Raw genomic sequence first — 129,542 nt, 5'->3', positions numbered from 1 at the left:
ATAAATTCACTGTGATGAGCCATGGTCTTAAGTCAAACCAGGTACATCAGTGTTAGCAAGGTAAATGGTGAGGCACAAGCATATATACAGAGTAGCTGGGGAAAAGATTAGTGGAGGTCCCAAGCAAAGGGTGTGTTTGTGTGTAAGTCCCAGATGAGGCTTTTCAGAGCCGTTTTTATCCAGCTTTTTCCAAGAAGTTCCAGGTTACAAGACTGTACTATTTCAAAGCTGGAATTGTACACAGGCAACCAAACCCTTGCAGAACAAGATATTACAGAGCCACGGTCCTGATTCTCTTTTTCCAACTGGCTGCACGTCTTTTTTTTTAGGTCTCAAACTTGAGAAACATTTAACCATCTGTACTAGTGAGTTTTACTGTTTTTATTGAGAAACAAACAGGAGCTTTTCTTTCTAGCAGTAACAGTGGCTGCCTCTGTGGATGTATACACTGGCTGCCTGGTGAACACATAGAGGCTGATGGGCTTTCTGGAAGAACAACTGTAATTATTAGAATTCTGCCTCTGGTTTTATGGTAACAGGAACTCTAAATTTATAACTGCTTATCAAAATACTTGTTTTCAGGAAACCAGTATGAATTTTGTGTCATCGATCTGCCCATGGCTGAAATTAGTTCAGATTGACAGACACCAAAATCATTACCTGTTTAAAGAATTACGAGCATTGCCTCTTTATATACATACTCTTAGGCCTGTTTTAGTGCACTGAACTTTGTGAAGAACACAGAAACAAGAAATTGGCATATACAAGAAAGAGTGGCTCAACTTCCACCTCTTGAAACAAGACTCTGTTAGTATGGAAACCACTAGGAAGCTAGGCTCTTAAAGGACTTCAACTCTTTAAAGTTAGAATAAATAGTTAGTTGGTCCTGGGAGGCATGAATAGACTCATTCTGACTATCAGTTATCCAGTCTTTAAAGACGTTAGGTTTTGTGAGAACTTTGGTAGCTTCACATCAAAGCCCACCACAGATTTAAGCTGCCAGTCATCTTTGGCTTTCTCAATATACGTGCTAGCTCAAATTATCACCCTGGTTTAGCAAGCCTGTACCAGGAGTAAACACTTTTCTTTACACTTACCTGAACCAGAGAACAGTTTGGCAGGGGACAAGTAAGCTGCATAGTAAAATGTGTTCTCAAGTCTGGAAAGAAATCATGAAAGCAGAAGTATCCATGTGGATGATAGCAGCACACAGCACTTGAGTGATGTCTAGTAACATGGTGTGAAAAAGCTGGCCATATGACCTGTGAAGCTGTGATATGGTGTGTCTTTCCTGGGAAACAAGGTGTAAGTCCAGAATGATATACGGTTGTCTTCCATGAGCCCCACTGTTATCCCTAAGGGATGTCAAGCTGTCTGCTTCTCACTCCCAGCACTGAGATATAGGTGAGGGGAAATGGCCTATTACCACCCTTGTAAGTGCTGGGTCATGGCTTGGGAAAAAAGCTGCATTTCTCTAGGTTGTATTTTCATCTGGTAGTGCTATCATCCTTTCTATCACATAGATTACTCTGGTGGCTTCTTGAAATTAATTGAGAGCTACTTAGCAGGTTCTAAGGATGTTTCAGGGCTGCTTTAAAGAGCAATTTAGATGAATTTTTGTTTAGCTTTTCTGAAGCCACGCATGAGGCAGAACACTGGTCATTAAAAGAATTATGCTGGCAGCTATTAATACTTTATTAAAATATCTAATTTATAGAAAGGTGTTTTATTCAAAATGTTGGGTTTTTTTAAACTGGGAGGGTGATTAAATCCCAAATATAAATTAAATTGACAGATGTTTAATTTTATTCTTTAATAACAATAACAAATGTCTTTGGAGTATTTAAATAAGAGATAGATTATTTAAACAGGAAATTAAGTTTTAGAATTCAAATAACTAATTGCATTTGGTTATCTCTTGGGTGTGTAAACTTCTCTACAAATGCAGATGTATCATTTTTGGAAGAGAAACCAAAGTTTTCAGGAAGAATGATTCCTTTTGCTCTTCCTCTGATTTAATTACAATGATCCCAGACAATTAAGTCAGTTAAGGTACTGGGCCAGGAATGGCAAGAACTCCCTGAAATATTTGGAGAGCTTACCTTTGCAGCCCAAAGGAGTACCACAGAATAAATGTAGAAAAACATGCTGGGAATATCATGATGCTCTTGGCAGATACTGACAGAATCTATAATAAAGAGTGGCCAGTAGAGGGAGTGGGATGTTTAGGAACCGCTTGAGGCCTTGAAACTAAGTAAGAAAACGGCACACATCTGCGTTTTTACAATTAAATTATTCTTCTGTGTGTCTGGAAGGCAAGATACCCAGGGAGAATGTTGGGGAAAAAAAAATCTGCCCCTCATTTATTTGTGTCTTTGCCTTCCATACAACTAATTTCAAACTGACTAAACTAATTTTGAAAATCTCATCAAAACTGGAGTCATTGATAAAAAGATGATTACTTTTCACAGGTTCAGAAGAAGTTTACAAAGATATATCAGAAATTTAACTGAATTGACCATGAAAATATGCAGTTTATTTCTAGCAACTACAGGTTTTTTTCATTAGTATAATTAAGGTCATGGCCTAGCCATCAAGGTCTCTCTCCCTTGTATTTCATCTGCTTTTTTCTTCATCTTTGTTAAATGAAAGTCACCCGCATGTAATGAACTATTTTAATTCTCTATTCGGTTGTGGAACTCATTGCCACTGGATTTTATCAGAATAGTGTGAAGTCTTGAAAAGCGATTAAATGCTATAGTGAAGCATATGTTTATTCCAGGGTACTTTAATAAATGAAGGTATAATGATATTCTAGATATTGCACAGCAGGAAGCTTTTAAGGTTGCTTTTGGTAGAAGCTGAAGATGTATAATAAAAGAAAATTTGGGGACTTTTTGTGTTTTTTGTTTTTCCCCTCCCATTCTTTATAGATTGTGTTTTTCTTTGCTGCGGGCATTGGAAAGGAATTGTATCTGCAGCTTGTTTGAGTGGGGAAGATAAATGTATTTCTTTTTGTCTTTGATTTCTGCAACAAAATGGATCAGTAATATTAAAAATTGAGACTTAGCACCTTCAGGGAGGTTCCTGTCTGCTTAATTTTCTTTCTACGAATTGTACTCGATGCTCACCTCACCACAGACAATTAATACTTTTTATGACAGAGAGTCTTCCTCTCCCACCCAGCAATACAGACAATGATGTAAAAGTGTATTAAGCATGAATTTTGATCTTTTTTTTAAAATGTTGCAGAAAATTCTGCTGTTAAAAGAAACTCCCAGTAAGAAATGCCAGATTCTTAGTTTCAAAAACTTCAAAATGGACATACCGCACTCATATAAGTACAGATTTTCATTCAATGTTATTTATTCCTCTCCTTGAAATGACATGGAATCATAGAATCACAGAACCATCGAACTATAGAATGGTTTGGGTTGGAAGGGACCTTAAAGATCATCTAGTTCCAACCCCTTTGCCATGGGCAGGGACACCTCCCAGTATATCAGGCCGCCCAAGGCCCCATCCAACCTAGCTTCCCTGGGCAACATCTTCCAGTGCCTCACCACCCTTATAGTGAATAATTTCTTCCTTATGTCTAGACTAAGGAAGACTTTATGTCATTCCCCTGCCAATTTAAAGCCATTCCCCCCGCATCCTATCACTACATGCCCTTGGAAAAAGTCCCTCCCCAGCATTCTTGTAGGCCCCCTTCAGGTACTGGAAGGTCCCTATAAGGTCTCTCTGGAGCCTTCTCTTCTGCAGGCTGAACAATCCCAATTCTCTCACCTTGGCCTCATAGTAGAGGTGCTCCAGACCTCTGATCATCTTCGCAGCCCTCCTCTCAGCCCGTTCCAACATTTCCATATCCTTCTTATACTGGGAATTCCAGAACTGGACACAATACTCCAGGTGGGGTTTCATGACAGTGGAGTAGAGGGGGGAGAATCACCTCCTTGGACCTGCTGGCAATGTATCTTTTGATGCAGCCCAGGATATGGTTGGCTTTCTGGGTTGTAAGCACACATTGCTAGCTCATGTCAAGCTTCTCATCAACCAGCACCCCAAGTCCTTCTCCACAGAGCTGCTCTCAACCATATCATCCCCCATCCTGTACTGAAACCACAGATTGCCCTGACCAAGGTGTAGTACCTTGCACTTGGTCATATTAAACCTCAAGAGGTTCACATACATCCACTTCTCCAGGTCCCTCTGGATGACATCCCGTCCATCTAGTGTGACAACTGCATCACTCAGATAGGTGTCATCTGCAAACTTGCTGAGGGTGCACATGGTGTTGCTGTCTATATCATTGATGAAAATATTAAGCAGCACTGGTCCCCGTATGGACTCCTGAGGGACAGCACTTGTCATGGATCTCCATCTGAACATTGAGTCATTGGCCACTACTCTATGAATGCAACCATCCAACCAATTCCAATTTCTTATCCAATGAACGGTCCACCCATCAAATCCATATCTCTCCAATGTAGAGAGAAGGATGTTGTGGGGGATCATGTCACAGGCTTTACAGGAGTGCAGAGAGATTACATCCATTGCTTTTCCTGTGTCCACTGATGTGGTCACCGTATCATAGAAAGCCACTCAGTTGGTCATGCAGGACTTGACCTTGGTGAAGCCATGCTGGCTGTCTCGAATCACCTCCCTATCCTCCATTTGCTTTAGCATAGCTTCTAGGAGGATCTGTTCCATGATCTTCCCAGGCACAGAGGTAAGGCTGACTGTCGTGACTTTTCAGATTTCATGGGGAGTGGCTTGGCAACCACATCAGCCAGTTCCCTCAGGACTCTGGGATGCATCTCATCAGGTCCCATACATTTTATATATGTTCAGGTTCATCAGGTTCATGATCCTTCCCTACAGTGGAAGGGGCTTTACCCCCCTGTTCCGCTTCTTGTTGTCCATTGACCGAGGATGGGTGAGGAGAGAAGCTATCAGTGAAGACTGAGGCAAAAAAGTTGTTACACACCTCATCCTTCTCCTCGTCTTTTGATCCGAGGTCATAATTTTTGTTCATCAGAGGATATGATTTATTTAACCTTCCTTTTCTGCTTGACATACCTGTAGAAGTGCTTCTTGTTAGTCTTCACTTCCCTTGCTAAGTTCAGCTGAAGCTGTGCCTTCGCCTTCCTGACCCCAACCCTACACAACTTGGCAGCGTCCCTATGCTCTTCCTGGGTCCCCTGTCCCGGCTTGCACTGCCTGTTCAGTTCCCTCTTCCTCTTCAGTTTGATCAGCAGGTCTTGACTCATCCAAGCTGGTCTCTTCCCTTCCCTGCCTGATTTCCTACATCGAGAGACTAAACACTCTTGCACTTTAGGGAAAGCACCCTTAAATATTTGCCAGTTCTGTTCTGCTTCCTCATCATTGATGACCATGTTCCAGAGGGTCCTACTGACTAACTCCTTGAAGAGCTGGAGGTTTGCTTTCTTAAAATGTAGGGTTCTAAATATACTCTTCACCTGTCTCATATCCCTCAAGACCTTAAACTCCACCAATGTATGATCACTGCAGCCCAGGCTGCCCCCAATCTTGACGTTATTGATAAGCCCACTTGTATTAGTGACCATCAGGTCACGTACTGCATCCACTCAGGCCGGGTTAAAAGATTATTACCTGGGTTAAAAGATTATCTTCAATGCACTCTTGGAGTCTCCTGGATCGTCTACATCTTGCCATGCTAATTTTCCAGCATATGTCAGGGTAGTTGAAGTGCCCCGGTATGATGAAAGCTTGTGAGCGTGAAGCCTCCTCTAGCTGGAGGAAGAAGGCTTCCTTTGATCAGGTGGCCTGTATTATATACCATCCACAAGGTTCCTTTTATTGCCTCGGTGTTTTATTCTCACTCATAAGCTTCTGACCTATTAGTGCCTGTTCTTCAGGGACAGCCCTTCACACTCTATCCATTTCCTGATATATAGGGAAACACCTCCACCCCTCCATCCTGGTCTGTCCCTTCTGAACAGCCTGTAGCCATCAATAACCACACTCCAGTCATGGGGTTCATCCCACCAAGTTTCAGTAACAGCAATCAGGTCAGAGCTTTCTAGCAGCATAGTACCTTCTATGTCCTGTTTGGCACCCAGGCTGCTGTGCATTTGTGTAAAGACTCTTACCTAGGTCTCTTATCTATCTGTTGGCTGTGTCATCTTCTTAGTGAAACACCCCTTATTTCCCTCAAGGTGTTCCATGGAAGTTTCCTAGTTGGCTCCTACTACCTAAGTTCAAAACCATTTTGTTGGAAGGTGTTCTGCCAAATTGCAAGCTCTGTCCTCCTTCATATATTCCTTTCCTTGTTCCTCTTAGGTTGTAGTCACAGCTCTGCCTAGTGCAGAGAGCAATTTGTAGTTGAAGACCCAGCAGGGAATTTGCCACCATACTGAAGCATCTTGGGAACTCAGGCAAGAAATAACACAAATGGAATAGAAAACCAAAATTTTCTACTTTGCATTCAGATTTGTTAGCTCTGTATAGACCAAGCATGACTGCAATATCAACCAGGCCTCCAGCTCAGCACTACCCCAGCTTCCTGTCCTGCCTTGAACAGGCTACCCATTTTCAGAAAGTGTGTAAATAACCTCACGCTGCTAAGCTGTAACTGGCACAGCAAGGGGGAGCTCACAGAGAGGCACTCTTTTTTAAGTGCAAGAATAATTTTCTGCTCTGCTTTAGTGCAAGAGCTGGCTTGGTGTTTGATAAAAGATATCACTTGCAGATTAAATTTTACAAAAGGGGAGTAGATGAGAAACGGCATTTAACTAATTAGTGGCAAGCAATGTGAAATTAAAAGGCAGACAAGCACATGGAACAATGCTTGTATTTCACAAAGATTTAGGCACATTAATGATTAAGTATTTGCATTATTGAATTCTGAAATGCTTGGACTCTCAAGACAGGACATTTTCATCTTTATATTTACATCTCCTGCAGATTCACTAAACTACTGAATTTTCTCATTTAGTCTGTAAATAATTTTAGCAAAGCCTTATCACGCTGGAAGGCCCTGTGTGAGAGTTCAATCAAGAGATCATGTTTCTGAATTACATTATTTGTACTCACAGAAAGTCATAATTTGAGATATTCAACCCTAGAGGACCTACTCTGGATTGAGCAAAGTACACGTCCACTAGTGGAAGTATCTGCTTAAGTCTCATTATTTCCGTGTAGCTTAAGGAGGTGCTCTAAGTCAAAATCATTTGCTAGTGCTTTAACCCAAACTGGACTCTGTGTCTTGGCCATTCTTATCTAGTGCTTATCTCATTTAGGTTTAAGGACTTTTTTACAGGTATTCAAGTCTCATTTCTGATGGCCAGTGGTCAGCTATCAATTTCATGACTGCTTAATAGGTTAAACAGCTGATGTGCGTGTGTGCATCCTCATACTAACACTGCTTGTCGGCTTCAGTGTAAGTAAGGGCAAGCTGCATGCGCAAAGCCTGACCCCTCTGGTCAATACTGTGTATGTTCATCACTGCTTATGAACTTCTCTCTTGTTATCGCCCAGAAAGCTCTAGCACCAACTTGAATATTGATATGAATGATACAGGGAACTGCGTATTAATGATCTGAATGACTGAGACCTTTGGACTGTGGGGAAAAATCCCTTTGCACCCCACCATTCTGTCTTACCTTAGGTTTTTCTATTTCTAAGGCTTTTACAAACCACGTAACCTGGGTAAAAATTAATTTTTAATCAACAGAATGAAATATGCTTAGTTATGTTCCCTTTACATATTGGAGATTCTGGTATCTGCAAAGCAGTGATAATTTGCATTGTTATCATTCTGACTTGTATCGCATGGCCCTGCTGAGGTCAGGTCCTTTCAACTGGCAAGGTGATGGTGTTTAATCCCATGTTATTATGCTCTTGTTGCCAGGCTCTACTGCTGATCTACAGCATATTACAAAGGCTGGCCATTAAAGTCTAATTCCTACAATAAAAAATTAACACGTTTCTTTTCTTAACGTATAAAACTATCTGGTCTTCTTCTAACCAGTTTTCTCAAACCTACACATGTAAAATTAATACTTTATAAAAGTATAAAAGTAGCTTCCTAGCATTTTTTTATTTTTTAGACCACATCTCATTGCATGGTGCACCTTGTATTTGTTTGTGCAACCAGTAATGATAGAATCTGCAACGTTGCTGCCTGCATGTAATCTTGTAAATCATGTAAATCATGTAAATGTTCTGACAATATCTGTGGGGCTGACTGACTCTGAATGAACCAATGGGAAAAATAACAAACTAGTAGTGTCAGTTGTTTGGCCTCATTTATTGATATGACATTACCAGTTACTTTTTCCCAGTTCCACTGAGTTGGAAAAAATACCCATTCTAGGGTGAAATGTGTACCTATATTTTGTGGATTACACAGATGTGTTATTTCTAGGTACTGCTATTTTCCTCATCCTAATTCAACAAATACTCCTACCTAGAAAATCACTTCATCGCATACTTAGGTTCCTTTTCAAAGTGAGATGATGGAGAGCAAAGTCAAGAATGCAATAGGAAGGTATGAGTATTTCTGAGCTGCTGCATTTCATTGAACTATTATGGTATCTTCAGAGACATCTGAGTGTATATGGGATAATATTGTAGCAGCTTGATTTCCCAGCATTAAGCATCACACCTAAGAGTAATTGCTTTACAAGTATCTGAAGTACCTTAAGATGCACATATCCAGTTCATGCCTAATGAAAAATTAAAAATAATAAACAATGAAGATGGTTATTATGGCTGGCAAGTTGTTCCAACTGAAGTGAATAGCTCCCTTCCAAGTTGAGTTCAGTACTTGGGCCTACTCGTTTTACACATGGAAAGAACTACATTCCACAGCATCTGGTACTAATCTAACACCTCAGCCGAGTATGATGTTCCCCTCTGTTCCTTCTCTCTGCCAGGAAGTAGAGCAATTTAAAACAAAGTGGGGTACAGACCTAGCTGATAAAATTATCTTCTAAAGTGTACTTAACATTTTGCTTCTACACTAAATTATCATAAAAAGGAAAAAATGTGACCTCTCCCCTCATCCTATGACGTGTAAAATCTGAGGTACTGTGATATGTGTCTAGTTTTGATACAAGTGATACGTTTTGCTAGAAGAGGAAAGTCAAGGCAAAACTGATTCAGTCGTTGCCAACTGCAAAATTCTTGCCATATCAAAGCATAATGTCTCACTACCATCAAATACAAGAAGTTAAAAATGTCTTATTTAGCTTGCTTGCCTTCAAACTTCTATATAAACTGACACATTTCATTGATTTGGACAACTCTTATTCATTGATGGGGTAAGACCCCTCAAAAATACTTCAAATAGTAATCTCACAATGAAATGTATGCTTTGGGTAGAGACATTATGATTTGATCACCCAAGTTATAGATTCCCACCTTTATGGATAGCTTCTGTCTGCTGAAGAAGTCTTATATTGTAAAGCAGTAAATCTGGGAGATAAGAGCTACAGAATCTTTATCCCATCACGCTCATCTGCAGGAATAAGAGTCCTGCCGAGATGGCACTCAATGTATCTAGTGAGGCAAGAGCTTGTTTGGACAACAGGATACAGAGAAAGGGATGGAGCTACAGGGATAAAGGGAGTAGAAAAGGGAGAGTACAAATCAGAAACCATGATCTTAGGAGGTAGAAGCAGTAAATGGCAGCCTACCAAAGGTGTTGTACGTAAACTAGGCTTGGACACCCATGTTCACAACAAAAGAAAATATAATACACATGCCTGTGTCTGCATGTCATGGAGACAGGGCAATCAATACAGGTTTGTTTCAGGTTTTATAAGTGCAGGCAGCTAAAATGTGGTGTGCTGCTGCAAATAGTCACCTAAAAAGGTCATCTTCAAGAAATTGGAAGTGACTTTTTCTTCAGAGATAGCAGAAATGGTTGAAAAGTCCTTTCACACTTCTGAGTTAAGGGAAACATTTATTTCTTTATAAGAACATGTGTAATTTTTTCCTGCTTGAGTAGAAAATAAAGAGCTTGCTTGAAGATTGCTATATTTTGAATGGAACAATAAACAAAGCAATACTTTCGAACAGAAAAAAAGGCTCGTTTTCAAATGACAGCTGAATTTTTTTTTTTAATTGTTGGCCAAAATTGGTAGCTGAAGAGCAAGCAGAAACATGCAGTTTTGTGTTCAGTGAACTGAACAACTATAGAGACTGCAACTGCTGTCTACAACCTACACTTAGAAAGCATCTGACTCCTCTGATTCGGTAGCTGTATTGACCAAAATCTAATCATCCAAACCCCAAACCAAACCAAACCAAACCAAAATCAAACAAAAAGGGGGAGAGAAAAAAAGAACTAAGTAGGTTTATTTTAGACTACGTAAACATTTTCTGCAACCTTCATACCTGGTTTGTGAACTTTCTTATTAGTATAATTTTTAAATAGCATTTTTTCACTTTAGTGGTCAAACACCATGCGGAATCGAAAAATTAAACATTGCATTATTAAATGTTGAAATGATGCCATCTTAACTCATTTAATATATTTTTAATCTGGAAGCAGATTATTTTTCTTCTTTTCAGACACTTGAATATTCATTTTCCTATGGAAAATATGACTAAAACAGATTATTAGCTTACTTCACCTTCTTATGCAGACTTACTCAGAGCAAAGTTCCATGAAGGACAACTTTGCTCTGAGTTTTCTGCACTCTTCACCTGCACCAAGCAAGTTCACAGGATGGATTCCTACAGTTCTGGTTCTGTACAGGAAGAATAAGTCTGTTCCCACAGTCATGGGCACAGTGCAAGGCAGGCTAAGATCTGGCTTTGGTATTCAGGGAATTTTTGAAGGGATCAGTGGTAGTGATGGTGTATACAGCACTTCTCCTGTCCTGTGATGGGACAGATTCCATGTACAGACATCAATCCCAACACCTTGCCCTGATCAGAAAACATTGCTGTTTCTGAGATTTGTTGTTGCCTAGTTAATATGCTATTAAACTGCATTACTACTAGATTCATATTCATAAAATATTCCAGGCATCATCTATTATTATGTGCCATCAGAAAGAAGTTATGTGGAGCATTGCTCATATCATCGCCATGACTAAGCAAGCTGTTACTTCTTCTGTAGCAGGATTCATATATCTTAGGTAAATCACATGACAGATCCCACGAGTATGTCCATCCCATTGGGTTTCTCAGCAAATAGAGGAAAGGTTGTGTCAGAACCTCTCTATTCAATACCCATGATAAATACCTATTCAAGAAGCTTTTCTGAGACCATTATTAGATACAGCTGTACAGACTATATCACCTCTTTTTGACTATGTTCTTTCATGAATCTATGCTTTAACCCTGTGAGGTGAGGAGGCTACTGGTGGGATATTTTCTTTAGTCAAAGTACTGCCTGGATAGAAGGTACCTAAATGAAGCTCACAAGCATTTGTTTTTTCATCTTGAAGGTACATCCTGTTTGAGTTGCTTGGAAGTTGGCTCTTGGGGCAGGGAAAAGGTGCTGAAGCTGGGACTGGGAGTATCTCAGTGGGGTTCGTGGTATGGTGATTCACTGCTTCATGTGTCTTGATTTTTCTGTGGCAACTGTATAATCTCGAAAAAGTAGGAGTAGTTTGGGGACAGAACCATAGGTACCTGACCTTTGGAAAGTCAGCTGTTTCTGAGGACAGAGAGCAGCATTAAATATGCCATTGAGAAGTTCAAGGGCCTCTTAAGGTCTTCTCCTTGATGTGCCTATTGTTTTGCATGGCTTGTGAAATTCCCTGTGGATGACATTCACTTTATTCTCTGCCCACAATTTCCCATAGCAAAGCTTGTAAAGAGCCTATGAGTAGGAAAGGTGACATTTTTCAGCAACCCCGTGTAGCTGTGCGGATCCTTCACTGCTTCCTTGATGTAGCATGTTCCAGGATCCACAATGCAAGGAGGAGAAAACTGGTTTTAGGCAATTAAGTGGTTTAACCGTGTCCTTGTTCCAACTGGGAGAGGGTTAATTTCCTGGCTTTGGCAGGAAAAATGTCAATTTTCGCAAAAAGTTGGGAAGGGACATAGCTGGGGCAGCTGACCCAGACTGGCCAAACAGATATTTGATACCATGACACCATGCTAAGTATATATATGGGGTTAGCTAGTCAGGGTGGGCTGGCTGGCAACACAGTTCGTGGTGCAGTTGGTGGTGTGGTAATCATAGTCTGGTTCTGTGGCTGGTTTTTGCAGCATGGTTTTGGATGTGCAGCTGTGGAGCATGGCATGAGATTCCAGATCTGGAGCACAAGTTCATCGGCAGTGAGCATTTTGTACATTCTATTTTTGTTTTTTTATTGCTGTCTCCCTTTGATACTCTGTTAAACTGTTTTTTATCCCAAACCAAGGATTTTATCTTTCTATCCAATTCTGTTCCCAAGGGGAAGGGAGGAGTGGGCAGCTGCATTGTTCTTTGTCACCAGCTAGGCTCCAAGTGGTTCTTTTTCAGATGACCAAGACTAAGTCATGACAGTTCTTTTTGATGTCCAGTGTGGTACACAAAAGGTTGGGCGAATGACAGATTGACCAGAGCATGTTGAAACAAATTTATTATAAGCATTCATGATGTTAGTTCAATAGCTGCTGACTGCAATGTTGTTCTGTTTACTCACATGGGTGTGTCATGTAAATTTATGTATTCACTGCAGTGTTGTTTATCACCTCTGGAAGATCAGGATTATAATTTTGCTATATTGTTTAAATCAATTTATGATGTGACACCATCAACAGCAAGGATTTTACTGTGGTTTTTTCATGCAGTATTGTCTCATGCAAGTTTTCTCATGCAGGAAACATGCACAGTATACCATCTCTTGGAAAGTGTTAGCAATTGCACACAATCTATAGGAAAGACATCGGGAATCATTGGGGTAAGGGGGCACAGAGGGAGAAAACACAGACCTGGAAATACTGTTTCAATTGCACAGAAAATCTGGGCACAATCACTCCAGCAGGCTCCTGGGTACAACTCCAGCAGGCTCCCAGGTTCATTTCTCTAGCACAGCCATCTCCACTGAGCCACTGCTACAGTATGTATAGAAAACACGACATCAAAAATGTACCAGTATGTTCTTCCGCCTGGAAGGAACTTGTTAATAAGTTTTTCTTTCTGCAGTTTCTGAGTAAAAATGAAGCACATTGAGCTTCCTAGGATGATGCTAGTACTGGCCATGCCTGCTGGACCTGCATTCTTTTCTCCGCAGTGCCAGCTGCGATCTTCCCTGACCTTCAGATAAGGTTGCCCAATGCTAGGGCCTTCCCAGGATGCTGGCTCTCCTGCCCTCACATAGCTGCGCCTTCTACTTCTGCCAGCACTGTTCCATGCTCCTCCTCTCCCTTTTAGCCCCATATCGTTTCTTCGGTTTCTGCTGTCCCACTTCTGCTGGTGACAGCAGAGTGGATCGGCAGCAGAGCTGGTCCTCTCCAAGCTGGCTGCTGGCATCCCTAAATGTGTGTGTTGGCACTGTGAGAGGGTATTATTCTGCTTTGCCATGTGGCTCTCCTTCAGATGGACATCCGAACCCGGGATGGACAAAGGATCGCTGCACTCGGGCCCCTTCAGTCGGCAGCAGCGCTAGATAACACAGGAATTGAGCCAAGAAGCAGGAGATCCTTCTTCAGCTACAGGAAAATCCGCGGAGAAAGAAGAGGGAGGAGAAGGCTTTGCTCCCTTCCTATCTTCTTCCTTGCCTCTCCAACTCCTTCCAGGTGGATGAGAGCACATCTCCAGGATGGACCGAGAGCGGAGAACGCAGATCGCTCTTCCACCCTCCCCCTTTCACAGGAAACCGTATTTGCAGAGATTTCCTCTGGCACCCACACACACACTGGCTCCCAAGGCGACGCAAGGAAGCGATTACAAAATGCAGCGGCGGGTTGGAAGTCCTTCTCCCGCGGCAGAGGGCAGGGACAGCTGCAGAGAGCCGGGCACAGGGCTGGGGACACCGCATGCGAGCACACACACAGCAGAGGGCAGGGACAGCTGAGCTCGAGGCTGGGGACAGTGCACGCAGACACGCAGAGGGCAGGGACAGCTGAGCTCGGGGCTGGAGACACGGCTTTCAGACCCACGCACGGCAGAGCGCAGGGATAGCTGCAGACACGGGGCTCGGAAGTCCGCATGCGGCCATACGCGCCGCCCCAGCAGCGTCCGGGAACTGCTCCGCGGCGAACACCGAGGGGCGAGAGCGGCGCAGCGAAGGGGCGGGGGATCGGGGGCAGGCGGAGAGAGCGAGCCTGGCTCCCGCAACGAGGGGCGGAGGAAGGAGGGACTGTGGCGGTGGGATGGTCCGGAAATTCTGTGATAAAAAGAGAGGAGCGGGGACAAAAGTAGGAAGAAGGTCTGGAATCATTCTGTCCCCTGCAAGTTCCCCGGTAGCCGTCGGGTACAGGTTGGAGCCTTTAGGAGCGGAGAGGAGCCGCCGCATCCACCTGCCCGGCTCAGCGCCCGCCGCCAAGTGAGGTACCGGTACCGGCGTGCAGAAGGGCAGCGAGGAGAATCGGGGCTTGGGCACGTAGCGATGAGGGAAACCCTCCTCCTGCCGGCTGCTGGTGACCCCGTTTTGGCCAGGGCCAGCAGAGGGAGGCAGCAGCCCGTGCGCCGGGGATGCTGCGCAGCGCCGGGGACGGCTGCTCTCAACCTTGAGCCGTCCCGGCTCTTTCTCGAGGAGGTGCAGCCCTCGCTGACGTTGAGCTGAGTGCTTTCTGAGGGGTCAGGGTGGCGGAACCTGCCTGGCGTCTGTACTGTCCATCCCACAGCCCCGGTTGCATCCCGAGCCGCCCAGCCTTCCCGGGTTACCCTGCCTGGTACTTGCAGGGCGCTTCACCTTCAAATGCCCCCTCGGCGGTCCCCAGCGGAGCTGCAGCTCCAGAGCTTGCCCTCCGAAAACCGAGAGCGCGAGAGGAAAGCGCGGAAACCAGGAATTTTAAAGGTTTAACGCCTTCCTGCCTATCTGCAGGACGCAAACCCGGAGGAGGAGTGCGCTTACTCCTCCCGGCTCATTCCTGGCCCCTTTCGCTTTTGGGTGCGGGAGCAGCCGCGCCCCCTTACCTCCTTCTCTTCACCCCGTCCCGTGCCTGCCAGCTTGCAGCTCTACTCCCCAGGTGCCAGGGTCTGCAGAGATGGGGGTTTAGAAACTTGCCTGCGCTTAGACAAAAGGGGGGAAGCTGGGGAGAGAGCTCAAGAAGACCAAACATCAGTCCTTTATTCTCCTAGAGACACCATTCCTATTTCGGTTGTGCCTCTTTGCAGGCTGCCCTTCACGGACTCCTGGTCTCTGTACATGTGAGGAGTGAAGGTGGGCAGCATCCCTAAGCCATGGATTTTGTTATGAAACAAGCGCTAGGAGGTAAGTGCTGTTGGCACATGAGAGGCCCTATATTGGCTCCCTTCTTCCCTCTTCCTCTGCCTGCCCCCCTCCCTTTCCTTTACACCTAGCAAGAGAGAGGATAGGCTGCTATGAGCCACTGGTAAGGTCTGCAGCTGGTAGAGGTGCTTGAGAACGTGGAAAAGCATACCTATAATTGATTAATGATTCCAGAGCCAAGTGTTTGAAGAAGCTGAGCAGGAAGGGGCAGCAACAGTTGACACTGAAGCCCCATGTCAGGGAAGATACCTCTCACCTAAGATGTGCAGGCCCTGGGTCATACCTCATCTGGTATGGTACTAGCTGACTGTGTATCCTGCTGAATAGTGCACAGGTCTTGCTGCAGACCAGTTTAGCCAGAGTAAACCCAAAGAAAGAGAGTGAATTTTGTGTGTATGTGAGCCCCTTCTTCATCCTTCCCCCAAATGCTGGCCAGAACTTGACTAAAAAATGCGTGCTACAGAATTTTTTGCGTCAGGTATGCAGAGTGTTATTTTTAATAAGAATATTTCTGCAATAAGCAGGGAAATAGTAATAAAGTAGCCACCCACACACACTCTACCTTGATTTGAATGCAACCTTTTATATGGTTTCCATATATTTCCTTCCATGTGTGATAAATCGTTTTAACCTAATGATAGGAAATAAAAAAAACCCAGTGGTTTGGGGGACAGAAAATGAAAAAAAAGCATAGAAGTATTTGGAAATGAGATTCCTTTGTTCTGCCACAGTATGCTGCCTTTCTCGGCTGCTTGGCCTGAACGTTCAGTCAAAACAATGCTGAACGCTGGCTGCTCTTGGAAAGTGGAATAGTTGGTCGTGGAGGATGTCAATGGTGTAGTTCTAATAATTCTGTTTTATATGGTGTCTTGTGTCTGCATTTTCTGTTCATTTTCCTTTGGAGAAACTGTAGAGTCATAGGACTGTGGGAATGTTTCATGTGACATCAAGTTTCATGATGTCACACACAGCTTCGGCACTTACTGCAGGATTCTTTTATGGAATGGAAACGTGATTTTCATCTTTGAAAGCAAAGGAACTTTATTTTTCTTGTACCTCCAACAAGAGAGCAAAATTCTCACAGTTAGGAACAGAGCAAGCAACACAAGTTTTAGTTGGGATGTTTTAAATAGGAAGATCAAACTGGAGAAGCAGTTTGATTGCACAAAATAGCAAGATATCTATGTGAGAAGATATGGTATGGTGACAGTGTTGCATTTTATTACTCTTCAGTGCAGTAGAAATATTTTTGAGAAAAGCAGATTTTGCACAGTTCCCTACAGTTCAAATTGGGTTGCTTGCACACAAAATTAACCTGCAAACAGGAGATCTAGCCGCTGCAGCTAGAGATCCATGAATCCATGAACAAGAAACAACTGCTTAGAGACTGCAGTTAGAGGCAGGGGGAGGAGGGCTGCAACTAAGGAGTCTAACAGCTGAGATACATGGCTTTTCCTACAGCTTAGTGACTAACCTGAGTTGTAAGCAGTGTCTGCCAGTGTGTAACAGATTTTACTCTGGGTATACATTCATTCTAGCATAATGTTGCATGCCAGAGTCAGGGTTTGCATTGTAGTAGGAGCTACTGAGAAGGCAGATTTGGAAAGCGTCTTTTGGTGAAGCCTGAGTTTCTGATGTCTGTTAAGATGCTCCCCAGGGCACCTGCTTTTCTTCCAGATGACTTAATGTATTAGTAAAACATGTCTGGAACTTGCCCACTTCCTCAATAAAGGAGAGTCTCTGCGGAGTGGTAAAATCCAGGAAATGTTAATTCATTAGGCAGAGAACTATTTTAAAATCAGAAATAGTTTCAAAGAGGAAAAAGAACGTTTCTGAGGGCAAATGTAACATAGAAAGTAAACATGGTTTTGAATGCTTGTTTCCCACTGGAATTCAAACCCAAGGAGATGCAAGTGTGCAATATGACTGCACTGGCACAGCCAGCCAAGGAACAAGGGTTACAGTTTGTTTCCTTAATTATGGGGCCAGAATCCGTTTTTCTGCCGGTTCTGATATCCGGAGGGAGATGCCCAAAACTGAGCAAAGCACCAGACCTCTGGTGAGTGATAGGTTTGCTTTGGCTAGGGTACATGGTGTGATCTGCTAGAGTTTTTTTTGTTATCCACAGTTTCGGGGAGATCTTCCTGTTTATTTTGTGGCTCTTCATTTTTAGTTTAATATGGCTGTCCCCAGTACACCTCTGAATTAATTTTGTTGACTGTTTAGGATTTTTTGAGTGGTGCAAAAGGTGCATCCAAAAGTGTCTTTTGTAAGTCCAGGAAGAAATAAAAAAATATTGCAATTTTGTGTTTAAAGCCCCCCCTCCCCAAATTTACAGAGAATCAGACTTGCTATAGGTATTGCTTGCAGGCCACCTGCAGATATGATAGCTTAACTCTTTCACCATCTCAGATGGGGACGCCTCACAAACATCAAGGTCCAATTCGGTTTCCTTGTATGAGCAGTATAGGCATATAGGCATGGCATTTTCCCTTCCTAGCATCCAATACTAAAGTGGGACTTAGGACAGAGTTTATGGTAGCTCAGAGGCTGGGTCTGAGAACCATTTGCAGGTGGGAGCTGCTGACCTTTTCCCCCTGTGCCAGGCTCTGAAGCATGTGAGGGATTTGGGACCAGGTTTCATCATACTGCAGTGATCAGAGGAGGTACTAGAAGGAAGGTATCATTGCTCTCCCACTCCTTATTCACTTTCTTGGGGAAGTCTCACATTGCACTTAATTAACAATAAACAGTAGCCTGAATAGAACACTCCTATGGGAGTTTCCCTATGGCGTTTGAAGCAATCTGTGAAGAAATTTCTTTTGTTTCTAACGGCACAGGACAGTCGGATTTTTTTCTTGAAGTTTTGCCAGTCAGAGAGGAAGAAGGCAGGAAGATCTTTTGAAAGCTAGGCGAGCTAAGTTAGCAAGTAAGGAAAGGCAGCTGTATTGTATAGAGTTGCTTTGTTTGCAAGTCTGTCTACCTAAGCAAGTTGGGTTTTGTGAAATCACTTTGGCAGGTTATTGTATTGCTAAGGTAGAATGCATTCTTTCCCTGACTTTTTCTAAAAAGGAGTCTGCTGAAGGTGACTCTTAGTGCAGTGGATGGCCATCTGCTGCTGTGCTGCCAGCACTGAGATTTTGTTGCTAGTGTTGGCAACAGAGTCTTTGCCTGGCAGTTGACAAGCTGGAAATGTCTTTGCAAATCTCTGTTAATGAAAAGGTCGAAGATTTTACTTTGAAGAGGCCTGTAGGGACTGCGGTCCCAGAAAAGCAGTACAAAGTATTAGCTTATGTGAGCATTTTGATTCTGTGGCTCTTTTCGTTCTTCAGACCTTTCAGCACCGTCTTTGGCAGTCTCTCTATTTTTTGTTTGACAGTGACAGACACCATAGATATGAAATGCAGACACGATGCTGATTAGCTCTGTAGGATGACAGGCAGAAAATTGAAGAAACCTAGGGTCTTAAAATTGCTGCTTCTTCTGCAGAAGTAAGAGACAGCAGAGGAATATTTTTGTACCTCTGACCTTGCCACACCAGAATAAATTAACAGAGACGTGGCCAGGATGATTGGTCACTTTGCAGCTTCTGTGACCGTTCACTTAATGAAGTCAACAAGAGTGGTTTCATTATTGCAATTTATGTTAGGAGTGCTCTTTCCCAAGCCAGATCAGAACTGTGGAACACTGTCATCATGACCAAGGTTCATGACTTTACAGGAAGAAGCTGGAAGTGGAGAACCTGAAACGGTCCCTGGAGAAATTCAGCCGCAGTTTTTGTCACTGAGCATTGTTTATTTCTTCATAGGTTTGTGTGAAAGCAAGGGATGCATTAACACCCAACTGTAATGTCATCACCCGTACATTCATCTCCTCTGTCACTGGCAGCTTGGACAAATAGGGAAACTGGAATGAAGTAGAAGAGGCACTGAACTTCTTGAAGCTCTGCTGGCTGCCAGTCCATTATTGGGAGACCTGTAGGCCAAGGATCACAGGCATTTTCATATGCAAAAAGAGGAAAAAGCCCATGGCAAGATAAGGAGTATTTGTGTGAGGTGGGATCATGATGTGGTTGAAGAGAGATATTTTACAGCAGAATCTAGCGGTGTGTGAACCAGGAGGATTTGAAGATATGGATATACCAAACAGACACAATAGCTCTAACTCTATATTATAATGTGTTTTTGCAGGGCCCTTTTAATTTGCCTCCTTTAGGAGGAGATAGGAGAAATGTCTAGATGGGATGCCTGCCTAAAACAGTGGCTTTTCTTGATGTCAGCCTGTGTATTAATCATGCACTTCATTTCATATATAATGGTGCATATCACAGAATCACAGAATCACCAGGTTGGAAAAGACCTCCAGGATCATCGAGTCCAGCCATTCCTATAAAACACTGAACCATGCCTCGAGCATCTCATCCACCTGTCTGTTAAATACCTCCAGGGATGGTGACTCCACCACCTCCCTGGGCAGCCTGTTCCAGTGCCCAATGACTCTTTCTGTGCAAAATTTTTTTCTGATATCCAGCCTGAATCTCCCCTGGCGGACCTTGAGGCCATTCCCCCTTGTCCTGTCCTCTGTCACTTGGGAGAAGAGGCCAGCTACCTACTCTCTACAACCTCCTTTCAGGTAGTTGTAGAGAGCAATAAGGTCTCCCCTCAGCCTCCTCTTCTCCAGGCTGAACAACCTCAGCTCTCTCAGCTGCTCCTCGTAAGACTTGTTCTCCAGCCCCTTCACCAGCTTCATTGCTCTTCTCTGGACGCTCTCCACAGCCTCAACATCCTTCTTGGAGCGAGGGGCCCAGAAGTGAATACAGTATTTGAGGTACAGTCTCACCAGTGCTGGGTACAGGGGGCGAATAACCACCCTGGACCTGCTGGTCATGCCGTTTCTGATACAAGCAAAGATACCACTGGCCTTCTTGGCTATCTGGGCACACTGCCCACTCATGTTCAGTTGGCTGTCAACCAATACCCCCAGATCCTTCTCCTCCATGCAGGTTTCTAGCCACTCTTCCCCCAGTCTGTGGCACTGCATTGAGTTGTCCTCAAGTGCAGGACCGGGCATTTGGCCTCGTTAAACCTCATGCCATTGATGTCAGCCCATCGGTCCAGCCTGTTCAGATCCCTTTGCAGAGCCTCTCTACCCTCCAGCAGATCCACACTTCCACCCAGCTTAGTGTGGTCCGCAAAGTTACTTAGGGTGCATTCGATCCCCTCATCCAGGTCATTGATAAAGACATTGAACAGGGCTGGACCCAGCACTGAGCCCTGGGGGACACCACTTGTAACTGGCCTCCAGCTGCAGTTGACTCCATTTGCCACCACTCTCTGGGCCCGGCCATCCAACCAGTTTTTCACCCAGGAGAGTGTGCGCCTGTCCAGGCCAGAGGCTGACAGTTTCCTAAGCAGAATGCTGTGAGAAACTCTGTCAAAGGCTTTACTGAAGACCAGGGAGACTACATGTGAATGATACTGGCTGAATCTCTTCTACACGCTGCCAGTAGACCTTAAATTAATTTGTGTAGTGTGAGCCCATCACGGGAAGGGTACATGTGGGTTTATGGATAGATATTCACTAGACTATATTACAGGCATGACTTTTGGTTTTATTGTCAGCAGCTTAGAGTGGGGATTGTCGCTCGGCGTTCACTTCTTTATCTGTCAGTAGAGACTTGTTTTTTTCATAAGGACTCTTAAAATACTGTTGGCAGAAGACAAAATCAAGCAGATAGCCATCTGGAATACGTCAGCAGGGAAGGGACTGCCTATTTCATGCCCCTTACTGGCAGCTTTGGTTCAACTAGGTATACCACAAAACTCAGTATAGAGGAAATACCCTTATTTTTGAAGGTAGGCAGAGATTTATACCCTCCTGAAGATAATGGGGTTTAAGTCACTGTCCATAACCTCTGAAAAAAGCAGCCCTTGTGCTAAGCTTGCATTAGTGATGATGTGAGTGTGTGGGAATGCCACATAATCCTGAATGGAAACAGTATGAGTCTTTAATTCATCTGGCAGTGGCCTTCTGTGTGATTTATGAAGTGTACATTTTGTTGTGGCATTTTCCTCACTTCATGTGCTTGTGATGTGAGAATTCAGTCCTTGATTTTCCTTGAAGAAATCAGTGAGACTGACTGCGGTTAGAGACAACACAGACCTGTCTAAGGTGGAACAGGCAGTGAAATAAGCACAATGTTTTCTGCTTTCTATTCCTCCAACTCAGGCTGTTATTTCGCACATTTGCAGTTGTCTGCTGAATGTCTCTCCTGCTCTGGGACTTCATGAATCAGCTAGACTGTGCTCCACTGTGTATTGTAATGTGTGAAGTCCTGGGGCAGGACAGAAACTGTAGTGCAGAACTGCAAGTTATAGTGCCAAAAAGTAGTGCTAGTGTTTGTTTCTGGGTTCTCATTTGCCTGTAGTCCTTGAAAGCTGTGACAAATGATGTTTTCCATTTTGTAGTCAAGTGCTTCCAAATCATAATGACTGGAAAATGTGAGATGAGACAGGAGGTTTCCAGCCCACTACAGCATGTGGTAGATGTTGGGGGGCCATCTACCTTTGTTCTCAGATAACTTCTGCTTATATTGTGTGCGGGTTTGGGCCCCACAATTAAAAAAACATGCTGAGGTATTTAAATCCGTCCAGGAGAGAGCAACAAAGCTGATGAGAGGACTGGAAAGCCTGTTCTGTGGGAAGTGGCTGGGGACTCTAGTTTGGTCTAGTTTGGAGGCTGAGAGGCAGCCTCAGTTCTCTCTACAAATTCCTGAGGAGAGGAAGTGCAGAGGGAAATACTGATCTCTTCTGTCTGGTATCTGGTGAAGGGATATAAGGGAAGGGTTCAAAGCTGCAGCAAGGGAGTTTTAAACTAGACATTAGGAGTCATTTCTTTACCAAGAGGGTGGTCAAACACTGGAACAGGCTTCCTAAGGAGATAGTCAATGCACCATTGGCTGATTAAAAGGCATTTGGACAATGCTTTTAATAACATGCTTTATCTTCTGGTCAGCCCTAAGGTGATCAGGCAGTTGGACTAGATGATTGTTTTAGATCCCTTCCAATGAAATTTCTGTATTACTGTTCTGTACTACTGTTCTGTACCATTCTAAACTTGTAGAAGTGTAAGTGTGTAAGATGAATTCTGCAGTTTCAGTGTGTAGTATAGTTGTGTTGTTGATCTGTTATCTTCTGGATGCTTCTTTTTTGTCTGATAGTTTGACTATATGCATTTTAATTACATTTTGAAGATAAATAGGTAGCATCTGTGTTTGATGGATACATTTTTCACAAGGAATGTTTTTACAGCCTTTTTTTTTCTTCTCTAATGTGTACTGCTGGCAAAGAGATTTTCTTAAAGAAATTTTATTGTTGAGTGTAACCATGATATCTGTTGCTGAGACAGGGGTAGAAGGGAAAATTCGATGTGGGTGTCTCAGTGCTTCCAGAAAAACAATACTAACACAGGTTCTGAAGCTGTTCAAGTCTGATTAATCTATGTTAGCATTGGATCTTCCTTGTTTATTTGACGCCAGATCCTCCAATGGCAACCTGTAGGGTTAAGTTTGTTCTTTAGGAATTCCTTTTAAAAACAAGGAGTAAGATACCTTCCAGGGTAGCAAATGGTTGACTGTGGCAGTGATACCAGTGAAACAACTACAGTGAGGTTCAGCTGATTTGTTCCATGCATAATCTAAACCGAGAGAAGGAGAACTGGCCAGGTCTTTTTTTTTCCTTTGCCTTTCTGGAGAAACCTTTCTTTTATGTTTGCTTGCCTCTTTTGGGCCTGTTGCCACTAGAATCATATGAACGCTTTCATTTCTGTCTGCTGAGATCTTACTTCTGCTTGTCTTGTTTGTAAGAAGACAATGAGAACAGACTGTGGCTTATTTAGTATCCTTGGAGGAAATGAGCAACCTTCAGCCTAATGACTGTAGAGGTGTGCCATAAAGAGTTTAACTAAGATTTCTCCTGCTCAGCATGTACTTGCCAAGAGCCTACTTGGAGTGGAGTGACATGGAGGAGCAGGTAGTTATGTCTTTCAGAGGTGAGAGAGGGAAAACTGAGGAAATTTTCACATGCATTAAGAGGTTTTTCTAGGATTCCTTAATTAAGAGATTTTTCTAGAATTCCTTCATGGCAGAACAAAAGGTGCTTCTCTTTGATTCTCTGTCCGCTTCAGAGGAGACTCTACATACTTCTAATTTTAACTTCCATTGCTGTGCACCTGAATCTTTCTGTCTTTTCCTTTTTTGTGTCTTTTGTAATTGAAGTTGCTTCTCCTGGGGGCAGAGAAAACTGTTGGTTTCTTGCCAGCTGCATACTTTAGCACTAATAGAGTTTCGGTGCTGATTTTTTTGGTCTGTGTTGCATAGGAAACACTATCTACAGCAATGGATTTGGAGCTGGGCAAGAGTCTAATGACACAGGGCACATTACAGTTTTTCAGACATTCCTGGTGATGTGGGACTCTGAAAACACAAGCTACTGGTTTGCCTTTGTATTGGATCCCAGGGAGAGGGAAGTTCAGACTGTAGTTCAGCTGTTATCTATGGGGACCCATTCACTTGCTCATGTGCTGACGAGGGGACAGCCTTTAGAGAAGACTCTGTATGAGGGCTGATGAGCATGGGAGGGCTTTGTGCTTTGATTACAAATGAAGATAAAACCATGAAGGCAAATCCATGAGGGTTACCTGGATTTAGAAATCTTGCTGAGTTAAGTTGAAAGTGTATGGGCTGTCTGTATTTGTTAGCACTGAAGTAATGTACAGGGATCCAAAAGTCCTAAATAATCTCTGCAAGGCTCTGGGTTCTTAAGGGAAGATAGACATACTGCCTGTATGAAGAACAGGAATGTCTCTTTCATTTTGGAGCATCCCTAATGCCAACAATTTAAAAATCCTTTCTAGAAGCAAGATGTCTGCAGGAGAAATTGCATTGTGAAATCTGTGGCAGATACATGGATGTTAGTAGTTCTCCAGCAGCTTTTGAGGGCCGCTGAATTGTTAAGGTGACCTGCAAGGGGAGTAGCAGTAAGCAGGAAAAGCTAGAAGAAAGAGTAGGACAGATCTCTCATGTGTTGTCATCAGCTTGTCTCATGTCACAGGGCTACACGCAAATGCATGATGTTCTGTAAACAGTTCCTCATTCAGAAATCACATGATCTTTCTCAGAGAAAAGAGAAGGAATATGGGCTGATGCTGAGACCTAGAAATGGATACAGGTTTTAGTGTTCACCAGGATGGGAATCCAGTTTTTAAAAGCCGTGGGCAGAGGTTCATGAAGTGGTGACTATGATACATTAGTCCCTCAAAACTGCAGAATTTCTGCTCCCCTTCCAAAAGGTGCAGACATAGCAGGCTGACCTTGAAGGCACATCAAACCTAACATCAGCAGGAATTTGGGATTCCTATGGCTATGAATGACCTTCTGTGGAAAATACGGAAAGAAACGAAGAAACCCAAGTCTCAAAGGGTGGAGCTGTTTTGATAACTCTTGTCCCCTGTGAGCATGGGTGCAAAGAAGGGGAAGGCAGGCGACAGTAAAAGAAAGAGGGACAGCACAAAGAAATGTGTCAATGCTTAGGTTGTCAGGTTGATGAACTGCCATGTTTCTGTGTCCCTGGATCCACCTCTTCTTCTTTTGCTGGTGAGCGCAGGCAAAGTTGACAAGGGAAAAAGAAGGTTGGACCTTATTTTTAAGGTAACTACGTGGCAAAGGATTGTGCCAACTGCTGGCCTCCTTTGTAGGAGAGCCCTGTGTGTGCTTGTGATGTTCACTTGCTCTCTAGGTGGGATGGTGTCTCTCCCAGAGCAGGACAAACTCAAGTGTGCCTCACAGGCACCTGCACGCTGCCTTTCTCTTCATGAGTAGGGAATAACATTCTCTTTTTCTTCTATTACTCTTCATCTTCTTGGTGCTTGGCAGAGCTGAACTTGCATATTTTAGTGGACTTGGAAAGTCATCTTTGGCTTGATATTGCAGTGAGACTTTCTTCTTCCTTCTACCTCCCTCCCACCATGTTATTGCATGTGGTGTGAGACTTTCTGTGTACCCCCAAAATGGGCAGAAACTGTGTGGGACTGCCTAATCTCTGTTCCAATGCCTGTTTTAAGTGTACATGTCCATTAAATTCCTTAAAAATGCATCTATGGATTAAAATTTTAATTTGAAAGAGGAGTTTTTGAAGGTTTTGCTAAAGCATGTTTTCATGACAAGCCTTTAGACACACAGTTCATATTTGCTCAGCAATCAAGAACAGAAAAAAGCATCACACACCTAAAAGACTGCATGAGTCTAAGACATCATATCTAAAAAGATGTATTTTTAATCTGTGACAGACATTTATTTTATATTGGAGTTAAGTCTATGCATGCCATTCTTCCCAGAAGCATTGTGTGGCTCTTACTGAGTGAAATGTTTTGTTCTTTGCGAATGAACCAATTTCTCTCTGCAGTTTTCTTCAGACTTATTTCTTCATTAAATGAAAGAAATTTTATTTAAAAAACCCCAAACAAAATACAAACAAAAATTGAGGAGAAAGAGAAACTATTCACAAGTTTTTGTAACTGCCAGCACAACAACTTAACTGTTCCTGTGCATAGTTCTAGCTGGGAATAAAATTGCTTGGAAGATTGTTTAGAAAAATCTCAGTCTTCATTAGAAATTGGCAAATCTTTGTATTTTTTTTTTCCTTCATTTGGTATATTTACAACAGTTTTGACAATTGCAACTTTATCCTTTGTATTTTTCTTACTTCACAGTTGAAATATCAGGAAATATTGTTACCTGTCAGCCAAGCTGCACAGTGACAGATTAAAGGGAGCATAAAAGAGGAAATTCATAATTACATGGAGATGCATTAGAATGCTGAGGGAAAAGAGACAAAACTAGGCTTTGTAAATACATGAAAAGGGCAAACGCTGTGAAGGAAGAGCTGCTTATGGTGAAGGAGAACATTTGTAGAGGAATACTGTGGATAAATTTGTGATGAGCATACTTGAGTCAGGAAGAGTATTTATGACTAGTGGAGAGGAGAGGAAAGATGGGAGACTGCTGCTGGGGAATTGGGGATAAAAGGAAGCTGGGTCTCAGGTGGACTTGAAATAATGTATTAGTGTATTTGTGCATGCCCAAAGAGATAAGGCTAGTGAGGTAGGAAATAATTTTCTGTCCTGAGTACCTCTATAGAAAGCAGACAACATCTTTGACCCTTCACTCTTAAGACTGTCCATGATAACAAAATCGCTGTTAAAAGAAGTTTAGTTTTCAGACTCAATATTGAAGTTACTGCAATGTGTGGTAGTCTTTGATGGGGTCCAGGAGTCTGACCCAGCTCACTGGGAACCAGCAATGTGCCCCCCCCGAGTGAGGGTGCTGCAAGCTGGGGTTTAATTTTCCCTTTCCTGAAAATATTTTAGCCCTGTTGTGTTCATATGAGAGGAGGAAAGGTCTGCCAGCTGTATCATCTCGGTGCTCATAGTTCGTACTGCGATTGACTATCAGATTCAGATTGCGGGTGATTTTATTTTAAAGGACTAAGTTGATTTGTAAAGTCGTTTCTAGGACAGTTAGTCAGGTTTCATCTGAGTAAAGCAGGCACAGCTACTGGATACTTTTTCCAACTGGGATATTTCAAGCCCATGTAGAGATTCTGAATTTCACGTGAAAAGCATAGCTTGAAATCTCTCCATGGTAACTCTACCTGCAGCTCACGTGGAAGCAGCTGTTTTCAATGCATTTGTTCATTTGTTTATTTTATGCTAAACTGAGGAATAAGTAATTTCAGAACTAGATGTTTCCCTGGAATTTCCACCCAGTTTTGAACAGTTATCTGAGAACAAGCTATTCGGTCTTCCTCAGTACCAATATTTACTCTTTAACTTGTGATGCCAGATTGTTAGACTCAGTTTATGCTCCTTACCTTATGCTCCTGCTCTCTACCCTGGCAATATCCTGGACTCAGGCTCGCATTTCAATATGACTTAAATCTGTTCCTGGGTAGGCTCTTTAGAAGGCTGCCTTACACTGGGTTAACACCCAGGAAAAGAGGCATGTTATGCATGCAAAACTGAATCCCCTGGGCTCAAATGTCTTCTGCAGCATTGTGAAACTCTGACCCCGTGCCTGATGACTTTCCACACAGGTCTCCTTAAAACTGCCTGATTACTTAGGGGTTGCCCACCTTCAGCAAGGGCACACAGACAGATGGTAGGACACCAGATCACTGCTAGCTGCCATAGCAAGATGTTTGCTTACGGGAGAAAAAAGGAATATGCTATCCCTTTCTGCTGACTGTGCATCTTGATGTTTTGACAGCGAGCATTCTGCCAGGCAGAGATCCACTGAACAATTCATTTCTCCCTGAACACCAAGTCAAGGTGCTCCCTGTTCCGGTCATGTGATCTGAGTTTTTCTGTCATAGACAGAATCATGAGGTTGGAAAAGACCTCCAGGATCATCGAGTCCAACCATTCCTATAAAACACTAAACCATGCCCCTGAGCATCTCATCTACCCGTCTTTTAAATAACTCCAAGGATGGTGCCTCCACCACCTCTCTGGGTAGCCTGTTCCAATGCCCAATGACCTTTTCTGTGAATTTTTTTTTTCTGATATCCAGCCTGAACCTCCCGTGGCGGAGATTGAGGCCATTCCTTGTTGTCTTGCCCCTGTCACTTGGGAGAAGAGACCAGCTCCCTCCTCTCTACAACCTCCTTTCAGGTAGTTGTAGAGAGCAATAAGGTCTCCCCTCAGCCTCCTCTTCTCCAGGCTAAACAACCCCAGCTCTCTCAGCCACTCTTCGTAAGACTTGTTCTCCAGCCCCTTCACCAGCTTCATTGCTCTTCTCTGGACACGCTCCAGAGCCTCAACATCCTTCTTGGAGCGAGGGGCCCAGAACTGAACACAGTATTTGAGGTGCGGTCTCACCAGTGCTGAGTACAGGGGGCAAATAACCACCCTGGACCTGCTGGTCATGCCATTTCTGATACAAGCGAAGATACCACTGGCCTTCTTGGCCACCTGGGCACATTGCTGGCTCATGTTTAGTCGGCTGTCAACCAATACCCCCAGGTCCTTCTCCTCCATGCAGGTTTCTAGCCACTCTTCCCCCAGTCTGTAGCATAGGGTTGTTGTGCCCCAAGTGCAGGACCCGGCATCTGGCCTTGTTGAACCTCGTGCCATTGATGTCAGCCCATCGATCCAGCCTGTTCAGATCCCTTTGCAGAGCCTCCCTACCCTCCAGCAGATCCACACTTCCACCCAGCTTAGTGTGGTCCGCAAAGTTACTTAGGGTACATTCGATCCCCTCATCCAGGTCATTGATAAAGACATTGAACAGGGCTGGACCCAGCACTGAGCCCTGGGGGATACCACTTGTGACCAACCTCAGCTGGAGTTAACTCTATTTACCGCCACTATTTGGGCCCGGCCATCTAACCAGTTTTCAACCCAGGAGAGTGTGCGCCTGTCCAGTTTCCTAAGCAGAATGCTGTGAGAAACTCTGTCAAAGGCTTTACCGAAGTCCAAGAAGACTACATCCACAGCCTTTCCCTCATCCAGGAGGCAGGTCACTTTGTCATAGAAGGCGATCAGGTTAGTTTGGCAAGACCTGCCTTTCGTGAACCTGTGTTGACTGGGCCTGATCATCCGCTTCTCTTACATGTGCAAGCACTCAAGATCACCTGTTCCATGACTTTCCCCAGCACTAAGGTCAGACTGACAGGCCTGTAGTTTTCTGGGTCCTCCCTCTGACCCTTCTTGAAGGTGAGTATAACATCAGCCAGCCTCTAGTCCAGTGAAACTTCCCCAGTCAGCCAGGACTGCTGGAAGATGATGGAAAGGGGGTTAGCCAGCACGTCCGCCAGCTCCCTCAGTACTCTTGGATGGATCCCATCTGGCTTCATAGATTTGTGAGGGTCTAATTGGGCAAGTAAGTCTCTAACCGCCTCCTCTTGGAACATGGGAGCTTCTGCTCCTCTACCTCCTGGGTATGTACACACAGGGAACAACTTTCCTTACTACTAAAGACTGAGGCAAAGAAGGCATTAAGTACCTCAGCCTTGTCCTCATCCTGTGTCACGGTTATTCCATTTGTGTCCAATAAGGACTGAATATTTTCCCTGGTCCTCCTTTTATTGTTAATGTATTTATAGAAAGATTTTTTTGTTATCTTTCACCAACTTGGCCAATCTGAGCTCTAGTTGGGCTTTAGCCCTCCTGATTTTAACTCTGCATGATCTCACTTCATCCCTGTCGTCTACCCGAGACACCTGTCCCTTCTTCCAAAGTTCATAGACATTCCTCTTCTTTTTGATGTCCACCCATATCTCCCTGCTCAACCAAGCTGTTTTTTTCCCCACCGGCTCATTTTCTGGAACATCGGGATGGCTTACTCCTGAGCTGCTAGGATTTCCTTCTTGAAGAGTACCCAGCCCTCATGGGCTCCCTTGCCCTTAAGGACTGTCTCCCATAGGACTTCATCAGCCAGCCTTCTGAAAAGTCCAAAGTCTGCCCTCTGGAAGTTTAATGTGACCTTTGGGCTACATTAAATAACTTGCCTTTGGGATAAAGAGCTTGATTGCGAGTCTGTTTTTGCTTTAACTGTCATTTGGTAAAACTTTGCAGGTAGTACTGCTTCTGCTTGGACCTCAGTTCCTACCTTCTATGACAGCATGCAGGGGTTCCTTCTGTGCTGGAAGCTGCAGTTAACAGTTGCTTAAAATAGGTAGGTAAAAGACATCCTGGTGATTACCAGAGACAAGAGTGTCCAGCTCCTAAACTGCCTATAGTGAAGACAAAGCTGCTACAGTTTTACCTCTGCTTTATGTCTTGAATCCTTCCCCAGGTTAAATGCAGGATATGTCAGCTTTGATGCTGTTTTAACTCCAACCAACTATTGTGGAGTGGCCACCAGCAGTTAAGAGCACCCTTTATTTTTTTCTCTCAGTTGTAGACGTGTATTCTTATGTAGTTACTACATACTTAGGGCTCCCTTTAGTCTATATACTGCTTTGTACTGTAGAGAGCCTAATTTTTTTATACGCTTAAAAAACTAGTTCTAATTAAGAGACAGCAATTGAGTGAATTTAGCCTGACAGAGATGAGCTGTAGATGACCACTGAATCCCAGGGTCCTCAGTCCTCTGAGGCACTTCTGATACAGCATAATGTAATTTACAAATTTCAATTATTCTAAACATCTTTTTTTTTAATGGAGAATTGCCAGTCTATAGCAGCTGAAGATGAGTGTTTCTACTAATTTCTTGCAGATGCAAGTAAAGTAATAACAGTGTTTTTCTTTGCTTTTTCCTTAAAACTCGGAGTAATACTCTCAGATTCTCATGGGTTAGACTATCTCTTGTTTCCACACAGTCTGAGAAGGATGGGTCAGATCTACCACCTCCACTGCTGGACGTACAAGGAAGAGGTCTTTGCAGCACATTATTAGGGAGGGGCTGACTAACCCAGAGGTGGTGTTACTTATATAAAATCTCAAGTATACCCCAAGTGCACCACAGATACTTTGGAGAGAAGCAATTATCTATTTTGTTGTCTTAAGAACAGAGTGACCTAGATTCTCTCTTCCTTTTTCTTTTTCTCATTTCTTTTTTTTTTTCTATTTTTCCTCACGGGGTGGCCCACTTAGTTGATTAAACTGTGACTCAATTATAACTGGTTGTATTACAGTTGGGAATAAAGCAGATGTAAAGAGACTGGAGTTGATAAGGTAATTTATTGTTTTGCCTTGTTGGTTAGCTGGAAATTATGGTTGGGATGAAGTGGCAAGCATTAGTTTCAGTATCTTCTGAGTAACAGATATCTTCAAATACCCTCAGCTGGCCGCAGGAAATGCAAGTTTGGTTCAATGAAAAGTTGTGCATTTCACGGTAAGAAGAAAAGGTTAATAGTCTAATTTATAAAAGATTTTAAATAGGCTTCAAATCCAAAATATGCCCAAATTCAGTAAATGCAGTGACAGCATGGTTCATATTTCATTTGAAGTAAATGCATAAAACACATTAAGACTTGTGCATTATTTTGTAGTTTTAAAGCACCTGCAAATTCTCTAATATATCATAAGAGGCATCAGGAGGGCAAGTAAGCCATGCAGATAGATGTTGCAAAGTGACTGACCAAACTCTAGCTGAAAACAACCTATCTTTGGTACCCATCACCAGATTTATGCACGGACTTTGAAGTGGTGGGAGAAGTATCTTCTGTCTCTTGCAGCTGGATTCTTAGCGTGGCTCCTTGCTGTATTTTTGCATCACTTGCAGATGAGCAGCAATACGTATACACTGTTCTCACCTGCACATTCAAGCATGAAAACTTTGCAAGGTGAAAAAGCAGCTGGCATTCGGCTCTTCTTTCTGTCTCTTGACAGTGTAGAAAGCTGATGCTGTAAATAAATTTAGTGGTGGCAGGACAGGGGAAGCCTACCTGTTCCTCCTCTGAAAAGTCCCACTACCCAAGACCAGCTGCAGTGTGCTGTCTGGCTGCTCACTTACTGCACTGAAAGTGGTCTCAGGCCTGTGAAGTATATTCCATGCAGTGTGAGATGGATGCTTTCCTTACCTGCCTGGATTCCTATTTGGCTTCAACCACACATGAAAGAAGTTTCCTTCTATGCTAAAATGTGTCTTTTATACTTCGGGGCTTAAAGTTACTCAGGCATCAGAGAAGAGTTCAAGGAGAAGGGCTTGGGAAAAGCCTCCTTCATGTATGTGTGCTGAACTCCCATTACTGGGGAGGAGTGAACTAGTAAGGAAGCAATATGCAAGTATTTTGGGGAATACTATACCAGGCTGGTGGCCGAGCTTGTTGGTTATGACAAGAACTAGATCTGCTCCAAGTGCAGTACTAAGAGAAAAAAAAAAATCACACTCTTCTATCTTCAAACAGTTTCCAAGGATGAAGTGCTGTTCAACTTTATAGGAAAATTTTCCTCCACTGGGAAGCATTAATTGGAGATATTACAGAAGATAAAAGCCAGTTGTGTAATTTGAGTGCTTTGCAGGTCTTGGAAGGCCTTGACTTAGAGATAACTGATGTCAAGGGCAAGACCACACTTGATTTCAAGTGGTCTGAATGCCATTTGAAATTTGAAATCATCTGAGAGACACTTGCACATGATTTCAGATGCTTTTCTCCATCTCCTCTGTATTGTGCTTTGTATTAATGTTCCTGGTTAAATATCTATACTTTTAGCTCACACACAGAGGAATAGACATTGGCCTACTTCCAGTCTTTTCTTTCTGTTGTTTTCTTTCTTTGTTGTTGCTGTTGTTAATTTCATGACCCATCTTGTTAGAATGTTATCTCTCTTTGTTTTACTTTGGTGTTAAGATAGCACTGAAATCACTCAATAGGAGAGTCCAGTAACTGTTTCTTGAGAAGTATCTACCAGGATCAGACTATCTGTATGGTATTCCTCATCTAATATGTCATCCCTAGCAGAAAGATCTCATTGGCATTGCTTGTCTCAGCTACTTCATGACTGCTGTTGTGCCCTGAAGAGGCACAGAGAGAATCTGTTTAGTCACTCTCACAGGATCAGGAATGCTTTACATTGTCTTTCATGAGAGAAGGACAGGCAGGCCTTGGCCCTGATAGTGCTTTCTTGCCTGTCCTCTTTGTCAAGCAAGCTCCTGTCTATCTGCTCTCTAAAGGCATCTGGTGATTCATGCAGTAAATTGCCCATGTCTGCTTACAAGGCACTACTGTTTGGAATCCCTTTCACATATACTCCTTAGAAGCATACATTTTTCTAACTGTGAGTCTGGTAGGGTAACAGCATGAATCTTCTGAGCTTTTGCTAATGTCGTTTGGTACTGTCAGAGCTGCTGTCTGTGTTTCATAGAAATGCTGGGATCTATTCTTTCTAGTAACTTCTCAGCAGAACAATTATGGAAGAAAAGAAATGAAACAACAAACCTTGTTTGAGGGTTCAGCACTCCAGTTATCCACCAATAAACCTGCTACTCTTCCTTGGATTGGTGCAGCTTCTTCCCTGCAACCAGGTGCCTAAATCCTGGTATCTAGAGCCAGGTGCTTCTTGGGCTCAGTAGTGAGAATGAAGAGAAGTGACACCCTGTGAATTTACACAGCTCAGCACTCTGGATTGCAGGGCAAATACTCACATGGTGCTGCTGAAAGAGCTGGTGTGAACTGCCAGTGGAGCATACATGTAAGGATTAATGCTATCAGAGTATTTCATCCAGTGAGCTTTAGTTCTGTCTCTGCCCATGATGACATTATAGTTTTATCATGAACTGGACTCACAGTGGAATTGTATCCATTTATACTGGGCAAAATATGTGCAGCTCTTCCTAAGAAAGACCTGGCCGTGGATTTAATGAGAAAGTATGGTGACCTCTGGCAGAATCGTGCATCCTGACCTAGGATGGGGCTATGTGTATGTGGGGGGCATGCTTTGGGGCTTCCAGCAGTAAGCACAGACCTTGTTTTTACGGTGGCAAGGTACCCTGTATTGCTGCTGGATGTACAGCACCATGGACCACAGCTGATGGAGCCTGCTCACAACCGCAGTTCCAGCAGGTCTCTCTCCCAGAAAGCCCATGGCATCCTTTGAAGAGCCTTTCTGTGCTGAGAGGGTGCATCTTCTCCTACGCCATCTGTTAGATGTGTTCATTGCAACACAGACACCCCACCCCGCTGGCTTTGCTAAACTGCTAGCCATGTTGAGAAAGTGGTCTCTCTGTGGCTGCCACTAGTGTGTGCACACAGTAGCTGCAGAGAACCATTGTTGTACAGGGCATTGAATGTGAGCAAGAAGGAATCCTTCCTTGACTGTATTGATTATATGACAACAGTAAGCTCAGAGGCAGGAGAACAATACCTGTTGTCCACCGTTCCCAGTAACATTCATCCCACATGCAAGTTTGTACCAGGGAATCAAAGAAATTCGTGATTATATCACTTACAGAGTCTGAGTAGTTACATTGAGTTCATGGTTTGTGCAGAAGGACCTGAGGTTCCTTATGTTGTGGCAAATGCTCACTGTTCGTGTTTATTAACCTGTTAATTGGAAAGCCAAGTAGAAAGAATGATAGTAGGTAACTGGCTTGAAATGCAGAACCCTCAACAGAACTTTCATTTTAACATGGTCCCTACTTTCATTCTTTTTAACTATAAAGCCTTTAAAAGGGAGCAAATTTATGAGTCAGTGATTATTAAGACATGTAATAAAACTAGCAATAACTGCTCTTTAAAAAAAATTAGAAATTAATTGCATCAGTCAGAGCAGGATTTGTTGTTTGTTCTCTTTTGTCACGAGCAATTGCCTCTACAGGATTTTTTCCCCCTTTCTGGTCTGTTGGATTATATAATATTTCACAGGCAATATGGGAACCCCTATCTGTTTCACAGCATATTCTGAGCCCTTAAATGGTATTGAGGAACAGAAGCTGTGAGCAGAGAGTTTTGTTCTCACTGCCCATCATCACCTTAGCCAGCTATCAGAAGCAGACCTACTTCTCCTTTAGGTCTCGTTCTTGGGATGTCATTGACTTCTGGTCCTAAGTGGCAGCTAGTTGTTAGACATTTTCAGTGCTGTCCAGGTACTGTCAGCGCACTTCAGTTTTTAACAAGCTCAATCTAGCTTATGCCTACTCTGACCTTTATGCGTGTCACTATGGTTATATTTAGTAATCTGATGACTGTAGAATATATGCCTGAACCCAGCATGCCTTTCTTCTAAGATTGTGGCTGTAGCCACAAATGTGTGAGAGGAAGCTCACTGGACAGGAACCGGCACTGTTGCTGTATTTTAGGTCTGAAAAATAGTGGTGCTATGATTTGACTGCTGCAGGATCCATGTCAGACAGATAAGCAGAAGCACAAATACGTGGCTGTGTGTTGCAAACCAGTCAGCCACCACAACATCGAAAGATGCAGCAACATTGAACTTTTTTTGGTGTAAGAATGTATTTGTAATAAAAGGTGTTTGTCTTTATCTAAACTTCAGCTTACTTAACTGATGACAGAGTCATCTGTGTAACTTTCCAGTGAAGCACTGAAATTCCTGAACAAGCTCATTACAGCACTCAGATGCATAGACCGGCTTTACAATAATGGAATAGAATCACCAGGTTGGAACGGACCCACTCGATCATCGAGTCCAACCATTCCTAACACTCACTTAAACCATGTCCCCAAGCACTTCATCCACCCGTTCCTTAAACACCTCCAGGAAGGCGACTCGACCACCTCCCTGGGCAGCCTGTTCCAGTGCCCGATAACTCTTTCCGTGAAGAATTTTTTTCTGATATCCAACCTGAACCTCCCCTGGCAGAGCTTGAGGCCATTCCCCCTTGTCCTGTCCTCTGTCACTTGGGAGAAGAGGCCAGCTCCCTCCTCTCCACAACCTTTCAGGTAGTTGTAGAGAGTAATAAGGTCTCCCTTCAGCCTCCTCTTCTCCAGGCTAAACAACCTCAGCTCTCTCAGCCGCTCCTCGTAAGACTTGTTCTCCAGCCCCCTCACCAACTTCATTGCTCTTCTCTGGACACGCTCCAGAGCCTCACCATCCTTCTTGTGATGAGGGGCCCAGAACTGAACACAGTACTCAAGATACGGTCTCACGAGTGCCAAGTATACAGGGAGAATAACCTCTCTGGTCCTGCTGGTCACACTGTTTCTGATACAAGCCAAGATACCACTGGCCTTCTTGGCCACCTGGGCACACTGCCCGCTCATGTCCAGTTGGCTCTCAACCAGCACCTCTGGGTCCTTGTCCTCCATGCAGGTTTCTAGCCACTCTTCCCCTAGTCTGTAGCACTGCATAGTGTTGTTGTGCCCCAAGTGCAGGACCCGGCATTTGGCCTTGTTAAACCTCATGCCATTGATGTCAGCCCATCCGTCCAGCCTGTTCAGATCCCTTTGCAGAGCCTCTCTACCCTCCAGCAGATCCACACTTCCACCCAGCTTAGTGTGATCTGCAAAGTTACTTAGGGTGCATTCGATCCCCTCATCCAGGTCATTGATAAAGACATTGAACAGGGCTGAACCCAGCACTGAGCCCTGAGGAACCCCACTTGTAACTGGCCTCCAGCTGGAGTTGACTCCATTTACCACCACTCTCTGGGCCTGGCCACAATGAAAGGTAACACCAATAATTTAAACTAGAGACTGTTTCATTATGTAACATTTTAAAAATATGCTTTCCTAAAGCAGCTCTCAGCACCTCTGGGGAACATTTACAGCCTCTTCCTATGAGTAAGCATGTGTTCCTTCTGTGGCCCAAAAGGTGAGAATGAAGTCTTTAACAGGATCTGTGGTAGTTCTTTACTGAAGAGGGATGAAATAGAGCATTGGTGTGTATTGTGGCCACCAGTAGAAGGAACAGGGTGAAGGTAATTTAAACATTTTCAGTATAACACTATCACTTGGAACGTGGGGATGATTTGCTGTCTGATATACTCACTGTATATTAGGATGAGGAAGAGCTGTATTTAGTAACTTTTCTCTTTAATCTGCAATATGAGCTGTTTCCTGGTGCCTGTCATTGATTTCCACCTCACTGTGAACTTGTAATAATTATAGAGGCAGGATAAAACCTAATCTAGTCTCATTTTTCTGGTGTCTTGCATACCTTAGCTGTGACAGTAGTTTAGATCTGTCTCTTTTACAGCAGAACTGCTGGTGAGTCCTCACTCCCTTGTGGGAAATGTACCTGTGCACTTGTATATTCATCTTTCGGTAGACAACTTTGGTTTTGCACCCTGTCTATTTCATACCATTACTTGAGAGCATATGTAATGCTAATTTTGCCCTGTATGGCAGGCCTTTTTACCTACCATCCTTCAGCTAAAAAGTTTCAGAAGGGCTGGTGTTCTTGAAAGCCGCTGTGTTTTTTTCCCCTAGTAACACAAAACATTGTGTCCTTAGCAAGTGGTGCATTTCTTAATTCCTAAGGTTAAACAGTTTACATTTATGCTGCTGCAACAATGGGGTGTGTCCATGTTGTTGTTCAAGCAATTAATTAGAATGAGGGATAGACCTTGCAGAACACTCTCCTTGCAGCACATCCTGCAAACCTGACAGCAAATCAATGTGCATCAACTTCCAGACTTAAAAAAACCAATACAAGTGGTCTCTGGGATTCTTTTTAATTGTTGCTTCTGCAGGCATACTGATGGATAAAACTAAACACAGCTAACTGAAAATTCTAAGGTCCCCTCAAAGAAGCGACATCATCTGACCTTCTAAGGGACCTTCTTAAGGCACTTGCGTCCCTTCAGGAGAATGGAGGGAGTACAGTGAGTTTTCCTTTACGATGTGTGCTAGATACCCATATTAGGTGAGATGGGATTAGCTACAGGCTAATTTGGCTTGAAATGGTTGCAAAAAGAAGAAAGCACATGCTTGCTCTTGTGTCTGCCAACTATCAGTCAGCTTTATAGCTTCGTTACAACAGTTTACCCTTTTATTGTTTTGGTTGCCTCTGTTACAACTTGGTAGACAAATGGAATGAGTGCTTTGAGACTAGAGAATGTTTCCAGAGGAATGAGGAGGTGTCTTGCCAGTAGAATAGGGAGTCTGACTGGTCTTGTATTACTAACTGCCTCAGAACTGTGGATATTCTGGAACTGAGACATGCCCTTGATCATAGAATCATAGAATGATTTGAGTTGGAATGAACCTTAAAGATCATCTGTTTCCAACCCTGCTCTCATAGGCAGGAGCACCTTGCACTAGATCAGGTTTCTTATAACCTCATTCAGCCTGGCCTTGAACACCTCTAGGGATGGAGCATCCGTGTTTTCTCTGTGAAACCTATGCCAGTGCCTCACCACCCTCACAGCAAAAAAATTCTTCCTAATATCTAATCTAAATCTCCCTCTTTCAGCTTAAAACCATCATCCTTTGTCCTATCACTACACACCTTGGTGAAGAACCTCTTCTTGCCTTTCCTGTAAGTCCCCTTTAAATACTGGAAGGTGGCTATAAGGTCTCCCCAGAGCCTTCTCTAGACTAAACAACAACAACTCTCTCAACCTGTCCTCATATGGGAGGTGCTCAGCCCTCTGGGTCATCTTTGTGGCCCTCCTCTAGTCTAACAGATTCATGTCCTTCCTGTGCTGAGGACTCTATAACTGAACGCAGTACTGCAGGTCTTAGAAGAGCAGAGTAGAGGGAGAGATCACCTCCCTCAACCTGCTGGTCTTACTTCTTTTGATGCAGCTTTCTGGGCAGCAAGGGCACATTGCTGGCTCATCTTGAGCTTCTCCTCCACCAGCACCTCCAAGTCCTTCTCTTCAGGGCTGCTCTCAATTCCTTCTCTGTCGAGGCTGTAATTGTGCTTGAGATTGCCCTGACCCAGGCACAGGACTGTGCCCTTGACTTTGTTGAACTTCATGAGGTTCTCACAGGCCCACTTCTCAAGCCTGTTAAGGTTCCTCTGGATGGCATACCTTCCCTCAGGTGTGTTGAATACACTGCACAGCTTGCTGTCATTGGCAAACTTGCTGAGTGTTCCCTCAGTCCCACTGTCCGTTATCTCCAACAAAGATGTCCAACAACACCTGTCCCATACCGACCTCTAAGGAATGCCGCTTATCACTGGTTGCTACTTGGACACTGAACCGCTGACCACAACTCTATGAGTAGTACCATCCAGCCAATTCCTTATCCACCAAGAGGTCCCTCTGTCAAATCTATATCTCTCCAATTTAGAGACAAGAATGTCATGTGGGACAGTGTCGAATGCTTTGCACAAGTCCAGATAGATGGTGCCAGTTACTCTTTCCTTATCCACCAACACAGAAGCCCCATTGTAGAAGACCACCAAATTCATCAGGTGTGAATTGTCTGTAGTGAAGCCATGTTGTATATCAGCAATCACCTCCTCATTTTCCACGTGCCTCAGCAAAGTTTCAAGGAGGATGAGCTCCATGATCTTGTTAGGCACAGAGATGAAACTGACTGGCCTGTAGTCCCCCAGGTCTGCCTTTTTTTCTTTTTTTTTAATAATGGGAGTTATGTTTCCCCTTCTCCAGCCAGTAGAAGCTTCACTGTGCTGCCATGACTTCTCCAATATGATGGGTATTTGATTTAGCAACCTCTCCCACTAGTTCCCTCAGGACCTGTAGAAGCATCTCATGAGGTCCCATGGACTTGAGTACCTTCGTGTTCCTTAGATGGTCTCCTGGTCTTCTCCTGGAGTGGATGATCCTTCAATCTCCCAGTTGCTGCCTTTGCTTTCTGCAACATGGGTGGTGTGGCTTGAGCCCTTGCTGGTGAAGACAGGCAAAAAAAGTCATTGAGTATCTCAGCCTTCTCTATATCCTGGGTAACCAGGTCTCCCATTTCCATACAGAGAGGAACAACATTCTCCCTAGTCTTCCCTTATCATTGATGTACCTACAGAAGCTTTTCATGTTGCCCTTGACATCCTTGGCTAGATTTAATTCTATCAGGGCTTTAGCTTTCTTAATGTGATCCCTGGCTGCTTGGACAATTTCTCTGTATTCCTCCCAGGCTACTTGCCCTTGCTTCTTTTTTGATTTTGAGTTTGTCCAGGTGTTCCTCTTTAATCCATGCAGTCCTCCTAGTATTTTTGCCTGATGTCCTGTTTGTTGGGATGCATCACTCCTCAGCTTGATTCAAGGTGATCCTAAAGCATTAACTGGCTTTCTTAGCTAATATTCAATTTAATCTTCTAGAATCAGATAATAATTCTGACAAAAAATCCATAAGGTATGTGATTCATGTTACACTTATGCCAATAAACCAAATTCTTGCCAGTGTTATGTCTTGCAACCTTTATAGGTAAAAGGAACAGTTATTGCATGTTAGCACTGTTGCTATTAACTTTTGTCTGTGAGCTCTTTGGTGAGGTTTGATGAATGTGGTTTGTCTTTTCTTGACCACACTAAAGCCTTCTATCAGTATTGAAGTCCTCTTCAAAGGAGGAGTGCATTCATAAAGGGCAGAATTTCAAGCAGAAGGCATGTGATCCTTAATTCAGCATGTAAGAAGCAGCATGGAAGTAGTGTCACGTATTTCAGGGTCATAGCTTTGTATTTTGATAGAAAGGAAGGCATTACCAGCATGAGCTATTTCTCTGCACTGTGATTCCCTTTAACTCTTTCAGTGCTACATATGTATATCAGTAACCTGGAGAAATTATAGCAACAAGCAGGAAAGTTTTTTTTTCTGCAACAATACAGGAAGTGTTTCTGCACTAGAGACATCTTAATTTCAGGTAGGTGAAGTGGAAGGAAAAGACCTCTTACATAGTTTTCACTTCCAAAACTGCAAGAAGGTCTTCAGAATGTCAGCCAGATGCCAGGCAAATTCCCTCCAGATTGTTGTGGGAATTGTCTTCCACAGCCACACCATTTAGGCCCATCAGTGATAAGCTGAAAGCAAAGAGATACAGCAGACTTTCTTCTTCGTGATGTGTTCAAAGGGTCCATATTTGAATTAGAATTGGAGCTGTTAAACTGAAGGTGGTTCAATAATGTGTTTCTTACCTGCCTGTTTATGTTTTCGTTATTGCCACTGCCATTTCTGTATACATACACCTTCCTGTTGAGAGTGTGGCCACACACGGAGACAGTGCAGCGCAACTGGAAACTTCTCCCAGGGTTGGAATGAAAATGAGATGTTATACGATGCACTGCTGATTCTATCAGCTGCATGAATGTAAAGTTGAATTATCTGATAGGGCAAGAAGAGGATGGATGTTCCTGTAGCTGGTCTGTGGGAGCAATACTAGTTATAGTCCTGTGTTTGCTTTGTCCTTCCGAACTGGATCATTACTGTGCTTCTGAGACAAGTTCAGAACCCTTGTCAGAATCAATAAGGACTTGATCTTATACAAGGACAACATAAGAAAGACGGGAGGTGAGGATCTGGGGGAAAGTAGCTGAGATGCTGTTTTCACAAGAAGAGAAACATGGTTTACAGGAGCTGAAAAATTAATACAGTGGCTTGCACTGGGAATAGGTCCTTGAACAGGGACCTGAAGCTGCTGTGAATGCTGCCCCTCTTTCTTACTGTCCATCACAGTTGCATTTCCCTTGAACACAGCTAAGTGGGGTAAAGCTATGACTCATTCCTTTTGAATAAGCCCATTAGCACCTCAAGATTCCAGCCTAAAGAGACAGTGAGCTTTTCTTAATTCTATATTCCATTCTGCAAAAGCATCTAAATTTGTGGCAGTCTTTAGGTGTGTGCTCATTTGTACCCATGTTTGAGCTTTGTTCTAGTAGCTTCAATGTCTTTTTTTTATTTTATTTTATTTTTTCATGCTGGATGTTAGACAAATGTTAGGAGGAGGTGTGATTTCCCAACAGTTGTGGCCAATGTCCCCTTGTATGCAGGTAGCCAATTTGGTGTTGGGAGAAGAGCTCTTCCTGTGCTGAAGAACAGTGCAACTGATGTACAAAAGAAGTGAACTTGTTCTGTTCTTTTAAAATTAGAGAACTGGAAATCTATTTGCAGAAGAAAAATGGAATGGGAGTGACTCAAGGATTAATCAATCTGTTGTATCTGCAGTGATAGTTATAGTTGAGGCATGGAACTCAACAAAAGTTTACCTCAAGAACGTTCAAATTGTTCTCAGTGGTCTTGTTGCTTTTTTCATCGTGTTTTCAACTGGGGCTTTGGTTTTGCCTTTAAGCAAAAATGACACTTCTAAGAGCTATTTTGGTGCTGCTACCTGTTGTCCAGCTCCTCCCATCTCCCCATTTGTCTCTAAGCCACTATCTGTCAGCCTTGCTATGGACTTAAACAGGTTAAAAAAAGCACTAGCTTTTAGCAGTTGTGTTGTTTATTGCCTTAAGAATGTAAGTTTTAACTCAATATTAAGGCATGACTTTCTCAGCAAGCTAAATAATTGGCATGTTTAGCATAAGAGGATGAAGATCAATGAGATTCCTGTCATCTCAGCTGGTGATTTGTAGCTTTAATCTGGAGATGCTTTAAATTGTAGTCTGCCAAAATATATCCAAGCTGCTAGCTGAAAGAAGCATTTAAAAAGTTCACCCTTGGCAGCAAGAAGGCAAAGAGCATGGGCTAAAATTTAGGTATACGTGTAGCTCATTTGCTTGGTTGGGGCTTTTTAGTTTTCTGTAGACAATATGAAAATTCATACTTGCCCAGATTTTATAGCTACTCTTCCTTTGTTGTCCTGAGACAAATCATGAGATTTGTGGTTGACAGAAAACTAAACATGAGTGCAGGGTTATTGACAACTGGCAAGACCATATCTGTGAGAACAATGTTGTTGAGACTTGTGAGGAGACCCAGGCTACAGTTACTGGTTGCTACCTCCATTTATAAGACAGTCTTTAAGCTTTGGGTTTTTTAAGCTACTGGCATTTACTCTTGACAACTGAAAACCTCGTTAGACCTGGTTTCGAAATTTTGATGTTTGGCCAATTTGAATAGTGTGCAGTCACAATTTTTTCCACCCAGTCTTCTAGGTCATGTGCCATCTTTATTTGCATCAGTTCTGTCTTCTGTATTGCTTCACATGCAGCCGTGCTTCTGTGTTATTTTGCATAGCAAATTCAAAGTTGTGATAAGCAGCTGCTAGTTGGAGTTGAGGCTTAGGGGCTCATTAGCTCACAGAGGCATGTATATTTTCATTTGCGTTTTAGAGAAGCTTATCATACCCTGTAATTACGATGTCTGAAGGTTCTGCATCCTCCTGGGGATGAGTAGCCACTGTTTTCGTGCTCATTTGATAAGTGGCAGCAAAATGAAGCATTTGTTTAGAAAGCAGCTAGATTTCTTTTACCATTGACGGCTGTAGTGGTGTTCCCTCCCCATCCCTACTGCATGCACTGGAACCCCTCTTCAGTAATAACAATGGATCTAGGAAGGTCTTCACTGCTTTTCACAGAAGAGACAGCTAATGCTTAGCAGTAAAGCCCACTCACTGGGATGCAAATAGAGTGTACCTGCCATCCTGACTAAGAACTAGCTGTGTCCACAGTGTTCATCTGTCCTCTGGTATGTGTGGAGTGATAAAAGGCTCACACAAGCTTCAGAAGGTTTTCTGCTGCTGTATTAACCTTTAAGGTATTAGCCTTCGTAAGAGCAGTTAGTAGACTGGCTGGTTTTGAAATAAACTCAATCACCAAAGTATCTGGGATATTGTACCTGTGACAAGAGAGAAGAGTCTACAACAAGCCATAAAGCGTGGGGAGGGGAATGGAGACATGACATGAAGCAAGGAGTCAAGAATGGAGATATTCTGAAGTTTCTCTGGTTAGAAACTCAAATAAAGCAAGTATGCATTAAGAGAATGACTGGACTAGAGCGCAGAGGCTGGACTAGAGAGCTCTCAATGTCCTTTCCTAGCTAAGTGCTTCCGTGATCCTCTAGTGTGTGAAGTCTACTAAGTGCTGGTTCATGTCAGTCCTCCTGGTGAGAGCACTTAGTGAAGACAAACTAGAGATGAGAACTTGTCTCTCATCTTTGTGCTGTTTTACAGCCTGAGTAGAAACTCAGCATGCCCTTTTGTAATTGCAAAAACTTACTATTGGCACAAAGGAAACATTGTTACATGTGGAAAGCCAAGAATGTATTGGAAATATAATTGAAGACTTAACTGTCTAATCAAAGATGTATTACTAGTTCAAATTTAGTTTTTACAGAAAAAAAGAAAACCAGAAATTAATACTGGTCTACAGAAATATCCTCAGTTGTAGTAATAATATAATATTCATATACATGTTCTATCATCTATCATCCTACCCCATTTTGTGATGGTATGCTTGCTGTTCCACTACTCCTTGAGGTCCTAAGGAGTATAGCTTCAATGTATTTGAGAGTGAGGTTGAGTTGTCACCAGGAAAAGCACTATGGTGATGTTAATGTTAATTTCTTCTTCCTCACTCAAGGATCCATTTGAGGTCAATTTTGTGTGTTTGCTAGCAAGCTTTTACACCTTGTTCTTTCTTTTTGTCCGTATTCAGATAAACTATGTATGATGCCATACACCTACCTTCTCTGTTCTGTTATCTCTGCAATTGTTTTTGTCCATCTTCAGGTCTGCCTTTCTTTAACTGACTATTTGTGTGCTGCAGGATCTTTTAATCCATACTCCTGTAGCTGTCACGAGGGTTAATCCTCCATGACCTACAAGGGTTAACCCTCCATGGAAAAGGACAACTCTCTGTGGCCAGTTTGCCGTGGTCACTTCTCCTCAGCAGCCAACTCTCCACAGGATACTTTTCTGGGAGACAACTCTCCATGGGACACTTCTAGTCAGACAGCTGACTTTCTGCAGGAACAGCTCTACATGCCAGTTCCTGGCAAAAGCATGCATTCTATCCTCCTGCATCTTCCTCCCATCCCCCAGTGTTCAAGGGCTTTGTGAAGCTCAGCGTGCACTAGAGGAGAGCACTGGCAGCATCTGCTGGAGCACTCACAGCCAGATGCTTGGGGCTCCCCAAGTAGAGTTGTCCCTGTGGACAGTTGGCCATGAAAAGGAGAGCTGGCTGCGGAGAGTTGTCCTAGACCCTGCCCACCCTGTGAGTATGTGAGATTCCGACCATGATGTTCTTAGGATTTTGTAGTACATAAAGACATAGAGGTTTGGGTTTCTGTGAATTTCTTTATTACAGATTACTGTAAATTATATATTATAATATATATTAGCAAATATATATTACAGGGTACTACAAAATGACGTGTGTATATATATATTTATACACACATATATAAAACAAGTTCTTAGAACCATAGAACGTTTTGCATTTGAAGGGAACTGTTTTTAACATCATCTGTTTCTAACCCCTCTGCCTCTTTATTAGATCAGATTGCTTAAAGCCCAACCCAACTTGACTTGGAACACTTCCAGTGGTGGAGCTTCCACAACTTCTCTGAACAACCTGTTGTTAATGCAGAATTTCCAAATGGAAGTATATACTTACAATCATTCATCTTTATGCTCACCTGTATTGCGAGAGGTCTTACCAGTACAGCACCTGCCAGCTATTCCCAGAAGTGTGGCTAATCAATGATGGAGAAAGTTTCTTTATAGTTGATCCACATTACGAAGTTTGGAGTTAGCCAGGCCTCTCCAGTGAAGGTCCAGTCTGGGAGATACAAAGCAGAGAAGCTTTCTCAGAGAAGTTCATGCAAAGACGGTCCCACAGAGAAGTTCATCTTCAGTAAGCAGACAGTTATTTTGATATGTTTTGGGCGTAGACACAGAAGTGGGCATGGTCACATATGTGAATATAGTTCCCAGCTTTTTTCATCATCACTGTTTCTTTGTTGCGTCAGTTGTACTTTATCACGTCTCAGCTCCTGCATAGCTTATCAGGGTTTTTACTGAGCTCGTTGGGAATATCTCACACACCTGCTGAGTTCACCAGGGTGCTGTGCAGAGCTCATCAGGGTTTGAGGGCCTTGACTAAGTAGATACCAAACTTTGTCACTAGGTTTACTTGGTCACCTTTATGGCTGCTCACATCAGCTCTTCTCTTTAACATCTGTGCCTCTACATCTTAAAGCCCCTGCTACCTGTTTTCTTCTAAACTATGCCAAATTATGCTAAAGTTAAGGATACAACTACACAGAATAACTATCTGCTTCTACTGCCTTTTTTAACATTATGATTTTACTTAGAAAGATAAGCAAAAATAAGACAAATTAATTATAACCTCCTGAACATTAGAAAAACCTGCTGTTAGAGCTAAACCAAGTATAACTAATTCCAAGAGTGTGAAACCAGTTCAAACAAAGAAGACCTGTCAAGCCTCAAACCTGAGGCCGTGCAGGATCACTATGCAGTTCGGGCTCCAGTGCTCAAACTTGCAGCATTGCAGACTGCCTCCCTCAGGCGCAGGTCTGGAGCCAGGGTGAACTGGGGTGCATGGTCTCGCTGTTGTGGCTGCTTACTCACCAGACTCTCACCTTCTACCTGAATGCCTTGGGCCTGTTTGTTTTCTCAAGTTTACTGTCTCCAACTGCATGTTGTATAGCATAGTATACAATGCAGACATCTTACTCTTGCAGTGTCATTAACAGCTCTTTTTTTCTCTTGATGGAAATTTAATCTCTACCGCATATTTAATTTCATTTGCATTTTAACGACTCGATGTCTCCATGCTGATCTGTCATTCATGCTGATGAGGATTACACGTGTAGCTGTGATCTAGGGCTCAGTTTTAGTTTTTATCTTTTCCCTCCCCTCCCTCCCCTTCCTTCAGCATGAGCAGGCAGCATTCAAAATCTAGTTGGAAAGGGTTAAAAAGAAGAAATAAGTCAAAGATAATAAAAGGGGTAGAATTATTTTAACTGATGATGAATGGCCAGGAAGGCTATTGCAGAAGGTTGTACATAGCCTCTTGATCAAATGCAAAGTACATTACTATGCAGCTGAAACCAGTCCAAAGTTTTATGCAATGACACACGTCTGAAGATGAGCTACAATTTTGATTTTCACTGTGCATGTAAATTACCCATCCTGCACTTCACCTGATGTGTACAAAAGTAGGTCACAGGTCTCTAATCACCAGAGCATATACTGCATTGATGTTGAGTCACAGAATTGCAAGCTAGTTCACAGAATGTAAAAACTCAGCTTTTACCTGTATGTCTCAGAAGCAGCACCTTCTGTGTCCCCCTTACAAATACACACAGACTTACTAGTAATAGAAGCTACCTAGTGTATGTGAGAGAAGGTTAGTGTGGTACACACATGATATCTGAAAATGATGAAAGGTTGCAAATGGTTGGAATCTGCTCTGTGTTTTAGGGAAGAAATGTAAAGATAGAATAAATTACACAGGGACAGAATTTCTGCCTTGTAGTGAGTGGGAGTGATTTCTGACATTTGGCATAGCAGGCCTATAGGAAAACATTTGTTATAAATAAACACAGGATGAACACAGAAGGGATAGTGAGAGTAACTGAAAAAGTGCTGAGCAAGAATGAAAACCGCCTTGTGGCTCACAAAGATTCTCAGTTGCAGTGGGATTGGCCTGGATCATTGAAACAAATAAAGTTGCAGTCATGTAAGCTGCAAATCTTCACTACAAATCCAGTATTTTAAATAGATACAGTAAACACTGGGCAGACAGTTCTTAATACAGCAAAGTCTATTTCTTTGCTGTAGCTCCTGTTGGCTCCTAGTTGCTGCTTTGTACCTACCATCACTGAAATTCCCTCAAGATTCAACTCCTATTTTACTCCCTCATAATGTAAGTTCAAACCTTCATTTTGAAAAGTGGAGACACCAGAAGTATGTAAAATCAGTTTCACTGTTGTTTATAGTTAATTCAAAAGGATACTAGATGGCAAGACTCTAGCAGATGAAACAAAAGGACCGCCCTCAGATCTGCATTTTGTATTGAATTGGATTTGTCATTCAAAACAAAAAAAAGCTTTGCCATTTTATAGGCTGTCCAAAGCAATAGGAGAGTTTAAAGGGCTATGGAAGCATTGTGTGGGGCACTCTATGCTTCTGTAGGTCCCAGAGACTCAAAACTATTGCATTGAAAGCCTGAGTGATAGGTGATTTTGGAGCAAATAAAGAATCTCTTGTGATAATGATGGCTGAGGACTATCAGCATAAAATTGCTGTAGATCATGCTCATTGTAAAGATAAGGGGACTGATTGCAGTCAGCACTGAAATGTCTAGCATATTTCCTGGAAATCACCTGCTTGAATGGTAGAATTAAGAGATTTTGTGCTAGGCAGACCACATTCTACTGGGGAATTTGCAAATTAATGACTGTCCATTTGTGTGACTAGGATATGTAATATTTGGAAAAACTTATCAAAAAGCTGTTGCCTACTGTCCTTTAGATGCTAGCTTTGCCTGTCCTTTTCTGAAAAGAGGTAGGCAGAACCTGCAGCTCACACTGTATGGGCAGCTCACACTGTTTATTTAAGCAGTGTCTCACATCATCTGATCATAATGCAGTCTTTTTAGTATTCTGGGATCTAACATGCCAGAACCACATCTAGGAGAGCAGGTCTGCACAGGATGAAACCAATGGTCTGCCTCTTTCAGTATCACGTTTCCAGTACTGGCCAAAGGTATATGCTTATGAAAGTCTAAGGAGAGGGCAAAACAATAACTTCCATTATATTCTCTCATCTCTCTCGTTCTTTATTTTTAGTTCAAAGGTTTTGTGGGCTGTAAGTCATATCTCTGTATTGAATGGTCCTCAGTGGAATTATCCGTCATGAGCTTGTCCAGTCTATCCTCGAACTTGTGGCACCTTCTAGTGTCCATAGCATTTCCTGTAGGTGTTCCAGCAGCATGCTACCTGTTGTATGAAATTCCAGTTGTTTCTGATCACTTTGATTCTTACTCCTTGTGCCTTCATTTGGGCTCTCAGCTGATTCTCTGGAATTTTAATTCTATGGGCAGAAGAAATGCTTTGTGTTTTCCTGCAGTGAGGAGGTCTGTAGTTTTCCTATCATTCAACACTAAAGCAGTTCCCTTGAAAGGCGTGATTCCCTGTGGACATCTCAAGCATTCAAGAACTTGTTGTTGAAGATGGTTGCACAATCAAAAGTGGAACTAGCATCCTCACTGACAAAATCCACATTGTCTTCTATCAGTTTGAGAAAACGTGTAAAATGAACAAGGCAGTCTTGGGAGGGATAGCACAATTATTCCATTGCAGCATAGTTGCAAAGACTCTTGGAAGTCTCTTGTAGTGAAGGGACTTGAATATATTAGCTCTGATCCTGAGCAGTAACGGAGCTTGATCAATCAAAATCAATCAATCACAACCTCTGTGCAGTTTTTTTGCTATACAAGAGCATACTGAGCCTTTATAACTTAAATTGAACTGATATTTATCTATCTGCTAGAAACTCTTCTACTTTTTGTAAAGTTGTGTCTGAATTTTCCATAGGTCAGTTAAAGAGCAACAGAAGATGTTGTGTTACCTAATGACCTTTCTGATGGAAGAAAGAAGAAGCAGAATAACTATGAAGGAACAGTTTGGAAAGCTCTATCATTTGTTAATTCTCTCTCCATGGTCTGTTGGCAATGTGAAGAATTAAGAGCAGCACCCTCCAGAATTAGACGGAAGATTGAGTGATACTTCTAAGCTTGCAGAAAGGTTATATTGGGAATAATTAGATTAGGGCTCACTTATTTATTCTTTCTCTGACTTGCTCGGGTAAGATGACCTGATTTCATATAACTCTAAGCCTGGCTTGAGAGAGGAACCCAGTTCACTAACCCGTATGGTTAAAAAGAAGGTGCTTAGAGAAAAAAAAAAAATAAAAAAAGCTACATTAACAATCTCCATCTTTATTGCCATCAGGAGAAAGGGAGAGTTCCCTTTTGGTCTTTTTAAACAATTATTGCTCTTGTTGGTACTTTGAGTTTTTACGTTAGTGTGGGGAAATTAGCATCAATGAAAAAAATGGAGAAAAATATCAGCTCTTGTGCTGACAAAAAAGAGGTAAATCAAATTATTTGATTCTGAGGGGGGAAAGTACAAAAAAGCAGAAAATGGGTAGTTGTATCTTTCTTCTGCAGTGCCTTGTGTAAGAACTACCTATATAAGTGCACATTGCTTCTGCATGAAAGTGTGTATGGGTTGCATAGGTTAACTGAAATTCCTTTTGGTTTCCTACCCTATGCCCCAGTGCAAATAAACCGTGTGTTAACATATCTGAGAGCTGAAAGTCTGGGCCATTCGTAGTTTAGCAGCTGAATCACTGCAGTGCAAAAGGTAGTAGCTGAGAAATACCTGGACATCTGCTTTCAGAAAAAGGAGAAGGTGTAACACAATCCCCATCATTACCAGCAGAGATTTATTTATAACTCCCTGACTCAGGTGGTAAAATGAGACCTATGACTATGCATAAATATCAATATGGAATATGGGTGGTCATGAACCCAACACCTAAAGAACTTCCGAGAGACTTTTCAGTTGGTGAAATCGTAGCTCAAGCCACTGAACACTTCTGTGGACTGGGATTTCAGACTTCTTTTTCTCACGCTCAATATACAATTTTAGTGCAGAATTTTTGTGATACATTTAGTATTAGGATGGGGTTTGGGACATGTTATGTCTTGGCTATTTGCCTAAGCTAGCTGTAAGAATGTTTCAGACATCAAAAATCAGAACTCTGTCTCTTAGAGTGGACTGCATATGTGTTTGGGGTATTTTGTTTGTGGGTTTTGTTTTTTTTTTTCAATTCTCGCCTGGAGTCTGTATTTTGTGCAGGTTATAGAATTGACTTATCTCTTGCTTTTCTCTAGCCAATGTATGTCAGACACGGTTTCGCAGGTTGGTAATGCATCTTGCTATTTGGAACAGAAGTATTTCAGTATCAGTTAATTTCATGGAGTTAAATTCACTGGAATTGAGACAGGTGTTCCATGGAGAAGATGTTGAAAGGCAAAGTGTAGTTCACTGGAGGTCGTAGCATGCTTCTGTGGGGTAAGAACGTTTGCCTATAAAACTGCCACAGTCTGTAGCCTGCAGTTGTCAAACTGTTGGAGAATCTCAATTGGTATTCTCCTCCAGAGAAAATCCAGTGACACATTGTGCTGCTGGTGACAATGTCCTGACTAAAGGCATATTTTTGTGAATATGATGTCACAACAAAAGGTAATATCTATGGGGAATAATATTAATGTAGCTTCTAGTTATTTTGAAGTGAAGGGGTTTCAGCGTTTCTGTTAATATTTTGACTCTGTGTGTGAATTCTGGCAGATGATACTATTGGCAGTATCTGTCATCTGAGTAGTTTTGGTGGAGAACTGTGAGTTTATGTTTCTTGGCATGGTGCTGTGGTGAACTGGACAGGATGACTTCCTTGTCAAAGGATACAAAAGGATACAAAAGTGTTAGTCTATAATTCAATTACCAGGGTGCAAAGGAAAGAAGACATGAATTAGATTTGATGTTCATTTGGCGTGAGTGGGATCATAAAGAGGATAAGAGATTTGAGGAAACATAAAATTATAACTTTTCATGGCTTCCTTGTACACTGTAAGTTATCCTGATTTTCATGTGTCATCTCTAAGGAAATTTTTCACATGCAGAAAGTTATAATACCTTTCTGATACTTAGACAATGAACTTGCTCGTAATTCACTGTGATTCAGGAAAAATATCCTACAGGAAGGAAAGGGATAAGTTAGAAATATAAAAGAGACATGTCTGTCCTTTGCTTTGAACTTTTTCATGGTAACTAGTCTGTCCTAAAGTGCTCCTGAAATCAAGGAAACAACTCAGAGAATGGATGGCTTGGCTGCTTTAGTTGTATTGCACACAGCAAACTGGCATTTATGACACAACCAACAGTCCATAATTTCCTTAGCACTGAGGAAAAAGCTTTATGAATCTTTCCGTTGTCCTTCTGTAGCCCTTGTCTTTTCAGCTCGGAACATAGTCGCTGTGTGAGTCATGTGCTATGTTAATTTTTTGAGGTGAGTGTTAATGACAGCAGTCCTTTGCTGCACAAAGTGGACATGGTGTCTGCCTTTATAGCTCAGTGTTTGCTTATGTACCACCACAATATCTTGTACTGAAGCGGATCCCAGGATGAGGAGGCTATGAATATGTAGACACAGATCTGTTTGACATAATTTATCATGAGTGTTAGAGAATAAGAAGTAATGAAGTCTTCAGTCACTTCTTTCCATGCCATAAAAACACAATGCTATGTCTTGGACCAAACTTTTATCTGAAAGATAGTGCCTGCTGGTTTGGGGCTTAATTCCTACACTTAACAAGAGTGCTCTCAGAAGCATGGAGTAGCTGAAATTGAAAGGGACCTCCGGAGATCTTCTACTCCGACTCTCCTATTCAAGAAGGTTCAGCATGCAATGCCCAGCACTGTGAACAGTCAGGTTTGGAACATCTCCATACATACTGTTGGAGGAAGAGAGGGGCTGTTCTCCATGCATGGCGTGATGATAAAGTACTGATTTATATTGGCTTAAGGAGAGGAGGGGAAAAGTGGCCAGGATATAGATATCTATCATAGAAAATCCAAATTCCTTCTCAGCTATAGGCTAGGGTAGAGTTTCTTCCTCTGAAAGATTAGCAACAAGTGAGAAAACAATCCATCAGATAAAATGATGCAGAAACAGCTTTGTAGCCACAGTAGGAGGCTGGAGTGTGTGATTTTGGGATCTTTCCAGCCCTATTTCCAAGTGTTGTTTTTCCCTAGTACAATTCTACTGAATTATTGCTTTAATGAGGAACAAAGATTTCTCATTTTAGCCTGTGATAAATTATTACAGTATTAATTAGATCTTACATAGCCAATTCAATTTTTCAGAGGTTTTAAAAATGTTAATTACCTTATTAGTAATAATTACCGTGTTCTTTGGGAGTTATAGTACTTTCCAATTATTTGTCTGTCATTGATCTTGTTCCTTCAGTTATGTTTTTTGTTCTCACCGTGCAGGTTCACTTGGTGTGTTCAAGTTACGCTCAGTTTCTTTCTCTGGCCTTTTTGCTTCTGGTAAGACGGATCATGGGTGCAAGGAGTATGGATCTATGACATACTGACTGTAAAAATGAGAAATGACTTCCAAAAGTTGCTTTAAGAGCCCTGTGAATGGGAGACTTCTCACTCTAAGTGTAGAGTTAGCCTGAGTCCTGCCATAAAATTTACCTGGTGTCACGTATTTTTTGTTAGCTTTAAGTGTGTTTGATGATTGGTTTAGGGGTTGAGGAAGGGTGTTGCTTCTTTTTCTTCCCCAACAGACTGCTGTTCTGCTGGAATGGTTGCAGTATTCTGTGAATTGATTTGTCATGTTGTCTTCGAGACTTGAGTGCCCAGGATATAGATGCGTGGCGAGCGTTATTCAGGGAAGTTTGGTAAGTTGCTAGGATGTGAAATCAGGAGTCCAGCTTGGCTTCTGCCATAGCAGTGTCTGTGGCAGTGGATGAAGTCAGTAACAGGTGCAGAGCTCAGCTGATTATGAGGAGAGTGAAAATATTTTTTTACTCTGTTGATGGCTAAATTTCACATTGCCTTATTCCCAGATGGAAAAGTAATACCTAGCACATAATTCCTTGACATTCTTAGGAAGAGTACTTTCATCAGCAGGCATCCAGCTGATGAAGTAAAATTGTTCAAAAAAAAGCTTCTAGGTATTATACTGCTCAATTATGTCATTATTAAGTTTAGAATATGTAACACGAATGACCCCTTCAGATCTTTGCTGTCTGAACCAATTGCAGTAGATGATCTTTGAGGTCCCTTCCAACCCTAACTATTCTATGATTCTATGATTCTATAATCCAACAGTGAGCACTGAGCAAAGCAATGGGTATGTAACTGTTTGCATCTTCAAGAGTATTTCAGGCCCTGGCAGAGTTTTGCAAGGGAGTGAGTTGGGCTGCAAATGCTTTCTTCTGGAAGTGGATTTTGGAAGGGTGTTAATTGGTAAATAATTCAGAGATTGTGTGGGAGCATATAAATTATCTTCCAAGGAAGCAAGCTTAAAAATCAGGAAAGAGTCGAAAAACAAAAGATGCAGTTTATTTAAACAGAATCAAGTCAAATAATTCTACTTTGTCCTTACAGGACACACTCAATATTAAAAATAGAAACAAATCTAACTATTCTTTTAGTACTGAAACATGAAATTGGAGGCCAGGTGGACTTTATGTTAGTGGACTAGCACTATTTATGCAAGGAATAATGGAAAAAACTGCAAAAAAAAAAAGCCAGAATCACATATGTTAGGGCTCTAGAAGACAGAGGGTGGATCTAGAGAGTTGGTCAGTACTCAAACACTTCTTCTTCCAAACTCAAGATTGATGGATCCCTAGGAGTAAGAAATCAAGCAAAGGAGAGGGAAGACCTGCATGGATGAACAAGGAGCTTCTAGAAAAACTCAGATGGAAGAAAGATCGTTTGTTAAATGATCCTGGAGAGGATCTGAGGGATGTGATCTTGTGGATGCAGAGTCTGGATAAGTCATGCAGACAGTTTCCTCTTTGCTACCAAGAAATTGAAGGTTATATGGACAGCCTAGAGTACCTAAAGTGCCTCTGACAAATCAAGTAAAATAGGCTTATCTGAAAGGGAGGGTCTACATTTAGTGAGCTATCATCAGCATGTTATCAGATAAGGATGGCAGAAGACACAGCACATGGATTTGGATTTATGTTTTGAGAAAGATTCACTTCTCAAAAGGCAGCAGAAGTCAAGGGACTGCAGAGTACCAAACTGAAAAACTTTGATGGTCTGATCTGACAGAGGCTGAAGGCTTAGACTTATAAACTGGAGGCATCAGTCTTTAGCTGAGCTTTCCAAAAGCCACAATGCCATTAAAATGTTCTGGAAAAAGATGAGATTTTCTGATAATGTCTTCTGTATTACTTCTTATTGAGTACTGCCTGTGAAATCTCTGTTCTTGAGATGTGTGAAGAAAAATGATTCAGCTAGGTATAGATGAGGAATAGTACAAATTAAAGACGTTTTGGGACCCCATCAAAACCTCTTTGCAGCTTGTGTGACTCTGGCCACATGTACAACATAATCTCCTCTAGAGTTCCCAAATGTTCAGCACAAAAGTCTGTACCCACACCCAAAAAATGCTAGACTAATGCTTTAAGTGCTTCAAACCTGATTTCCTAAGCTAGTGATTCAGACTTGAGCTTTACCAGCCCACCCTGTGCATTGTGAGTATAACACAAAGGAAGAACAGATCAGAAATTATTCCTGTGCAGGTGGGGTCCTTGGGAAAGATGGTTCAGGAATTACTACCAAAGCTCTTGTCACCAAAATTGTACATTGGTGCTAGATGTTTTCCGGTAGGCTGCTGCCCTTTTCCTTCTTTTCTATCTATGGGGTGGAGGAAGCTGAGAAAGAGAAAGAAGATGAAAGGTGGTAGACAAAACTTCCTACAAACAGCAAAGTCTGGCACTGCTTCAACACATATTTTACATCAGTACTGCAGAATGCATTTCCATCTGTCCTTGACATCCCTTTCTCACCCAGTCCCAAGTCTTGTTCTTCTGTTGGTCAAGGTATTATGATGGCCTTTTGCTACTTCTAAAAGATGATCCAGAAGACTTTCTGTTGATTTAAGGTCAATTATGTCACAATAGGACTAGGGACTGTAAAGGCCCCAGTCTTTCCTCTTTTGGGGGGCAATCTTTTAATTCTTAGTTCAACTGTTCAGGTGCGTATGTGTCATCAATCTGTGATAAAATATTTCTGTAGACTGCATTTGGCATAGCCATTTCCAGGTGATTATGGGCTTGCATTCATAAGACTGGAGACCTACGAGTCTTTCAGCTCCTGACATTGTTTAGAGTTGTTGTAGTTTCACTTCTGGACATATAGACCTAGGATTTACAGCTCCACTGATATTTTCAGTAGGTATTAGCATTTATTCTATGATTCTATGATCTTAAAGCAAACTATATAAATTATCAAGAAGAAATGCAGTCATATGCAGTTTCTCTTAAGATTTATCTGCTCACTCCTTTTTTAAGAAGAAGCTCCTTTGGGAATATCTGCATGTCTGGACATACACGTTCCAGAACTATTTGGAGTCCAGAGTGGCTTAATTCAATTTTAAAGATGTTGTACTTGAGACTTGCATTTCCTTTAACCTGAAGGAAGTTGTGGGTGAAATATCCCACTTAGTGAGTTGTATTTTGTAGGACTGTCAACCATGCTAGCACACAACTCTTGCTAGTAGTTAAATGAAGAACTGTTCCTAGCTGTTGTCGGAATCAGCTGTTGAAAAAGAAGCTCATAGATTTTGCCACTGTGGGATTTTTGTTTGTTTGTTTTAATAGAACCAGTCCTTGTTAGTGATGGCAGTGTGATAACGTGTGCATTTTAAAGTGGTCCCTGTGCAAAGAACTACTTAAGTATGGATAAAATTCTTTTAAAAAGCCATGCAAAAACAGTTCAGCAAATATTTTATCTTGGAAAACCAGTACTACTCATTACGGAAAACTACACGTTTCTAGCCTGATTAACATTCACTTTATTTTGAAACATAGTACATATGTGCTTTATCTATCCTTGAACAAAAACTAGTGATAGAGAAATATTTGTCAAGCAGTAATTTAGGATGAATTATGTGGGTGTATCAACAAAATGGAGCAGGTTGACAGAGAAAGGGAAACCCAACTCTGTTGCCAAGGGAGGCATGAAAAACTAGCAAGCGGCCAAAGGCTTAGATCTAGTTTCTTTAATGACAGCTGAGCTTGCAGCATTCTGCATAAGAATGGATGCATTCAGTAAGTATTTCTACTAGGAAAAATTGTACAGCTACAACGTATGAAACTGGTGAAATCTTTCCATCCCAAGAGGATGAGAGCTTTTGCAAAATTTTAACAGAGCTGCCCAGGGAGCTCTCTGAAAAAGTGAGGTTGTGTTTTCCCAGTAAGTTGTTTGAATACTACGAGAAGTCCATAAGAAATTTGGCATTACTTCAGCAGTTAAATGTTGAAAGGAGAAACAGATGACTCAACTTCATCTGTATTTTGAAAAAATCAAGAAAATATCTGACACAAGGAAGTGTGTGCATCAGTGTCTATAATTTAGTTTACGCCAGTCAATTCTATATACATTTTCTTACAAGTGTATTATGCTACACTAAGCCAGTTCCTTCTGGAAATGGGATGAATGCCAGACAGAGTTGCTGTATTACTGATATAATATTGTGGGTTCTAGAAGACGTGAAGATAGGCATCGCATGCTGTTATTGAATACATTAGGTGTCAACAAACAGCGTGCTGAAGGGGTTACAGCTGAGTCCTACTATGTCAGGCTCAGAATGTCCCTTTGAAAAGAAACCATGGTCTTTCGATGTGTGCTGTTAGGTGGCTGGCAAGGCAAGGGCTGGTAAGCCAATGCTGTGCTGAACTGATGGGAAGTAGATGCTGTGGTCCCGACCACAATGCTGCTGGGTGTCCAGCTGCCCCATGACCCAGCGCAGAGCCACAGAGACCATGAAGAAATCGACATTATTCTGGTGGCACATTGATGCCTGTTACTGAGTAATGGCTTTCAGAGACAGTTAAGGCTGCTTGTATGTGGATTTGCCAAGACCTTGCCAACGTTATAGGAAATGTCCTTTCTGCATGAACAGTGCCCAGTTGCTCTTCAATCAGTATTTCCAACCAATGATTTAGCCAGGAATGTTTGTGGAGCTTGGGTATGGTGTTAGAGGCGCAAATGCGCTCAACTTGAGAGTGGTGCACAGTAGGGATGGCTGCACTTTGTTTCCCCTGAGAATTCTACTCAGCTGATAAGCATCATCATAAGCACCAGTGATTAGGAAGACCATGTTTCTAATAGTGCTCAGAGATGCAACCTGCCCCACTGTGCACTGCAGTCAGTGAGTGTCTCTTTCCTGTTTTCAGTACAATTTTTGCTTCAGCATGATTCAGACTTTCACTGGCCTGAATTCTGATGTAGGCCTGCATAGGTTAACAAGCTGCCTTGCTTCTTCTGAAGGTTATCCTGGTACATCCCAAAATGTGATGGGGACAGCAGCAAGTCTAGCAACGTTAAATGTTCTTGAGCATAGTCACCTAATACTAGGCTAGAGTCTCTTTCTTTTATAGCCTGTACGGTACAATAGAGATAATGAAAAGTCTATTATTAGGCAAAGTATCTTGTACAGTTCTAGTACTCTTGGCAGTGTGTCAAATATTAATTGGTTGAGGAGTACGACAAGATACCAGTATGATTACGTATTTATACATGTCCACATCTGTGCTGACTGCACTTGAAGACTCAATCAGGCTTTTTATGAAATGGCCTTATACTTTTTTAACCTGGTCTTGTCCTGGCCTGGGACTGAGCAACACTGGATTTGACACCTTTAAGTAGTGTCTGTTTTGTGGTGAGATTACTTGGACAGCTAAATATGTGGAAGCCTCAGGAAAGTGTTGCTTAGAATGTTGACAGTAAAGGCCAATCAAATTGGCCTGTTTGGCTTCACATATTCACCTTGGACCACAACCACATGGGAGAAATCTTAGGAAGATGATTTCTGGTAAGAAAAAACAGGGACAGGTATGAATGGTTGAATGTAGGGAGTTGTAGCAATATTGTGTTGTCTCTACCCAGTGAAGAGTCTTGGTTTTTTAAAAGATACAAAGGCTTTTAGAAAATGGTCTGGTTTTATGTTCAGCCTCAAATGCTGTGAAGCAAGTAGCGCAAGCTGTGGTTTTAAGAATGATAGATGGTCGCAGTCCTCAGCATATCAGTTTCTTCTGTTACACGTTCGTACACATTTTCAGAGAAGCCCTGAAAAGATTTGCGCAGGGACATTTGGGGTTACAGTGTGAGGATAGAGTAAGAGGAATGAAGTAGGAGGATGGAAACAATCCAGCTCTGTGATTGAAGGCAAAAATCTCAGCTGGTGTGTATGATTTGATGAGTAACAGCAGAAATTTTTAGCCTGGCAGAGTCCTCTTTACCTGTCCCGGAACAGAATGAAGCTTGGAGGCACAAGATCCTGTCATGGCAAGTGCTTCTGAATCCATATATCTCAGCTATACTGTGGTGCAACATTCAGTACAACAGCAGGATCTGCAATCAAGTATCAAACACACATACATGGATAGAACCTGGTACTTAACCAGCTACCTAAATGAAATGTGAGATTTCTGAGTATCCACATTTTCCTTCTTCCCTCTCCAAGAAAGAGTCCACTAGCTGTAAAGGCCTCTTTCAAGAGAATTTGTATCAGATAAATAGATCCAGAAAATTTGCAATTCAAATGAAAATTGTCAGTGTTTGACAAATCAGGACCAGGGGGGTGCCCTGTAATGCTGTCACTGAGCAGATGGGGAGATGAAGGATTATTGCTTGCTATATTTAAAATAGACAGCACATTGCACATCACAGATGAACCCACACAACTGAAGCCTGACAGCTGCTAATGTAAAAATACTGATGAAGCAAAATGTAGCCTATTGAAACAGTAGGCTGACATTATGAGAATATTTTTAAAAATAGAACTGTTTTCAAATTTATGGACTTCCTGCAGTTGAGAGGATACATTTACATTCATGCAAAAGGATGAAGTTGTAATGAATAAGCAACTTATCTTTTTTCTGTTCAAGTATAAAATCTCTATTTATGGATAGGAAGTATTTGATGATGCACTTGGAAGGATCTCCTTGTCCTGCTGGTATGTGTGATGGCATTTTGAATTTCTACTGTGACTTTCAATTTTACACTGAAGTGCAGTGTTAGTCTGTGTACTGAACTCCACAAGCTTGAAGCATACTTGAATATCTAATAGGTTTAGTTATTTCAAAGCTCATAGCTTGATAAAAGCACATTCGTCACATAATCAAGACAATGTTTTAATTTCCAAAGCAAAACAGAACTATGTGAAGTTGTGAAATGGCTCTTTTTGGCTCTGAGGATGTTATCTCCAAAATGCCTTCCATGACTGATTATGTTGCTTGTACCCTGAAAGTACTAGCAGAAATAAATATCCAATTTGAATATCTATAATCAAAGAACTATTGATCTCGAACAGTATGCTGTATCTTGTTAACTCATAAGACAGTACTTAGACTTGTTCACCTGTTGAAGGACCATATTCGTTTTGGTACAGCTCTTTTGTGTCCTTCACTAACAGTTATGTGATTGTTACATGGTTTACAGCCTATTTGTCTACTTAGTTGTCCATGAATGCTGTCCATTTAGGTGCAGGCGAAAAAAGGATGCTGCAAGATTATTATCATAGTGCTGAAATGATGGAGGTCCATCTTAGCTATGTAAAGTCAGGCTGTCAATACATCTTCCTCACATTGCATCCTAGGTGTTGCTTTATAGTTCCTTCCTGAACAGGAAGCACATCATCATTCATTAAAAGTGGGTGTATTTGTCAGATATCTAGTTCAACTTTTAGCATGAGACTTCTATCACAGCACTTAGTTCATCTGTGAAAGTGATGTCAACATGAGCTCAGGAATCCTTCCCTTGATAAAGTCCATTCCTGTGTCCTGAAGGAATTCTTTTGCCACAAGGAAAGAAATGGAAGCAAGTACAGTAATTTAGTACGTTATATTTAGTGGTATCTCATTTTAATTACTAAAGGATCTTGCTGCTGGGACAGCCTTGGTGTATCTAAATCTTCTAATAGTGACAGTCTTTTTTAAACTTCCAAACACCAAAGAAATTATCCATACCAAGTAGTAACGTTGTAAAACACACACACAAATGCCTACATTCTGTGGAACAAAAGGCAACAAAGGCAATCATGTTTTGATGGGATATCAGGGAAGGTGATGTGCCTTAGCTTTCAGAAACTGTAATAGAATTTGTGAAGTCACATTTTGTTTTCTTTCCTGAAAGGACTTTTGCACAAAGGTCTCAATTACCATTCACCCTCTACCCACAGACTGGTGTTGAAACCTTAAAGTCTATGGGTATAAACGTCAATTTTACCTTAATCCTAATCTAGGATCAACATCATGCACTGCTGGAACAGCAGTTCAACAAGATAAGAGTATGAGTCACTTTGCACCCCTCACATTGCTGCTCATACTGAAGGATTCATGAAGAAAGAACTCATATAAGAATTGAGGAACTTCAGAATCATATTCCCCTATTTTCTCAGCTTCCGAGAAATTAGTTCTTGAACAGAAAGTAGTTTTTTTATATTTGGCAGCCTTCTTTTTCTTCTTGATCTTCTTTATTCTCTTCTCCATGCCATGAAAATTTATAGGATTTGCAATGTCCTGTGACAAGGAGTTTCACAGGTTGGTTACTTGCTTTATGAATAACCACGTTCTTCTGTTCTCTGGAGCTTTCCGCAGACTAAGTTTGAAACTTCACTGCCTTGTTAGTTCTTGTTCGGCTGTTATATTTAACAAGACAGAGCTCAGTGAAGAGTTATTCCTTCTCCCAGTCATTCCCAATTTTGTAGAACTCCAGCAACATCTTTTTTCCTGACTGGGAAATTCCACTGGAATTCTCGGACTGAAGCTGTCCCATACCTATCATTGTTGATGACATACTTCTATGTCATCTCACTTACCTTGACAAGCTTCACAGACCTTTCCTGCAGTGCAAATGGACTCTACATTACACATTTATATGAACCTAGATGCATTCATGACAGATGCTGACTGCATGAACACATCACAAAACGCACCATGCTTCTCTCTGGTTACCACTTCAGACTATTTCTGTTAGTGGATATTCGTAAACTTTCTTCCACTCCTGGATCTTTCTAACCTTTTATCAGCAAGTCTCTTTTGATTTGAAAGATGTTAACTTCATATAGCTAAGAATATATTCTTTTAACATCTTTTTTTAATACTTTTTTCCCCTATGCATAGAGTGAATGGTGAGCTCTCAACTTTTCATTGGAAAAAATGGGCAGCTTCTCAGTATTACAGTCCATCTGTCTGCAAAAATGAGACTGAACCTAGCTGCACTTGAGGTTGCAGATGGATTGAAAAGAACAATCCCTCATGCTAATTCTTCTGTAATGTGTTTGTTGAATATCTCAATGCTGAAACTGTCCTTTTGATGTCCTTCATTATGCCTAAAGTTCTGGGTTGTAAACGAGGATCTTAAATGTATTTAATTGGCTATTGAAGTGAACAGTCTTTGATTCTCTATTGTTTTGGATTAAGCTGCAGCAGAATAAATTTTCTGACTATTCAGCTAAGCCTCTTCTAAGTAACTTCATTTTCTGAAAATTAAATACATGTTTTTCAGACCATATCTGTCTCTAGAAGTGAGAATTTTTAAAATTTATGAGTATCACCAAAGTAATGGGGCATTGGTATGTAGAAAGGCCATTGCTTATATTTTTCCCTATGGAGAACCAAGCCATAATGAGTTGTCAGAATGCCCTAAGTCAAAGAGGCAAAAAAAGGTCACACCTGCAGGGACGGTGTGCACAGATGACCTAAAACTGGCCAACAGAATATTCCATTCCATATATATCATACTTGGTATAAAACTGAGGGGTCACAAGGGCCAGTCTTTGATGGCTGACATCTAATATGGACCTTGTCTGTCCTTCTGCCCTTGATCCTGGATCCACACATTCCTGTATCCAGTTTCTGAGTCCAGTTCCTGTCAACTGCTGAGTCTAGTCTGGGACCTTTTCCCTGTGTCTGCTTTGCAGCGTCAGTGGTGATGAATAGTCGTAGGTGGTGGTGAGGTTCTGTTTAATATATTTATGTATATTTTGTTATTTTCTTATTAATCTAATGTCCATTATTATTGTTTCATTAAAGCTCTCTTAGTCGTGATTTGCTCACCTGGCCAGGAGGTGGCTGAACCATGACATCTGTGTAAACTGAAGCTTTTTAATCATGCTTTTCCCTCCTTTCCCCTTAATTTAGGCTCTGTGTACTACAGTGTTATGGGTCAGGAAGAACAGGAAAAACAGGAAGTACAGCAGGCCACACGTTGGATTATCTTTAATAGCAAGTAAGCGATAGGCTTGAAAGGATGCTGTTTCTGCTGTCATCTTAGTCTTGCTCTGGTGACTGTTGATTCCCGAGCAAGTACTAAAGGTACAAAACACTTAGCCTGAGCTAGTTCCCCCCCTGCAAAATTATGTATGTTCTTGTCAGCACTGCCTTCCTCTCTAGAAATGCATCTTTACTGCCTTGGTGACAGTGGCATTAAATACAGTCTTTTTCTCCAGTTCTAGATTATCCCAGTTTAAGCTTGAGGGCTTGGAGTGTCTATGTATCAGATTTTCTTGTTTGCTACTGAAAGCTTTATATTTGGTATTTGAGCATACTTGGGTCTCAAGGCTTGTGGGCATGGAGAATGACAAAGTGGTGTAACAGCAGTACCCCCTCCAGGGGTAAGGGGGTTTATGAGATGCTAATTCCACATTCTACCATAGAATGTAGGTGGTAAACAGCCAGTTATTTTTTCTCTTGGCCTGGGGTTGGGAAAGACAGCACTCAACATACAGTAAACACTCTGATTCTGGATACTGATGACCTTCTGTAGATAGCCACAGGTGTGTTGAAATGCTCTTAGGAATTCCCCTGCTCTCTCTTATATGGCTTGGGTGGAGAGAGGGCTCCCAATGGGCTGGGAACTGCCTGGGTTCAGTGGCACTGCTAACATCCCAAGAGCTTGGATAGGAATGTGGTAGAGGGCCTACCTTGGGTACCTATCAGATGGGTCATTCCAGGTGCATCAGCTGCTGTTATGAGCACACATCTAGGCAGGTCCAGGAGCTCTGCTGCCACAAAAACATACTGGCCTGACATCTGACAACAGCATTCTCTCCTCTTAGCTACTGCAAGTACTACAGTGCTCAGTTTTGGAGCAAAGAGAGGTAAGAGTAACTAATGGGCTGTGTATGGATTCTACTTGAGTCTATAGGAGAGGAGATAGGAGCACCAGGACCAAACTCAGAGCTGCAGAACTTTCCATTCAAAGACAGCTATTGCTGAAGTCTTATATTATCTTCCAGTTACTCCATTCTTTAGTCTGCATCAGGATATTTTTGGATCCATTTTTGCAATAGTGACGTAGTCAGTCATATTTGCATTCAGCATAGTCCACAGGAATTGGGGGAAAAAAAAAAAAACGAACCAAAACCAAAGGTATTAGAGGATGTAAGTAACCTTTCCTCTAGGTGAGAGATCTCCTTATGGTATTTCCGTAACAGGATTAAGTTACCTGAACAAGACATTGAATATTGCACACTTCTAATGTGACACAATTTATTTGTTAAGAATTTGCATGCAGATCTGTGAGTACAAGGGAACGTGATATCGGAATCTCAGATTACGAAGTAGTCATTTAATACACCAAGTGAATATAGTGGTCTGTTCTTCAGGGCTCTGAGGGATACCACTCTCCTGCAGCTTAAAATGCTTAAAGAAGAGCAGGATGCAATCCCAGTTGATTATGCTGGATTTGCTGCTAGGGTATTTAGAAAATCATATGTTAAAGTCCTTGCCCAGGGCAAACCTGTAGAAGAGTATCTAAACCAAATTTTATGATTTTACGGCGTAGCTGTCCCCACAGAGTCTCCTTCAGTCCCTGACTTTTTTTTGCCTGATAAGGCAACAGATGTGGCTGTGGGTCTTAAAGGAGGTCTTGTGGAAGGTTGCTTTCTACGCTCCTGTCCATTCTGCAGGATAGTGAAAGGCAAAGAGTGTCTCTGGAGAACAGGTAGAGTAGACCTAAAACAATAGGCAATAGTTCCCAGAGGAAAGAAAAAATATGTTTCCTCGAGGTATAGTTGGTGTCTGACCAATCCTGATCACCATTTGCAGCTGTAGAGTGTAAGAGAAGGTGACTATCATACAAGTAATGAATGCAGGTTGAAAGAAGCTATTTTGCTTGAATTGTAAGCTGTTTTTATGTAAATCTGTGTGAATTCAAGGAGTTAGAGTAATGGTCCTACACAAGCATTTCTTTGGTTTTTTTCACTAGATAGGCATTCATAAATATGTATTTTCTTTTAGGACTGCATTTTTGGCTTTTTCATTTATATAATATTTCTCTGAGCTGAGGTTTAGCTAGAGCTGTGGACCACTAAAATCTTTCTTTCCTCATATTTCATCCCTAAATGTGAAATCTCAAATTGGCAGTGTTCAAAAATCTTCTAAAGAAAAGTTTCCAAAACCCATTTTCTCCAGGTTCAAGTGTTCTATGTCCTTCAATTTTCTTTTGACTCTCCTGCAGTGAAAAGAAAGAACAGAAATTGCATCAATTATTTTCTTACCTAATTATCTCCTGATCCCTTGAGCTTTTCTCAGTAATTCTGTACACTGAGGTAACTCCATACCATGCAGAAAAATGCATTAATCAATGGCAGGCATGGCATATATATTAAAATGGATGAGATAAAGAGCTGCTGATGGAATACTGAAAATAGCTTGTACAATCAAGGCTGTTAGGTAACTTGGAAGAGGTCTTAGCTCCCTTGGTATTTAACAGCACTGTGGGGTTTTTTGTCTCCTGAGGTAAATTACTCTAAAATTCTGAAAGAAACTTTGCCTTCCTTCTTTTAAGAACATTTGTGCTGAGACATGCATGTTCTAGAAGGGTTGTGCCAGTAACAGGGTACCAAGAATAAAACTACTTAGACTATTCTTATCTGTTCTCCATGTATGTAGGTCCTCTTCTGAGTGATGAAGAATGCTGCTGAATCAAGATTTTATATGACTCAGGTTTATGCAGCCTAGAAGGCCCAGAGAAGCTAACCCAGGCTGGGAAGCCGTTGTGGCCTCTCATCCTGATGGCCTGGCCTTGGGATATTTCAGTGAGTTCTTTGACATTCTGCCTTGCAGGAGGAAAGTCATTCCTTGTTCTCTTGTTCTTTCTTTCAGATGCTGCTTTTTTTTTTTTTATTTATTTATTGAGGGAAGGTAATGGCTTTTGATAACTTCTGTTCTGAAAGTCAAGGTGTGTTGTGTCTGCAATCACTATTATTTCTTGACCATGTAAGTTCCATAGTTTCTCCTGAAAACTTTATAACTCCGTTCCTCTACTCACAGCCTACCTACTGACCCTCAGGCTTGAGAAAATGTAACAAATCACTGACAAAATATATGTCAAAATTTCTTCAGGTAGAACTTGATGTATGCAATAAGCTGAAGTTTAGAAGCATCTAATTTGAGTAATGGCCCATTCCAAAGTCTGGTATGGTACCACCCCACTGACATCTCTATAGCTGCAAAGAAGCATCAAAACACCGCTTAATGCTATGCTGCTGCTGCCAAGCATCCACATTTCTTGCAGTGTATTAAGAAAATAAGTGAAGATACATTGATTATTTCTAAGGGGTTCTTAAGTTTTTGAATAGATAAGTAATGTCACCAGTTAGACTATATTACAGTTGTTTAAATGTCTATTGCTGATGTGAAGAGGTTCACGATGATATCTGATCAGAAATCAGCTGCATGAGGCTTGATTGTTGAAGATTTGACTGTGTTCTCTTTAAAACTTTGCTCTGTGAGAATGTTGCGTTTCATTGATGGTTTAGCTCATGGCCAGTCTCAGTGCTTTTATGCAGTATCAATTCTTCTGGTCAATAGACTCCTACAGGCAAGACCTGTCACTTCAAGGTGACACGCCTTTTAGAGAAACCTGCAGGGGCAGTAGAAACAATTTGCAATCTCCCACCCAGCCACTGTGGAAAAAAATGAGGCGGCCATAACATCTTGCTAAAGTATCTAATCTTCTGGTTTTGTTTTGTTTTGTTTTGTTTTAAATAAAACTTCTTGTTTGTTTGTTTTCTTACTCTAATACTATTAACAAATTCATCTGACTTTGAGGCCAGCATGGTATCTTAAGGCTAACTGGTATATCTGAGTATCTTGGAACACAGAAGTCCTCATATAGAACAGCATTTAAATGCCTCTCCATGACAGCAGAGATAGGTGACTTGCTTCCTACCCGAAAAAGAAATCATGTCGTTCTGACTTCTTTGGTTGTACTGCTCTTTTTACATAGGTTTGAGCCTTTCTACATAGATTTCAGCCTGCTGCCAATTATGACATATGATATGGATATGGGTATGGGTATGGGTATGCGTATGGATATGGATATGGTTACGTATAAAACATGTCACCAAAGATACTGTGGTATGGTCATACTCTGTTCTCTGTTAGCTGTTAGCTTTTCTTTAAAACAACGAGATTCCAGTCAGCAGGATGGTCTGATAAGGTTCCTGGATAGGTTCATTATCCACATCAGTCAGAAACGATGGGAAATACTGTCATTTTCCAAGGTAACAAAAAAGGTCTAGAATCTGTCGCCAGCATTAATTTGGAAAATGCATTAAAGTAGCAGAGATTTGCAAAGTAGCAATGTTTTTCTTTTTCTTTTTTTTTTTGATTCAGCTGTTCCTTCTGTGCCAAAGTGAATAGCTTTTGTGAAGCAGATAAATAGGACTGACACAACAGTAAATCTCCAGCAAATAAATATTGTGGCAAGTAGACTTTCTTTTGAGTTATTTTTTCTATTGGAACTACAAGCTACATATGACTAATGCTAGGATGCTGCAGTGCAGGTAGGCTCATGTGAACAAAATGCCTGGTTCTTCTTCTCCTTCATATCCAGCCAGCAAGTCCAGACAAGGATTCCTCTCCTAAAGCAGATGCTTCCACTTGGCTAGAAGAATCTCATCCTAAGCATAGTGACTCTGGGGTAGATCTTCATGGACCAGAAAGGGAACCTGGGAAGCTGGCTTGTGAGGTCTGGGCTAGAGGTGATTATTTATAGCTGCACCCTACTTGTGTCACAGAGGTCAAGAGGACAAGAACAGCATTTGCCAGGCATTATTGATCAGACCAGAAACAGAAACCACTGCATTTATGGAATATAGGAAGTTGTTCCTGCTTGATTGTGGAATTGCATGGACTGTCCCCCTTAGAATGGGACTGCGCCTTTCCACACATAGATACAGAAATCTGGCTCAAAAATGGCTGCATCCTGAGGGTTTACTATCCAGCCAGTGAATATGAACAAATTTCCTGAGAAGGTGAAATGGGAGTACCGTGAAGCTCCCTCCCAAAGATGCGTATAGCAGCTCCAGAACAGAGGTAGCAACAGAACCTCCTCCCTCCACCTCTGCCCCTGCCATGGGCTGAGTACAAGATTTTCAAAAGCAAAGCGAGTGAAGGGTGCAGCATGCACAGGGGTAGATAGGCACCAAGGTCATCGTGGTGTCTGAAGTGGTGGGTGAGATGTCTGGGACCAGGCATATGGTCAGCTCCAGCTAATCAGCAAGGCCCGTGCAAGGACAGGAACCCAGTTATTTTTCCAAGAAGATGGATTGCAGCTGCTACTCTGACAGTCTAGCCCTCCAGTTGACCTGTAACATCATTGCAATATTACTACAATCCCAAACACACCTCTACAGTTAAGGCTACCCACCTTCTCCCTGCCTCTGAGGCAAACCACTTCCTAAACCACACTTACTGCACATGGGCATTTAAGTTTTGGCACACAAAGCAAGAATTCTTTCTCCACCAGTCAGCAGCAGCGTTTGATATCATGACTTCAGTCACTCAAGCTCCACCCAAACCTCCTCCCGAAAGGTGCAAGTCACTATAAAAAGTTTAAACAAAGGGAAACGTTGGGGAGAGGAAAATGCCATCAAAACTTCTGGGATCCGCTTACAGGCTGGACCCCATCCCCCCAACCCCTCCCCCTCAGCCTCTGTTGGGGTAAGACTTTGTGTTCTGCGTGCTAAATATATATCTTAATATTGAGCTAATTAGCATCAAACTAATTATTAATATCTCTCTGTACCTTAACCATAACTATATATCTTCTATGTACGTGTTATTTTTACTTGCATCTGGGGGTTATCGCTATGCATATATCATTGCTTGTTGTGTTCTTTTATGTGTTTGGGTGTTGGGTCATATATAAGATTGTTCAATGTATTTTTGCAAACAATATCTTCTCTGCAGCCACTACCAAACCTTATTAGTCTTGAGTTGTTATAATCAATTATTCTTAAAATTGACTTGTTTATACAAGTCACAGCATAGCTCTCATACAAGTCTCTCATAGCTGTTAAGTGGGCTTTAAAGGGAGTCCCAAATTTGAACTCAGCAAGCTAGACAAGATTGGTTGTCTTTGAGATATTGTTGATGAGGCTGTAAAGTGAAATGGTGTATAGTGCAAGCTGGACAGATGTTAATTGTTATTGCTTATTAATTACTGTGGCTGTTAGGCTAGGCAATATATATATGTTTTCCTGTTGCTACACTGTCAGTTAAAGGGTTAAACAGATTGGGAAACTCTCCTTTTGAAGTCTCTCATATATATTTTCAAAGTTACCCCTTGTGACACCACGTAACACAAGTGGATGACTTGTTATTTTGGTGTAATGCACCTGAAACTATACAATATGTCTGAACGCAAGGCAAAGTGGTTTTCTTAACTAGGATTGCATACACTTTTGAAGCTTAAGTAAAAGTCTATGGCCGTCCAGGTATCATGGAATAATAACGTCTCTCCACAAAAGCAGTTGCATCAGCTGGCAGCTCAATCTTACAGACTATAATCACTCTCCACCATGTCTGCATCGTTTTAATTTCTGGATGCAACCATCAGTGTGAGATGGGAGAGGGAAAATGCTCCTTCAAGATATCTATTTGTAAACATGCCTGCATAAAGTATGTGGGGTTGAAAGTCTATCTTTTACCTTTGCAGTGATCTGGGACAGTAAGTTGATGAGTTGGGTTAGTCTTATAGTGCATCCCTAATTGAGGGCATCTACAGGGGCAGACTGACCAGGATACATTGGCCTTGCTGACGTTAAGCTTTGCCTATGCATCATCAGATATTCCCTTGTTTAACAAGGTTGGTGTTGCAGGTGTGCTGCTTAATCACATATGCGCACTACAGTAAACTGTTCTGTAACAACACTGAAATATAAATTATGTTTAAAATATTGCAGAAAACCTTTATTGTTTGAGCCAATTTTATGGTCTAATCTTCAATGGGACCTGCTCAGGTGAGCTCACCACATACTCCAGTCTATTTGTAATCAACAGGAGTATTACTTTTTTACCAGTGGCTGAAGTAATAGTCAGCCTTTCCTAAGGACCCGTATTGTCTACAAACACAATGGAAGTGCTTCAGTATAGTTCAGGTGTTGCAGAATGATGCATTTGGATGAGAAGGAAACTAACCTCCTGCAGAATATAAGTGGTGTGTGTATATGTGTGTGCATGTGTGGAACAGGGACTTTTTTAACCTTTAAAAACCCGAAGTTCAGCAGACTGTATCAAGACACCTCTACTAGCCTTAGGTTTCTTTCTCCTGCAAAACATTACTTACCCCGAGCTCAGAGGATGATGATAACCTTCTTGATGTCTTCTGTCTTCACATACTTGCATTGTATGTTCATCTCAGCCATGTCATCATGTACACCATCTTGTAGTTTCTGACATGAAAGTGTGATGTTATGATTTTAACAGCTGTTTGGCATATGGTAAAATTATGTATCAGAAAATAATTGTTCATCCTACTTTGTAGGCTTCATCAGAGGTCACAGAGCACAAAGAAAATTGAAGTCCATCAGGGAATATGAACTGTTTTAAATAGGAAGTGCACTTATTCTTTACAACAGAGGAGATTTGCAAGCTAATGAATGAACTGAAGTGAACATTTGGCTGCTCAGAGATATTAAGCATACTAAACTGAATGTTCACAGTACCATAAGAAGCAAGAAGAACAGACTCTGGTGTATACAAAGGGGATACCACTGACAGGCCAACAACAGTGTCTGACATCTTTCACAAATTGGTTATAAAATGAAGCACCTGCTTCAACATGGAAAAAGCACCATTGGGTCCCTTTGAGTAACAGATATATATTAGCCCACTGTAATGCTGTAATGAAATGGAAATTGTTGTTGGCAATTAAAAAAATGAACAAAACCTAATAACAAGCAACAAGGCTATGTGCTGGGTCCTGCACTTGGGTCACAACAACCCCATGCAATGCTGTGATCTCGATGAAGAGTGGCTGGAAAGCTGAGTGGCAGAAAAAGACCTAGGGGTGTTGCTCAACAGCCAGCTGAACATGAGTCAGCTGTATGCCCAGGTGGCCAAGAAAGCTAATAGCCTCCTAGCTTGTATGAGAAATAGTGGCCAGCAGGACAGTCCCCTTGCACTTGTGAGACTGCATCATGGATGCTGTATTCAGTTTTGGGCCTCTCACTATCAGAAAGACATTGAGGTGCTCCTCGTGTCCAAAGAAGGGCAACAGAGCTGGTAAAGGGACTAGAGAACAAGTTTTATAAGGATCAGCTGAGGGAACCGGGATTTATTCTGGAGAAGAGGAGATCTTATTGCTCTCTACAACTGCCTGGAAGGAGGTTGTGATGAAGTGGGTGTTGATCTCTTCTTCCATGACTAACAATAGGACAAGAGTATATGGCCTCTAATTGCTCCTGGGGAAGTTTACATTGGCTATTTGGACAAAAAGGTTGTCAAACACTGGAACAGTCTTAAGGGTCTTTTCCAATCTAAATGACTGCATGATTCCGTGATTCTATGGAAAAAAGTCAGAGCTGCATATGTTCAGGATAGTGTCACATGGGTCTGAGATGAGATCAGATGAATGTCACCTGAAAATTATTTCTTTACATACATTGCATAGGGAACTTTACTTTTCTAGGTATAGCAGTATAAAAAGGACTTGGCATCAGTGCAAAGGAATAAATCATAGGCAAATTGAAGAATTCACTGAAATGCTAGAGTTGGTAGTTGTAAGCTACAAAGAGAAAATAGAAGAGGGATTTATAACATCCATTTGTTGAACAAACATGGTAATACAACTGAGATTGGATGTTGATTTGTGTGCAAGCAGTCTTCCAGTCTACACAGCTACAGGCAAACTGTCACCATGCAGAGATGAAGACTTTACAGAGGAAAAAACATAGAGATTAAGATATGATGCGGATGGGCTGGCATGGTCTTGCTCTAAAAATTATACTTTATGTGTCAAAGCAGACTCTCCAGCAGCTTGTAAAGCGGGAAGATAATTATGTTCTGTTAACACTGCTAAATACCTCGTTCAGTTTTGGGCTTCCAATACCCATCTGCAGAGTGAAACATTGCTCTTGCACATGTTAGAACCTACCACTATCTCAGAAAAATGCAAGAAAAATAATTCCTGGAAAGTTCTGTGTGCCTCTACATGGATTTGTACCAAATTTGAAAAAGGCCCTTCAAAGATGAGCCCTCAAAGACTCCCTTGGGATGTGTCAAGGAAATTAAACATTACTGTAGTGGTGGGAAGAGGCATTCATCTCCAGTAGATTTCTCCTTAAAGATTTCAAGTACTTTCACAAAGATTTTGTTCAGCATATCAGTTTGTTTCCCAACAAGAATGTCTCTGAGCAGTGCAGCTTGTTTGGCTGGATACAGAGGGAGAAAGACTGAAGTAAAATACAATGAACAGAGAAGCTGAGTCTAGCGACAGGGAATGGCTGAAGAAAAGGTCCCCAGGGACAGTAAAATAAAGGCTTTTTTGCTTAAACATGGACAGTCAGAGCAAAAGCCTGCTTGTTCAGGACCCTTGTCTGAAGGAGGTGCAGTGAATGGCAAGGCTTGAGAGGTTTTGTGTTACATCATGAACACAGACCAAGGGGTGGTAAAAAGTCCTAGGATCGGGATGAAGGAAAGGTGGACATCAGATGTGGTGCTGATGATCACCCTAACGTCTTGATGACCCAAATGATCATCTAGTGACTTGTCGCATTGCTGATTTTGTGAATAACTTCTCAATACTGCCTCTATCTGTGTGTCTTGGTACCCTTTACATGGGATGGGTCTCAGTGAAACCTTTTTTCTGTGTGCTGGGTATCCTCAGACCATGCCTTTCCTGGTTAGCTGATGCTGTCTCCTATAATATCCCTATATGTAAGCTTAGGAAGTGTGGGTTAGATGAGTGAACAGCGACATATATTGAGAAGTGGCTGGGTGGCAGAGCTCAGAGGGTTGTGATTGTTGGTGCAGAGTCTAGTTGGAAGCCTGTGACCAGTGGTGCTCCCCAGGTGTCAGTACTGGGTCCAGGCTTGTTCAACATATTCATCCACAATCTGGACAAGAGGACAGGGTGTACCCTCAGCAAGTTTGCTGGTGACACAAAACTGAGAGGAGTGGCTGATACTCTGGAAGGCTGCCTTGTCAGTCAGCGAGACCTGGACAAGTTAGAGAGTTGTGCAGTGAAGAATATAGTGATGTTTAACAAAGGCAAGTGCAGTCCTGCATGTAGGGAGGATTAACCCCATTCACCAGTATAGGTTAAGGGTTGACCTGCTGGAAGGCAGGTTTGTGGGAAAGGACCTGGGATTCCTGGTGGACAAGAAGTTAACCGTAAGCCAGCAATCCACCCTCATGGCCAAGAAGGTAAATGGTGTGCTGGGGTGCATTAACAGGAGAGTGGCTAGCAGGTTGAGGGAGTTTATCCCTCCTCTCTACTCTGCCCTAGTGAGGCCACATCTGGAGTACTGTGTCCAGTTCTGGGCTCCCCAGCTCAAGAAAGACAAGGAGCTACTAGATAGAGTCCAGTGGAGGGCCACAAAGGTGATAAGGGGGCTGGAGCACCTCTCTTACAAGGAATGGCTGAGACACCTGGATCTGTCTAGCCTGGAGAAGAGAAGACTGAGATCTTGGTGCTTACAAATATCTAAAAGGAAGGTGTCATGAGAACAGGGCCAGACTCTTTCCAATGGTGGCCAGTGAAAGGACAAGAGGCAAGGGCCACAAACTGGAACACAGGAAGTTCCATCTGAACATCTGAGACTGTGAAGATCCTGAAACTATATTCTTGTTCTTGTAAGCATCCTGTGTGCTGCATAGCTGCAAAATCAAATGCCTATTCAAAATCTTGGTATTGTCTAGGACATAAAAGAAAAAGAAGTTTATGCAATTCCATTTCTTACATCATGAGCTAAGCTGAAGGTTTAACTTAGTGATAGCTGAAGATGTTTTTCTGCTGTTGAATTCTGCTTCACGAGTAAGTAACAAATTGCAGTGTCCTGGTGGCACTAAGTGGAAAGAAACTAAAAAGAGAAAAGATTGATAGATTATTGAACCAAAATCAGTTTGATCATCAGTGGAAACATTTGTTGAGGAGAATTCAGAAGTTAAACACATTGTCAATGATTTATGCACAGTAAAGCTGCTTAGGGAGGTCCCTGCAACTTGCATATGTGATCCAAATAGTCTGCATTGCCTTTCTACTTGCAAAGAAATTCTGAATTGCTTGCAATTACAGTTAGCCTTCCCTGCATCCCAGGAAAGAAATCAGCAGATGGTCTGAGTAAATTTATCCTCAAAAGGCACAAGTTCCTGTATTACTCTGACCCTGAAGAGGAGAATGCAAAATAACAGTAGAAGAAGGCTGACAGGAACTAGGACCATGGTTATTCCACCTGGGCTTTGTTTGAGGTGCCTGGGTGTCTTCATTCTATCCACAGGTTTCCCAGCAGAATGGAAACAACAAGAGGCTTGTGGTTAGCTAGCTGAATCAAGGTATTAACAGTAAATTAACATTTACTGTTAATATTTGCCATCTGGCAAAAACTCATCTGTAACAACCAGACCTTGTCAGGCTTACAATGATCAGTTTCCCAGTGCTTCTCTGTGGGAAATGTAGAAGGGCTTTTCTCTGTCACATTTTGTGGGGCTGGGGGTTGCTTTTAATTCAAAGCTGCTTTCAAACTGGGACTCTGGGAAAACATGTGACCTGGAAATAAAATGGGGAGGGGAAAAGCCGCAGGATCTGCTCACGTCTCAAGAAAATCCTTAGTGGTTGTAAGAGGCAGTAATTAATCTGATAGCTATTGTCTCTGTGGCAATTCAGGAAGAACCATCCTGTCAGGTTGTGGATGCTTCTCCCTGAAACAACCAAAGTTCCTCTGTCACCATCCCAAGAACTGACGTGGAAAGCAAAAGCAAACACAGTCCTCCAGCACTGCTAACACACTGAAGAGGTAATTTATAACAGCGAGGTGAAAGCTTGTGAAAACCTTTTCCCTTCACTTAGCCTCTAATAATGCCAATAAACAATTCGTGGAAGGACTTTGACAGTGTCTCCTTCCAGCCTAAGCCTTTGAAAAGGCCGGATAATGTCACCTTATGCAAGGCAAGAGATGCTAAATATGTATACAAGTATGTGTGTGAGAGTGTGTTAAAACAAAGCTGTCTCAGATTAATTCAACTGTTAAGTCTCAGCCATCAAGGAGCCAGTTTGGAGCTGTCCTGACCCAGCAATTGAGAACAGTAACCAGGCACCTACAGTGTTCTTCTAGAGTGAAGGTACTTTTTTAATAAATGATGCAGGGTGTTTTCCTGGTCCAGGCAAAATCCAAGACATATCTCAAAGGATATGTGTCTTTGCTTCATCCATATACTAGGCTTGATCCTTGTGCAGCCCTACAGTGACCTGATGATGAAGCATCACAGTAAATGTCCTTTCTCTAGTCCCTGCCTTCCTCCCCAGCGGATGATTGCCAGTCATTTGCCAATAAAAGTGCCTGTGAAAGACAGGGTAAATGGCCTTTAGGCAGCTCTTTGAGGACTGGGGAACATACAAGAAACCTTTTTTGCATGGCTGTTCAAGGGCTTTGCACATTAATAAACAGCTGGCTCAGGAGCACATAGAGGCTGAAAACGTGAGACTAATGTGCATGCAGGGACAGAAAGAGGATCAGACAGAGCCAGAATCCCATCTATGTACTAAGCATTAGAGGCAGTTGTATCCAAAGGTAGATAAGAGACGTGCAGAGATGCTATTTCTTTCTGAACCTTTCTGACCCCAGAAATTATCAACTCCAAATGTTTGCTACCGCTGTGTGCCCATGAGAGATATAATTTCTGGCAACAGTTGAAACTGTGATTACTCAATCCAGCAATCAAGATTTCAGATTCTTTCACTATCTCTGGTGTCATTTCTTTCTGCATATATCACCTGCCTATTAAATAAAAGATCCTCCGGAGTGAATCTTCAGTCATTTGACTGAGCTGATGAAGTGAAAGCATTGTGTGGATGACAGCTTGCACCCTTCAGACTGCAAAACGATTGTGTTGCTGTCATGCAAGTCTGCAGACGTAGTCTGTCACTCTTGCCACCATGCTTCTTCCCCAGTGCCAGCTCACTTAGTCAGGCTGGGTGCTTTGCTCACCTCCTGCCTCTGTGAGGAGCGTGCCCCCTTGTCAGTGGAAGGAGAAAGCTTTCCATGTGAGAAAGTCCTGTGTGTGGGGAAGGACAGAACTGGCATGACAGTGGTTTTACCACTTTCTTACAGGGCTGACTTTCTCTTGTGCCTTCTCTAGGGGCTACCAAAGACATGGGAAAGATGCTGGGTGGGGATGAGGAGAAAGACCCAGATGCTGCCAAGAAAGAAGAAGAACGACAGGAAGCTCTCAGGCAACAGGAGGAAGAGAGGAAAGCCAAATATGCCAAGATGGAGGCTGAAAGAGAAGTTATGCGGCAAGGGATTCGAGACAAGGTAGGGAACCAGCTTTCAACAGGTTTCACAACTCATAATGTTCAGTGGAGAACTACTGTTTGCAGCTGGTTTGTGACCAGTTCCCTGACCACCTGGATAGAATCAGATAATTATTTTGCCACAGTGAATTTCCTAATCATATGCCCCTTGAGCTCCGTCCCTGTTTAAATGCACCTCTCAAACTGAAAACCCCCAGCAAAGTTGAAATAGAGAGTGAACATGAGGGAGGAAAAATGTCTATTTTTCTCATAATCTGTTAAATGCTTACTTTATTTTTAATGTTAGAGTATTCTCTAATAGAGGCTATGTGGATGCTTTCCAAGATTGCATTTGTGGTTTTGTGAGAAGGATCATAATTCAGTGTATTTCTGAGATACAGTCCAAGTATCTTCTGTATTGCTTCCAAGGCTTTCTTTGTGTTGACAGGTGAAATGGGACAAATCTACTCTACTTTTCATATTTAGGCTTCTACTACTCGCATGGGATTCATCTGAAAGAAAGTGAGTTTCGTTTATCTGAGGGACTTAACTACTGGGAAGCACTCTCTTCTGCTTAAGCTGATTCTTATAATCATATAATTTGGCATGAGAAAGAAACAAATAAATGTAAGGGTTCAGAATGAGATTGAAAAGGAATGTACAAAACAAACTCTTACTAGAGAAATGAGCTTAATTTAAGATAGCTGAACTCATTGTTACTGTACATTAGCTTTTAGAGGTTGATGTGTGGAGGGAGATGGCAGTTTTGCTGCCTCACCTTCAAGACTAGGTCAAAATTGTCTCTTTAGAATAAGTTAGGTCCTTGAGCTCAGACAACTTTGAAAGAGGTTTGGGTAATGGTTGATGAAGCCGCCTGTATTTTTACTTATATCACCTGCCAAAGAAGCACAGAAAATACCTGTAGATAGAGCAAGAGAGTCCTGCTCAGTATAACAGATGTTTCCTGTGCAGTGCCTACCTCTATGCAGTTTGCAGTACCCTAGGGACGTCTAGGAAAAAGCTTCGAAGTCTAATCACAGAGCTGACTGTGTCTGCACTGGCTGAACTTCTGACCCAATTCTTATGATCAGTGAAGAAGCATGGATAAGGGTGAATTGTTCTGGTGGCATAGTGCATGTTTGTAAAGACCTACGGAGAATTATTCTGCAAATAAAGACATTTGGGATTATGCTTCTAAGAATAGAAGGTACTTACAAGGATTGTTTTTACCTGTGACGCTGCCAGAGGAATGTATTAGTATGATCATTTAAAAAAGTGTATTAGTCACCAGACGGACAGATTCTGAACCCCTACCTGGTTAAAATTTGTTGGTTTTATAATGTGTTCAGTGAATATATGTCTAGATAGTGTATGATAATAATAGAAACATATCGATGTATGGAATGTATGTTTGATGTACGCATATAGGAAGAACTGTTTCTAAGCAATGACATAGGTCTGCATTAGATGTGAAGGAAAAACAGAAGACTGTTGAGTTTCAGAATTGCAGGCAAAGTGGGCTGATGCTGTTTTTTTCACTGGTCACTGTTTATTCTGCTAGACCACTACAAAAGTGGCTCCATTTTTCTTGCTGTTGGGCAAACTGTTGTAAAAGCATTTAAGAAATCTGTGATGCCCTCTGTTACCGATCCAAGGTGATCTAGACTAGAATTCACGAGGAGGATGCATACATCCTGAGCTTGATGAAACATCCGGCCAATACGGATTTCACTGAGATACAGCCAGCTATCTAGATCTGCTGAGTCAGGCTAAGTACTGCGTGATGTCTCTTGGAAATGCATTGACTTCAGAGTGATATGGCAAAGGGTTGGCTCTGCAGAGAGAGTAAATGGGGATACTTAGAAGAATGTTGTTTGACCTCAGTCAAAACTCTGGATTGCAGCTTTTCTAGTGGTGTGGTGGGTTACCTTTGAGATAAGCAACTCCTGCTTAGGGAGTACACCCAGTTTATCAAAATATGGGAGCTCAGTTCCCTGTGATTTTCTTTCTTCTGGGGATAATCCCAAGCAGCATCATTTGAAAGATGAAGCTGTCTTCTACAGAATCAAAACAGGTGGATAAAGCTATAGACAGGAGCTGTATTTTTTTGTTCTTAAGTTTGAGAGTTCCATGAAAGAGAGATGCATCTAGTGATATAAAAGATTGTGTCTCCAAGTATTGTGAAGTGGAGGCTGGAAATGGGAAACAAATATTGAAAAAAAAAAAAAAAAAAAAAAAAGAAAAAAAGAGCTGGATTATTTTCTCCATTACTCATTTATTTAGAAATTGTCTTAATTTCTTCACCAACTCCAGTGAAAGTAGAAATACAGAGAAGGAGAAAACTCTCTAGAGGTGTTCATAAGATGTGTAAAAGTGGCACTTAGGTACATGGTATAGTATTGACTTGGCAGTGTTGTTTGTAGTTGGACTAAATGAACTTACAGATTTTTTCCAACCTAAACAATTCTGTGATTCTGTGAAACAGAGATTCTGTCTGCTATGTATACATACACAAGTTGTTATTAGCAAGTATGTATTCAAGAAGTTCTAAGAATTACAGATCTCCCAAGTCATATTTTCTCTTTCTCATGAAAGAGTGAGAAATGAGCACATGAGCTGAGTGAGTGAGTGAGTGAGTGAGTGAGTGAGTGAGTAAGAACCGACTATTTATGTAGAATACAAGTTTGAAAGTGCATGTCCTGAGCCATGAATCCACAATCTCTTAATGCAGTTTCAGGATGTCAGGGAAACAAGACAGGGGATCACAGTTTCATTAGTTAAGGAACTATGTGAGGCCTACACCTTAGCCAGGCTCAGCATGTTTGTTGTTTTGGAATTTTTGTCTTGGCTTATGAATGAATGTGATGAATGCACTCTCTTGTTTAGGGCTTCAGGAAATGTGGGAACTATGGCAGACCTTGAAAGGAATGACAGGTACCACTGATATGTATCAGCATGTGCTAACTTCAGATTTTTTAAATCCTGTTAAACTGTCTGTTAAACTGAGATACATATACCCTCAACACATGGCAGGACACAGAAATTACTTAGGGAAAGAGTAAAATGAATTATGCAGCAATCAACTTATTTTTTTTCCATAAAAACTATGCAGCATTTCCTATTGTAAATGAATTTTTAAGGATGACATTTGCACAGGACATTTTTAAATAACTGGACCACGAGTTGTCTTCCAACTTCTACCCAATATTAAAGTCTGACGTCTGATACTGAAAATGGATTTAAAGAATATAAGGAGCATATCAGGGGTATACTCCAGCTTCTTTCTACCCAAAGGCAGAAGGAATATATGCAGCTTACTTTGTAATCTGATCTGGACTTGATCTCTACACTACTGCCTCACAGATCTTCTGAGCCCTACTAGAGCCATCTGTGGGGAGAGTTGCCACACCTGACAAACATAGGCAAGACTGCTGAAACGCCTTCAGTGCCCCTGTGCCCGCTAGGTCAGTTTCTCTTGCCAGAACACTGGTAGTGAGGCTGTGGATAGCTACTACCCCTGTTCCCTTACTAACACCAGGTACTATCAGCTTGCCATCGTAGAGCAGCCATTGTGTTTCCAGTGGCTTGGGTGGAATACTGCCATCCATAAACAGATTACCTTGTTTGTTTTACATATCTGCATACCTCAGTAGTGAAAGCCAATTACTTTCTTCATATAAAGAGCCATAATTTCTTATTTACATAATTCATTATTTCTACCACTACGGTGGAATCTAGACTTGAGAGAGCACTTAGAACATGCTCTGAACTTAATACTGTACATGTTTTGGCTGCTAAGACAATGGACTGTAGTTTGAGACAGTCCCTGCAGTTTGGAGTCCTGCAAATGCTACACATGCTTTAGAGGATCAGCAGTGCTGAGCCCATGCTGAAAAGCAGTAAGAGCTTAAGGCTATTCTCACAATCGTGGATTTCAACCAAAACTGGTGCAAGTATGGGCCCCTGTCCAAAAGGCTTGGCTGCAAGACAGAATTTAGGTTTTAATTTAGCCATGCCTGAGATGGAGCATGAACTGCTTCAGTAGCTATTGTATACTTAGGTCTCGGAGTGCCCCAGCTTGTCTTTCACTAGCCTTATGCGCCAGAGGAATAAAGCAGAAATTTAGTTGTATAAATAAGTATTTCTGCCCTCCAACTTGAGCATGAAGTCTGCATGAGAGGTATGGAAAGGTGGCAAATGAAAAATTCAAATGCTGAAAGAATTAAGATTGTCTCCATAATTGTAATTGACCCCATTGGGTGCTGTGCGAAGACTGTGGCGCAGTGCTTAATTGCATTGTGATATGTTTATGCTTCTAGGAACCTAAGCTCTCCCACTGCACAAGATGAGGTCAACTGTTTCCTTAATAAGCAGATGTTCGGTATTTAATCTCTGTCGCATCTTACAACGTGTCTTTTGAAGCTCATTTACTATGAGGTATTCAAATTCTGATGGCAATATAGTTAATTTCCTCATTTGATGGTTTAATTCTTGGCTGTTATGATTATGCTTTCACTAACATTGTTGATGAGTTCATCCCAAGCACGGTTTCTCCAGAGATATATCTGGGGAGTTGGACAAAGGGTTTAGTTGAGTTTTTCTGCTGTCAGAGTATAAAAGCAGAAGGTGGGTTATATGTGATTAAAGCTTTGGTGGCAGAAGAATGTTAACATCTTATTGCATGAATGAACCTCTATGGCACAGTAATAAAAGCTTAACACTGCCTTGTCCGTTTGCTGCAATATGGGAATAGTGAAGCCTGTGTTTTGTCATTTGCTTCTGTAGGCAGCTTATCACAGAACAGGAGAATGTGCCTTCCTTGTTCTGTGTGAGTCCTTCTGTTTCCAAATGTGTGTGATTAATTCTTCCCATTTTTCTTACTAGGCCACTAAATAGTGGTTAGGCAGTAAGGTTCTCTCGAGTATTAGAATTGTTCATGTCCCAGGAAAACCATGAAAACTATTCAGTTCTTTGTAGATATTTAAGACTTACAATTTCCAGGTTTTCCATGCTTTAAGGTAGGTGGTATTTTAATTTACTTATAGAACAGAGAGAACATTTGAGTGCTGGCAATGGTAAAAAGTCCTAAGTTAGGGCCTTTGTTCTCCCTGTGGGAAAATGTTCTTATAACATTGTGGGTTTTTTAATCTATGTATGTATTTATGTATGTATTTATGTATGTATCTATCTATCTTATCTATCCATCATCTGATTGCTGAACTCTCTTTTGGTGCTAAGTCACTCAGACAAAACAACCATCAGAATTTATAGCTGTAAACTAGATTCTTATGTGAGATAATCAACATGGAACATCGTATAATTACTTCTACTATTTCATTTGCATATTTCTATATGTGACTGGTACATAGCTGTGAAAATCCTGTCTTGGGGCAGGAAAAATACTAGAATGTTAATTGGCTCTTTTCTCCAGCAATATCAGACCTTTGAATCTAAGATCTAAGCTCAGAATTGCAAACTTAACTTTGGTAAAACTTTGTTGCTATAAACTAGCTTCACAGTGTTAGCTGAACTCTTTGGTGTTGGTAGATATATGGCATTTTATTCTTGACTATCTTCAGATGCAGATATCGCCAACAGCTTTAAAAATTCCTCTGAAAAGAAATGAAATCTTGCTGCCTGAAAATGATGTTTTGAAGCTGTGTTTTTCTTTGTGAAGAAGAAATAGGTGGTATATTTTTCATTGGAGATTATTGAGAAGTGAAAGAAGTGCAAAATTTGTGTTCTTTGCATGTTAGAATTTCAGCGTATGGGTCTTAAAATAGTTTGACATTTCAGAGATGTATATATATTGCGCAGATGGAGAGGTATCATTAACTTGACTTTTCTCTTGCTTTCACAGTGGCTGTTTATAATTCAGGTTAAAAACCAAAGAAAATCCTTGCTTTGTTTAGTTCACTGCAGATATTCTTTGTGCTGTAGACCAAAGAGTGTTCAAAACTGGGTCACAGGCCCTCTGGCTACAAGAAAGCAATAGGCCTGGCTATGGCAGTCCCAATGTGATGCTTTGCAAGGCAAGGATTTTATTGTGGCTTCCAAGAAGTCATCTCTGGAGTGGGTGCAAACAGTCATAATGCCAGTAATGATGACATCGAGAAGATCTGCACTCTTTGCAGCAATTAAATTATGGACTATTCTGGGTGACAAAGGCTGCAAGAGCAATTTCTTACGCTGCTCACTGTGTTCTGGACATTCCACATTCTGAGTACCATGGAAACTGGCAGAAACCCAAACAAGTCAGAAGAAAGACAGGACATTTGCAGAGTGATTGAAGAACATCATAACCCCAGAGAACATTTTCATATTGGTATTTGGATGCATCCGAAAAGTGATGTGGATAAAGTGGAATAGACTTCCAACTATTTAAAGTTGGAAGTATTCCAACTATTTAAAGTAAAGCCTGGAATAGACTTCCAACTTCCTGCCAGAACTTGTCCCCCAACCAGTTGGATGCAAAGATATCCTGAATGGCCTCTGCTGCTTCTGAGCCAGATATATTGAATTTCTGTACGAGTTTTCTCTAAGGCTTAGAATTCAGATCTTTAGCATCAAACTTGTTTCTGCATTACAATCCTTGGCAATTTTATTAATTCACCTGCTTCTTTTCTCTAACACTTTTAACTCCTGGAATTTCCAACCAGGTTTTATTTTCTGCTTTGTATCTCTGAAAAAGTCCCCTTGTCTGTGAGACAGTGTCTATGTTTTGTGAAAAGGTAAAAAAAATAGTCTCCTCCAGTAAGAGGAAGTACAACTAGAAAGCCAAAGGTTAAAAAAATGATCCATGTATGCCTTAGTTCAGCAGTCTCTCTTGAAAGCTGAGGGCGAAAACAGTGCCTTCCCAGATGTACTTTTCAGCACTGAACAGGGATTGATGTACTTGCAAAGGACCTCCCAAGTCCATTATTAAACACAGTTCTATTTGTGATTTTAGGGAATCTGTTCCGACCTAACCTCTGTAGTTTTGCCTTTATGTTGTTTTGGATGTCCCAAGATTGGAGACATGTCTTTGTCTTTGTGAATCCAGCTGCCTATATGTATAGAATCCTCTAGGTGGTCCAAGTGAAAGTGTGTGTACCAGGTCTTATCTCTTGATATTAAATTAACGGAGCTTCTCTGATAGGAAAAGCTGCATGGGTTCCTTCCTGTGCTGTAGCTTTAAGGCATTTTTAAAATTCAAAAAAGGGGGGCACTATTAACAAACCATTGGAGCTTGGAAGCAAACTGACATTTTTTTCATCTCCTTCTGTAATAGTTAGAGATTCCACTATGTAGCAGAACTCAGTAGGTTCAGTTTCCAGTGGCTGATTCCACCACTAATACCTTTTGGGGCTCTTTAGTCAGCTTCTTTGTGCAGCTCTGCCATGCTCTAACTTCATTTCTATACTTCATGCTAATCCAAATCTATACCAGTAGATGTCACTTCAAATACTTGCTAACAAAATCCCACTGGGTGATGCTTCTGGAGTTACTGAAATGTCTCTAGAAATGTAGACTTTTTGTTAGGCACTGACCAGGATGTCTTGTAGAGTCATTCGACTGAAATCCTCATTTGAACAACTTATGGTTTACTGAGCTGGCTGCCAAAACCTTTACACATGGCTGCCACAGGGTTGAGCAGATTCACCCTCTTAGGACTTTGTGCAGAATAAATGCAAGGAGATGACATATAGGAATTAGTGCTAGAATTCAGCTAGGAAGGATATCTGAATGATGTCTCGAGACTTCCTGGCTGTGACTTATTGAAACTTAAAGCATTTGGCTCACCTACTTGATAAGACAAGAAATATGGACCCCCAATAAATGGCCTTTTGCAAATTATCTTCCATTACCATTGCAACTGAGCATCCATGTCTGAAACAGACAGATGTTACTGCTCTGCTGGTGGTGCCGTTCTACCACCTCACCAGTCAATATCCATTTCTGATTCCCATATCAGGGTGCCCCATTACCAGATCTGTTTCCAAAGTAATATCCAGCTGTTTTAATAGATAAATTCTTGTCTTTTTGTAGTTAGGAACTCTTCGCTACAGCTCTGTTGACACCTACACTAGATTGTCCAGGGGCTGCCAAAGGGCCCCTGGGCCTCTGAAATTCATGGATACCCTGGGATCAAATTAAGGTGAAATGAAACCAGACAATTGACTTAAAATAAGAGAAATTTATTTATGCAGGCAAGCTCTTAGGAATAAGATAGGCATTGGCTTGTTAAGTCTACACTTGTAGCTAGAAAAAAGAAAGAAATTATAAAATAAAAAGGAGGGAGAGAGAGAGAGTAAAATACCACCAGCCCAGGTTCCAGTGTTGTCCAGCATTGTCTCATGCCTTCTAAATCCCAAGATAGCAGACACAGCATGTACTTGACTCCTTGGGGAGCTCCTTTTTATGCCCCTGTTCTCTACATGAGATGTTGCAACTAGCATGTACTCTATAATCTTAATTTGCGTGTGTGTGGGTGTCACCTGTTGTGTGCAAAGCCGCTGTGGCTCCTTAAAGTTCCCTTCCCCAAACACATCCCACTTATCATGATTTAATGGCATCTGCTATTAATGTTTGAGACAAGGCACATTAGCTGTCACACTGATACCATGTGATCTGCTTCTTCCTGCTGTGCGATGGCTGAAAACAATTGTGTTTTGTTTTTTAAAACTGTTTCTGTCACATTATATCAGTCATAAAGAAACACAAATCAAATTTATAACATCAACCCAATTTGCACAAACTGTTTTCTGTCCTTTCCCTACAATAACCCACTTTCTGGCTCCAGTCATTCAGGTTTCTAAATAAATATGGAGACATCTGAAGTAAATGGAGCCTCAAATGGGTATGTGTTATATAGAGAATATACAATGAATAGGTTGTGTTTCTTCATCATGCTCCGAACTTTTGCATATAATGCTATTACTAAAGTAAATCATATTAAGGGTAGCATTAAGACATGAAGTACTCTGTTAAGAATGCCTGTAGCAGTCGGTGACCATCATACTAGGATTGAAACTCCTTTTCAAGTTTAGTTGTATTATCCCAAATTACCTTTCAAATTTCAGTGGGTAAGATGCTCTCTTCACCATTCTTATAATTGCTGGTACTGTAGCTTGAATCCACAGTTGAGCTGGATACAGCTGAAAGCTAAAGACACATTAGTTTGGGCTACATCAAGTGCATCCACAGCCAATCAGTGGTCTCCGTCATTAGTTCTTTCCCCCTGAGGCAATATATCAGATATGAGCCATTGGTTGGTTCTCAGTGTTAATAGAGAAGACCATAATAGGTGTTCCAGTTTATTTAAATCAGTTGTTGTTGTGCTTGCTTTATTTGCCAGTCACACCTCTCCTGATTAATTTTGGAGAAGAGATCGTTTTCTGTGTAGCCACGCCAACCATTTTGCATAGGCCATATTTAAGAATGGTGAGCAAGTCAGTTTGATTGTAGAGATACCTGTCTGCGTTAATAGTTCGACTCATTTGGGAGACCATGATGGGCTGAACAACATTTGTTGTTGACCCATGTTTCTGAGTACATATGGTCCAATTTAAAAAAATTGTGTTTTGCTTGGGACCTTTATTTCAAATTCTTACTAGAAATTTTTTTGTCTTTAACGTGTTATTCTGAACAGGTCATTTGGGTCAGATTTGACAGTATTAATTTTAAATCTGAATGTTAGTCTAGAGTTTAATGGTGCAAAAGGCATGCCTCATAAACTGATTTAACCAAAATGAAATTATGCCAACAATCCCTTTTTCTGGTGGCACAGAGTCTGGTAGCTTTTTCTATTTCCTTTCTTATACCACCAGGTACTGTAATTTTAGAAGCGTTGTCATATGTAGACCTGTTGATTACTCTGCATCCTGCTTGGATTTCTTCTCCAATTTTTCCCATCGAAAGGAGAACTTGTTTCTTTTCAACACAGTCTCATTCAAATTCTGAATATATTTCAGTTCCAGTAGAACAACAGTGGCTAAATTTAGCTTTCATTGCTGGAATGCATTCCCATGCTTCCTGTGTATTTGCTATGGACTTGGGAACATGGACACGTCATGTGAAAATTCTGAACAGAGCTGACTAAAATTATAAATATACAACATGAGAATACACCCTTCATCTGCAGCATTTTATCCTGGTAAAACACAAAAAATAAGCCTAACCAAATCAATGATACAAGCAACAACCCACTCCTAAATTAACAACATAGGTCCTGCCATAATTTTCTAATAAACTCTTAAAAGACTTCACAGAGGAAGGGCTTTTTCTTGAGAGATCTCCAAAACCTATTTTTTAAATTATTTAATTTAATGATATATAGCATATATGTTATATATTAATTTTATAATTTAATTAGTATTAATTTTTATTTAGCGTTACTGCTTGTGATTTACAGCTGGAGAAGTTGAATGACTTGCCCCAAATTGTGCAGTGGTGGGGTAGAGAATTGATTTCCTGAGATGAAGGCCTAGAGGTAGTCTGATGCTTGTGTAAATGAGGTTTCTTCTCCTCGCAAAAGCCTGGGCACCTCTTGGGCAGCACTCCATGACAGAAGATTAAGGCTTAGAAGTGAAAAACATCCTAGAGCCTGTATGACTGACATTCCTGCTACTACTGCTCTCTAGAAGTGACTGCTGTGCCGGAACCCTTCCACTTTGTATTTCTTTAGCTAGTAGAGCCAAGACCACATGGAGTAATTTCTTGGCTAAATCCCAACAAGGACCTGAATGCATCTGTCTGTGTCAAAAGGCAGAACAGCTTACATATTGATCTGTTTCTTTAGGGAATAAAATATTTTTTCCTCAGTGGAAAAATTGCTTAGTCAGAATGGTATAAAATTTGGCTAAGTAGCTAGAGGAGCTCTGAGATTTTTTTCCCACACATCCTCCCCGAATCTTTTGATTCACCCTATCTTTAAACGTAAAGTTCTGTCTTGTAAACTTTAAAATGCAGACAATGTCATGAGAGTAATTTATTCAGTTCCTTTTTCCTGTAATAAGTGCGGCTACACCATTTTTCTTCATATAACTTATTTTTTTTTCCTAGCTTACAAACTAGATGCAAGGGGAGGGGCTTGTTGGTTACTTTTTACGTCATGCTAATACAAGGACTGTGAAGATCACCAAACAGGATTTCAAAGTCTGTTCCCCTTTTGCTGCAGCCACGTTACGTCTCCTATAGTGGCAGTTTGTTATCTGAGCCTTGAATAATCAGATAACTCATCAGGACTTAATGAGATTGGTGGAGCTGCACCATTTGGAGAACGCAGTCTGATGCCATCATGGCAGAGCTTAGGTGTGTATCATTTTGTTGGAAGATGTATTTTCTGTTAGAAGTTGTCAGAGCCAGGCTCAACCTATGAAATGCTGATGCTTCCTTAGAGCAAGATGTGACTTTGTGCTGGCCTCAACACAAAGCACTGCATCTGTTCTGACGTTTCTTTCAGTTTCATCAGCCAGGAACTTGACTGTCAGGGAGAATCAATCACCCCACATAAGTGAAAGAAGAAGGGCTGAAAAAAGGCCAGATTTGAGTTTGCACATGGCACGGGGTAATGAAGTTTGGAGCATGCTTTGCTTGCGGCAGTTCTATAGCCTTTGCCAGCTCTGTGTCTTTGTTCCCCATGGATGCTTGTTGCTTATGGGAAAGGAAAGGAGGGTTTGTATGCCTCATTCCTAGCGAGTGCCACTTTGTATGGCCTTCCTGAAGGTTTGAAACAGGCCTTAGGAGTTGTCTTCCCTTCCTCACTGGGGAGCCTCCAGCTTTGAGGCAGTCATGAGTAGAGCTGACTTAATCTTACTGGACTTCAGTGAGGGTCCCCTTTTTGGAGCTCCTGGCCGGGATGTCACCAAAATTGGGAAAGAAACTCCTTAACACCAATTGGGGGTCTTAAGAAGCAAGCATTCTTTAATACAGTACTGGAAACATGGGGGAATTGATCCACCTAGCATGTATTCTCATGGTTATGAGTAGCAGTACACTGGACATATACATATGCATTACATTTCTTGCAAAAATCATGACTATTAATCACATTTTCCAATACTAATTGCAATAGGTATCCTCCCCCTTGCACATGCTCCCCACAGTCCTTTATTGAGTCTGAGGTCTGCAAAGCAGCGTCCTCCCCTATTTCGTTTGCATCTGCTTCCTTTGAAGTTCCCATATAAGGTTCAAATCAGGATTACCTTGACTTCTCATCTTTTTTGGTTCCTGAAGTACTGGCCAGACGCTGGTTTCTGCAGTCTTCAATTAGTTTTCTTTTTTTTTTCTATTCCTTAAATATCACAGAAAGAGAGGACCTAATTGTTCGCCAGTTCCCATGGTTAGATTAGATATTAGTATGGGCACTGCATTCTACAGAGCTGCTTATACTGGTTTGCTCAGGGGTACAACAAGGGCAGCCCTCTTGCTGATGCAGAGAAGGGCTGTGGCCTTCCTTGACCATGTCAGAGTTTGGGGAAGACTCTGAATTGCTGCTTGGGGAGAAGTAAGATATCTGGGGAAACATTTGCCCTTTCATCATTTCCACTGGATATGGTTTATCAAGGTTTATCAAGGTTTCCTCCTTGAGTCCTTTGCCTCCTCCTTCTGCCAGCAAGCACAGACTTGGATTATTCACTATCTGCTGAGAGGGAGACTTCATAGAGCAGTTGCTTTTCCTCAGTTAGAAAGAAGGAAGGAAGAATGCAGCCTGCATTCAAATTCCCCAGTATTTTCTGGAACTGTTGGCATGGCTGACAGCTTTAAGGGAGGCTTTATGTTGAATTCTTGCTGGAGAAGTCTGACTTGGACAGTGAGAGTGCTGTGGACCTCTCTACAAGCATTTGAAAAGTGGTCATTCCACCCCATACCAAAGGTTTTCAGTGCAGGGTGAAGACATATGTTTTATTTCTTACAAGTTGTTGCAAAGGTAAATAATGTGCTGTTGTTAAATTTCAATGCATGATGGAAGAGTCCTAGCCTCCTCCAAAAGCTTTGCTAGTGAAAGGTGATCAGCAAACAGAAACAAATGGAAAAGCGTTGATCTGCTTCTGGATGAATGGCCACTCTTTTGTCATTGAAACTGGCTGTTTGGCAAGTGGTTTAAGCTGATTCTGTAGTGCCATATGCTTTAGGTGTGGATTTGGAGATAAAGGACAGTACGGAGTGTTTCATGGCTCTTCACATTTGACAGCTGATGGGAGATTCTCAAAGGAGAAACTACTAAACGATTCCCAGAGATGGAGATATTCCTGCTCCTGCTGGGCATCTGACACCATGAGGGAAGGAGCAGGAATTGAATCTAACTGGCTCAGAACTGCTCCGGAAGCTCTTTCCCTTGACAGGTGTCTGTGGTCCCTTGTTTAAGCTTCCATTTTCTTCAGAGATCTAGCACTCAGCTTCGTTTGGCAGGGTAAATGAATGTCAAGGAAAAAGGCCTGTCACTTAACGCCAGTCATAGTCTGCCTTTCACTCTGATATGTCACATTAGAGCCTATGCAAAAGGCACTCTGCTGCTCTCTAGAAGTGGCTGCTGAGTCCAAACCCTTCCACTTTGAATTTTTTTAGCCGGTAGAGCCAAGACCACATGGAATGATTTCTCAGCTAAATCCCAACAAGGACACAGATGCATCCGTCTGCGTCAAAAGGCAGAACAACTTACTTACTGCAGGTCTTTGTCTGGCTTCTTTACTGAGTCAATTGTCTTTAGCTGGGGGAACAGAATATTTTAGGAAAATGAAACCACAAGTAAGAGAAGAATACCCTGTGGTAGAGAAGTTGTGTTAATGATTCTGCTGTAGACTGCTATCCTAATGATGATAGCCGAACTTAAATCTGTCATACTTCCTATCTTGTGCTACACCATTCACGTCAGCAACCATCCCACTGTGAGAATCATTACAGAGCATAGTAAGAGCAGGTACAATGTTCTTTTGACTTTATGTCCCTTATTGAATTTGGATTCCACATTGCCCTCTGCCTCCTACCCCTCAAAAAAAGGAACTGAATTAATTCCAAATCATAATAGGCTGCTGATTATAAGCTTAAACAAGATAATATATAAAATATTAGCTACCAGTTAAAGCAATTGGCAATTTTATTTAAAATTCTTAATCTACAGAGAAATGCCCTACAGTATTTAATTAGTTTAAACGCAGAGTTACGGATTAATAAAGGAACAATGGTATTGTTATGCTAATCACAGCATTTTTCATCTTTTCCACTAAAGACTGTTTTTCCCTTTATTTTGCTTCTGTAACAGCTGGTGTGCTCAGATTCTTTGTTCTGAACCAATGGAAGTATTTTTCGGGAAAAATGCAGGGCTGTTTTGCCATAAGTATTGCACATACTACAGAAGGGAGCTTTGCAATGCTTTCTGTGTGGATAGTTACCCTTGTTTGCTTACATGTGCATGGGATGGTTGTTTATAGATTATCTGACCCAAGATACCATCCTTTCTGCTCCATGACTGCTTTTGACAGAGCCTGTAGGTGGTTTTTCTTTTGTTAAGCAGTATTACTATGGACTGATAAGAAAATGTCAGAACCTGATATTATATATAATGTATAGAATCTCCTTGCATGGTTACAAAACATTCACTATATATGAGATGCAGTTGACAAATTTTTCTCTGTTTATTGACTCTTTAAGTCATAACTTAAATTTCGCTTAATTTCTGCAAGGTAAAGGAGCAAAAAAGCAAAAAGTCAAGCCAAGATTTAAAGGCATTCTCTCCACAGGTGGCAGATCTCTGCCACCTGTTCCCAAGGCCAGCTACACAGCTGCCAGTCACATCTAGTGCTCAACACCTTTCTGGACATCAGGCTTGTATGTAACATGAGCTGCTGGGTTCTGTCAGGTGCAGGAATGGAGAGCTTGAACACAACACTGGCTCTAATGATGCCTTTCAGCCTTACAATCCTGAGATATAAAGTATTCTATAGTTGTACTTCAGACCATGGGGCATAATAACATTGTCTTCTTTACTCCATGGAAAGTTAGGAACATGGGCTTCTTCCACGTCTCTGCAATATCCTGGCTGCTCCCCAGCAGTTCCTGGCTCTCCATTGTGCTATGTAAAGAAACGTTAATAGTGCTTATGAACTAACATAAAAAGTGCCAAATATCTTTGTTCCTAACAATTAGATAGCATTTTTCCACATTGCTCTGTTGCAAGGAAGCAGCTTTGACAACATGCTGAAGGTCTTGCTGTGCTTGTGGTCTAGGCTGTCTAGGAACACAAATGGTCTCTATTATCACGTGAAGAGCCCGTAAGCTTAAACCTTGGCCAGTCCTTCCCTGGCATCGTGCTGAATCCCTCGCCCGTCCTCTGACATGGTGAGTTGCCTGTGCTTTCTGGAGCAGTTCTGAGGCGAATGATCTCGAATACTTCTGAACTGATACGTGCATACTTCACATACAAGATGGGCTGTAAATTATTGTCCGCTATGGCTAACTATGTTTCAACAGAGAACTGCACAGCCAGCTCTTTTAGAATCTAACTTACCTAGAAAGTGTAGAAAAATATCTTATTTATCACCTGAGACTTCAACTGAAACGCTGCATAGCTCCTACTGCAAGAACTAAAAGCATCCTTGGAAATATTTTTCCTAGCTCAAACGACATTCTTTCACAGGGGAATTCTATATTAGACTTTATTTTGACAAGTGATTAGGAATCAATTTCAATACTAAAGAGTGCATGATTCTCAGAGGCAACTGATCATGGCTGGAGTACATTTGCAAAGTTAAGTTCAAGTAAACAAGTAACAACTATCTGGTATTTCTGATGAGTGGCTTTAGGAAATTCAAAATAATAATGGAATAAAGGAGCTTGAAGATCATATTTCATGAGGAAAACATGCTTAATAATTTGTAACTGTTGAAGGAATTTTTTTGGGTGCATCCCTATGCTATAGCAGAAAATCCTTGGAGGGAATAAAAGTCAGCATTATAATAGAAAAAAACACTGGAATGAAGAAATTGTAGAAGAATAATACAATCAAGATGGTAAAAAGTGCCAGAAATTGTAAAAGCAGAAAAAAAAAGCAGTAGCAGAATTGGTGGAATTAAAGGCAGTAAAATAATTACTTTTTTAAAAAACACACCTAGAAAAAATACTTCAAATAAATTAATCTGTGATTAAATGAATTCTCCACAATGGTTAATAATGCTGAATATTTTTTTTTTGAGACACATATAATGCATATGAGAAGAAAATTGTAAAAAGTTATTCATAGTCAGAGATGATGCTAGGTAACAGGTCTGAAATGGAAAGAGCAAACTTTATACAGGAGTTACTAGAGATTGCGCCATTTAGGTGGATGCATCAGAGAGAGAAATACAGATAAGATAAAAGCAGTGAACCTGCATTTCATAAACTCAGGCTGAAAGACGGAAGTGATTCTTGCGTGCAGCAAGAAGTTTCTTTCTACTTCAAAATTCGTCCTGATTCATCCTGAGTCTGGGTGATATGTCTAGACCTTGTGTCATGCTGGAAGGCAATAAGAGCCTTGTCAGGGTTCATTGTTCAAACCCACAACACAACTGTTCTGATCAAAGCCCCACAGAAGACTATGTTATTAATTTAATCTCCTGCAGTGAAGGGAGCTGTTGCTAGGAGGAGTACCAGGTCTGGAAGGAACTTGGGACACTGGACTGTGGAGTGTTGAAGGTGTTGGCTGGAGGACGAAGGAAGTACCTGTAGTTTTCTAGATACTGTATACCACAAAAATGCTATGGGAATGAGATGTTCACGATATTGTACTGTATCCTTCTGCACTTGACTCCACTAACTATGGAACTCTACACACTCTGCCCAACACTCCTTTCTCTTCCAGTCTTGTCCCCGTACTTACTATTTCCCCATCTCTGCTGCAGGAAACATATGGTTCTCAATTTCACAGGTTGTCCCAACGCACAACTACTCACACTATTTCTTCAGACTGTCATAAAGTGATACCTGATAAAAGCTCATTCTTACAGCAAAATCTTAATTCTCCCGAGAAACTGAAAATGTTCTCCAGAAATCTGACTGTCCAATGAGATTTAAGTACCTTCAGCCATTCACAGTTTAAGATGCACTGGCTCTGTCCAAGGAATCAGTCTGGGAAGGCTTCTGATTGCAGGAGAGTAGTGGTGGCAGACCACTCCGTGAAGAAAAGAACAGCTGGGAGGTGACTGTTCTGCACTGTGACTCAGGATGTGGAGAGAAAAACAGCCAAAGCTTTTATCCTTTTTCATTAGCAGAACCCAATCGTGTACCCAGACTGTTTCAATTTCTGCAGAAGGAATTGATTATACCTAAAGGGAGGGAGGAAGGAAAATTGCGGGGGAAGGGGGGGATGGGGGGAGGAGGAGGGGAAGAAAGAGAGAGAGAGAAATTAATTCAGCTGAGGAGGGACCCCTGGGAATATTTTGCTATTGTTTTAGGGATAACCAGATTCATGAAGTGAGTTTGCCTTACTGAGGTTTAGCTATCAAACTCTTGGTCTCCACCTGAGACAATTCTTCCTCAGCACTCTACAGGGAGAAATGCATACCTCAAAGGATGACGTTCTAGGTGCTTGCCTTGCAGCAGGAGGTGTTGTTATCCCAGTGTAGGTCTTTCCCCAGTTAGTAGAAAAGTTCAGATCAGATGCTTGTAGCTATCAAACTGAGCAAGATACTCATGGGGAGTCACTAGTTCTATTACCAGGTTGCTTGCAAGGCCTTTGTGGGGAGGAACACCCCAAACGGGGGACCATTGTGCTAAATAATCAGCTTAGTTCCTCTTAATCATGGTCTTAAACTACGAGTTTGCACCCCATGCCTTGCTCTGGAACTGGAACTGGCTTTGTGTGGCACAGCACAAACCCTAGCCTCTTCTGACAGAGGCCACTCCTGTAGACCCTGCTGCCAGCACCTGGACACATAAACCCAAGACAGTGTCATTTCCTAGGCCTTGTTCTTTGCTGGAGAAATGCTCTGTGTTTTTAAAGCATGATGCAGAGGGGAATTGCCCTAGTGTCTGGAGTTTTTGCTCTTTGTTTTGAATATCTTTCCAGACTACATCCCAACAGGAAAAGCCACAGGGCAAAGTGGGAAAAATATTGTTCTTCTACTTAAACTCATTGAAAAAAAGGAGCTTTTTGCTTCCTATGTTCTTCATTGTCTGCAGTGTTACTGTCCTTCCTCCAGCACAAGCTGGCATCTTCTTCTCTTGGGAGCCCTATACTTCCTATGATAAAGGCTGATGAAGTTAGCACCCCAGAAAATTTTCCAAAGACAACCATGAACAGCCAGGCAAGTAACATTTTCACACAGTATTGCTGAATAAATAACACAATGTCCTCAAGCTTTCTGTGTAGCAGTGGAAAGCACTGTGATGAAATATCGACAGGTAATAAAAAGAGCAAGTGGGTGCTTTTGGAACCATCTATGAACATGCTGTCAGTGAGTTGTTCTCTCTTCTGAGACTATGTGTTTCTCAGGCTCCTGCTTTTTTTTTTTGTGCTCACACACCTGTGGGAGGGGCTGGCTTCTTTCTGGGGAGGGAACCAAGTCAAACAAGAGCAAGAACTGGGACTGAGAAACATCCCACATTGGGAGAGTGACAGGCAAACTGTTACCAGCAAGCATGCTCAGAATGTGTGAATATGTAGAAAAGAGGGAAATTTTGTATCAGTTAGAAAATGCATACCGTATTTCTCACTCTGCTGGAAAGAACTCCAGAATTAGAAGGTTGTGACCAGCTTAAAAATCTGCACTTATCTTTTTGCCAATGTGCAAACTTCCTATTCTCCCACACTCTACAAGCCCTTTTGGCAGAAATACTGCAGGTGAGGGATTTACACCCACAAAGCACATCACGTCAAGAGCAACAAGTGCCAGAACTCAAACACACACCTCATCATCTGAAGCAAGATCTGAAAGGTAATCACAGGAAAATGTACTTGCTTGATCTGTTGACACAGTGTCTGGAGCTGCGCATCAGTTGCATCTCCTTTCAGTCCTGCAACTCAGCCAGCTCAGACACAGAGCATCATTTCTGCTTGTCCTTTTTGCTGGTCCTGCCCTGGCTATAGGTTGGTCTGGATTAGTTGTGGGGTTCTCTGTTTTGCTCACAGACTGCCCTTTCGTTCTAGTGCTTCTCAGAAGCAACAGTACTTCTTCCACCAGTATTAGAGTTTATGTTTTACACATGGCATTTCTGCTAGCTTATTCTGTGTGTACTTGCATGGTAGTAATCTTTGTCGTACTCTATTAATAGTAAAACAGATAGTTCCACTTACACAGGACTTCTTTTCTGGCAGTAAACACTGAGATTTGAAAGGGGTTTTCTCCCTCCTTCTCAGCAAAAACTGTTACATGAAAAGATTCCAGGCTTTAACAGTAATTTGGATAACTAGAGCCTTTTCCTAAAAGTGCTGAGCCTTTGGCTACAAAAAAAATCTCAGCTTATCCAAAAAAGCTCATGTGCACTTCAGTGAAGTGTATTGTTAGTTGTTCTTCTTAATTAATATTTCTACATTTAAAGAATAACTGTTCATTAATGGCCTGAGGAGATAGAATTTTATGGAGATAGCATTCCCATTGGTTCATGACTTTGTTAGGCAGGAACAGATATTATATGAAGGGACAATAATAGAAGGATACAAAATAACGGTTGATAGCACAGAACCCCATGGAACAGCTGAGCATGCTTTTGATGCCCGTGGTCACATGCATGTGCAGTCTCAATTACTGATGTGTTTCCTTCCAAAGCTTTCCACCACTTCATATCATCCAAGGCTCAATTTCAGTGTGATTGTAAGGTCTCTCTTTCTCAACCTTATCTCAGTCCGGCCAAGAATTCTGGAAGTCTCATTAATGGTGCCAAAGTGATCAGACAACATAAAAATGAAAGCCTGCCTTCATTTGTCTGGCTTGAGGATAATGACTTGAGCATGGCTACATATCACTTATCTCATAAGTGAGTACTTAGAGTTGCTGCTTTTTGAAATGGAGACAACAAAATGCCAACATGCCACTGCAAAAGATCCCAATCATTGCTGTGTCAGAAAAAAAACACCCAGTCAGATTGAGAGAGAGAGAAAGAAAATGGGCTTGTGACTTGTGTCCCGACTCACTATCTGGAGGATGAACACCTCCACCTGGCAAACGGCTAACATTTCAGCTGTTCCCTCCTGTCTAAATTGCAATGAGTTCCTGCAAATATGTGGAGAGGGCAAGAAAAACTGCAAGTCACAACCAAGAGCCCAAGAATCTATGAAAATTATTACAGTAATTGTGTTTCCCCGAAAAGGCTCTTACTTAAAGGGTTCTTACTTTAGTAAGTAGAAGCTGGTAGGACTGAGATGAAACTCTTCTCTTGTTGCCGTAAAACAAAGACATACCTATGGGAAATGTTCAGGAGAGTCTGCAATCTCTTCTGTACAAGATTTGTCTCTCCTTTTAGCTGTATTAGGTCAGCTTGATGTGGGCTCTGAGCTTCATGGGATCTGCCCATGCTCGCATATTACTGATGATGCTAAACATCTATCAGAATCATAGAATCATAGATTCACCAGGTTGGAAAGGACCCACTGGATCATCGAGTCCAACCATTCCTAACACTCCCTTAAACCATGTCCCTAAGCACTTCATCCACCCGTTCCTTAAACACCTCCAGGGAAGGCGACTCGACCACTTCCCTGGGCAGCCTGTTCCAGTGCCCGATGACTCTTTCTGTGAAGAATTTTTTTCTGATATCCAGCCTGAACCTCCCCTGGCGGAGCTTCAGGCCATTCCCCCTTGTCCTGTCCTCTGTCACTTGGGAGAAGAGGCCAGCTCCCTCCTCTCCACAACCTCCTTTCAGGTACTTGTAGAGAGTAATAAGGTCTCCCCTCAGCCCCCTCTTCTCCAGGCTAAACAACCCCAGCTCTCTCAGCCGCTCCTCATAAGACTCATTCTCCAGCCCCCTCACCAGCTTCGTTGCTCTTCTCTGGACACGCTCCAGAGCCTCAACATCCTTCTTGTGATGAGGGGTCCAGAACTGAACACAGTATTCAAGGTGCGGTCTCACCAGTGCCAAGTACAGAGGGAGAATAACCTCCCTGGACCTGCTGGTCACACCGTTTCTGATACAAGCCAAGATGCCATTGGCCTTCTTGGCCACCTGGGCACACTGCTGGCTTATGTTCAGTCAGCTGTCAACCATTACCCCCAGGTCCTTCTCTGTACAACTTTCTAGCCACTCTTCCCCCGGTCTGTGGCTCTGCATAGAGTTGTTGTGCCCTAAGTGCAGGACCAGGCATTTGGCCTTGTTAAACCTCATGCCATTGGCCTCAGCCCATTGGTCCAGCCTGTTCAGATCCCTTTGCAGAGCCTCCCTACCCTCCAGCAGATCCACACTTCCACCCAGCTTAGTGTCATCCACAAACTTGCTGAGGGTGCACTCAGTGCCTTCATCCAGGTCATTGGTGAAGACATTGAACAGAGCTGGACCCAGTACTGAGCCCTGAGGAACTCCACTTGTGACTGGCCTCCAGCTGGAGTTAACTCCATTGACCACCACTCTCTGGGCCCGGCCATCCAACCAGTTTTTCACCCAGGAGACTGTGCGCCCATTCAGGCCAGAGGCTGACAGTTTCTGAAGCAGAAAATCTTTTAGTCAACAGAAAGGCTGAGAAGCAGTCAATAGCTAATTCCACCTGGAAGAAATGTGAAATATGCACCTCATAGCTAGTGTGAGTTTTGAGCTATCAGTCCAACCTGGTTGCAGGCTGTAGCAGTGATGGGAACTTTATTATGCAGTGGCTGTTCACAGGTGACAACAGCTCTCCAAATTTGTAATAGCAACCCAATCTTGCAGCACTGCATGGGTTTCTCAGTTATTGTAACACCATTAATACAATTCAGTTGGATTGTTAAGATGCACCAGATATTCTCCCTTCCTAACCTTAATTCACTACAAATCTGACTGCGATACCCTTTTGGGAAGCAAGAAAACTACGTTGAATTACGAAAGGGAGAAGCTGATATGCCGGATCAAAAAGGGCTAGAGAAAGATAAGTGACTTGCCCTTCAATTTTTCATGTTCCTGTGAAGGGCTACAGCATGTGAATAAATATTCATATGTTCCTACTTACTCTTTTGAGTGTTGAAAGTGTTCTTTCCATCTTTAAAGCTTTTGATGTCAGAGTTCTCCTCTATGTTGCTGGCTAATGGGATTGAGAAGTACTTTTTGTACTTCACAGGGAAGTGTATGTCAGAGGTTTGAAACTAATTGATTAACTACCTTTGATTTTACTGACTGTTGGCTCTGAGCTTGTGGCAATGCCTTGTTCTCCACAGATGTACTGTTGAGGTGGGTGTGCTAATTGGATCCCAGCCACAATGGGGTATGGCAGGATTTATTCCACACAGAAGAATTCTCAAGGAGCTGATGACAAAATTTAAATAGTCTCACAGCAAGTGCTAAAGATAATCAGCTAACTAATTTTTCCTGAGCCTTTCCTATTGCAGAATTACATTTGCTTGTGCTGTCAGCAGAGTCATCATTGAAGACATTGATGTAGGTTACTGAAGGAAAAAAGTTCTTAGTGAAAAGTTTGAGGGAGCTTAGTGTCTTGTCAAACTCATCCCATCAATCCAAGGGAGTTACTGATGACAGAATAACCTTATGAAGATAGCATGGAAGCAACTTGTTTTATTTTAGTGTGGCATCATTATCAGCAATGACTGTGTTTCACACTAGACTGTCACTGCAGCCCCTTTGGAAGGGTAAATCTTACTGAAGTTCTCTGTCCACCAAGAAGAGATTAATTCTCTCTCAAAAAGTCACATAGAAAGCTGGGAGAAAAGTGCAGATGCATAGCTGAATGTCAGTTTAGGGGACTACTTTCCTTCCAGGTTAGTCCCCAGGATTCTCAGCAGTGGTGAGAGTCTGCTATATAATCGTCCTGTTGCATTTGTGAAAGGGTTAATTTCCTGGGTTTGGTAGAAAAAGAGTTAATTTTCACACAAAATCTGGGAGAGGGCACACTCAGGGCAGCTCATCGTGCTCATCTTATAAGGAAGGTGGTTGATGAGGTGACTTCTCTGGTTTTGTGGTGCTGGTACAGTTGGTAAGGTTGGCAATATGGTAATCATGGTGTGGTTTCTGTCTGGTTTTCATGGTGCGATTTCAGGTTTTGCAGCTGCAGAGCAGGGTGTTGGTTTTCTGATTTAGGACTATGCATGGTCATCAGTTCACAAGCAGTGAATGTTTTGCATTGTGTATCACCCATTTTGTGTATTCTTTTATTTTTATTTTTGTTGCATTCTCTCTTCCTGTTCTGTTTTGTTAAACTTTTTTTTAACCCCAGTTCGTGAGTTTTACATTTTCTTCCTGATTTTCTTCTCTACTCTGTCCAGGAGGGTTATTTTTTTTGTTGCTGCCACCTGAGCTCCAGGTGATTCTTTGTTTCGGTGACTGAAACTAAACCAAAACAGTCCTTTTCGGCGCCCAGTGTGGAGCACAAAGGGTTGAGATAACAACAGAATTAACCAGAGTGTATTAAAACAAGTTTGCTATGTGCATGCATTATATTAGCTTAATAGTTGCTGGTCACAATGTTGTATTTGATTATGTGGTTACATTATCCTCACATGCTCTATGTATTCCCTGCAGTGCTGTTTATCACCTCTGGGAGAAAGATCAGGATCATTGTTCTGCTGTACTGTTTAATTATAGCTTATGATATGATACTATCACTGGCAATAAGGTTATTGTAGTACTTACATGCGTCATTGCTGTCATTTCTGTACCTCGGCCACTATGTCCTGGGATTTGTTAGCAATCGTACCCGATCTATGGGGAAGATGGCAGAGGAAGGGAGGCAATCCTTTCCCACGCTCTTTCATCTCCCTTTTCTTCCTTGGGTTACTTACAAAAACATTGGAGAATTTTGAATATCCTTGGGATATTCAAGTCAGCATATTCTTATTGTTAAGTCTCCTGAATGTGTTTCACGTCTTGTTTAGGGTCAAACAACTGTTCGGAAATATCACCCATTGATCTACCCCGAGGCCAGCTGGGCATGGATGGCACAGCATGTGGGAGAATATGAGCAGGTATCTAGAGAATTTCTTTCCCCTAGTGGTTTGGAACTTCACTCGCAGACAGCTGCAGAGCCCTGATGTAGTGGTAGACTATCTGAAAGCAAAATACTGTGACTATTCCAAAGAGGCATAACTTACCACACTGTCCTGGGCCCTGGCCAGTATCTACCAAACACTTGATATTATGCAACATCCTCGGGTGGGAGAAGGGGTAGAACAAACAGGCACTGCAGCTACTCCAGCCCTGGCACAGACTCTGTGGTCAACTTAAGCCCCTATAACAGGCACTGCAGCTGAACCGTAGAACTGGCCCTTGCTGGTAGCAGTCACCCCTATACAGAAAAAGAAATAAACAAACAAATCAGTTCTCTTAGTGAGGAATGATCATGAACCAGGGCCATCACAAGAAATAATCACTCTATCCCTGAGTGAGCTGCGAGATCCACGAAAAGATTTGAGCCTCCATCCAGGTGAGCGCATTGTTATCTGGCTGCTCCAATGTTGGGAAAATGGCTCACAGCTTGGAATTAGAGGGTAGGGAAGTCAAGCAGCTGGGATCCCTGTATAGGGAAGAGGTCATTGACAAAGTAATTGGAAGAAAGATGTAAGTCCTCTCCCTCTGGAGGTGGCTTCCGTCAGGTGTGAGGGCAAGATAGCCCTTCAAAGACGATGTTATGTGCCACCTGGGGCAAGTGGACCTCTGTAGAGAGAGGTATCCAGTACTTGAGGGAATTAGACATTCTGGGAATGATTTATAATGATCCAAATAATGAACAGTTACCTACAGATCCATATGAAGTCCAATGCACACAACCCATGTGGTGAAAGTTTCTAGTGCACCATCATGCTTGCCAACTCATTGGCAGTATTATCCTGGAAAGAAAGCAAGAGATAAAACAGTGGATGAATTTGCTGGCCAACTACAACAAGACAAAGGAAGCCTTTCTTCTTCCATATGGGCCCATATTTCAGCTGTGGAAAGACTCTCTGAAGAATGCAGAAACATGTTTGAAAAAATGTCCCGGGAATTACAGCAACTCAAAGAGGAGGGTGTGGAAAAACTGTCTGAGGAGGTTCAGCAACTCAAAGAGGGTAGATACTTTCTACCTGTACGGAACAGTATCTCCGCTCTTAGGAGTAAGCGTTACTCTGCTCAAGAAAGAGGGTACACACCATGAGGCACATTGTTATTTTGCCTGTGTGACCCCAGAGAGGACATGAGGAAGTGGGATGGAAAACCTACCTTGACCCTACAAGCATGAGCATGTGAATTGCAAGGATAAACAATCACAGAAGGGGATTCTTCCAGGAAAAATGTCTCTCCAGTTTCCAGTCGGCCATTGCTGGACAAAGTAGAAGGTTTGATCTTGCTTCTGGTGCTCTTGAAGGGATTTTTAAGTCATTTTTACCAGAAGTGAGTAATGAATACTATGACCAGGATTAGAGGGGCCCTGCCTCCAGTCAGGTGGAGGAGATGGACAACCACATTTATTGGACTGTGTGGTTTTGGTAGCCTGACACAACAGAACCATAAGAGTTTAAGACTCTAGTGGACACCAGGTACCCTAATGCGATCAAACTATAATGGGGCAGAACCTGTCTGTATTTCTGGATTGACAGGATTCCAACAGTTAGCTGTAGTGGAAGCTGAAGTAAGCCTTGCTTGGAATGCAGTCCATTTGGACGGGCTCAGAGGCTTTGTGCATCTTTGGCATAGGTTATCTCAAGAGAATTTCAAGAATGCGCAAGGGTATTGCTGGGCTTTTGGTATAGCTGCCATGGAGAGGGAAGAAATAAAACAGCTATCTACCTTGCCTGGTCTCTCAGAGGACACTTCCATTGTGGAGTTGCTTAGGGTTAAAGAAAAACAGGTGCCTATCATTACAATAATAGTGCATTAGAAGCAGTATCTCAACAAATGGAAGTCTCTGGCCCCTATTCATAAGCTGATTCCATCAACTGGAGAGCCAAGGAGTGATCAGCAAGACTCACTCACCCTTTAGTAGTCCCCTATGGCCAGTGTGGAAACCTAATGGAGAATGAAGACTAACCGCAGATTATTGTGGCCTGAATGAAGTCATGGCACTGCTGAGTGCTTCTGTGCCAGACATGCTAGAACTTCAATACGAACTGAAATCAAAAGCAGCCAAGTGGTATGCCACAATTGATCACAATGCGTTTTTCTCTATTCCTTTGGCAGCAGAGTGGAGGCCAGTTTGCTTTCACTTGGAGGGGCATCCAATACACCTGAAATCAACTGCCCTAATATGTGGAAACACATTCCTACCATTTGCCATGGACTTACTTAAACTGCATTGGAAGAGGGTGTAGCTCTGGAATAGCTGCAGTCCATTGATGACATCATGGTATGGAGCGATAAAGCAAAAGTTTTTGAGAAAGTGGAGAAAATATTTCAAATCCTTCTGAAAGCTGGTTTTGCCATAAAGTGAAGTAAGGCCCAGAGACCTGCACAGGACATGCAGTTTTTAGGAGTGAAGTTGTAAGACGGACGTTGTCAGATCCCAACGGATGTGATCAACAATACAGCAGCTATGTCTCCAGCAATGAGCAAAAGGAAACCTAAGTTTTCTTGGGCTTATGGAGGTCTGTGTGGGTTTATGGAGGTTGCATATTCCAAATTGCAGTCTGATTGTAAGCCCTTTCTATCATGTGACCTGGAAGAAGAATGATTTGAAATGGGATCCTCAGAAACAACAGTCCTTTGAAATGATTACATGGGAGATTGTTCACATGGTGTCCGTAGGGCCAGTCTGGGCAGGAGAACATGCGAAGAATGTGCTCTGTAGTGCAGCCAGGGAGAATCACAAAATCCCAGAATCATTTAGATTGGAAAAGATCATTGTGTCCAACCATAAACTTCACATTGCCAAGTCTACCACTAAAATACTTCCAGGAATGGCGACTTAACCACTTCCCTGGGCAGCCTGTTACAGTGGCTGACAACCCTTTCAGTGAAGTAATATTTCCAAGTATCTGACATAAACATCCCCTGGCACAAGTTGAGGCCGTTTCCTCCCACCCTATCACTTATTACTTGGGAGAAGAGACCAACATCTGCCTACCTATAACCTCCTTTCAGGTAGTTGTAAAGAGTGATAAGATCTCCTCTCAGATCCCTTTTCTCCACAGTAAACAGCCCCATTTCCCTCAGCTCCTCCTGGAGCTGCTGGCAGAAAGCACAAGAGGAAACTTGAGACTGATCCCCAGGGTTTTGGATTTGGAGATATAAAGGATCCAAAGGCCACTAAACTGAAAAAAAGTGATAGTGTCAGCATATGAAGGGATCTGAGGTGCTTCAGAAGTGACTGGTCCTGAAGCACAGTTCCTCTTAGCACCTTGACTGCTGCTGCTGGGCTGGATGTTCAAAGGGAGGTTCTCCATTTGACATCATGCAACTAGTGCTACACAGAGTAAGTGGGTCACACTGATGATGCAGGGGGCTCAAATGGGAAACACCAGTCACTCAGGAATTTTGGAAATGATCATGGACTGGCCAGAAGGCAAGTATTTCAAATGTAGCTAGAAGAGGAGATGACACGTACTGAAAAGGCCCCACTGTATAAGAAAATGTCAGAAAATGAGGAGCAATATTGTCTGTTCACTGATGAGTCCTATCATGTTGTAGGAACACAATGAAGGTGGAAAGCTGCTGTGTGGAGTCCTTTAAGAGGAGCTGCAGAGTCTGCTGTGAGATGAGGTGAATCAAGCTTGCAGAGGTGGAGGCCATCCATCTGGCTTTAGATGGTGCTAAATGAGAAAAATGGGCAATACTTCATATTTATGATGACTCATGGATGGTGGTCAATGCCCAGTGGAGGTGGTTGCAGCAGTGGAGGCAGAGTAACTGGCAGCGCAGAGGTAAATCCATCTGGGCTTACACAATGTGGCAAGATATTGCTGCCTGGGTAGAAAACTGACATCATGGCCCACTTAAACAAAAAAAGGTGAGCTCTTTATCCTAGCATGACAACAGAGTGATTCAAAATCATTCAGGAGGATGGTGTAAATGATACTTTTTACTAAACAAGGTGCATGCCCTTAAAACACTGAATTCAAGTGAACGAACAACCCATACACAACAGAGCACTGACAGAAAAGCTGCAGCAGCCACCGAAAGTTACTGTAAGAGCCCGTCACTCATTGTAAAATTCTGCTTAACTGAACTGTGAAATATAGCACCCGGAGCCCTAATGCTGCCTAGAGTCAAACCCCAAATGAAAACAAACCTGCCAGCTACAGCCTGCTGCAGCTGCGTGTGTTGCAAAGAGAAAAGGGAGAAAAGAGAGGAAAGGAGAAAAGAGATAGATAGTTACGAGAGAAACAGGAAAGATGAGAGATAATCACCACCTTAGGAACTCCGTGTGTAGCAACACGTGTTTCTTTGTCCTGCGGGTCGGGAAGATGGTGGATGCTCACACACAACACAAGAAGACACAGACACAGAACACCAGACAACACCAGGTTGCAGACTTTTTTAAGCTCTCTGTCCCTGCCCCTCAACGGATCAGGTATAGGGAACACCATCTAGAAATGCTCTCCAGCATTTTCTGTCCTGCCGCTGAGGACTCGGGGCCATCACTTTCATTGAGTCATTAACCCATGCTACGCCAGGTTTATACAACTGGTTGTAAAAGTGTGTCCAGTAGATTCTCGTATATTTGAGATTTGGGCCGCTGAAGAGTCTGAAAACAGGTAGGTGATCTGGACTGGCAAGATAAGGGTGAATTATTCATAGCTTGGTAGGCCCATGACACCTCAGGTCATCAGGGAATAGATGCAACATGTAGATGGGTTTGTGACTTAGGGGTGGACTTAGCTATAGGCATTATTGCACAAGCTATCCATGAATGTGAAACATGCACTGCAATCAAGCAGGCCAAGTACGTTTAGCCTCTGTGGTATGAGGGACGATGGTTGAAACACAAATGTGGGGAGGCCTGGCAGATTGTTTGTATTACACTTGCACAAACCCACCAAGGCAAGCACTATGTGCTTACAGTGGTGGAAGCAACCATTGGATGGCTGGAAACATATCGTATGCCCCATGCCACTGCCTGGAACCCTGTCCCGGGCCTTGAAAAGCAACTTTTGTGGTGACATGGCACCCTAGAAGGAATCAAGTCACACAACAGGACTCATTTCAGAAACAAACTCAGGCACTTTGGCCAAAGGGCACAGCACTGAGTGGGTATATCACACTGCCTATCATGCAGCAGACTCCAAGAAAATTGAATGATAGATGGACTGCTAAAAACTACCCTGAGAGCAACGGGTGCCAAGACTTTCAAATATTAGCGTACACTTTGTCAAAAGCCTTCTGGTTAGTCAGCACTGGGGCATACACCAATCGAGCTGGTCCTGCCCAGTCAAAACTTTTACGTACTGTCGAAGGGGGTAAAGTTCATGTAATGCACATAGGAAATATGCTAGGGAATACACTTAGGGTTATTCCTGCCTCAGGCAAAGACAAAACCACCTGTGGGATTGCTTTTGCTCAAGGACATGGATGTCCTTGGTGGGTGATGCAGAAGAATGGGGAATTGTGGTGTGTGCCTCAAGGGGATTTGATTTTGGGTGAGAATAGCCAGTAATTTTTACTGTATGAAGTTAAGTGCTATGTAATACTATATATCATCACTGCTATTATTGCTATGCATCATAGCAAAGGTGTTACATTGAGGATGACCCAGACTATTGAAGAATGAACTTTGATGAAACTGAGCAAATGCAGCAGTGATGGAACCGGAACTGGCTTCAGCAATTGGTGTGCAGGAAATTCCTCCAGATTGATGTCTTTAACCTGCAGATCATGGACATGGGCCAGGCCAGATACACCAACTATGAGCTCCAGGTGCACCAACTGTGAGCTCCAAATGCAACATACAACAATCCAACATCACACACCATCCCTCCAGCCCCAAAATGCTGTTATAACATCTGGAATCCTAAGTCACAGACTAAGTGAACTCAATGGATATTTTGGAGAGGCAGCCCATAGACTAGTGGAGTGATATTTCTGTGCGATATAGCTCAAAATACAGGAAAAAAATAGTGGTGATCAATCAGAAAACTTGGGCATGACATTGATGGTATTCCATCCAGCAGGGGTCAGTGGCATGTGAGCAGCTGTCAGATTTTTTGTTGCCACCTGAACTCCCTGTGGTTGTGGTTCCTTGTCTTGCCAGCCAAGACTAAACCACGATACTGGCAGGAGAACACAGTTTAATTCCACTGTCTCTCATGGTGATGAACTACAGTAGAGAACATAAATTTAGCTGGAGCATACTTTCAGTCATGTACAATGACAACCCTTCCAGAATGCTTTCTAAGTTCCTTCCTGATCTTCTATGATGAGCTCTGTTACCTGCTACTCCTACATATTCAAGAGCACTTCTTAGTGGACTACAAAATGCCATAGACAACATAAAGTTCATGATAGCAAGGCTGACATGTTCACATAGAAATGAAAGTCTATACTAGAAACAAAGCTGGCACTCAAACTGTTTTTTTAAAAATCTGCTCTTAGTGGTGTCCCAGAGATTAACAAAGAGATCAGATACAGAGAGCTCACAGAGAGCTCACTCTACTGAGTGCTGAACTTGAAATGAATTAGCTGTTTAAGGTTCAGCCTCTGAATTTCAGCTGGCTTAAACCTCCAGTCTGCCAAAGTGCTTGTGATCATAAAGGCAATGAAATGATGAACTCTAGCAAGCACAAACCTAGCAAAGCAGGATGATAATAATTTCTAAGTCTCACAGACAGTCAATCCTGTCCCCTGGAGAGAAGAAACAGTATTTCTTTTGGCAGTTATCTGCTGCCTCCTCATCCTGCAGTGAGCCAGTTCTGTGGAGCACTTGTGTTAGATTCTCATAGAAACACAAGCCCAGACCAACACTAAGTGGAATAGACCTTTTAAAATATGAGGAAATAATGCAAAAAATAAAACAAAATTAAAGAAAAAAGAAGAAGGAAACAAAAAGGAGCTTTTCACATATGTTAAACAGAGGCTGTGAGAAAAAAATAGCTATATCTAATCTAAATTACTGTAGTATTGTGGAACAATTAATTTTATCAGCCTTATAGTAAAAGGAAGGCTTTCATTTGGCAAAGGAAAAATTTGCAGGAGGCAGGAATAAGGAGCAACAGCTTATACTACATGTTCTGATCTTGCAAAGTGCCCACATAAGCACATACATATATATATAGATATAGATATAGATATAGATAGATATAGATATAGATATAGATATAGATATAGATATAGATATAGATATAGATATAGATATAGATATAGATATAGATATAGATATAGATAGATATAGATATAGATATAGATATAGATATAGATATAGATATAGATATAGATATAGATATAGATATATACATATAAATCACAGAATCACAGAATCACAAGGTTGGAAAGGACCCATTGGATCATCGAGTCCAACCATTCCTAACACTCCCTAAACCATGTCCCTAAGCACTTCATCCACCCGTTCCTTAAACACCTCCAGGGAAGGCGACTCGACCACCTCCCTGGGCAGCCTGTTCCAGTACCCAATGACTCTTACTGTGAAGAATTTTTTTTCTGATATCCAACCTGAACCTCCCCTGACGGAGCTTCAGGCCATTCCCTCTTGTCCTGTCCCCTGTCACTTGGGAGAAGAGGCCAGCTCCCTCCTCTCCACAACCTCCTTTCAGGTACTTGTAGAGAGTAATAAGGTCTCCCCTCAGCCTCCTCTTCTCCAGGCTAAACAACCCCAGCTCTCTCAGCCGCTCCTCGTAAGACTTGTTCTCCAGCCCCCTCACCAGTTTTGTTATATACCAGTTTTGTACATATCTCCTGCGGATTTATTTATGCTGTTAGATACATAGCCATAACAGAAATTCTACTAAACTTGCACAAGTGACTGCATTTCTGCATTTCAGTGTGCCAGCCATTGGCTTCTGGGAAGTCTTTCTTGTAAAAAACTAAATGCTGGCATTGGAAACACAAGAAACTATATGCCACTTGGGCTAGGAGTACACATGCTCTGCATTGCTGCAAAATGCCTCTGTTCTCATGGAAACACAAGAACTGTTATGTGCTTTTCAGTGGGTTAAAAGCTGGCTGAATGGCTGAGCTGAGAGAGTTGTTGTGAACAAAGTTAAATACAGTTGGCAGCCAGTGACAGATATTCCCCAGAGCTCAGTGTTTGGGCCAGTCTCTAATAAGTCATAATTAATACGTTAATCTAATAATTAATAATTATCTGGGTGATGGGACTGAGTGCTTCGTTAGTAAGCTTGCAGATGACACCGATTTGGGTGGGACTGTCAATCTCCTTGAGGGTAGGAAGGCTCTGCAGAGAGATCTGGATCTCTCTGGATCGATGGGCTGAGGACAGTTGTATGAGGTTTAACAAAGGCAAATGCCAGCCTCTGAACTTTGGTCACAGCAAGCTCATGCAATGCTACAGGCTTGGGGAAGAGTAGTTGGAAAGCTGCATGGTGGAAGAGGACCTGGGGCTGCTGGTTAACATCTGGCTGAATATGAGCCAGCAGTGTGCCCAGGTGGCCAAGAAGGCCAACAACATCTTGGATTGTATCAGAAGCTGTGTGGCCAGCAGAAGTAGGGAAGTGATCGTCCCCCTGTACTAAGTGCTGGTGAGGCCACACCTCAAATAATGTGTTCAGTTTTGGGCCCCTCACTACAAGAAAGCTGGAGCATGCCCAGAGGAGGGCAACAAAGCTAGCGAAGGCTCTGGAGCACAAATCTTATGAGGAATGGCTGAGCAAGCTGGGGTTGTTTAGGCTGGAGAAAAGGAGACTGAGGGGACACCTTCTTGGTCTCTACAACTACTTGAAAGGACATTGTGGTGAGCTAGGTGCCAGTTTCTTCTACCAAATGACTAGCTTTAGGATGAGGGAAAATGGCCTGAAGTTACGTCAGGGAAGTTTAGATCAGAAATTAGGAAAAAATTCTTTACTAAAAGAGTGGTGAGGCATTGGAACAGGCTGTCCAGGGAAGTGTTTGAGTCCCCAGCCCTGGAGGCGTTTGAAAAGTGTGTTGACGTGGCATTTCAGGACATGGTTTAGAAGGCATGGTGGTGTTGGGCTGATAGTTGGACTTGGTGATCTTAGACATGTTTTGCAACCTTGATGATTCTCTGACTCTCTGAAACTTCCTTGCAGCTCAACCTTATCCTGATCATCATGGAGTGAAACTAAATTTTCACTGTAACATGTAAGCAATTAAACTGTAATTGTTAGTATAGAATATGTAACTTTTCTTTCTTCTTATCCTGTCTCAGCTGCTTTTAAGGATTGAAATGACCCAGGTTTTCATAAATAAAGCCAAAAGTTGAGTTCTGCGGGAGACATTTTCCAAAGGTTGTAAGAGGTTTAGTAGTACAGTATGTATAGTATTTATCTTGGGCCCTGTGGTCATGAGTCAGTGTGGGGATTTCAGTCAACCTCCAGATACCTAGAAATCAATATTTTGGAGCCTCTGATGCTATTTTTGTCTTCTTCATGAGTCAGATATTTTCCGCTTACTCTGGAGACTTCTCTGATTACAAGGTGGAAGTCTTCACTATTCAGCAATAATTTAATTACCTTCACTCCTGAAACTTTCTAAACATCATTCCCTCCCAGCAACACTGACCATTTTGCAGTAAGGCATTGTTTTAATAGGAATGCTGTGTGCACAAGAGGAAGTAAATTAACATATTTGCAAACACAGAGAAAAGGGAAACATGGTTTCTGCTAAGTATTCTGAAAAAAGCATCACATATGATTCCCGTGCCTGCTTTTTCTTGCTTCCCAATGAGGTCTAAATTAGTTCACAAACTGTAGTTCACACCACCTGAATGTAGAAATGGAAAGAAGCATTTTGACTGTGACAACCTATCATAGCCTAGGCGGTTGAGCATTGAGAAGAATGGCCAGTTTGCTTCAGCGTAGGATCAGCATCCATAGTGGATGAAGCCAAAACATGTTTCTCATCAATCTCTTTCAACCATATTTGTCAGGTCCCAGCTCCATGGAGACAAATGGAAAGATTCCTCTTGTCTTTGTTTGCAGCAAATTCATTGTGTTCTCTAGGACCAGGAACCAGGTGCAGCTCTGGTTTTCACTTGCAGTTATGTAAACACCAAGTATTGGAGAGATGTAAAGTCGCTTGCATCTCTTGTGATAAAGCAGCAAGTCTTGTTGAGTACAGATCAGATCTGTGCAGGGGAGCCGTGCTTTATCTTCCACTATCTCCATTGTGAGGCAGCACAAAAGCGACTTTCAAGTCTATGGATCTAGGCAGCACTACTCTTGAATGCTGGGGCAATGGGTATTCCCATAGGAGTGTGTTGCAGTCCTGCAGCTAATGGAAAACAGGTATGTAATTCTCAGGCAGCGATATTGCCATGGAGGAGAAGGAAGTGACTGTCAAACTCCCCCAGTGTCACCAGAAGAAGATGTTGATGGGATGCATGTAAAGATAATTAAAATCCACATCTGCATCTTATCTGTGCATATGATGAAAGCTGAAAACCACAGGCCTCTGTGTACCTGTCATGGGAGCCCACTGAGAGAAAGAGGGGATAAGGTTGAAACACATATAGGAAGACCTGAACCAAGATAGATCATGCTGCGGTTTTGACAGAGCTGACAGCCTGAGCTGGAAGAGAGGAGCAAGGCACATGCAGGTACAAGGAATTTGTGAGGATATGGCCTTGGATGAGGTAAAGGGCTCAAAGGACAGAAACTATCTCTGTCGTACATGCAAATATCCTGCATACAAATACGCAGGAAAGAAGGCTGAAAAACTCCGATGTCCTCTAATGAGGGGGTGTGGGAAAGTCTGCTCCAGGGGAGAAGAGGCATGAAGCAGAAACTGCTTATGTATCTGTAGCTCTGCCTTGGCATCATAAGTGCCCCCTTCCAGAAGTTTTATTGCCCTCATTTCTATCTGTCTGGCACCTCTCTCCTGATTTGTGCTCCTATTTGGCTCACGCACAATTGAACAAAGTAATTTAGAACTGCATTTTCCAGAAAAAGGCAAATTTTTCTTTTCCATTATTAATCAGCTCTCTTGCACTAGCACAGTAGTGGTGTCTTGGTCAGCAGAGCTGTGCAATAGCCTATGGTGACAAGAACACTCATACACAGAGACACACCCCTGCAGGGAGTGGCAGGGACTGAGGCACCCAGAACACTCTAAATCACCATTCATTCTCTACCACAGATGGAAAGTTGTACGGTTCCCTGTGTGGCAGGCTGTGTTCTTTACTACTCCTCTTAAAGAACAGAGATCATCTAGGGTCAGCATGGCTGAGCTGCCTGAGGCCATCTGGGTAATTCTACCACTGTGTGGCAGATCATAGACTTATATGGATAAATTGAGGGGCAAAGATAGTCCTGCTTTCAAATGTGTTTAAAAGACTTCCTCAGAAGTTTTCCAGAGACTAATCCTCTCCATCTCTCCGTGGCAACTCCTTGAACATCAAGCCAGAGATAAATGAACAGATCAGAAAGACAAGTGGACCAGCAAAAACAAACAAACAAAAAGAGCCAGGGTGCACGCACAAATAAAATAAAGATCCCTAATTTGCAGTGGAAGAAAAGCCATTGCATATTGCTGGGACAGATCTACATCAAAGCAAGCTCTGTGTGCTGAGAAGAGAGTACTCAAGTGTTCTGGGTTTCAGTAGTCTCATAGGAAATCCCTTCTCTCATTCTGCAACATCCCCAACATAGGGTATTGGAGGGGATAGCTGTAAGGGAAGAAAAATATGCTGTTTCTATTGCCGCAGAAACACACAGTAGCAGTCTCACAACAGGAAGATCTGAAAGTACTACAGTAGCATCAGTAAAAACAGAAGTCTGGACCATACTCCATCACAATGGCAGATACTTTGCTAAAACTCTGATGGAAAACTGCTTTGTCTTCACCTGAAACTTAAAGCCAAAGATACGCTTAGCAGCTTGTTCAGTCACAGAAAGAAATAGTGTAGAAAGGCCTCGGGCTTGTATAAATAAAATATACATGAAGTCTTTTTCTGTACTCTCACAGCTGTGGAGCTGAAGGTCAGTGCTAAATCCTATCTATTGCTCTCAATTTATGTCAGTCCTACATATAGATCTGGCAGAAGATTCTGTGAGGTAATGATGGGAGGATATTAATTGGGCTAATATTCTCTTCGGTAATGGAAGAGAAAAGAATTACTTAGCACACAAACAAAATGAAAACCACAAGGACAGATGAAAGATAAATCTTTTTGCAGTAGCTGTATTTTTTCAGTTTTCCACATTTTTTTTACTTTTAAAGAGGCATTTCAGAAAGAATCAGGTTAGACATGAGGAGAAATATTTTAATTGTAAAGGGTAGTTAGCTTCCAGGGCAAGTGAGAGCTCTTCACTAGCTAAAATCTGTCATAAAAAGGCTGGTACAGGTCAATTTGACCCTTGAAGTGGATGGGTGGGCAAATTGCACTCTTGGTGACTGCTCTAACCATATGCTTTCAAGTCTGACAGATATTTTTTTCTTTTTTTTTTTACTGTGTTGTCAACAGAAGTGTGAATAAAATTTAACAGGCCTGGATGTTTGTTCTGCAAATTCATGAGCTAGATGATCAACTTCCCATGAGCTGATACTTGTTTTGAGATGGAGGATTTGAAACCATGCAGGGGTCCTGTGTGTTACTATGATTTGGTTGTCTCCGCTACTACTCTTCTTCTCTAGCTGGCAAAGGAAGATAAAGACTGTAGATAAATTACAGTGGGAATCACCTAGAGACTGTGACTTACCTGTGACTTAAGGCGGAGAGTGAGTATCAGCCATATGTACAGACTGCTCACAGCCTAACAGTGATGAGGTCTGACATAAAAATCCCAAGACTAACTCTGTAGCTCAGGAACCAAGGGTGGGAGAGGAGAGACAAAGAGATGGTTGTAGCACATCCTCTAAACCTGTCACAGTGAGGCAAGGCTCAACTCAATTGCTTCGCTCAGTATGAGTGGATGTGTTTTCAGATATAGATGTTTTCTTACCTTTGGCTGGAAAATGTCGGTGTGCTAGAGTCAAGAGCATGTTAACATAAAGTTTCTTGTGAAACTGAAGAAATTAATGATGGACACTTTTCGATTATTGACTGAGGCTTATGGTGAAGAGATCCCAAGGGTCAGTTCAGTGCTCAAAGGAACCCATTTGTTACTGGTAGAAGATGTGAGAAGAAAAAAGGAAAGAGGTCTTCAATAGCATTTCAGAATATGATCTGCAGAATATGATCTGCTTTGAATGTTGACAGCATTGTATCAACTCTGAAGCGAACTATTTTGAAGGTGATTGTAGTTGATTTTCTTGATTTATTAAATAAAGACTTACAGGCACAATCTCTGGGGTTTTTTTTTTTTCCTCTCTTTTGATGTTGGATCTCATATGTCATTCCCCCTGCAGTGATTGCTGGTCCTGTGTTGGATCTTATTTGTGGTGTTCAGCCCTGTAACTGCAAGTTGATCCAATACTTCCTTTGCCTCAGAAGTGGATGGAGACAACATTTGTTTTGAACATCTCTCCAACAAAATCTGGTGTGACTGGCATGAACTGGGTATAAAAATCATAAACCAAGGGTCCTTAATGAATATTTTGGCTTGGAATGATTGATTTAGAATACTACAGGGGATTTGAAGTTACTGGTTTCAGTGTTGCAGGCTGTCATCCAAAATCTTAATGATGGTGGAGAAGGGAAGCAAAAATATTGCCTTTGCTTAGAATTGTCTAGAAGTTTCACGTCAAGCCCTCAACTTTCAAGCTTTGAAATAAAAAAGTCATGACAGCAGCAAGGCATGTTTTTCTTTACTGGTGAACAATTTGGTCTGTTCTTAATAAAAAACATGAAAAGAGAAAAATCATAAAAAGATCATCTACTCCATGTCTAATTCAGCAGTACCATACTATTGACAGTAGAGAACACTGAGTACTTTGTACCGTCAGTTCTTTGGTATTTCTGAAATCATATCTAATTTTCTTTTCAAGCTTATTCATGCAAAATGTTTTGCTGGCCTTTGCATGGGTTTGTTATTTACTTTATGGTTTTCATATACTGAGAGCAGTTGTAATTCCATTTGGTACTTTAATTAAAATTTATGCTTAAATAAAAGAATAGTTTTTACGGAGCAATTATTTTGAAGCTAATAGCTGCTACAGCAGACCTGAATGCCTTTCCTCTTCCTCACAGAGGTCAAATGCCTGTCTAATGCCTGTAGCTGAAATTAAACGATTGCAAGTAATAAAGACATTAGCTTGAAGATATCCTTGTTACTGTATGACATTTCAGTTGATTTTTTTTTAATCATGTATCAAATATAAGCTCCAAAATTTCTGTGCTTATGGAAATAACAGCAAAACTTGACTATTACTGAAATGTATGAAGGCTGAGGATTAATGAGGGTTAGTGGTACAAAAATTGGTTTCCTTGGACATGCTTTCTAACTAGCAGTTGGAAAGAAAGTTCTAGTCACTGTGGAAGCTGAACTACTAGAGCACTTCTCTCATTAGCGCTCAAGCATACCTTTGCTCCCCTATTAAATCTAGCATTTTGAATGCAAAATCATAAGATGAGATTCTTGAAACTAATTAAAGATCTTAGTGGTGTGCCTTTAATTCTCAATGAGAGTTGTAAGTTTTAGGTATCCATTTTACTTGCAGGCTTGAGGATGTTTCTCTTCAGCCAGCGTGAGTCAGTTTTACCCCTAGAAGTGCAGAGTTCAGTATGCAAATACAGAGTTTCTCATGAAAGTTCAAAGAGGTATTTATGTTGCATTTACACCAGGAGAACAGGGGTGAAGTTATCTAGCCTAGTTAGGCTATCTCCTTCATGAGAATATGTAGAAGTATGTAATTTTCACTGCAGTCTGCCTGTCTGTCCTGTCCTGTTTGCTTTTCTTTTGTTGATAATTATTTTTTTCCTGAAGATTTGCCACATCCATAAACCTTTACTATAAATTACTGCAGATGGAATTTCAAAATAGAAAAGCAGAGTACAACCCCAAAACTTCATTAACACAGAGCTTGCAAGGCCCACAGCTGTATAGTCTCAAATTCTCTCTTGTTCTTGGTTCTGAATTATCTGAGCATGTGACCACCTGACCATCTTGTGAGAACTGACCATCCACTGGGCTGTATTTAGGGTGGAGTTGTTTGGTTTGGTAATTTGGGCATCTCTGTAAAAAAGCAAAAGCAGAACATTAACAGGTTGTTCATATTGCAGAACATGAAGCACCAGGTATGGTGGCTGGCTTCATCAGTCATCCTGTTCAGTGGGTGACTGACAATATGTTCTCTTTCCCCTGCAGTATGGGATAAAGAAGAAGGAAGAAAAGGAAGCAGAGGCCCAGGCCGCGCTGGAAGCTAATGCTGAAGGGAGTCTGACGCGCCCAAAGAAGGCTATCCCTCCTGGCTGTGGGGATGAAGATGAGGAGGAAGAGGAGAGCATTTTAGACACAGTCATCAAATACCTACCAGGGCCGCTGCAGGACATGTTCAAGAAGTAAAAGCTGCAGACTGTTAAAAGGGCATAAACACTACAGCAAAGGATTTCTCTTTTGCCCAATGGGGATTTACAATCTTGCCATCCATCACGCATCCCTGTCCACCCCTGCCTTCTACTGCTCACTAGGAGTCCCTCTGCTTCCTATTCCCTTCTGACTGCTTCTTTCCCTTCCCTCCACCCTAAGACTCATCTATTCTTTTTTTGTACATAGACACATCCAGTAGATGCCTCTGAATGGATGTAAAGATCAAAAAGCTGCAGACTACATAACTTTTCTTACAAGCCATAGTATATGTTAAATAATGCAACTGTATGTTAAGCATGGAAAAGGAGCAACCTCACGTGCATTTCCATCCATAACAGGAAGGAGTGTTCACTATGTATGAACAGTGGACTCTTTAATTTTCTTTAATAATCTTTTTATTATTAATATTATTAATAATTGACTCACATTTCCCATTCGTTGTTGAGCACATCTGCCTTTGGAAAGGATATCTCAGTTTTCCTATAGAAGTAGAGCTTTTCTATTTTTATTTCATCACTGACGTTAATAGATATTTGAAAGATAAACCATGCATGACTTGCACATCTGACATCACTTAGAACTGTGTTAGAAGTGAGTCATCTGCCCTCAGATGATGGTAGAAGTTAAATGGCTCAGAATCTAAGCAAGAGTCATGTTACTTTGGGAATTAGCCATACACTTAACTTGAAAGATTAGATTTGGCCATACAGAGAGCTAAAACCATGGGAGAGTGCATGGTGTTCTGGTAGAGACCTCCCCAACCCCTTTGAAGCCAATGACCAAGTTCATAGGCTGGTTTGATAAATTAACCTTACTCTTTCTGCCCAGTTCCATATCAACTGTCCCATTCCTAGCAGTGCTTGAATGACGGACATTTGGTTTCCCGTATGTTATTGCAACTCTGTCCTCCCTACCCTTTCCTGCAGTATGTTGGGGAGTATGGTGGCCTGAATGTTAGCCATGGCCCTGGAGATCGAGAAATCCTGAATATGCTTGAAATCTATCATGCTAAACTACTGTGTTGCCTTTGCAAGGTTACTTATTTTTCTGCTCCACCCAGTTTCTCCAACTGTAAAATGTAAGCTTCAATCTCTGTCTACTATAAAGGCATAGAGTGAGGATGCTGCTTCAGTGCTGTGCAGGAACTAATTAATACTGTAATAGTGTGTGGCATCATTTGATGCTGGCAGGGTTGGAGGAAATCTCTCTCACCATTATCTTTGTTGCCTTTCCAGACACAGATACTTACCAATACAGCACAGAGCTATTGACTAACTGCATAAGATAAGCTAAATTCTGCTAGAGTTGTTGACTTGCTAGTACATAAGCAGACTCGCATACGAAGACTTATTTTGAACACCGACCTTGATGATCAGGTATATGGCTTTTCACCTGAAGAGCTGATCCTTCATTATGTACCTAAATTAAGCGTTTTAGTTCAATGGAACTTATTTGATGCACATGTTTAGTAGAACTGATTTTTGGCAAATATCTCACATCTCCCAGTCAAAACCAGGTGATAAAGACTGCAAATTGTTTCAGGCTGGATCTACTAATAAGACATTGTCATTCCAGTACAAGCTGCTCACAGCTTCCTAGAGGAAAGAAAAGTTAAGTTTCACTCTTTGGGGTAATGTCAGTGTTGTTTTCCCTAACTTTCACTAAAGCAAGATGAGCATCTCCCCCACTAATACTTTAATGACCCAGAGCAGTGTTGAGGAATGTATCATTTTCAAGGGAGAGTGTCCTACTCACCCCATGTAAATTCAGCAACCAGTAATTTGAGCCTATTTAAGTAAAGCTAGAAGAACTAAATACTCTCCTTCTGTCACAAATACCGCAGCTGGTTTTGATGCTTTGCCACAAGCAGACCTAATTCCAACACTTCTGAAAGCTAAAGAGTGGCCGCTCACTCTTTGCTTCAGACAGTCATTGGCAGTGAAATCTTTTAGCCCAGATCATACTGACATATTGATATCAATACTTTTGAAATGCTTACTAAGCTCTGTGACCTGCATCCTCTAATACCTAAGTAGAACCAGCAGAAATGTGTCCCTGCTAAAATTAATGCATCCATTCATATTTTCCCCTAGCCTTGTGCTGGAGAACTCTCCATATAAAGAAATAAATAAAGAGGATGAGTTCATTCCACTTTGCTTTGACCTTCCTCTGTCACTTGCTTGTTTACCTTTCCCTAGCCCCCATTGTGGACTCACTTCTTCATCCAGCCAAATAATGTTCCTGGCATAGAATCAGAATTCTCTGCCTGGTGGTCTTCTTGCAGAATGATACTGTCAATTGTTTATTTGTTCATTTTCACAGTCTCCCTGACAGCTTGATGTGCAATGTGTGCACACATATGAGTGGGAGATGAGGAAAAGGATGGAGAAGGAAGAAGGAAATAGTGTCTGGTATTATTTTTTCTAACTGTGTTTCAGCATCATAAATGACTGGTCTAAGTCAGCGTCTTGTGTGGCAGGTAGTGCTATCCTTTGGCTCAGAGCATAAAAGTACTCCTTTTGTGAGCAGGGTTCTTGAGCTGTGTGTACATTTGGATCCAAACCCTGAAGAGAACTCTGTGCTGAGTTTATTAGGCTTCATGCCAGGCTCACACAGTAGGAGGGAGAGATTTTATTAAAAAAAGGTTTATGGAATCTTTTTCACGTGGGAGCTTCCCAGCCCAGCCACATCAATGCTTCTGTTCCTCAGCTTTCCACACCCACAGTAGTCCTTCCTCCCTGGACAGCAGAGAATTCAGCCAGGTGTGAAGTTCCCGTTCTAGTTTTCCTTTTCTTTCAGTAGAGAGACATGACAAGTCTACCACAGGTACTGGACAGGTTTTGCTTGGCTTTTGCCTCATGTAACTTTTGGCACCTTGAGTGAGTTATGGACCTCTCAAGTTGTGCCACTGTCCCCAAAGTGCCTAAGCCATGCTGAACAGACTTGAGAGCAGGCACTCTCCACTCCCTTCTGCTCATCCATTTCCCTTCCCACTCTGAACTGGCAACGTGTGACACAGACACATTAGCTCATGTAAGGATGTGAGAAGCACTTCCCCCCTCAGCAATCAAGCAGGTGTTAAAGCACTTAAACAAGACCAAAGAGAAGCATGGTTCATTGTTTGGATTCTGAACATCTCTTTGTCTTTCCATGTCATTGGTTTATTTGTGTTACCAGTCTGTTCAATCTCAGGTAAAAGAGGTCTTTTACTTTTTTTAATTAGTTTTTATCATCACAGAAATGTTGGTGGCTAGACACTGTAGCCATTTTTCTTTACAGCTCCAAGACCTTAATAGTAAAGAAAAAGTCAAAGGGCCTCCACATTTGGAGGTAAATGATTTAGTTTGCCATTGACCTTGTGAACTCACATTTATCTTTAGAGAAAGCCATATGAAATCAGACTGCAATATTAATTATGAATGCTATGCTTGTGTTTCAAATAAATAAAACAAAATATAAGATTATGTGCTAAATCACTTTGGAGTTTCTCTATGTTTCTAGTACCATATGTTTGCTTAGGTCCCTTCCAGACTCTCTCCTTTGTCCAGAAAGACCATACCAATGTGGCTGAATACATCATTTTGGCAAGTTTACTGTGCTAGAATAAACGTTGTTAGAAATTAGCTGTTGTGACCTCAGTGTGGTGTCTTATGTATCTGAAAGTTGTCTGTATCTATTCTGAATATGTTATCAAGGTAACTGTTTCTTCAATTGCTGAGTTAGTAAAATGTTTCAGTACTGTCAAATGAAAAAAATTGCTTGTTTTTTCTCTCTCACACACACAAAGCAAAATTCAACTTAGCCATGCACTTTCTTTCAGATGCATGCAGTAATCTCCAAGCAGCTAGAAGGCTACTTAAAGCAGAGACTTTGTGAATGTGAATTTAATTTGTTATTTGCCTGCTACTTTTTCCTGCATGATGTTCTTTTAAAATGGAATCACAGCCAATAAAAAAAAGTTATTTCAGGCATTTTTTTTGCAGTGCTTTCCTGTGAAACATAGGCTCCTAACTATGGTTTAGTGAGGGTTTATTTGGATCTTAGAGTCAAAAAGGTAAAAAGCTGTTTTACAATGAAATCAAATAGATCTCTGGGTTCAGAATTTGTGAAATATACAAAACTGTTCAGGTGGCAAGTTGCACAGGGCTAAGCCTTGTTTTACTTGCTCAGGGACAAATCAGTAGTTGTTGTGTTCAGCATAAAGCATTGTATCGTCATAGAAAAGTAACTAACCACACATGTCATAGGCAATGTTGCTAACTTTTCCCCTAGGAAGCTGTTCATTAAGACCATTGCATGGTGATGTGAATTGTGTTGTGTTGGTTTTTTTTTTTTTTTCCCCACCCAAGAGAAGCAGCCACCAAACTGTCATAGAGAATCTACCCATATTATTTGTGACCCACAACACCTACTTGGAATTTGAGCCTAGCACTGCTAAGGCCAACAGATGCTAAAGCGACTGCAGCTTGTGCGTTCGAGGGCAGGGTCTTCATTTACTCCAAGTTCCTGCCAAGCTCTGTGTTGGAAGAAAATAATGGGGCAAGGAAGTATTTTTTGCTGGTTCCCCTAAGAAACAGTCAGCTCAAGGGAACCAGAATAATCATATCAGATCAGAGTGGTCAGAAGAAAGGGATCAGATACTGAAGAAGGAAAGCAGGTCATTTTAGTGGGCTTCATTTTGCAATGGATGTAAATTATTCTTTGGAACTAGCTTCTGCCTTGTATTTAGAAAATACAGAACAATAATTCCAGTGGCTAAGCTGGTGCAATCCACATTTTCCCACTTTAAAAGCACACTGAATCAGGCAAAACTTACTCCAAAGCAGAACAAGCCAAAAAGAAATCAGCAGGCACATGGTGAGTAGCTCTGGTGAAAAATCACTCCAGTTACAGAGAAGCGTCAGTGATCTGCTTCTCAGACACTGGTCCTCTGATGCAACGATTAACCCTACTGCAAGTTCTCAACCTTCACTGACAGCAATGGGGGCACAGACTACGTGCTGGGGGCAGATATTGAACTTCTAAAAGCAGGGTGCAATGATACTCACCGTTGGCTTTCTCGAGTCCGTTCTAATGGCTTCATTTAATTTTCTTCCTGAAGTATCATGGACAATCTAGACCTAATAAAGCTCTTTTTGAAAATGAGACTTAAGTGGAGGCTACTGGACAATGCTGGCACAATGTCATCCTGTGTATTGGCATCTCAGGATGTTTGTGGCAAGCATCAATAGCCCCACTTAAAAGTCTCCACCAAGATTTTTATTTCTCCCTCTCTGTCTTGTTATCTTGAGGAAAAAAAGTTAGAACTGCAGCAGGGCATTGGTTGTTGAAGATAGCTTTGCAGCAGTCTGTCTGGTGATTTTACAGATGGTTTGAGGAAGGTGCTGAAACTACAGCTGAGAAAGTCAAATGGCTGGAGCATGTGATTTCGAACACTATCATGCTTTCTTGAGCCTTCAGTATCGAGAGGGAAGCAGAATTCTGCTAGCACTGTATGATAGAAACAGTATTTTCATCTGAAATTTACTTTTCTGCAAAAACCTATTCTACACTAGAGTGTCAGCAGTGTGTTTGGCAAGCTCAAGCTGCAGCAGGTGGATGTGTTTTGAGTCAGAAAAGGACTTATGTGGTGAACAGATCAGCTGTGCTATGACAGCTTTAGACCATGACTGAAACTGCCTGACTGAATGAGTAGTTCAGCTCTATTTAATTTTTAACAAAGTAGATTTTTAAAAGTTACAAAAAATGAAAATTAATCTGTCCACTTTGTCAGCTGTTGGCCAAAGAAGTCAAACCCAAGCAACGGCCCGTCTGCATGAGGAGGGAAAATGTGTATTGAAGTGGAATTAAGACTTTATATTTTGTTTCAATTTTCACTTTATTCATGCTGAAAATCGCCAAACTATGTGTACAGTCAAATCTGGTTATGTAAACCATCATGCTGAAGCCCATATCTCTTTGTGATGTGACTCTTTAATATTCCAGTTTCATAGCCCAATAAGCTTTAATTTTCTGCATAAATGAACCCGGTATCTAGTGGCTGTCTTGCAACTGTTGAAAATGAGATACCTTCTAGGTTTTACTATCTTATCAACAGCTGCACATTTAAAATTAATGTATCTACAAATAAATAGATTTATAGAGATTGATTATCTGAAAAAATGTATTTATACTAAAACTTATCTGGGAAACCTGGGGACAAAACCCACAACTATTATTTCTTCCTAAATATTATTTGAAGAAATTCCAGCACACATACTGCCAACTGTTACCAGACTATCAAGTTGTAGACTGAAGATCTATCTTATTTAGATGATTAATTAAGTTGTGTTTTACAGTACTAAATGGGGATGAGAGGCAAAGCATTTAGAGTTTTTTTCACATCATTTTAGAGTACAGCATTAGGAAGCTTCTAATTAAGTCTTGTTTTTACATAAAAATAATAAAAATCCTTACTCCTCTGAGGGATTGCAGCCATTTTTAATGTGCTAAATTTTAATGTGAACCAGACTAGCTTAATAGGCTATAAAAGAGAGAGGAAAAATAGAATGTCCACTACTCAGTTAAAAATTCTGGGCTGGCAGATGGCAATGGGTTTTTCAGGTCAACCTAACACAACTCTGTAATACCTTCAAGTGGAGAAAAAATGAGAATAGAAAAATTCAGTGAAAGCTTCCTAGGCAGTCTACACAAATTCTCTTATTCACCGAGTTGTGAGGGATAGCTCAGCAGGAACACTACAGTCATGCACAAGAACAGATTCTGAAGAGCCATGCCCATGCAAAGCACAAGGGAGAACACTGACCAGTTATGAGAGTCTAGTTCACTTGCTGAGGAAGAAGCTAAAGCTTCAGAGCTTCTCGTTTTCCCCTGCTGGTGAATTTGGGATACTGACCCCTCTTTGAAATGTCTTAATGATATGCGCTGTCTTTTGCATTCTCTGAGGACTATTGACACTCAAATGTAAACAATATCCAATGAATGTATATCAGAAATACTGGGAAAGATGAGGTGTTGCAAATAAAAAAGACATGACTTACCAAATGTTACTGTAAGCTTTGACAGTAACTAAAATTAGTTAGATCAGGATGGGTGATAGTTAGCTATTTAAAAGTATTTATTTTTCAGATGGAAATTTATTTACCTGCTATAAAGACCATTACATACTTACAAAAGTGGACTACTTGGAATGCCCCATCAAACAACTAACTGTGCTTTGTATGCAGATTAGCAAATGGGAGAGGCATTGTACAACTTTAAGCAGTAATTACAGAGTCACTTTACTACAATTTAAATGTTCGTTGAGGATAAAACTTAGCAGCTGTTGATTTTTTTTCCCCTTTCATGAACAGATCACTCTATGGTCAGCCTCTTTAAAGCTGACCATAAAGTGGCCTAATTTCACTTAATGTTATTTTTTGTTTCTCAGAGAGACGCAAGTATTTTCCATTCAAAAAATTCCTCTCTGCCCTCATTTTCTTTCTCAGATGCTGAGATAAGAGAGTCCTGCCTCACTCAAGGCATTCAGCAGATGTTGCCTGGGTGTTAAATCAAGAATAAAACTTCTTAAGACTTCATGTATTAATAAGTAATGTAGGACATTTATGAAGAGCAAAAATTGTGGAAGACCTCTTCCTGCCTCTCTCCTGCTGTAGCTCTAAGTGAGAACTGAGGAGAGGTTATAGTCAGCATGGAAAGCAATGCTTAGGGACCAACAGCTGCTGCATTCATTGTGAGTGATTTCCCATAGTCCAGTGACTGAGACTGTCAGATGACTGGAAGTCTCCAGTTAAGACTGGAATCTCCATGGTAGCAAGCTGGGCTACATTTGGAGTCCCAGATGTGGCTGCTGTCAGAGAAAAAGCACAGGCTTGCCAGCTGGGGCCTGCTTCTCAGCAGATCTCCTGTGCCAGAACACTATTGTCTGCTCAAGAGACCAGAGAAAAGAAAAATGAGCATTGCACCAAGTGAGTTACTGTGCTAAAACACATTTCTCCACTGATGACTGTAAAAGGCTTCTTAAAGCCTTCCTGTCCTGTCCTGGTTCTAGCCAAAGAGAGTACTCAAATTTTATGACTGAAATAAAAACAAAAGCTGTGAGAAAGGGCACAATATACTCTAATAACAGCATGGCACATGATGAGGCTGCTCAGCAAGCCTGAGGGGCCTTTGAGCTCTGGAGAGTCAAGGCTGGGGTAAATACTCATCCCTCTTTCTGCAGGTTATAGCTCTCTCTACAGTGCTCCAGTTTGTTGAGTAGTGACAGACTTGCAGTCACCAGGGGAACTCTTTCATAGGTCTGGGAAGCTCAGGGAGCGTATCAGAAGTGCTGACCAAAGCTGAATAATTTCTCCTGTCAACTAAACTCTGTCAGAAAAAACATTTGCTTTTCTTGCCCAGCACAGAAGGCCCACTCCCAGCTCTGCATAGTGACTGCAGTGCAACGCACAGCCTTCTGTAAAACACAGGTGCCTAAAGCCCACATACTCCCTTTTCAAACTCCTCTCCTTTTTATCTGCAAAGTAAAAGCATGAGACATTTCCAGGTGAAATACTTTGTTTACCATCTACACCTTTGTATTAAATGGCTCTTGTATCTCCGTTGCTATGTCGTTTGCAGGGTTCATTCCTTATGTGCCTGTCTGCTCATGTAAAGCTGGAACTTCTGCTGTCACTGTGGCCAGTTCATAATATTAGTAACTTTTCTTCCCTTCTCCCGTATGCCAGCCATTTAAGGGATGTTGAGAAGCTTTTGCCAGACAGAGAAGCAGATGATGGGGAAAGAGTTTCAGAGAGTGAAGCAGACATCTCTGCTTGGCCTTCACTGGCAGCTGTGCAAACAGATGTCCAAATTTGTTCCGAGAGACTTCCCCGGAAATTGCACACTGCACCAGCAGGTTACCCAAATGGAAGATGGAAGGTTAGTGACAGCATGCAGGGCTTTCATACTTTACTTTTTTCTTTCATACCTCCTTCCCTACTACTCTTCAATGCCCCCTTCAATGATCTGCCTAATAGCATCCTGACCTTTTGGTTACCAACATTTTTGGTGAGAACCTGGGACCTTCTCCAACTTCTAGGGGTTGAAAGGTCCCGGAAGGGATATTTGAATTCCTTGCTCACAGATATGACACCTGAATTCCTCATTGAGTTTCTATGGGGGTGGGAAAATGCCAGGCATTCCTTGTGCCTACGGGGCTAGCACACAGTACTCCTAAGAACAGGCTTAAGAAATATTTTTTCCCACCCATCTTTCCCAAGGGTGAGTGCCTCACCCAGGCTCATACAGTATTTTGATATACACCAACGAGAGAATGTTTAGATAAGAAAAATTACAGCACTATCTTTCATCATGTCAGCCTGTATTTGAAGTACATGTACAAATTTTCCCCAGCGTGTTCCTGTTTAGCAGAGATCATCTGGCTTTAGTCTACCCAAACTCTCTACGTGCATTTAATACCATTCTGGTTCATTAATTGGTGGAGACTGAAGCCTACATATTTCACAGACTCTCTTGCTATTGCAAATTGACTTCAGCAGGTGACAGTAAGGAAAGTCTATTCATGCTTATTGCAGGAAGACCTCCATTATCTAGGGAGGGGAAAAAAGCAACAGCTATCTTCAAAAGAATTAATTATACTTACATTCTCCATGCTATTGGAAAGCAGCTATAAAAATGTGATGAAAAATGACAGATCCATAGTAATGAGCCTGAAGTTGGCTTGGCTAATTTCAACTGATCAATCAAAGAATGATCTCTCTCTACCATTTCCCAGTGTTCCAATAGATACTGACCTGACAAAACCCTTCAATGCCTAGAACTTTGATTTGTCTAAATAAAAAATGCACTACATCCAAAGCCAGGTCTTGAAGTTCAAAGTCTCTCTGAGTAGCACTGGAGTCATGTCAGCAGGGAATATCTCAACATGACTATGTTATCCTCTCTGCTGAGCATTCCTTCAGCAGGATTTAATTAAAATATAATTAAAATCTTCTTTTACCATCTCTGAGACTGACAGTTTCTGCTGGGTTCTTAACCCCAAATTACAATACAACAATTCCCCTGTAAATGGTAGAAGAACAGAAGTACTTGTGTGACGATCATCATTCTCAATAGTTTCTGACCTTCCTTGTCTCCTTGAGTTTATGGAGAAAACCATTCCATGGACACCATCTGACTGTAGTATATTCTTGTATCAAATAATCCAGCCAAAGCCTGTGGCTGAACACCTGCCATCCTATGGCAAAAGTTGCATGGGGCAGAATGTAGTTCGAATGCTACTGTGACCAGACAAGAAGCAGGAGGACTGGACAGCACTAGATGACTACCAGCTTTTGCAGGTTGCCTGTTGAACACCCTTCTAAGGACATGTTGCCATTGAGTGTACTTTGGCTGAGAAGTGACTCCACACAGTATGGATTCACTCTATAGGTCCATGTTCTTAATCTCTCCCTTGTGGTCAGGCTTGATGTATAAATGTTTTTCTAGGAAGAGAATACACATTTATAAGCCTCTTTGAGTTATGAGGTTCAGTCTGGGTCTTCTTTGGCACAGAAAGTCCCAGGAAGCAGAGAAAAAAATACCCATCATTTGGGGCAGAAAATGTCTTCCAGAGGACTACGATGGGACAGAGCAGAGGACGGGGATGTTCAAGGTTACTGCAACCTTAGAACCCTGCACATTTTTTGTGAACTCATCCTCTAAATTTAAGAATTGGCAAACTCAAGCCCTTTTTAGCAATGCTTCACCTACCATCTCCCAAAAGACCAGATCTAACAATCTTGGCAATTACTCACCAGCTTTCTTGTAAACTCACGTTTAACTGAGACCACAGGCTACTTTCTAATAACATTACATGTAACATCATAAAGATTGAACTAATGGCCATTTTTTAACCTCTGCCTTAGATTTCTCCCACATACAAACCCCACACTAAAAAGACAGTGTTTGCTCACAGTGAGAGTATTGATAATAACCGAACTGTGTCCACTGTAGTTTACAGTAAGTCACAAAGGCATTAGCCACTACAAACCACTGATATTTTAATAGGAATCACCACAGAAAAGAGCCAAGTGGGACCACAACATTCAAAGTAGGTATTACTTTGAAGCGTGGCATTACAGCTCTTCAGGACTATAAAGGAAAAAAACACAATTACTTCTGAGTCTGGGTAAAAGTTAAGCTATTCAAAAGAAAAGACATTGCATAGACCAACAAATCAGGTCTGGTGTACGTGATAATCACAGCTTTGTAGATGAAAAGCTGTAGGCAAGCATGGTTTTGTCACTGTCAAATGACTACATGAAAAGTAACAATTACAGCTGATGGGAGCAGTGGAGGAACTAATCCCACAGCAATAAACATAGCCTTCAAAACCTTCATCCCTTGCTGATGACAATATTGCCTGAGTACTGGAAGATTAACTGGCCATCTGTAAGGGACTGATTCTTTTTGGCTGCCTTAAACCACCTGTTTTGTTGCCTCAGTTCTAGAACATTCCTAGGAGAAGCACTACACAGGCCCACCAAAAACTATAAAAAATACTCTGCAAGAGGGGGATTTGCAGTGCGCCTGCCATCTTGGGAGAGAGAAGCGGACAGGAGCCTAGGTGGTGTCCTTCCTTCCTTCCTTCCTTCCTTCCTTCCTTCCTTCCTTCCTTCCTTCCTTCCTTCCTTCCTTCCTTCCTTCCTTCCTTCCTTCCTTCCTTCCTTCCTTCCTTTTTCCCTTACCACGGATTTAGCAAGCCAATGCCAACCTTATCCCCTAAGAATTCCTGTACGAATACATTCCTTTTTGGAAATAATGTTTGACATAATTTTGCCTTCATTCAGCCTGGTGGGTACTGAACTCCTAAATTTTATGGGAAGACCCAGGGTCTTAGCTTGGTGACATCTGGACTACCCAGACTGGATCACGACACTATTGGAAGCTGTGGATGAAAGCAATTGTCAGAGCTGACATATGGAGTTCCTGAGAGAAAAGACCACAATAGATGTGCAATCAGTTAAACTCACATGCCTGAGACCGTGAGATGTGTCCAGCATATAAGCATGATATAGATGTATCTTTACCCTGAAGAAGTTACCTGTCAAGACAGAGCTGAATTTCATTTAAAAATAAAACAAAGTTAAATCCATAGAAATTATGTGTTTAAATCCTATTGTATGGATTGTTAGATTTCTCTTGCAAGAAAAAGCTCAACTATCTGAAACATCAGGATTTCTTTCTGCAGACTGTCAGAAAGAGTTGTTCATAAAATTTCTGTCTAAAATATGAACATTTCATGAATTATAAATGTAAAATGAATGAAGATTTCAAACTTTTAGAGCTAGCAAAATGTTCAAGGGCAAAATCCCAGATCTGGAGAAATGTTGTTCTCTCATCCTTCTGTTACTAATGTGCTGGAAGATAGGATTTCTGCAAAAGAAAAAAGCATGAAATCAAGCAATAATGTTAAGAATATTTTAAAAATGAGAGGATCACAGTCAGTAAAAAACGTTACTGCTGAGTTTTAACCACATGCTTGTTGTACATATAACAGTGGTGCATATTGAGAAATGGCAACGCTATTTCATTTTGGTGACAATACTAGAGTACAGAAAGAGTTTCGCAGCTAAAGTGCAGCAGAGCAAAGCCAGCATCAGGAATTAACAGACTAAGGCATGGATATGGAGTGCAAAACTAGAAAGCTTGTGATCAGTTAAAGAGTTACAGTTCTTCCTTGCTTTTCAGAGCTTCTTTTCTGCAAGAAAATTTGGTAGAGGTTCATGTGATACCAAATTTTCATGCCTTGCCTTGGCTGCACTGCTCTGAGTTGACAGTTCTAGCACTTTCAGCAGACAATTGGTCATCCCTTCTCCTGTCTGAATAGCTGTCACTCTGCCACCCTCAAGTCTGCCACGTGATTTTTCTTAATACCTTTTTAGCCCTGCTTTGTCATGGGGGTAATGCCTGATGGCTTACTAAAATTATGGTTTCTGTCACTTGCTGCTCTTCCCCTCCTTCAGTCCTAGTTTTCTGAGGATTTAATGTTGCTTTGGGTCATGCTGGGCTAAGCAGCAGAGACTAAGCCAACTCTGTCTTAAACAGTACCTGTCCTGAGTTCTCATTCCACAACAGGAGGAGGAAGAGGAAGCCCTTGTAAAGCAAATCAACACAGCATGCTGCTAAGGTCAGTCCGGCATAACGACCAAGGTAAGACAACTTCCTGAGGGTACACTGAATCAGTACAATCTATAAATATGTGAAATGTAATTCAGTCTGGGACATTTACCTCTTAGAAAGCTAAATGGGTTTCTGCAGTGCAGTTCCCCAAAGAACCAGCATAAATCCTCTCATACTCGAAAAACTAGAGCTTTAAATCGTGAGTTGTGTTTCAGCACAGATGAGAACATTTTCTGCAGCTTCTAGCTTAATACTTTCTCTTCATTTTTAATTAAATTTGTCACGGTGATGTATTTGCATTATTAAATCCCCTTGAATTTGCAAGAAGATTTTTAAAACAGTGTATTTTTAGAATGACTCATTTTCAATCAATCATCTGAATGGTCTTGCCAGGAGAAAGAAGGCACAGCACGGTCAGCATTCTCTCAGCAGAGGGTTGCAGGTTTATATAGTATTCTGCAGTATGGACTGCA

General features: G+C 41.7%; 1 protein-coding gene across 5 annotated transcripts; it reads left to right on the top strand.

Moving 5' to 3' along the window:
- The first annotated feature begins 12,672 nt into the window (after positions 1-12,672).
- CPLX1 (complexin 1) lies at positions 12,673-119,876 on the top strand. Of its 5 annotated transcripts, XM_054054140.1 has the most exons (6): positions 12,673-14,485; positions 15,275-15,371; positions 76,135-76,310; positions 76,737-76,810; positions 103,979-104,050; positions 112,902-115,363. In XM_054054140.1, exons 2-6 carry the CDS (start codon positions 15,341-15,343, stop codon positions 112,918-112,920), a joined length of 372 nt encoding a protein of 123 aa, XP_053910115.1. In that variant the 5' UTR covers positions 12,673-14,485; positions 15,275-15,340; the 3' UTR covers positions 112,921-115,363. The 5 variants fall into 5 exon arrangements, with proteins under 5 accessions (XP_053910115.1, XP_053910114.1, XP_053910113.1 ...); XM_054054139.1 differs by lacking the exons at positions 76,737-76,810; positions 103,979-104,050; positions 112,902-115,363 and adding an exon at positions 115,684-119,876 and having other exon boundaries at positions 14,247-14,480; XM_054054138.1 differs by lacking the exons at positions 76,737-76,810; positions 103,979-104,050; positions 112,902-115,363 and adding an exon at positions 115,684-119,876 and having other exon boundaries at positions 14,247-14,485; positions 15,239-15,371.
- Positions 119,877-129,542: the final 9,666 nt, after the last annotated feature.

Source organism: Cuculus canorus, chromosome Z (genome assembly GCF_017976375.1).
Source record: "Cuculus canorus isolate bCucCan1 chromosome Z, bCucCan1.pri, whole genome shotgun sequence".
NCBI classification, from domain to species: domain Eukaryota; kingdom Metazoa; phylum Chordata; class Aves; order Cuculiformes; family Cuculidae; genus Cuculus; species Cuculus canorus.
Note: the sequence above shows the minus strand (reverse complement) of the source record. Positions and strands in the feature narration are given on the sequence as shown.

Bases quoted from the DNA above. Each gene is read 5' to 3' on its own strand.
- CPLX1 (XM_054054139.1), top strand. From the start codon at position 15,341: ATGGATTTTGTTATGAAACAAGCGCTAGGAG. The intron at 15,372-76,134 runs GTAAGTGCTGTT...TGCCTTCTCTAG, and splicing joins TATGAAACAAGCGCTAGGAG to GGGCTACCAAAGACATGGGA. The intron at 76,311-115,683 runs GTAGGGAACCAG...TTTCCCCTGCAG, and splicing joins GGCAAGGGATTCGAGACAAG to TATGGGATAAAGAAGAAGGA.